The sequence below is a fragment of the Melopsittacus undulatus genome, chromosome 10 (assembly GCF_012275295.1).
Source record: "Melopsittacus undulatus isolate bMelUnd1 chromosome 10, bMelUnd1.mat.Z, whole genome shotgun sequence".
NCBI classification, from domain to species: domain Eukaryota; kingdom Metazoa; phylum Chordata; class Aves; order Psittaciformes; family Psittaculidae; genus Melopsittacus; species Melopsittacus undulatus.
The window spans coordinates 30,871,873-31,013,669 of record NC_047536.1 but is presented as its reverse complement, the minus strand read 5'-3'; the positions used below and the strand labels follow the sequence as shown (position 1 = coordinate 31,013,669).

Genomic DNA, 141,797 nt, shown 5'->3' with positions numbered 1-141,797 from the left:
CCCAAGAAGGTCACCTGATACAAAGCAAAGCACAAAGCTCTGCTTGCTTTTCCTTATAGGACTTTGCTCCAGTGTCCTGGACAATCCCAGTATTCACAAGACCCTGAAGCAAGCCCAGAAGCATTTGACAGTGGCAGGAGTTTCCCAGACTGCAAAGTGCAAATGGAAAGATTCATCCCAGCCCCATCATTTCCCAGTGGGCTGAGGACAGTGGCATAAGCCTTGTCCAGGATTGTCCACATGCAACACAGAGAGGGGCTGTATTGCCCCTGCTGTTAGTGCTCCATCACACTGCAGATCCTACCATTGTACAACACCAGTAAAAAGACCTTCTCTGGTGTGTCTGATGAGCCCTACATCTGCCTTGCAACCAGGTATTATGAGGCACAGAGGGGTAATGACTTGCCAAAGATCACAGGGAACCAGGATAACACCCAAGGATGGAGCTTGTATGTCCTAAAGCCCAGACCCTTGGCCTCCTTATTGAGCACACAGGCAGACTGGCAGCCAGAGCAGCCCCAAGAGCATCCACCTCAGAGGGATGGGCACTCTGGGCAAGAGGGTACTTGGTTTGTGCAACACCATTCCCTGAGGAAACTGGTTTATCATTAGCACACTCTGGGCAGCAAGATGAACACATCAGACCATAATGCAGCCTTTGAGGAGAGCTGCCAGGATCACTGAAATCACCCACAAAGGACTTAAAATCCATGCTGGAATAGTAGTGCCGGAGTCCAGCACACAACTATAGCAGGACCCATGCTTGGGAACACTGGTGCTGGGGTCTGAGCAACCAGCTCCTTCCCCCCTTCCCCCAGTCCCAGCTACTGCAGAGGGAATAAGTTCTCCAGAGGAGAGGCACTGCTGCCCCTTCATGGGCCAGGCTGGATTTGGGTGTTAATAAGCTGGAAAGGACAGGGAAGATGTATTTCAGCAGTTCTTCAGCTCCAGAGGTACTTCAGCGAAGTAAATACCCCATAAAATGTTCATCTAGCAGTTATATTGTAGTGCACAGGTTCATTCACCTCTGTTCCCAGCGCTCTCCTTCAAGATGAGGAATAACCGTTCACACTGCTGAAGGTTACGATGGAAGCACACAGCAATTCCTGGGTCACTGCCAGGGAGGTTCTGGGGGTACAAAGCAATGGGGCAGCAAAAGGGAGAACCCCAGCCCTGTGTGATGCTCCATTCCCAGGCCATGAGCAGCATCCTCACCATGCAGCACCATGGGGCAGGAGCACCACTGCCCATGGCATGGGGAAGGTGTGTCCAAGGGCTGCTGCAGAGCAGCTGCTGCCAGGGCCTGCTGTGGGGCACTGCCATTGCCAGGCTGCTCCCTCCATCTGCTGAACCCAGCACGTTTATTTCTGTGTTTCCAAGTTTGATCGGATCGACCCTTCCACTTGAATCTAATGAGCGCGCTGAGCTGAAACGAACACAATCTGTCCGTGGAGGGCCAGGGAAGGATGTCTGGGGGCACTGCAAAGGGGCCATGGGGAGCTTGCGGTACCCTCATGCATAACCAAGAGAGGTTTGGTAGGCAGAACAGCCCACCCCTCTCCCCACACATCTGTCCATGCTCCAGGGGCTGAATGCCCAACTATGGAGAAGTACCTCCAGAGAGAAGAGCATCCTCCTCAGACCCTGATCTGGGCATGTCTCTGCTGTTTCCTTCTTTTCCTTACCCATTTCCAGTGCTGCTTGACCATCTTTCCAGCTAATTACGCCTTGGTGCTGTGGGCATCAGCCACGTGGCAGCCAGCATCTGCCCTGGCTCCCAGGAATGACCTTGGCTGCTCAGAGGACAGCGAGAGCCTTTCTGCCTTCCAGGCTTCCCCTGAGACAGACAAGAAACCTTCAGCACATGCACATCCCTGTGGTTTGCTGCTCTCCAGTTGCAAGTTCATCTGCACCAGTTCTGGAGGCACCGAGCGCATCGGGACAGGTCACCTCCACAAGGACCCTCCAGCACTGACTCCCTGCAGACACTCCCCAGTAGGATTTAGCACCAGTCTCAGGCTTGGGAGCTTTCCTCCAGCCTGTTTTTCATACCCAGTTTCATCGCAGTAAATCCCTGAGGCAGGCTGGTTTGCATTCCTGCGGTGTATGTGCAGCGGAGAGGGGAGCTCGGCTGCACTGTTCTGTTGTGAGAAGCCTCAGGGAAGAGCAAGGGGCTGGATGCGGGATCCTTTAGGAAGCAAACTGGCTGGGTGGCATCACTGCCACTGTCCCACCGTGCTTCGTCCCACTGGGAAGAGAGAGAAGGAGCAGAAAGGAGGTGGCTCAGCAGAAAACACTGTCCGCAGCAGGAACAACAGCCATCAGGGGGGAATCTGACCTTGCACCGATGGGCCAGGAGCTGGTGGCCGGGACACCATTGGGGTGGGAAGCGCGTTGTCATCTGGCAAACTGTGGGTGCTGCACAGGCAGCATCTGGCAGGCTGGAGGCAGGACAGGCTCCTCGGGCTGCCCATCTGCCTCTAGCAGCTCGGCCAAGGCAGCCCCGTGAGGGCCACTCCACACAAGGAGAGGGCTCAGTGCATGGGGATGAACTCCTCATCTGCTCCCATGGGATGGGAGCTGCACTCCTCCGGGAGCTGAGCTGGTGGCACACGCTGAGGTCCCCATGCTGAGGGTGAGGCGGCCGTGTTGGCTTAACCTTGAGCCTCGCTGCGATAAAGCTTTGTGTGCGGATGGATTTCCTTTTGTCTCCTCCCCAAACAAAATCCCCAAACTCCCTCCAGCCATCACATTTGCAGATCCTTTTTCCTTAAAATAATAACGAAGTCCATGCTGTGAGAGGCTCGCTCCTGCCCTGCTTTAATAAAGGGGGAAGATTAAAAGACCAGGAGAAGATTTGCTTTTGCAGCGCCTGTCGCTCCCAGTTCTGTGCTCTCTGTCCTTATTTCTCATTCTCCTTTCCAGGAGCTGCCTGTAACCCTCTGATAATAACCTCTTCTCTCCCAAAAGCAGGCAGTGTCCTTTCTTGCCTGCACAGCCGGGGAAATGTCACACTTCCCCTTTGAAGTCAAGATAATGCATAGATGTAACATCATGTGTGTATGTGACAAACAGCCAGCTCTCTGTCCCAGATTTGGTAATTTGGGGAGAAAAAGGAAAAGCTAGGGGAAAAAAACACCTTAAAGTGAATTCCCCCCATCCATCACACACACACAGAGCTGCCTCTGCCCTCCCTGGAGGCTGGGACCCCCACATGGCCAGGGATGTCCAAGGTCCTGCTGATACCAAAGGTCCTGCGCATCCAAGCACTAAGGCCAACCCTGACAGGTCTCTGTGCCCAGAGGATGCCTCTCAGCCTGGTGTGGTGATGGGGCAGCCATGAACTACCCCATTACAGCAGAACAAGTAGCTCAAACCCCACGGTGCTGTCAAAAGCAGTTTGGAGGATGGATTTGCAGGAACTGCATCCACAGCAATGCAGGTGCTGGTGGTGCCCCACTGAACCCCACGTCCATGTGGAGCTGAGCCTGCCAGCAGCAGCCCTTCTCCAGTCCCTGCTACAGGGTTACAGGAGCCCCCGGTAACTCTTCCCCCTTTACAGTCCCTCTGACCAAAGAGGCGTTTCTCTGGTTCACATGAGCTGGGGCATGCATGGTTATGATGGAGAATGAGCCCCTTCCATGCACTGCAAGTGTGAAGGCATCACCCCTCCAGCTACTGCTGCCCTGGGTCCATCCTCCACAACCACCTCCCTGCAGCCCCAGGGGTCAAGCCCTGACCCCTCCATCCTTCACAGCCACCCCAGGGTCCCCAAGCAAGAGCCAGACCCACGTGTGCTGAGAGCACACAAAGGGAATGAGCTCTGATCCGACCGATCCTGTGATTAACATCTCCCCCAGTGCAGCGCTGGTGTCAGCACTCCCACTGCACGGGGAGTGAAGTGGTGGCTTGTGGTGGGTTGGCCTCTGGTTTGCCTACACCAGGCAGTGAGCCCTGGGGGCCACCAAACCCTCCCTGGCGAGCGTGATGAGCGTGGCAGGTTGGAGGGTGAAGCCCACGGCAGTGATGACAGCCTGCTTGTGATTACCTGCAAGCACTTGCTCACCCCGGCTTCGTGAGTCACTGTTGGTGGCACAGAGTGGAGATGGGGTAGAGCTGGGGGAAGCTCATCTGCTGCAGGAGGAGCAGGCCTGGGCAGATGATGGGCTCCTGTGCCCATCACTCACCTGGCTGTGGCCAGGATGCGACCTCCTGTGGTCAGCACACACCAAAGGGGATGTTTCACTCGGTGCATGACCACGCAGCGAGCTTGGTGTGCATGAAGCCAGAGCCTGCCCCTCCCTGGATCCAGGCTGTGATGGTGCACAGAGGTCCTGCACTGTGTGCTGACCCTGTTCATATGCTTTGCCCCTTGCAAGTTACCCATAGCCAGGCCTGGTTTGAAGCTTGTATTCCGGAAGCCTCTTGTTCATCCCCAAAGCAGACTCCCAGCTTCGTGTAAGACCAGGGACCACAGTGAGTGCAGCTCCTGAGGCTTCCCAGCTCCCTGTTCCAGGTATGGTGCCCCCTCCACCCCACTGACACCTCCTCCTGCTCCTCGGGGAACCGGATGGTTCTCACCACGCTCTCCATGGATGTGTGGGAAGCTGCCTTAGGGTTTGCAGGAATGAGCACCAGAACTGGGGTTTCTGAAGCCTCTACACATGTAATGCTCCATCCTTGCTGAGAAATCACTTGCTTTCTCCTGTTACCTCTGGCTCTGATGCAGACCCTCAGCATCAGAGTTGCTGTGGGGAGCTGAGACTGGGATAAGCTGATGCCTCCTTGTTCATGCTGGTCACCTGCCCACTCTGAATGCCGCAGACCACTGTCCCATCTGAACAGGGATCTGGGAGAGAGGTGGAGTTTATCTAAGCTGGAATCACTGAGAGCTCTGGTGCTCAGCTCCGTCATTAACTGGTGAGTAAAGCGCGCTCAGTGAGTCACCGGTGCTATTATAAACACTTGCTTCTGAAGGCTGTAGAAATGCAGCAGGAAAGTGGTGTTCCTTGAAGTCACTGCTTGTGGCTGCTTCCTTCCATCAAGATCTCTGACCTGGGACGGCTCTGTCCCCCCAGCCTGCCCCTGGGACCCTGCCCCCCAAGGCTGTGCCCCCCGGGGCCAGGCTCTTGATGCCAAGGTTGACAGCACAACCACGACCCTTCCCATGATTTGTGGCTGCACCTCTATTAAGCCATTTATAAAGGTTAATGCAAGTGGGACAGAGATGCTTTCCACAGATTAATTGATGCTAAAGACACCAGCAAGGGGCTGCTCAGTGCCATCCATAATGTGGCGAGGGTTGCATGACCCTCTCCTTGGTCTCATCAGCCCGCACAAATCACGGATGCTGCCTGTCATTGCTGTTAATAAATCTATGAGCTTCCTATGGACCTCAAAACCCATCATCACCCTGGGCCCGCAGGTTTGCCTGCTGCCCTGCTCCCCACTCCACACCACAAATGCCTTCCCCTCCACAGCTCCTTGTGTATGCAGGGAAGCTTCTATGCGCTCTTGATGAGGCTCCACCTCCATCCCTGCTCTCTGCCTTGCTCCCTAAAGCATGGCTTCATCTGTCCAAGAGGCACATGGAGATGCTGACACTTGGGATAGGCTGTGACAGTCACACCAAACTTGTGCCTCACATGTTGTTGGCTATCGATGGCCATCAGTCCAGCCCATCTCCATGCTGGCCTCCTCTCCCTGCCCATCTGTCTTCGGTCCTGCTCACTGCCTTGCCTTCTGTGTACCTCCCACCTCCTATCTTCATTTCCTCCTCTTTGCATCTTATTTTTCCACTTGTTGGCTTTTTTAACCCCTTCTGCTCCCAGAACTCATTTTATCCTCAGCCTTGACAATGCAACCACCGGCTCACCTCAGACCAGACCCACACCAGGATGGGTTTGCCCTGGGGAACTTCCCCAAGCCCAGCCCATCACAGCTCCAGCATGCCCCTACCCAGCTGGCTCACCAGCAATGCAAAGGGCTCCGGCTCCCATCGGCAATGCCACCCTGCCACCTCCACCACCCTGGAGACAAGCAGGAGCTGAGCTGGGAGCCAGCCTGCTGCTGGGGCTGCCATGCTGATGCTTTTACACTTGGCATCATGAAGGGAAATGAAAATGCCAAACCTCAGGAGAAGGAAGATGAAAAGTGCATTGGACCAAAGAGACAGGGCAGAGGACCCTGCAGGAAGCCATTCTGCCTTACCCTTGCCTGGATGCCTTACTGACCGGGGCACACTCTGCTCCGTGCTGCCATTCCCTGTGTCCTGCCCAGGCTCCAGGGCTAGACACTAAGATCTTCCTATTCAAAAGGATTACAAATTACTGTCTGATCCACTAATTAGGAAGGGAAGATGAGTGTGCTTCTGACAGTGATGTTTAGCAGCCATTTAGAAATTGCTCTGAAGGCAGCAAGGCACTGTGAGCACAACGCAGCATGGAGCAGCATCTGCTCCACACCACCGTGCCCAGGACCACCCCACTGGCCCTACCACCAGCACTGGGATGCTCTGCCCCATGCCATGCCCAGCTCCTGCAGCGAGGCCTGCCCTTGTGCAGAGCTCTCAAGGATGTCCCCAGGCCATTTGGCTCCCAGCCCCTGCTGCCATTACTTCATATTTATTTAACAAAGTTAAAACCTGCTTAGTGGGGCTGATGGAGAGCAGGGACACAAATTGGATCTTGGTGCTGCTGATGGAGAAGAGCAGCCGGGCACCGGGATGGAGGCCACCTGCACTGTCTCAGGGGGACAAGGACCCTCCTTCTGTGTCTGGCAGGTTACAATGGGGTCTGGGCAGCAGCACAGCAAATGCCCCAGACTACTCAGGCCACTTCTTGGGGTTTCCCTTTGTCTCCTTCCCTGTGTTGCTGGTGGCTGTCTGGGAAAGGACTCCAAGAGGAAAATCCCCCACTGGCACCTCAGTGCTGCAATGGGATTCCCCAAGAGCCACAGTCAACTTGGTCCTTGTGCATGCAGGCAGGCATGGCCACACTGCCAGGACCACCCCAGTCCCATGGCCAAGGGCAGGGTATGATGGAAGCAGCCTTGTGCCTGTGTGGTTTGGGTGATGCCCATGACAAGAGACTGAACACCTCCTGCAGGCAGTGGCCACAGACAGGACACTGCTCCCAGCCAAGGGGGGCACAAGAGCTGGCCTGAGCTCCTCCCAAACCCTTGCTGCCTCCAGCAGGGCCCCATGTGGCTACTTACAGGATGGGGCTCCTCTCTCCTGGGTGAGAAACTCCAAATCACACAGAAGATCAGGTAGGTCTAGAGACATCTTGGGAACTGCTCTGCAGCTTTGGCCTTCCCAAAACTCACCCTCATTCCCCTTCTAAAACCCACCCCACCAACATGCACAAAGCCAAGCTTCCAGCTACCTGCAGAAGTGCTCCATGTTGTGTGCAAAGACTTTCCATAGGAGTCAGAGCAAAGAGCCACATCCTGAGGGCACAAGCACAGAGATATCCTTGTCCTCCATCCCCAAGTGAGACTCAACATCTGTGGATCCACATAGATCCCACCCTGCATGGCCCCGGTGCTGAGCAAGCCCTCTGGCACAGCCTTGGTCCAGCACCATCCAACACAGACATGCAAACATGATGTGAGGGCAGAGGGAGGAGAGGGGAAGCCTCTGTGATAGGTACAGGCACCCACAGAGGAGCAGCTTCATTGCAGAGATGAACCCAACCAGCTTCAGGTATTATTAGGCTGAGTTACAGTGATGTTAACGAGTGCTTTTGACTTTAATGAAGTTAATCTACCTATAAAAGCTCTTTATGCCCATAAACATATGATCTGAGAGAGAGCAGCGCTTTCAGACACATCTGTACAACATTGGAGTGTGGGGTTTGCAGACACCTCTTTAACAGGGTCATTTTTCTGTTGCCTCCAGTTACTCTTGGAGCAGGGTGCAGGTGGCCTGGGTTTGATTTCCCATCCCTAGGGAAAACAGGAGGGTCAAAGCCTGCTTCGGACCTGGGGTGACCCCCACAGATGTGCACATCTGGACTTTCTCCTCCCTCCTCCTTGTGAATCCTGGGAAATCCCCCATTCTGAGCAATGCCAGCTGAGGTCTCACCAGAGGACACAACAGCACCTTTCCCAGGCTGGTCCTCTTTGCCTGGAGGAGAAGACAAATGGAGCCAAATGGCTGCTATGGCTGATGGCAATGGCACTGCTGCTGTCCCATGGCTCCTGAGCCAGTGATTTAATCAATCTGTCTTCAGGTAGGAACTGGACTTGACTCCCTGTGGAGAAGACCCTAGCACTGGGCCTGACGTACATGAGCATCCCTGTACACCCCTCAGAGAAAGGGAGGTTAAAGCAGCTTTACCAGAGTAAACTGGTAGATCAGCATAAACTGGTGTTTGTGGAGTCAGAATTCCTTGGTTCAGAGAAACCTCAGCTGTTTCTGCAGGCACTTTCCATGAGGGATGCTCCCAGAGCAAATTCTGACCCAGACCTGGATGGGAGCTTGGCAGAGAGACCCAGATGGAGCTGGTGAGTGCTTGGTCTGAGCCCATCTCTGTGGAGGAGCTGGAAGTGACTGGAAGACTGGGGATGTCAAATACATTCCTGGCTGCTGGCAGGGGCAAAAATGGCTGGATTTGATGGCTTTGATGTCAGAACTGCAAAGCAGGAGTTCCTAAACAGCTGTGGCTCATCTTCGGCAGGACCAGTCCAGGTGGGTCAACATGAGGATGTGCAGGACACTGGGCTAGAATTCAATAGCAGTTACCAGGAGTCTCTGCACTTCTGGAGCTCTCCCAGGATGGTCTCATGGATGTTTTGGGTGACAAGGCTCCTCAGGGGCAGTGCAGATGAAGTTTGTCCACTGATGAGGTTAAGAGCTCAACTTGGAGGAACCCATTCACCTCCTGCTCCACTCTCTTGTAGGGCAGCAGGGCCCACCAAAGCCACCAAACCATACCCATCTATGAAGAAGACCAGGCTTCTTCAAGCAGCACAGGGAAGGAGGGAGCAAACCAGCCAGTGCCTGGAAGTGGCTCACCTTCATTGGGACACTGGTGCCACCAAAGTAGGGCTGCTGGGTTCCCCCGGGCCGCGGTGGCACAGAGGCTTCCTCAGTGCACTGCACAGAACAGGGCGTATTGTCTAATTATATCAGCTCTGTCCCACAAAGAGGAGCTGGGACATGGGGTGCCCTATTTCCACAGCCCTCCTCTGGTCCCCAGCAGCTGCAGCATTGCCCACGTACTGGGATGGCCCCGCGTCCTTCAGCCTCATCACTGGAGGAGGGGAGCAGCATCTCCCATCACACACACAGCCAGGCTGGCTCAGCACAGCTGCTTCTGGAGGGGGGAGATGGTTGCATGGGTCTGGATCAGTATCTGATGGATCAATGGCCTCCCTCCATCCCATCCCCAGTCTCTGGCCCGGCTGATGTGCATTGCCTACCAAGGTCTGAGCATCATTTTCTACACCTGTGTGAAAGGAGGTTGTAGTGAAGTGGGGCTGTCTCTTCTCCCAAGTAATGAGTGAAAGGACCTCAGACTGTACCAGGAGAGGTCTAGATGGGGACTAGGAGCAATTCCTTCCCCAGTGTGTGCTCAGGCACTGGAACAGGCTGCCCAGAGTAGGGCGGCAGTCACCATCCCTGCAAGTGTTCACACACCGAGGAGATGAGGTGTCAGTGCCATGGGTTAGTGGTGGTCTTGGCAGTGCTGGGAACGGCTGCACTTGATGAGCTAAAGGCTCTTTTCCAACCTGGTTGATTCCATGAGTCTATGATCAGATGCAGCACACTGGGGTAAAACAGGTCCTCCTGGGCAGCCCCACATCGTGGTCCCATAAGTGCTGGAGCTTGTGGCCCGGGCAGATACTTCCTCACCATCCCACACACGCACCCATGCCAGGAGCCATGAAGGGCGCTGCTGCAAAGGGACTCCAGCTGCCTCTGAATGGGTGAGATGAACACCCCAAGACCAACACTGTCTTCACAGCCCCATGCCCTGCCAGGCTGGCCTCTCCCTGCCCAAGCACTTGCCTTCCTTCCCATCTCGGACCCTGCTCCAGGAGGTCTCATCCTGGGCTGTACTGAGCACATCCTGCAGGGCTGTAGGAGCCCACTGTAAAAAGCAACTGGAGCCATCAGGAGGTAATTGCCATCTCAGGAAGCACAGGAGTGACAGCATCAGGGCTATGCAGAGCCCTGCACCCAGCTCTCATCCCAGGCACGCCAGCCTCATCCCAGGGAAGCCCAAGGGCTGCGGAGGGGCTGGGGGCTGCTTGTCCCTTGCCACCAGCCTGGCGATGGGGCTGTGGGCCAGGCACGGATGGGGAAGCGCTCCTCACCTGACGTTATTTTGGTTGCTAGGTGATTAAATCATCCATCTGCTTATGACAGCACGGGAGAGCAGTGAGTCAGTCCCGTTCCTACAAGACAACAAAGGGGTTTTCAACTCCAGCCCACCTCCAGCCTGTCCCCGGGTCTGTCTGTGCCTGCAGGATGCTCAGGCTGCAGTTGTCCCTATGCAGAGGAAGCAGGGCTCCTGATCAGCATCACAGCTCAGCACCCTAGGGCAAGGCAGGCTGATATGGGGTTATGGGCATCTTCCAGCATGTTCCTGGTGAGCAGGACCTTCATGGCATCCTGGAGAGTGCAGCCAGGCAGATGTAGCCTCACAGCATCACCTCACAGGAAGGTTTTGCTTTACTACATCTAGAGCAACTTTGGTGGATCAGATGAACCCCATTAGAAGCAAAGGGAAGTTTGCTGTTAGCCCGTCCCGGGAGAGCCCAGCACCCCCAGCACAGCCACCCAAGCACCTTCTGCAGGCTCGGCAGGGCTGTCACTAACACTGCACACGTGGAGCGGCTGGAACCATCACTCTGGGAGCAGAGCCCAGCAAAGGCAGCAGGCTGCTCGCAGCCAGCCAGACAGAAAGGCAACAGTTTGGGAGAAAATAACATTCCCATGAAGTGTTTGAAGTCTTTTGGAGGAGGAAAGTGGGAAGGAAGAGAAAGATCCTTGGGGTGCGTGTGTGTGCATGCGTGCCTGTGTGAGAGAGCGACAACAGGAGCCTCCCTTCCTGCCGAGAAGAAACCATCTCAGTTTCTCAGGTTTTGGAGAGTGTTAAAGGCACTGGGAAATGAAAGCAGTGCCCGCAGAATGCGCTTGAGAAGTCGTTTTCACTGGCGAGGCTCTGAACCACCCATAGGTACCACATACACCTTCCTGCTGCCACTGGGGGGCTGGCACCAGTGGCCCAGCACCGCATCCCCAGTCCACTCACTGGGATCTGAAGCCCACCAGGGCCAGTGGCAACCTCCCATGAGTTGCATGGGCCTTTGCAGGAGCTTCAGTGGCCATGTGGAGCTTTGCTGTGGGGATGGAGCTGGGTGTCCCCCCAGGGGCTACCCACCATGGCCCATGAGAGCCATGAAGGAGAAGCCTGTGGTGGGGTAAGGAGCACCACGCATGGCAGAAATGGGGCAAAACCATGGCAGAACAGCTGGGAGCTGCCTGAATCTAGCTGCCCTGCCTCCTGCCACTGCCAAACACTCACTGCCTGTCACATCCCTTCCACCCCACAGGCCACGAGCCAGGGCTCAGCCAGCACCAAGGCAACCACATCAACATCCCAAACCTGGCACCCAGCATCCTGAACCCTGGAAGCGGGACTGGCAGCCTCCCCACAGCTCTCCCCACTCCTCCCCGATCCCCCAGCAGCTATCATGACTTCTTAGAGCAAAGAGACTCATTAATGAAGTGGAAAAGGAGGAGGAGAAGCAAGTTGAATGGTCTGTCCTAAGGGACAGCATAGCAAGGAGGAGGAGGAGAGCACTCAGCATTGATCTCAGGATATGCAGCCAGCAAAGGGAAGAGAAACAACTGTCCAGAAAATAACTGGGGGTGAAAAGGATGAGGGGTCCAGCTGGCAATGCAGCCACACATGGTGGAAGCCAAAGAGCTGTGGGCAGGGACGCTGCCCCCAGAGCCACACAGCCTCCATCAGCGCCCCATCCACAGCAACCTCCACCAAAAGGTAGGTTGTGGAGCTGGGAGGAGGCAAAGGGAAGCCTGCAGAGCCATGGGCAGGAGGGCTGGATCGTGGGAGATATCCATAGCATCACAGAAGAAGCCTCTGTAGGGTGATGTGCTCCATCTGCACTCCCTGCCCTGGAGCGCAGGTCTCTCCATCCTCGCAGGGTACCATCCCTTTGCGGCGGTGAGCCTGCAGCTCGCCAGCAGCAGCACTGGTGGAGGGAGGAGGACAGGCTGGGCTGTGTGGGAAGGACATATTTCTTTAGCATGTCTGCTCCCAGTTTCCAAGCTGTCTCTGCAAGGGCCTGGCTGCTACGCTTGTGAGCAGCACTGCAGGGGATTGAGAGAAGCGGGCTCTGGGCTTCTCCTGGCCACCAGTCCCTGCCAGAGGGCATGGATGCTCTAGGAGAAGGTCCCTGCATCGCACACAGGCAGCGCAGAGGGAGCAGAAGGTTTTCCTCCCCAGCTCGCAGCTTGACGCAAAGGAGTGAAGACATCAGGGCAACAAGGGCTGCATGGTCAGCAGCTCCACAGCAGTGGGTCCTCCAGCTCTGAAGCCTCACATTGCTTCTTGGGTCCCCAGCAGCAAGCCCAAGGAGCCCTGGGCTGCAGCAGCCTCCCATTCCCATGTGGACTTCGGGCACACCATGGCTCAGAGCCCATGTCCTTGGCCTCTACTGCTCCTGTGCAGTGGAAGGACAGTTCTCCTCTGCTCTGCCCCTTCAGGCTCAAATCCCACAGGCAGACACATCTGACCTGCTGGGACCAGGACTCCCATTCCCAGCCAGCCCCAGGAAATGACTGCAGAGCTCATTGGGAGCTTAAGTGCCCCGGTTCTTCCTGCCCAGCCCTGCCACCCCACATCCCATCGCAGAGGGCACAGAGAGCATCACTCTTCCACTCTGAGGCCATTGTGCTGTGGTGGGTCTGTCCATCCAGACAGCACCAGGATGCACCTCCAGCCTGCAGGGCATTCAGCATGCTGCCCAGAAAGCACAACCCAAATCCATGCCTGGCACAAAACTGCTTTTCCCACCCCAGAGACATTTCCCCCCAGCAAGCAGGGACTAGACAGGGAATCGCACCAGTGTTTATGAACTGACAAGCTGAGAAATCCTTTACTCTTCAGCCAGATGAAATGCTTCAAGACACTGCTAAAAGGATTCCCTGGACTTTGACCTCCTCCCGAGCCAGCAGCAGTGTCCAGCTGAGCCTGAAGGATGGGGGGGTTATTTAGAAAATGACAAACTGACCTTTCCTGATCATTCAGCAAATTGACTGTTCAAAACAGAGAAATCACTGGGAAAGGGACCTTGCCCCTTAAACTGTGTCTGCTCAGTCTCAGCACCAGCCCTCAGTCCCGGCTGCCTTGGCACATCTGCCCCAGCAGGGTCCCCAGGGTCTGGGTTGCTCCCACCGGGTGCAGTGCTCCCTTGAAGTTAAGGTCCAGCCAAGTGTGGGTACAAGGCATCAGGTCCCTATGGGTACAGGCCTGGCTGAGGCACCCGTCTCAAGGACCTGCCTGAGTCCATGAACCCCCATCCGAGCTGCTGGAGCAGCCATCCATCGCCTCCTGCCTCTCCACCATGGGAATGATTAATCGGACGAGGGAAATGGTGAGGGAGCATCAACTTCATTCCTGCAGCAAAGAAACTGTGCCATTAAAATCCTCTCTCCTATGACACACACCGAGCTTATTTCAGTAATAGTTTGACAGGGGAATAACATCACTGAACCTATAAATACCTCATGGGGTCTGCTCTGCTCATGGAGCAGGAGGACATGGCCCTTGCCCACCCCAGTGCTGGCCCCAACAGCATCCCAGGGAAGGCATGACCATCACCATCACTGGAGCCAGCAGCTGCCTGAGGGTGAAGGGCAGAAGGACATGGTACAGCAGGGCTGTCCCAGAGAAGAGGTAAGGGTTAGGGGGAACCATGGTCAGTGGGAATGGGGTAAGAGCTGCCTAAGCCCTTGAGACACCAGAGGGAATGATGCCGAACCAGGGGGAGGATGGAGGTAAGAAGAAGGTGGGAAGCATTCACATGCCGAGGATATTTCCAAAGCAAACTGTGAGGCTTCCTGCAGCTGCATCCAAGGACTTGGTTCTGACTCAAACCAGCCTGACACACACAGCCAGCCCATTTCTGTCCTTCTCACGGGGCACCCCAGGTGCAGGGGGTGTCTCACATGAGAGGAGGTGCCAACCTGCTCCTCAGGGCAAAGGTGATGCCTGAAACACCTCAGGGACATTCGCTGCACCTCCTTCCCAGCACACACAGCACAGAGGGAAGCTGCTCCCTTCCAAAGCCCTGGCCACCATCCTGGGCACCAGACGTAAGAAATCTAGGACCTGTCTCCAGCCTCTGCTCCTCCACCAAGGCCCTGGCACAATGTGGATGAAGAAAATACCCTGCCACATCTGAGGGGGATGGCAATTGGAGAGGAAGAGGTGGGGAAAGGGTTCCAGCACCCCAGCCATGCTACCAGCCATTGCAGTGCTGTGCAGTGAGGGCAATGGCTGGAGCCTTGGTGCCGTCACACATTTGTCATCACGCAAAGGAAATCATGTGGGTGGCCCCCGTCCTGCAAAGACACATTGAGACAGATGACTGAGGGATTTGGATGTTAAATACTCGATGTAAGAGGACTTTCATAACACTTGTCATGGGTCTCGGACTCTCCTCCTTAAGCACAGAGTTAAGCCACTGCTGAGTAGGTTTAATACTCCTGCCTTGTACGTGTTTTATGCACACCCCAAGCTGCTACCTAACTTTCCTGTTCACAGCCAGAGCTCTGCCCACATATGAGTGTCAACACTGTTCTTCAAAGCTCCTGGGTCTCTCTTGCAGAGAGAGCTCCTCCAAATCCTCACCGACTGGTCCATGGGCAGCACACAAGATAAAAGGGGACACCAAATCCAAAGGCAGTTGAGGGAACAGGATCCCTCAATGTGAGAGTCACCCAAGAGATGTGCAGAAGGGTCCACGCTCCCCGGGGGATGCAGAAGCCAGACCCAGGGGACACCTATAGCATCCTGCAGGCAGCAGAGTGCAGGTTTGTGGCTGCTTGTCACAACCCAGCCCTGGAGGGCATAAAACCACCACAGCTCTGGAAGTTGTACAGAGCATCCTTCAAGCAGCTGGAAAGCTTTGCAAAGAACTGCAGAGAGCCAGGCCTCATTCAGGGAAAGCTCTTAGGAAAGGCAATTTTCCCATGGTCCAAACCCACCCACCAGCCATTGACAACCATAAGGTCCTGCCTGAGCAAAACCAGAGCTGGCACATTAGGGTTCATGGGTTTTCCCTATGCAATGTCTCTGCAAGCAAGAAAGGGCTCAGGAATCCCTTTTGTCTTGTGCACAGAAAACCATAACATGAGGTCACACAAGGAGCCCACTGGAAACTCTACTAATAGTCGCACAGTTCTTGGAGCCAAAGACACTACCCACAGGGGAAGCCAGCTTAGCTCCAAACAAGACATGCAAGCAGAAACAAAGTGTGAAATACAAATACCTTCTGCAAAGCATCATCATTTTTATGCCATAAACAGCAGGACACACCAAGTCCAAGATGAAAGAGGTTGGTGCAAATCTCAACAAAGCTTTGCTGTCACATAGCCAGCTTTCTGCAACAACAGACAACAGCTCCTGCCCAGGGCTTCCCCCACATCCCCAAGCAGAGGAGCTGAATCTTCACTTCCATTTATTCCATCACAAGCCTAAAAACACCCCTCCAAACTGAAGAATAAACAAGCAGGCTCCATGCTCAAAACAACTCCCTCCCATCATCCCAGCTATGTCTGCGATCCTCCTGCAACCCCTTTGCTTTCAGTAAGCACAACGAGTCCTCTTCTCAAACACAGCCTCCCCATGGGGAGGGTGGGTGATGTCTTGGCCTGACTTAGGGTGACTCAGCACACCTCACCATGGTCCAGGAGACCAAGACCAGGCTGCTCGGGGCTGTGGAGCTGCAGCAAGGGGCTGCCCGCTGCCTCCAGCCCCAGGCAGGGCTGGCCAGAGCCCTCTGCCAGCTGCGGCTCCAGCCCCAAGCACAACGGATCCAGGCTGGAAGACGGCGAAAAGTGAATCCATGCCGAGCTCCGAGCTCCAAATCAGCACCTTGAACCCTGTCCAGAAGCAAATGGGAACTCAGAGCAGCTTCTGGCAACCAGGAGCTGCCTTGACTGTGGCTGATGGGCACAAACTGATGACTTTGGTCCGAGCCATGGGCAGCAAACCCAGGGACGCAGGTGGCTGCGGTGGCACAGGGGTCCTCCCAGGGACACTTTCTCACTGGCTGTTCCCCTCCTCTGTGGATGGCGAAGGGACGATGTGGGCACCGAGGGAAGCAGGGAAGCAGGCTGCCATCTGGATCCAGGACTATTCATCTCTGACGATGGCAGTAGCGGTTCAGTGCTTGGGAGAAGCCTGATTGTGGACAGATTAGAGGGGACACAGCGTGTTCATTTTTACCCATGCTGGGCTGCTATTACCCAGGCTGAAAATAAAGCCTCATTTTTCATGCAAAGATGCACAATGGTTAACATCAGAAAAGCTTGCCTGGAAGGCGTGCAGGTATCAAACCAATTTCAAAACCGGTCTCCAGTTACTACTGATGTTTACTCGATTCACATTTCTTTCTACCTTGCCAGATGTTTATGTTCCAAGGGTAAAATCCAGCCTGGCACCATTGGGCTGGTGCGAGGGTGTAAAAAGGTGCAGAAGTCTCCTGCTGCAGCGTGGCAGCTTCCCTTTGAGCTGCTCTATTCCTCCACCACTCACAGCCGTGCTTCAAACTGTACCGGTACATCATGTACACCGAGAGGAGCGAGGAAGCAGAGCTGCTGCAGAGATCAGAACTGGGCTTGCACACACCAGCTGCCGAGCCTGGATTTGGAAAAGCCCCATTTTCCTGCCAGAGTAAGAAGCAGCCCCATGTCTCAAGAGCAGGAGTGGTGGCTCTGACCAGGCGTTAGCTTCCTGCAGGAAGCCTCAGGGCTGGCTCTGCCTTGCGCTTCCTCAGAGGAGAAGCCGTCAGAGGCGGATTCACGAGGCTCTGAGAGTCCATTTTGCAGGAAGCGCTCCAAGATGCCCAGGTCCTGTGGGCTGCCAGCCCCATGCATCAGCACAGGCACGTCTGCTCCCGGTGCAGCAGGTGCCAGCCCTACACCAGGATGGTGGCACGGTGTCAGGACGGTCACCAAGGCTCAGATCCTCAAAGGCATGTCGGTGCCAAACTCCAATCGCAATGATGGCATCAAGGCTCTAAATCCTGCTCTTGCCTGGGCCTCAGCCTGGACTGGAGCTTCTCCACCTCACGTCATGGCAAAGGCCCATAGGAGAGTTTGTTATGTGGCATCTCTGTTGCAGAAGGGGACCAGCATGTGTGGGGGACACTTGTCTGCCCCTCCAAAAGTCTAATATGTGTATAATGACCTGATCACTGGGTTGGGGCTGATCCACGCCATTGCCACGGCCCGAGGGGCATGCAGGAACCCCACCAGAGCTTGAGGGACACACAGAGACACACCTGGGGTCATCCACAGGGGAACAGAGGGCCCTGCCCTGCCAGGTGCTGCCGGCTGAGCCCCTCTGGCTCTGCGGGATCCGGAGCAAGCAGGAGCATCTTTACACAGGCAAAGCCAAAACCTAGCGGGGGTGAGGCTCTGTCCGCCCTTCCGGCCCCAGGGCAGGGGCACGGTCCGAGGGAGGGGCGAGGGACCATGCAGGGCCCGCGGGGAGGGACGGGGCGCACCGAGCGGGACGGGGCAGACGGGCAGGGGCTGCCGGGGGGAGCCGCAGCCCCACTCCCGCGGAGGGAGCGGCAGCCCCGGCACGCTTGTGCTCACAGACTCCACGCACCTCCCCGCACGTGCCCGCTCCCTCCGCACACCCCCATAGACCCCAACCCCCCCCCCCCCCCCCGCAGCGCGCACACATCACCTACCGGTACACACGCGTGGACGCGCGGCGCGCACCCGCATGCTCGGGCTGGGGCTGCTCCCGCACACGGGCTCAATGCGGCTGCAACGGACACGCTCAGCCCCGCACACGGGCACCCCGCACACACAGCGGCTCCGCAGTGGAGCCCGCACGCCGCGCACACGGAGCGCAGTCTCGCTCCCCTCGGGACAAGGCTTCGCTGTGGTGCCCGCACCCACCCTGCGCGTCCGGGGAGACCCAGACCGCTGCGACCGGTACCGGCACCGGCCGCCCACCGCGCACGGACACCCGTGGGGTGCTACGGACCACGCCCCCCGGTGGGTGCGGGATCACACACACACACACACACGGTCTGAGCCCGGTTGCTCCGCAGGCACTTAACTCTTTGGCGCCCAGCACCATCCAGCCCGGCCCTGCACCATCCAGCCCGTTTCCCGCACCGTCCGCCCCGGTCCCGTACCGTCCATCCCGGCCCCGCACGGTCCAGCCCGACCCGGCTCCCGCAGCCCCCCGCTCACCTCGGTCCGCGGCGGCAGGAGGCGGCGCCCGGGCCGGAGCGGTCCCGGGTCGGGGCAGCGCCCGCTCCTCGCAGCGCCCCGGCGGCGGCTCGGCGGGGGGCCCGGCTCGGCTCGGCCCGGCCCCGGCCGCTGGCCGGCCGCCGCTGCCCCCCTGCCCGCGGCGCGGTCCGGCCGCCTCGCCCCTATGCGGAGGCTCCAGCAGCACCGAGGCGATGCCCATTCATTCAGCTTGTCCCCCGCAGCCCTCCCCTTCCGCCCCGCTCTCCCAGCCTCCTGGATGGAGGTGGCTAGTGATGCTGCAGCGGTACCCAGAGCCCCCGGAGAGTACAGTGCGGAGAGGAGGGAGAGAGAGGAGGAGGAAGAAGAGCAGAAGGAGGGAAGAGGAAAGAGAAGGAGAGGGAGATGGCTGCCCCCAAAACCAGAGCTGGATCTGGAACAGACTCTGGGATTTCCATAAGGAAATCAGGGCAGGGAGCAGAGAGTGGCCGGCACAGCACCCTCCATCCAGCCCAGCACCCAGGGGTGCTGTGAGGGTGGCAGGGACAAACTGAAGCCAGGGGAAGGCAGGCAGTGGGCATGGCCCCATGCAGGGCCAGAGCAGTGTCAAGGCTCCCCTGTGATGAAATGTCCTCCTCCTCCAAGTCAGAGCTGACACCAGCCTGAGGGTCATCAGCCACCCCAACAGGAGCTTGGATTTAAGGATATGTAAAGCTCGGGGGTACCTTTTGCCCATATAGCAAACCCAGGGCACAATCTATGTGCTTTGCCCCACATCTGCCCTTGCAGCCTCCCAGCTTTGCCATCCTCAGACAGGGCTCCTCCACAACCCCTGCACAGCCAGGACCCCCCCAAAAGGCACTGGGGTCCACGTGTCCTGAGCCCCAGGACACTGTCCTGCACACCACATCAAAATTTCTCAGCTTTTCCTAATCTGGGTCTTGCTTAACTCTCTGGAAAATAATCCACTGCCCATCTGCCACAGTGATTTACAACCTTGTACAAATTAGGCTCAACTGTTCACTTCTCTTTTGCCCGTGGCTTTGTGTCATCCCATTGCATTCCTAGGCACCAGCTTGCAATGGGCTGGGGGTGAACTTGCCAGGCCTGCAGCCAACACGGGGCTGCAGGAGATTGTGCTTGCTCCTCACACTTCCTCTGGTCTTCTTAGAATGCTTTGGTCCTAATGGGCAGAAGACATCCCCCTGCCCATCCTGCCTGACCCTCATCATTCTCTCCTGGGGAGAGCTGGGGAACCTGTGTGGGGAAACACCCCCTCCATTCAGATGCCCCTTCGAGGTATTAAGTACACTGAGGAGATGGGTTCATGCAGCACATTGAGTTGACCTCTTGGATTCCCCCCTACTATGGATTCACAGCATGGCCTTGGTCAGCTCTGTGGTTCCAGAGGTGACTGATGGCTAATTCATGGACCTTGCTGCTCTGGGAGGCCTGAGCAGGGCTGCCCCATGGGGAAGTAGGGTGCTTGGAGAGCCAAGCCTTGCTCATTGCTATAGAAATAAGGCTGCAGCCTCTGTACCCTCTGTTAGGTCAGGCCTGAGGGGTGAGCACAAGGTGCTGTGGGCAGCTATCCTGGGTATTTTCCCATCACTTTGTCCTGGCACTTTTGCAAATGGGGAGCTTGGCTTTCTGGGGAAGAGGCTTCATTCTCTGCAGAAAATGGAAATATAGAGATTTGTTTTTTTCCCTTCCTGTAGCAGATTCAGCAAAAGTGCAGCTGCCTTCGCAGCCTTGAATACAGAATTGACCATTCAGTTCATCCCTAAGGGGAAATGACCAAGTAGAGAAGAACAACGAGCCCCACAGTGTTCTCTGCACCCTCTAAAGTCTTTCTCAACCCAGGCATTTTCCTGTCCCAAGCTTAAAGGGTGCCTGGCTCCCTTTGCAGGATGATGAAGGCTGCCCGCATGCTTCCAAACCCTCTCTCTAAACGCCTGTCAGCTTCCAAATGGTTTTTCTTCTTAAACCGAAATTTGGCAGGTTATTTGTCAATGATGGAGACCGAGGCGCAGAGGCATGGGGACAAAAGAGAGCACAAGCTGGGTGAATGGCTTGCTTTGAAAGGCAGCACATTGCTGCAGAGAAGTGCATTTCAGCTCTAAGGCAAGGTGGCTTCTGGATCCCAGTGGCAGGACCAGTCACTCTTGGATCTTTAGGCTTTGAGGGGCCAATGCCTTTTCCATCATCCTGCCTATTCAACAGCCCTCCCAGGCCTTATGTCAGCCCCAACTGGAAGGAAATGAAGATGAAGGCATGAATAATGCTATTTAGTGCTGATTTTCCCATGAGTGTATGTGTGCTCCTCAGAAAAGCCACTTGGTGTCCTAAGAAGTCTACAGCCAGGTGCAGTGCCCAGGGCAATGGAAAGGAGCCCTGGCAGGCTGGCGTGCTCCCCTGTTGTCTTTTTAGTTAGCAAGCCAGCAAAGCCCATGTGGAGGAACGTGATGGTGGGATAAAGGGATATTGGGGATGAAGGGCAAGTGGGGAGGTTTGCAAACCAGCCCCAAATCTCGCTTCTCAAGTGTACAGGAGGCAAGAGGGGACTTGGACACGAGCAGGAATGCCACAGATGGTCACAGAGGCTTTTCCAAGTGGAGACAAATAGCTCCCATTACTGGTGATAAAGGAAGGAGAATCAAAGAGACACGGGAAGAGGTGACATGTTCAAGGTAAAGGGGACATAATCTTTCCAGGAGGCAGTGTGATGAGTATTCATCAACATGGCTGCTGTTGTCAGGCCAGAGGAAGAGCACAGCAGTAATCAAAAGGCAACGTGCTTGAGCCCAGACAAGTATTTTAGCTGAAGGAATTCATATAAAAGGCTTTATCTGGAAGCAATGGATGGAGAGATGTGTGGGATTCAGGCACAGCTGGAACAAGGAAGGTAAGCTCAAGGTGGTGCAGAGCAGTGTGGCATGGAGGTCTTGTCTGCTTGAGAGAGATGGGGAAAGCTTTGGTGGGAGGGGATGAACTCTGCTGTGATGGTGCTGAAATTGGGCTGATGGGTTAGACCTGCACCAGGAACCGTCAGCCAGGCTGCTGCTATCTCCTGAAAGGAAGAGCTGAGTCTGGCACAGCACGGTGGATCCGAGAGTCACCATAGAGATAGCGGTTGGAGTCAGTGGGTGGTGGAGATTACCCAGAGATAATGTGTGAAAGGAGAATGGAAAGGGCTCAAGGACAGGATGCTGTGGGCATCCAGCAGAAGAGGGAGGCGGGCGTAAAGAAGAGGCAGAGAAGAAAAGATGAACAAAGGCAGGCAGAAAACCAGGGAAGGACATCAGAGAAGCTCAGAAGGACCAGCTCTCTATGCCAGTGCGGCTGGAAGCATGGAGACCAGGGGAAAGATCAAAGATGAAGCTTGAGCATGGCCTTGAAACCATCATGAGGAACCTGACCACAGGACACTGCTGAACAAGTGCAACAGAAGGCAGTGAGTGGGAGTGTAGAGGTGAGGAGGAGAAGGCCTGGGGGATCTGGGGCAGCAACCTAGCGGGATTTTTCCATGCTCAGAGATGTTTGAGGGGCTCTAGCCCCACACGTTAGGGAGAGAGCAGAGCAGAGGAAAGGTGTGAGGGGGCTGTCTCCAGGGGAGGAACATGGGTTGCCAGGAGAAACAGGGCTACACCTACCGAGGTAGTAGGGGAGATTTGTCTCCACTGAGCAGCAGCAGAGGACAGGTGTTGACAAGTCAGCATCTCTTACATGCCTTATGGAGATGGTGGCGGGATGCTGTGTGGGAGGTCAATTCGCTGAGAGGAACAGAGTCATTTAGAAGGCAGAACCAAATGCAAAATGCACTGTTTTGACTCAGGGAGTTGGCTTGGGTTTGGGACTTGCACTGTGGCACTGTGTGAGCAATGGGCACTCGGAGTGTTGTGAACAAAAGCCATCCTGCTCACACAAAGGCCCTTCTGTTTCAGGTTCTATCCTCCTGGAGGTTTAGCAGCCCACAGGACAGTCTTTGAGTGTGGCTTGCACCTCTCTGCTGGTTAGCAGAAACTGTTTCTCTGGCACTGGATTGCTTCAGTCTCCGAGGATGACATTATTTGTCAAAGATGCCACTGAACATTTCAGTTATCCTGGACCAAATGTTCACTGACAACAGGAGAAATGACCCAGCTTGGCTCTGCATGGGAAGCAAGAAAAACTGGGGAGGGACTGGAGTTCAACATATGGAGAGGGGGATCAGAGGAGAAGGAATAAGTGAGGTGTCAGTGTAGAGTGATGGATGCAGTGCTGAGCATGAGCAAGGCAGTATTGGGGCTGTTGAGTCATGAAACCTAGAGGCAAGCAACCAACTGACCTAGAACCTGGGGGAATAAGGAAGAGACACAATGAACCCAGATGAGGGTGATGCAGGGTAACAGCCATTTGTGTGTGGGGTCCAGTCCCCAGTGCTCTCAGACATATGGAGGCACAGAAAGGGGGAGATGCACTGACCACAGGATGAGTCGGCATCCCCCAAGCTCTGCACTGGTGTGGCTCTCCCACGGAGATCCTACAATCCCATTCAGGGGGCTGCAGATACCTCTGGAGACCACCGAGGGGTGAAAGGCCATTGGGCTGTGAAAGACCAGAGGTGCACCACAGCATGGTGCAGACCATGGTGCACCTCCCAGTTAGGCAGAGAGCAGACCTGGTGCACTTTGGTGTTCTCTCCATGAATCACCCTCAACTCTTCTCTCTGTTCCTTGCTGAAATCAAGCACTGGTCAGTAATGGGCTGTTAACTCAGAGCTTGAAACCTCTGCCTTGGTCCAAGGTGGTGACTCTTACAAAGCCCATTCACCAAGAAGCAATGGTCTGTCAGAGCAGCCTCTGAACCCTTTGTCATGGAATCCCTCCTAACTGGGTACTTGTTCATTCCAGGCAATGTGGCTTTGCTGGAGGCTTGAAGTCCACATTCTACCTGAGGACAGATGGACACCTACAGGCAGATTATGGGTCTCTTACCCTGCCTGAACAAGCTGGAGACCATCAGCATGTCTGAGGAGAGATAAATCCCTCAAAGACAAGATTCATTGCCTATACTTGATGATATCTTGGAATAAAAGTATACCATGCCCTACCTCAGAGAGCATACAAAATAGGGAGCACCAAGAAGTGAATACACAGAAGGGTGAAATAAGTGACTGAACTCAGTCAGACTCATACTCTCGCGTTTACAACATACTAAATTCAGCTGAATTCACGATAAGCCAAGCACTGAGCACAGCAGGCCTGGGAGTTCAAGGCCATATCTAGTTAACTGAAGGGATGTCCAGTGGGAAGGCTGAGGAGTAATGGGATAAAACTGAAGGAAAGACCTTAGTAAGATTCAGAAAGAAGCTTAAGCACTTAGGGAGAAGAGGAGCATCTGTAGTCACATTAGGCCAGGTAGGGAAGCAAACAAGCAGACCTCCTGCTACGGACCCACAGGACAGGACTGCCCAGATCAGCACATTAAGAACATATAATGACATCCTTGGGAGCATTTGCCACAGCCCACTGTTGGACACACAGTGTTGGACCAGACAGGCCATCAGTCTGCTCCAGTGTGCCTGTCTGCACATTTTTACTGCAGGAAAACCATGGCTTGGGCACTAGAAAAGAGTTTATGGCACTTTCCAGCTGATCCTCATGAGGTGCTGGTTTATTTAGGACCTGCAAAGCTCTGGCTAATATTCTGTGAGAAATGAGTCTGTTCAAAGAAAGGAAGAGGGACATGAATAAGGCAGCTTCAACCTTCCTCCCACTGCTCAGGAGCTCATCATGATGCCACTCTGACCGCAGCTCGTGAACAGTTCAACCTACAACCCCTTCTCCTGCCAGACCAGGGCAGGGGAGGCCAGAGGTACAAAGGCTGTGCAAGGGGAGTGTGCTGCCTCCATCAGCACCTCTGACCTACAGGATGACCCAGAGATGCCAGAGTTTTGCAGGGCTTTGCTCCTGGACACTGTGTCTTGCTGCTCTCCTCTGCTGCCAGCCTGGCTGCAGAGCTCTAGGGGAGCTGCTGCAAGCAAGAAAGGACAAAACACTGTTTTGCAGAGTGCAGTGAGTCAGTCAGCTAATTCGAGGCAAGAATCTCTCCCAGAAAGGAAAGACGAGAAGGAAGCTGCTTGTTCTGTAAGGATGAGGCATGGGGGACTGTATGGCAGCGTCTGCAGAGAGGCACAAGTGTCCCATGCTCCCTGCCTCCCATGCGCTTTGTTCACATGGGCTCCATGCTGCGTGCTCCTGTTTGCCCACTGAACAAGGGGCCAGGTCCTCAGGCTGGGAAAGTCCTGGGCTTGGTCCACAGAGTAGCCCGGGGCTCCATTCAGCCAGGCTCAGACTGCAGCTTCAGAGCATGCTACTGGTTCTGATACCAGCTTCCATTCCCTCATCATTTCATGTTCAGCTTCTGCAACTCCAGCAGGGCTGTGGGGTGATGGGGTCCTGGATCAGCTGCTCTGCTTTGGTTTCCTTCTCCCTTAACTGCCAACTTAACCACCAATGAGTGCCTGTGTGATGAACAGTGAGGTGGCCCTTTTTGGGGCTTTAAATACAGCAGTGAGGATGGACGCTGGGTACCTACATATCACAACTGAGATCATTTTCTAGATGCTTGTTGCTTGGCAGCCAAAGGCTTAGAAATGTCAATTTCTAATTAAAAACCATGCACCCAAAATCTACACACCCTCCCCAAAACCCAGTATTTTTATACACTGCTCTCAGATGCAGTGGGCATGGCAATAGCTCTCAGCATGCAAACATCCATGCACGAGCCACGTTGCTGCTGGGGAGGATGCAGGTGAGGTATATACACCAGCCAAACAGAAATGCATTCAAATCAAAGAGAAAAATGCAACCTGATAAGAAGAGAGATTGAAGATGTGACCCAGAAACAGAAGTGATGGAGGCTTCACAACAAAGCCAGTGTGCTACCCACAAAGGTGATGGCAGCAGAAGGTTCCTTTCCCATGTGAGACATAAATGCTGGGGTCTGGACATGGGGATAGGCAGCACGATGGACCTGCCAGCCTCACTTTGCCAGGGCACTCCCTGCGCTGGTGCCAGGCAGCATCCCTCTCGCCTGGGTACCTGTCTTCTCCCAGGATCCTGCTCTGGTGACTGGTCAGTACTTGCTGAAAATGGGGTTTCCCTATAGTTTTGCACCACCAGGAAGCCAGGTCTAAGGGTGGGCTGATACATCCAAGGTATCCTGGTTCTGCTTGGGCATGAGACACAATAAACCCATTCCACTGTGGCATCAGTCCCCTGGCAGAAGCAGGAGGTAACACCACAGTCAAGGCTACACATGAGAAAAATCAGCCTCACTGAAAAATACAATAAGATAAATTACTATTTTTTAAATCCATGTCATTGGATTACAGCTTTGGAGAGGTTCAAAATCAGAATTGTTGGCAATTTTATCGGCTTTCTGGTATACAAACCCTCAGAGTTTGTATTTCTTGGCTCTTGCTACATGAGAATAATACCAAGGGGAGCAAGGAAAGGAGGGGAAAAGATGGTGAGACCCCCTCCAACAGTGCAGCTCTGGGCAACAGATTTGCAGGAGGTTACAAATACTTGTGGTGACCAGGAAATACCCATGAAGTGAAGTCCTGATCTTATGTGCTGTGGGCAGCAGCACAGACCTGCCATGGGCAGAGCTGACCCCACTGCTGGGCTGTGCAGAGCACGGAGCAAGCTGCCTCACTGGAAAATGGGTTTTATTTTTGGACCAAACTTTGAAGAACCTCTTTTTAGCATTTTCTCGCAGAATAATTCCGGGTTTCTGCTTCTAAGTGACATTCAATTTCAACATCTGAGCTAGGGATAAAATGAATATTTTTGCAGCCTGACTGAATTCAAACCAAAACGCTTAGGAATGATGAAACTGTCATCCGAGGAGCAAAGCAGAGGTGGGCATCATCTACAGCCATGTTTACGGCTGTGGGGTTGGATTTGCTGGGTTCCCACTGGTAAAGGCTTTCTCAGCCCAGTGCTGGCTGCCTGGCAGCCCAGCCACAAACCCCCTGAGTACCCTGGGCAGGGGATCTTGTTATTCCAGGGATGCTTCACCATGGCAAATAGGCTTTGGTACTTGGGTAATCTTTTCCGTCACGTTACCTGCCTCCCTTCACACTACATCCAATTGATCTCAGAAGACATTTGATTGGCAGGGCATATCTAACACATTTTCTTATCACTTTTCCGGTTACTTTGTAAAAGACATTCTCATAAAGGACTTTGATACCTTGTTTTCCTCAGATGGAGCTCACAACTCCGAGATGGGAGGTGCTGCCGCTTCCTGCTTCCAAGCGTGCTCATGGGGCCAGGTCTGGGGCTTGCTCCACTCTCATCCATCAGCATCTTTTGGCTTTCCTAAATCTCCAGACCCCATCTGCAGGCAGCATTCCTGGCCAAAGTAAAGACAAAAGAAATCAGGGTTTGCTTCCCCTTTTGCAGGGTTTCTTCTTGGGAAAAGGCATCTGGGAAAAGAACCACTTTTAGCTGGAGAGAAGAGAAATGGAGAGTCTGGGAAAGTGACAGATTTGAGTTCCCTCAAGAGAAGAAGGATTTCCTGGGACTGAGAAGCAGCAAACACAACCTGTGGGATCACTGAGCTATCACAGAGCAATTAGCTTAATACCAGGGTGGGGGGAAATCAGAAGCGTTTTGTTTCGTGGATGGAGAGGTGTCCTCTGACAGGGTGGGAGAGTATGGCTGGTTTGGAGGTGCAACATCAGCATCCTTTAGGCTAGGGCCTACAGTTAATTATCTGAAAAAGCCAACTGTAAGCTTCATAAAAGCCTATAAAAGCATTATAAAAGCTTAATAGAAATAGAAATAGCCGTGCTTTGTTTTTAAAATCACTTACAACACGGATCATTATTAGTCTTAATTATCTCCCTGCAGTGTGGAGGTACCACGGTTAGCTGTGGGGTTGTATGTTTCAGACACAGCACACAAGGCACATTTTGGGTATGAGATAGAAAGGCCATTGTAACATGCAGGGAAGGTTGTGATGTCTCAGGAGCTGAAGGCTCCTTCAGATGACACGCAGCCTGGGTACAGAGCTCGCTGTTGCCTTTCTGACTTCAGCATCCTATGCAGTGAAGCACCTTTGGGTGCTCATGCCCTGGAGCTGTGCCCTTTCCAGCAATGCAGCCAGGCCCCTGCGACACAAGGAGAAAAAAGGAGATGGCAGATGCACTGTGCAAGTTGAAACCCATCTCTTGAACACAGGCTGCAGCTCTGTTCCCTTCAGTGCACATGGGAATTAGACTGGGAAAAGCTCACAGTGCTTTACTCCAAATGAAGCTGACAGCAACAAGGTTCAAACCAGCACAAATGCAGTGCTGAACTGGAGGCAGAGCTGGGGCACTCCTTGCCACGGGATGCTATTGATGCCAAGAGTGTCCCAGAATAGATGGAGACCAGAAACTGCTTAAAAGAGAAATTTGTGAAGGTTTAACAATAACAACTGTGGAAAACAAATAACTGGAAATAAATGAAATCCAGAAGTAGGGAGATCTTTGGGAGCTCCCTGCCTCATGCCAGGGGGAGCTGGGTGCTGACATCCCTCTGGGGTTGGTCTGCTGGATACAACTGAGCTGCCTACCTGTGTGCATAATCCTGTGTGCATTGGTGCTGTCCCCTGGCAGATCTGCAGCATCCTAGCACTCTCTAACACCGGGTACCACCAGCAAGTTCTGGCACAGCCCTGCAAAACGGAAGAAAATGGATGGATCGCAGCCCTGTTAAGATGGATGGGTTATGTCCACAGGCCAGGGTTATCTGCTTAGCATATATATGAAAAACCCAGTGGGATAGAAAACAGCAGACTTGCCTCCTGGCCAGGGAGGCTGGGCAGCAGGACACACTGCCTGCCATAGGGAGCAGCAGTGAGACTTGTATCCTGATGGTGCTGCAGCTGTTTGGACAGGCACCAGTGCCCACAGCATTGCTCTGAATGGGAAGAGTAACAGAGCTGCTGCTTGGGGCTGGGAGAAAATAAGTGCACGGTGATGCTGGGATGCTGCACCCCGGGAAGGAGGTTCTCTGGATCTTCATGAGCTGCCAGAGCAGGCAGGACTGAATTAATGCCACACAGCTCACCCCAGGCTGCTGCTGCTCCTCCACAGTGTGTGGGGTAGGAAACAGGTCCTCAGCAGCAGTGTGAGGAGTGATGGACCACACAGTTCAGCTCTGTTCCTGGAGAGCACCTGGGGTCTGCAGCCTCCCAGTGGAACTGGGCCTGGTGTCTGTGAGTGAGGAATGGAATTAGGTCCCAGAGGGAAAGTCAGAAGCTGTGACTGTGACCCCCTTAAATGCTATTTTCTTTAATAATGTCAGTGGTCCATGGAGAACCCCAGCACTCCCAACCCAGGGACAGGCACCCGGGGAAGGATGCCAGCAGCACCTACTCCAGCCCCATGTCCCTGCACCCTTACAAAGAGCATCAGCCTCCAGGGAGAGCCCTGAGCATGGTGCTACAGCTCCATGGGCAGGAAGGTCTCCCTCTGCCTCATCCAGAAAAGGGGCAGTGGGATGGGAGGCAACAAGCCCTATGTACGAGTGGCGGAAACCTGGAGACTGCATTTAATAAGAAGCTGTCACATCTTGGAGCCTGCATTAATTCTAGCTCAGGGTAAAAAGGCCTGTGCTGTAAAAAGAGCAATTCCAGAACAAACACAGTTTGGAAAACAAAAGTGAAAATCGTGTTTTCGAATAAAATTCACAAATTAAAATAAATAATGAATTTAAACATTTCCCCAGGGATACAAATTGCATTGCTTTACTTTTCTGCCACTCAAGACATGTCAGCAGCAGTACTGTGTAACATGCACCAGACACAAAATGGGGCAGTGGATTCCACTCTTCCACTATTTTATTCCCATCATTGTATTTGTTTTACATCATTCTGAACTGCTTTTACTTAGCATTGATTGAAACATCTTATTTTCTAGATCAAAGTGTTGCTTTGTGTTTTAATGAACTACCTTGACACAATATCTTTGTGTTAGTTTAAAACCATTATTTCATATATTGTGAACTGCTGGTCCTCTCATTAGTATGCTGTGTGCTTTCCTCCCTGCCTTGTTCAAAGTGTCAAAACATTTCACTACAAAATAATTCTATTAGGATGTATCAGCAGTGGTTGTACACACCATGATGTGTCTTTTGATATAATATGAACACTGGACCACTCTACCTAAATACCAACAACAGTGATGCAAACCTTTGCCCAAATTCCACCCTATTTGTCCCGTGTTCTGTCCATCCAGACTGTAGCAACAGGACAAGGGTGATGGGTTCAAACCTAGACAGGGGAAGATCAGGTTAGATATAAGGAAGATGCTCTTTACTGTGAAGGTGGTGAGGTGCTGGCATAGGTTGCCCAAAGAAGTGGTAAATGCCCCATCCCTGGTAGGGTTCAAGGCCAGGTTGGACAGGGCTTGGGCACAACATGGTCTAGTGTGAGGCATCCCTGTCCACAGCAGGAGGTTGTAACTGGATGATCTTAAGGTCCTTTCCAACCCAAACCATTCTGTGATTCACAAAGTGCTCTTTTACTACAGATTTATTTCTCTGCTTGCCTTTACATCTGTATAGATCCCTTTTATTCCACTCAAAGAGTGACTGACACATCCAAGGAAACAGCAGAATGCTCTTTGCCGGTCTCCTCACTCTTCATCATGAATGCAAGCATCATCCTGTTTTCACAACAAACTTGCAGAACGCTGCAAATATTTTCATTAAAAATGGCCCATTTCTCTAATCACTGGGGAAAGTAGAAAAAAAACATATCAAATTTTAAAGGGTGATTCAGGTTGTTCTCGGCCTGGAAATATTGATTTTGTGCATCTCAGAGAAAAGGCTCAATTTTAAGACCAAAAACCTCAGAAGTGGAAAAACAGCAGAAAACCAGAAATTCTGGCTCTGCAGAGCTGAGAGCCTCCCTTTTTCCTGCACATCGCAACTCACTATGACCTGCTCTGGAAGCACAGGAGACAAAAGTCTTTGGCTGCGTTAATCAGGGACCGTATTGTACTTCCATATAGATCATGCCAAAGGCACATTATTCACCCTCCTGCAGTCTGCAGAGAGATGTGCTCACTGCTCTTAGTGTGAGTCTTATTTATTGCGCTACAGGTGAACCATGAAAGGATCTTTAATGCTTTTCCACCTACTGATCAGCTCCTGTACCTCTGTTTATCCAGCCATGTGCTCGCCTGGCAGTTGTCTGCCTGATTCCGTCTAGCTCGTGATTCACCTTCTTGTCAGCATCCCCGGAGATTTGCTACTTTTGCAGCCTCTTGCCTGTCAAGTAACGTGAGGTGGTTGTACTCTGTATATGAGCACATGCCTGAGAGGCAGAGTTAATGGATAAAACCAGTCTCATTATTCATCACTTTTTTGGCTACTATTGTGTTGCAGAGCAAGACTGCAGTGGGAAGACATCTGTAAATGGCTCTGACTGTCTATACATTAGCTGCTGGGAAAGGACAGAGCCATTTCATCCCTCATACAGCCAGTTCAGAAGGGTTTTATATAGCCAGCTTCTGTTCAATCCAGGACTAGACTTACCGGAGGCAAAGTGGGAGCAGACCGGGAGAGAAGGGGGCTGCCAGCATGAGGAGAAGGGCAGGGAATAGCAGGACACCTCCCGGCACTACCTTGGTACCCTATGTGGAAAGCCATCATGCTGCTTACCTGGTGTGAGCTCAATGTGGGAGCACAGTCCCCACTGCTCAGCACAATGTTCCTGACGATTCGGATGGCAATAGGCAACTTCCCACAGCTGCTCATCAGGCCAGATCTCCCTCACACTGATATAATTGGTGTTTTCCAGTGACTGCTCAGAGCCAAGGCTGGCACCTCACTGCATCTATTACTGCCCCAGACATGGTATTTACCATGGACATCCTTTTCATTACTTTAGCTCATCAGACCTTCCCCAAATCCCTTACAGGTTGGTCGTGGGCTTTGATGGTTTCTCTTAGATCGAAAGGTGACCAGCAGAGAGCCTGCCATGCTCTCCTGAATGGACCATTTTCTCTGGAGCACCTCAGAGCTGAACACAATGTCAGCGGACACCAAAGAAACTGCCTCTTGCTGGAGATCCTGCATCCTCAAAAACATGTGCCCGTTTTCCCTTAGGGCATCTCCCAGATGCTGCAGATACAACCAGGGCAGCAATTCATTTGGCACCAAGGGGAGCTGGCAGCGGCAGCAGAACATGTTTTCTCGTAGGCAGTTACAGCACTCTTTCAGCTCTCCTTGACCTGAGCAGTGACCAGGAGAGTGGCTTTATCTCATCCCTGTTTGCAAAAACTCCTTGAGGAGGGAAGTCTCCTCCTTCACAGCCATTTCCCATCAATCTCTTTGTCTCAAGACCCATGTGCTGCTGTTCATAAACTCTGAGCTAGTGCCCTAGCTCAGCTGACAACAGTTGTAACAACCAGGTCCTCTATCAGGTCAAGCGTATCAGGGCAACTCACGCTCCAGTGAGTGAACCCTAACTGATTTGCAGTTAATTCTGTGTCCTTCTGGTGGCTTTCTGAGCCTTTTCCCCCCTGTCTCGGAACTGCTAAAAGACCTCATCTCGTACCTGGGATGCATCAGCCCTGGAATGTTGCCTCTTTAGGCTTACAAGAGCCACAAGCTTCTGTGTGCGCGCCGCTGATTCCTGCTCTTCATTCAAAGGTGCTGCTCAGGTTCTGTGCAGCGTGCGGAACTCCTCAGTTCTCTGTAATACCCTGTGACAGTTTGCTTCCTCTGCCTGCCTTAATTGAAAGTATTAAAAACACCATGTGCTTCAGAGCAGGCTGCTGTAAGAAATTAAGCTGCCTTCTTACAGACTTCTCCTCTCCAGTCCATCTGCTACTTGCAAAGAAATAGGAAAGCACTGTTTGATCCATCTCTCTCACTCTGCCACCTTCCCAAGAAGCTGTGCCTTGTGCAGGGCTTTTAGAAGCTCCGTGCTTGCCTTCAAGGTCTCTTTCTAGTCTACTTATCAGCTGCCTAGCACTGGCTCCCCTAGTCATACCCATAGTGAGGGCATCACAACACGAGAGCTGACACCAACTCCAAGCTACCACAACTGAGGCTGATGCTGGCACCCCTCCTCTGCCTATGGGTTCTTCACAGAGGATCCGAAGCCCTCTCAATCTCTAGCAAGAATTCACCACTTTTTTTCTCATGCAAGGCCATAAACATCACTAAAATTCACTATGTGAACTGTGGGACTGGCTGTCCCACAATGCATCAAACACCCAAGCATTACCACCAGCATGCCACAAGCTCCCTTCCACTCTTCCCTGCTCCCAGAAGAACAAGGGATGATGCAAAGCCTGGAGCATGCCTCCTTCTCCTTCTCCTCCTCTCAGCACTGTTGAGGAAGGAAGGTGAGCTCCTACCAAGGCACAGCACTTGCCTCATTCTGCCATTAAACATCAAGTCAGCACAGTGATGAGCTGTTATCAGTGCTGCATGCTGGCGTGCTAGGACGGTGCCTGAGAGCAGAGCTCACTGCATAGGGCACTGCATGTGCGTCCACACAAAGGAAGCAAGAGAAGAGGGAAAGCACAGCACCCTGTAGGAGATGCAAAGGCCTCAGGTGGCCTGGGGTTTTGGAGCTGTGCTCCTTTGCCATACTTTGTTTGCTAAAGAAGAGTATTGTGGGTCCCAGTTCTGTCAGCCCCATTTTCAGGCTTCACTGGAGAGAGATGGAGCAGCACTGGCATAAGGATCATCACCATTTCACAGGGGGCGGTGGTCTCCAGACAAGAAGGATGCTCAAAGCACAAACCCTCAGAGCAGCCACTCTTTAAGTGTGTTTTAGTGTCACAATGCCTGGAAATAAGAGCCAGGCTAACACTTCCCTCTCCTGCATTTGTTATCACAACTGATGCTGAGGTGCCACACTCACAGCTGGGTCTGGATGTGAGCTGTGTCAGACATATATCTGAAAGGAGAAACGCTCTCAGGATATGACCAGAAATTATTCCCTATGTGACATTTACCTCCATAATAAGAAAAAGCTGATCTTGACCTAAATTGGAGCCTTGAGGACTTCAGTGACCTTCAACCTGTCTCTGAAACCTTTGGAGGCTTTCTTATCCTTGTAAAGCACCCCAAGAAAGCAGCTGTCCCGGTAGAACACATGCCCAGCCTCACTTGACTCCAGCAAGCAATTTGTTCTTGCCTAGCAAGCAGCTTGGGAAATCACAAAGCCAGCACCAGCCGCAGACAGGAACTGATAGGAACAAGCCCAGTAATCAGAAAGGCCATGGAGCCATAACGCTGATTGCAGGAGGCCAAGAGTGTCTCTGGAGTAAGGTGCTCCAGCAGATGCGTGACTGCACATCCTACAGCACTGCTGGTCACAGACACAGCCTGTCCTTGGCAAGCAGCAGGCACAAAATTAATCTGCTTATTTCTACTAAGGCACCGTCCTGCTCCTTGACCAAATGAGGATGGGGTAAGGTGGAAATACAGGGGCTAGACTCTCCTCTAGCCCCAGGTTTCTTGGGAGGGAGAATGCTTTGAGTTGTACTTACCTTTTACATTCTTCTGCCCAGTCTTGTCTTTGGGTAGTGTTGCTCCTACACAGGAGAGGTGCTGCCATTCTTTACCCTGTAGATGAGACCTGGTAGCTTGCAGGAGCATTGCATCATGCTGTGCTCAGCTGATACTTATGGTGGGGACTCAGCTGAGATCTATGGCTCTAATTGAGCCCTTGCTCACCTGCTCTTCATTCCAGTTATCTCCACCTGTGAGAGCAATGTGAGGTCCTGGCAGGGCTGGAAGTTTGTGCTCCAGGGCTGTGAGCACAAGTGATTGTGCTACACCAGCAGCCCAATGGCAGAAATGATTTGAGAGGCAGGAGCAGTCCTGCTGAAGTCAAATGGAGGATGCCTGAGCTGTGTTACACATATCAGTGTCTCCAGCCACCCTCAGTGGTCATGACCCTGCTCATCCCTTCCTCTTCCCCTGTCCCACCGAGTGTGCCAGAGCACAGCTGCCCCTGCAGCATTCCCAGCTCCTGCCTTTGAAGCCTTGTCAGTCTGGACAAGGCTGCAGGGAGGGGAATGGATCAGTCCAGGGACTCATCCTTCTACTCCCCTTGCTGCAACAACCGAAGGGACATGGGAGGTGATGTGGGTCTGCAAAGGGCACAGAGGAGATGGGGAAAGATGTGTTTCACCTTGCCCAGCAGCCCCACACTGGCCCATCACAGTGTGCTCCCAGCAGCTTGGCACTGGAGCCAGCCAGCTTGGGAATGGCACAGAGCCTCCGAGGCAGCCCGTCTGTGCAGAGCTCCTGAATGATTCCAGAACAGACTTGTACACCCTGCAAAACCCAGCCAGATCCAATTCACAGATTGGGTTAGTGGAGGAGGGCTAAGCCAATCCACTTAGTGGTTGTGTTGAGCTGCACACAGCTAAACCAGATTAGGGGCAGATGCTCAGCTGGTGTAAAGGGGCACAGTGCTGTGAGAGCCCAGGACAAAACACTAGCGTGCTCCCTTCCCAGTAACCTCTCTAGTCTCTAGGGGCAGCACAAGAGCTGTGAAGTGACATTAATGCAGAGGGATGGATTAAATGGGAGATTTGGAGGTAGCATTATGCATGAGTTTCTGCTTTGCCTCACTCTGGGCATCTCACATTAGCCCATCTGCAGAGAAAGGTGATGCACAAAGTGCTCAGTCCCTTTTACTCAGATGATGCTGAGTCCTTTTGACCATGATGGTTGCTTGGGGCTGTTCACACACAGGCCCCATACAGCTCTGCAGCAGGGCAGTTCCTGTTCTGTACAACAAGGGGATAAGGGGACCCAGTGAGAGCCCTGAAGCAGATCCCTGAGATCCTGCAAACACATCCCCTCTCCCCATCCCCAAGCCCATAGAGCAAACAGCCCAGACTTTGCACACTGAAAAGGAAGCTGAACTGCTGTGTCCCTCACCCAGCTGGCTCTTCAGCCACAGCACTGCCACAGCTTCTGAGCTCTCTCATGAAGCACTTCTCAAACTTCATTTATCTATGAATTCACTGATTTCATCTCTCCAGGAGGAGAATAGGACATCACAAGCACTGCGCTCTGACTGATGAAGGTGCTGAGCACTGCCTGGGAGATGGCCAGCATCCATCCAGCTCTCTGTGAAGAACTCATGGGCACCTGAATATACCAAGAGGGCCAGTTTGATCCATTATGCAAGTCTTGTTAGATTTCATCTTATGGATGGAAAAAGGAGGCTGAAAGCATATTTTATTCAGGACCTGTCATGGTCTGGTAGAACAGCATCATATAACAGCCATCAGACCCTGAATCTAACACTGCTTTGAGGTAGGGCTGTGGGAGCATCACTTCCTCACACACCTTCATGCCTTGATCTGCAAACCAGTGGTAGGGTCATTGCACTGGGGACAGGGCAGTGCCCACTTGGTGCAGTGCAGGAATGTGGCTCTGTAAAGTGCCACGGCCTTTCCCTTGGCTGCTCCTCAGCCCTTGGGACCTGCAAGGCTGAGCTGAAGGAGAGGAAAGAGGCACTCATCAAAACAAGCCACCTCTCCTATTCCTATGGGCTTCCCCACAGATAGTGAACAGGGCTGTTCCATTCCAGTTTTCAAATCTTTTCACCTCTTTAAGACACTACTGACTCACAGAGGCAAAGGTGAAGCAGGGAATGGGACCATCCCCTATCTTTTCAGTTCAGTCCATACAAAAACTCCTTTGAAAACCTCCACATCAGCACAGAGGGGGCTTGCTCACCCCAGCACTGCCTCTCACAGCCGTGCTCACTGCACGGGACTTGCCAAAATGGGTGCAATGTCTCCCTAAAAAGTACAAGTCACTGGGTTGTCAGGAAAGAGGATGTGTAACTTCTTACACCACCAGCAATCTCATTTGCTGGTGATATACGGCTGAGATTAAGGACAAAACATGGGCAAGGCAGGCCTAGAATAGCAGGGAATGGTGACAGCACCTTCCCAGCTTGGGCTCCAGTGCCAGCTGGGGACTACTGGGACATGCTGGCCATGACTCTTCTCTGGGCTCTGGGTTGTGGGTGCTTCACCTCCTGTTCCCCCCACTGCATCCATACACTCCCAGGAGGATGGGGACTGAAACAAGACAGTTTGGGATAAAGAAGGGGCCGACTGGCTCACAAGGAGAGATCAGAAAGGTCCTTGACTAAACAGGTACAGAGGGCAGGGAAGTGGAGATATCCTCTACCAACTGCAGAGCCCCCAGATGAAGATGGCAAGGGCATCCATCCCTCCTCTTCTCAACTCCTTACGATTCTCCCAGCCTCCTTACCTCTGTCTTCAGACAGGTCCAAAGAGGACGGTGCTGGGGAGCCTGTACCCACCAAGCACCCATTGCTCCCTCGCTCCAGGCAGCACCAGGTAAGGACAAGCAGAAAGGCAGCACCCTGAGCAAGACACGGGCAGCAGCACCCAGCGCTCTGAGCAGGGTTTGCTCCAGTGAATGAATGAGGCAGCTGATGAATATTCAGAATTGGCAAAAGCAGATTGCTTTCAGCTAAATTTGATCACAATACGGGATAAATTAAGCCACGGGATGAATGCATTTGAAATGAAGATTAAAAGAACGCACTGTACAAAGTCAGGAAAGTAGGTTTAGCCAAAATCTGACAACGTACACAAACAGACGAAAATAAAGTTCCTTTCACAGAGCAAATAATGAGGTCGGGATCAGCCTCTCACCAAGTTCCTATGGAAACATCTCTTTTTTTCCCAGTTTTTTAATTTAAAAATAAAAGGAGGGATGGAGAGGGGGGGGGGGGAAATGCCTTGGAAATAAAAGATCCTCAAAAGGTCCACAAATGGAGGGAGGTGCTCACCACAAGTAATATCTAGCGAGAACAGCCTCTCATCAGGGGAGGCTGCCATGGGCTGGCACAGCACTGGCCCCAGCACTGTGGGATGCTGATGGCCGGTACCTTTCCAGCTGCTGCAGGTCCTGCATCAGGGCATCGGGCTCTTTTGGCAGCTGGGAGAAGGGTGAGGAGGAGGAGGAGAGCATTTGGGTTTGCCATGGGGGCACAGAACTGGAGAGCTTGCGGGAGACTGAGGTGAGGAATGGAGGCTTATGGCACATCTGGTCCTGGGTTTGGAAAGATCCAGATTCCTGCGAGCCCCTAAAGCAGATGCAGGAACAGCACAATGACTTCGGCTTAGAGGTAAGTGGAAACAAAGGCGCTGAGGCAAAACAGGGATGTGGCTGTGCCATGGGGAAACTGAGGCAGGGAGCTGGCACCGGCAGCCATTGCTGAGCTTGCTGTGGTCTGTACCCGGCCTTCCCTGCCACCAGCTCCTGGGGCGGGCTGGGCTCAGCAGCACAAGGCAGAGGATGCCTGTTCCAAACCTCCTGGGTTTTGCATCCAGGCACCAAGGGACCCCAGCTGATGGGAAACCCACGGGACCACTATGGCTGCTCCTGCAGCCACACAGTTTGCAGGAGGAGAAAATGCAAGGGCTGTCTATCAGGCTGACATGAACAAGTCTATTAGCAGCCCCTGGCAGGTGAGAGGGAAGCATTAGCATATGGGAAACGGGGGAGGAAAGGCGGCGTGTCTGGGACTGTTACGACTGAGCAGGCAGGTGAAACTGGGGAGATTATAAATAAATCCCAGCTGTATTCTGCAAGTCTCTGGTGGAACCCAGTGCCCATCCCTGGGGATGAGAGAACAACGGGTCCTGCAGGAGGTGGCAGGCAGACAGGGCTTGGAGGAGCAACCTGCATCCACCACCGCAGCATCAGCAGCAGAGGAGGTGATCTCAGCTGCGGAGGGGAACAGGAACCTCATCCATGGCACTGGGGTTTGGACCAGGACCAGCAGTGGCAGATAGGCTGTGGCAATGGCTTTCCTCTCCCACTGTGCTCAGCTGAGGAGCTTGATGGCATGGGGCTCAATTCCCTCTGTCCTCTCCTCACATCCACCCCAGAGGGTGTTTATTACACCATTGCTGCCCTGTAATGTGGTTTAGTGGTGGGCTTGTCAGTCCGGGGGTAACAGTTGCACTTGATGACTTTAAAGGTCTTTTCCAACCAAGTTGATTCTGTGATTCTATGCTGTGCAAAAGCCATCAGTGCTGGAGCCAGCCTGAGCCACACCAGGAGAGAGCCCAGGGAAGGGCAGCAGTGAGCATGCAGGCCTGCACATGCAAGCCAGGATTTTGAGACAGGGACTTCCGAAAGGAGATGGCCCCCTCCGTGCCAGCTGCAGGGAGGCCGTAGCGATCACACTGTGCTCAACACATCTCATGGTTCTCGTGCCCTAAAAGAGAGTTTGTCTCTGCACTTGAAATGCTAAATCTCTCTCAGAGTCCTCCCACATGAGAGTCCAGTGAGCTGGGACATTGAATACAGTGGCAGGGCCAGAGATTGGCTATGGGTAAGGGAGAGTGCAAGTTCATGGGGTCCAGACATCAGATCATAGAATGATTTGGGTTGGAAAGACCTTAAGATCATCCAGTTCTAACCCCCTTCCATGGGCAGGGACACCTCACACTAGACCCTGTCATCCAGGGCTCTGTCCAACCTGACCTTGAACACTGCCAGGGATGGAGCATTCACAACTTCTTTGAGCACCCTGTGCCAGTGCCTCACCACCCTCACAGTAAAGAACTTCTTCCTTAGATCCTATCTAAACTTCCCGTTTCAGTCTGAACCCATCACCCCTTGTCCTATCACTGCCGTCTCTGATGAAGAGACCCTTCTCCAGCATCCAAGATGTACTTGGAGAGATTGCCCCCAGTGATGCCTTCTGCAAGTGCAACTGCCCTACCGGGTGGAATGACTTTCCTGTGGCATCTAAAGAGCAGGACTAGAGAGAATTAGAACCTGCAGGGCTGCAGTGACACGCAGCTGCTGAGCTGCCTGCTTTGCAATTAGCGCAGTCATTAAAATAAGTGCTACCTTAATGATTGCTGGCTTGCAGCTCAACCTCCAGGTCTGTCCCTTGGCAAAACTCACACTTGAGTTGTCTCCAGCTTCTGGGAACTTCCCAATGCCTTTGCATTCCATTGGGAAAAACCAGCTAAAAGTCAGTGTGGTTTTGACAGAGTCAACTCACAACAGGTCCAGTACAGGTCAGCTCACAATCTGAAGTCATACTGCTATGGTTTCAATGTACTCCTTCTTGGCTGCTTGGCCTGGCACAGATTTCTTCCCTCATCTGTCTCAAGATGTAGATGTTTAAAGGCTCCACCCAGCCTTACTAAAAGCCACATAAAATATTCATGTTGCCAGTCTGCTGGGACAAGTTTAATGCTGGTTAATAAAAGCTGATGGTGCCTGACCTCCACAGCAGAGCTCTTTCATTGACTGAGCATGGAAGAGCCCATCTCCACTAGGTCTTCCTCATTTGACATGTCCACATGAAGAACAAGCTGTTGTAAGCAATGTGGCATTTGTGTTTATGAGGCAGCAAGGAAAACATGCAGCTGTGGACAGTTTGTGTGGATGAGTCAGCATGGTCCAAGTACACTTTCTTGGTATTAAAACTAAATCCCATTGGGTTTTGTTCTGAACCAAGACAGTCTGGGTTAGAGAGTTCAGCCAGCAACATGCTCTTACCATCACTCAGACAGTGGCTGGTCCAAGCAGACATGGGTCAGGCCAATATAACTGCACAGGACACAGCCCAGTGTGGTCTTACAACAGCCTCTGTCAGAGCATGCCTGGAACACCACAGAACTGCACCTCCTTTAGAGATGCGTTCAGCACCCTCAGACTGAAGGTCTTTTTTTGGGTTGCTTTTCTGACTAAAGGCTCCCAGTTTGAATGGCTCGAAGGAGACCGAGGCTTTCTGGCATCACAAGTTTGAGATCTGAGAGCCAAATGGGACCTCAGACCTTGCATGCTCAGGAGGTTGGAAGCTGCTGGGATAACAAACACCCAGTGCTCTGGTATGACACCAAGCTTGTTATTTTCCAATTCACATGGATAGAGCCAGACAGCAGGAGGGTGGGGAAGAGCCAGGGCAATAATTCCCCTTCCACAGCTGGAATCCCAGCCCAAACTGGGGGACAAACCCAGGACAACTGCTTCGCTTGTCAGTACCCATCAGGATGCAAGTGAACAGGAGTCAACTTTGTGCACAGAGAGAACAGGGTACCAGTTAACAACGGGCATGTTATCTAGTGGGCTTACCTCCTCAGAGGAAAGGTGGAAGGAAGCCTGTTGCACCTCAGTATAATATCCTAATAGTTATAATTCTTGAAGCCAGAGTTCTTGGCTTTGAAAGACATGAATAGTGAGTGCCTCTGGGCCACAGGACCAAAAGACATCCTTGAGAAATGCACAAGGCAAAGAACGAGCTATACATCCCTAGGCTGTGGAACCAAATGGCTCTTGTGGTCCTTTGGATCCTTGCTTGGGGCAGGAGCCGACAGTGTCAGTCTGAGCCTTGCACTTGTATTCAGAGACCTGAAAGGAGACCTTCAGACACTCTTCAAGACCACTGGGACTTACAGGTCCACCTTGTCCTACATTCAGAGGCACAGCACCATCTGGTTATTTTGGGTTGACCACCTGCCTCCTCTCTCCAGTAACAGCATCCCTTTGCCAAGAGACTGCAATGGAAGGGCTGCAGGTAGAAGGCACCCAGCCAGCAGCTTGGTGGAGAAGTGTGCTCCATGCCCAGGCCAGTGCTGCCCTTGGCCTCCTGTCCCTGCACCTCTGGCTCTGCCCCCCTGCAAACTGCAGCACCCCTGGGAACAGAATGGTCCCCAGGCTTAGGAACACCAGGAACGCCGGCCAGAGCGCTAGATCCTGGCAGCACACAGCAGCACAGAGAAACAGAACAGTCAGCAGCAGCTTGGACAGCCCTGGGCACTGCACAGGCACGGTGCTGGCCAGGACATCAGGATTATCTTTCTCCATTAACTAAAAGCACTATGGGAGTGCTGGCATCCACCTGGAGAGCAACCAGGGTCAGGCACAAGGAAACTTCTCATCAAGAAGTGTTATTGCTGCTGAGCGTTTGCTTCTGGGAGGCTTTGCCTTAGACCCTCGTTTCCTCTTGAAATAACAAGGCTGTTTATATTCAATATATTTATGCTTGGAAGGAGGGCAGAGGACTTTCAGGCTTGGATTGCTCCAAGGAAGTTCATCTGCACACTTTGCCTTGGCTCTGTCAGGCTGGAATGGTGACAGCCTGGACCACAGAGGGATTCAGTGTGCACACAACGTCTGGCAGCAATGGAAAGAGCAGAAAGGTGCAATAAAATGGACCTGACACTGGAGGAGGAAACAAGCCTGGTGAGGAGCAAGAGGAATGTCTCCTGCTCATGTGGAAACAAGCTTCTACCCACAGTGGCTCACACTGACCAGGAGGCACTGCAACCCCAACCACCGAGTCCCATTACCCTGGAGACACGGACAGGACTTGAGCATCTCTCCTGTGAGGTGAGCAGCAGGGCTCCAGCAGGACATGAAGGGGCAGCCAGCCCAAAGAAGAGGGTGTAGGAGACACAGGAAGCCTGGTACAGAGCAGCAGAGCAGCAGTGGCACTGGTGATGCCAGCTCCAGCCACCAACCCATGCAAGGGGCACACGGGTCCCCATGGGGCAGCCCCCAGCACCCACAGGCAGTGCCTCTGCAAAGCTGCTGTAGCCAAGCACCATGGCACAGCTCTGCGTGGGGAGGGAAGGGTGACCTTGTCCTATATTTTAAAGGCCACTCTTCATCTACAAAAAGCAGCCAAATGAGGGCAGCAGCAGGGAGGAGGAGAGATGAGCAATGATGAGATGACGGTGACCAAGAGGCAGTGGCGATGCCTCTGTGCTCAGCAGCGCTCTCCCATACCTGGCATAGGGGATGGTTAGAAAGGGGGGTTCCTACTGACATCTCCCCACCTCTGCTCCCCTCCTGTCCTGCCCTGTTACAGTGAGAGATGTGTGGGGAATGAAAGCTGTGGGGTGCAGGGATCAGGGATGTGCTCAAAGGGGCAAAGCAGGACAGGGGTTCTGCATTCCCCATCTTGTGCCAGCCCTTCACTGTGTCTCTGACACCAGCAGAAAGGTGAGCCAGGACCTGAGCACACCCCACGCACATCATGCATGTGGCAGTCCTGATTTCCTCAGTGAAAGGTAAGAATTCTCCACCATCACCACCACAGTCCAAACGTGTCCCTCATCCTGGTCCAAAACTTTGGGAGACAAATGAAGAAACCCATGGGCATGGTCAGCTTCTCCAGGGAAACACAAACCTCACTTCCCAGGGGTCCTCCAGGGACTCATCCTGTCCCTGTGAGCAGTGTGAGCCCAGGGAAAGGAACTGGACTGTGGCTGTCCAGGGCCTGGAGAAGCATCCCACTGTCCCATCTGCTGGCACAGAGCTGGGAATGGAGAGCTCCTACAAGCATCTGGTGGGGCTCAGTCTTGCACCACAGCTGTGAGATTTCACTCCAGGATCTGGAAAGCACTTCAAAGATATTAAGCATTTTGTTGCTTCAGAGCTTTAATAATAGTGCATCACTTGGTTGGCAGTAGCTGAGAGCTTCCCTCCTCACTGGTGACTGAGCATTAGCAGAAAGGAAGGCTGCATTATGGGTTGATGCTCTCCATTCAGGCTCCCATTTTCTAGGAGGAAAGAGTGCTCGAGTGCAGCCATTCAGGAAGGCAGCAGTTCCTGTATCCCAACCCCAAAACTGGAAGTCTCACTCAGGTTTAAACAATTCAAGATGTTCTAGAACTAAAGGCCAAGGTGTCTGCAGAGAGGAAAGGACAGGGAAGGAAGAACAGGAGAGCTGAGGGCACACAGCTGCTTCACCATTAATCCCTCTGAAGAGGCAAAACATTGCTGTGCACACAGGACCTGCTAACTCCCAGCCTCCTGCACTGCAGAGCCCTCTCCATGCCCTCCAACCAGCTTGTGTGCAGGGACATAAATACATTGGAAGAGGCATCAGTCTGGGCTGGCCTCCTGCCTTCCTGGGGTGAGGACAGGCTGAGAAGAAGCTGGTGCATTATCCTGTACCAAATCCCTCTCACCCATCTCCTCCCACACTGCCGACCTCTCCTAAACTTTGATGGTGCCACAACTTGGAATGTCTTCTCCCGGACTGCTGGGAACCCACGTCACTGGGCACGATAAATGCATCCATTAACATTTATCATGAGCAAGAACTGTGGGAATGTTTCCAAAACACCAGGGTGCTGCTCACCAGGGAGGTCAGCCCACGGGGCTGTGGCTGTTCAGTGGATCAGGCTCCCTGGGGATGCTCTGAGGAGTTCTTGGATGCTTTTGCCTCCAGAAGTGGCTGCAATATGAAGGAATTGGGCAACTGTCATGGTTTAACCCCAGTTATCAACTGAGTACCACTCAGCTACTTGCTTGCTCACTCTTCATGCCCTGGAGGGATGAGAAGGAGAATTGTAAGAAGGGAAAACTCTCAGGTCAAGATAAGCACAGCTTAATCATTGAAATAAAGTAAAATACAAAAATTAATAATAATAATAATAAAGAGAAGAATAGAACACAAGTGATGCACAATACAATTGCTCACCATCGCTGACTGATGCCAGCCCACTGTTGAGCAGCGAAAGGTGGATCCCAGTCAACTCCCCCAGTTTTTGTACTTTCTATACTACAGCCAAAACCAGGACAGCAGCAGAGCCATGGTCTCTGGGCTCAGACCCAGGCTCCACTTCCTTGGAACCATTTCCTTTGGGGTGGACTGAAGGAAGCCACTCATGGAGCTGATCATGGAAATGGAGGTTCATTACACTACATTACAGAGGACGTCAACCTACTCTTAGTGCCACAGCATTGACTCATACATTGTGTTATGCCAGCTGACACAATCTGTACAGCGACTATAAAGTAACATACAGCAGCAGGGTGGGAAAAGAGGCGTCAGGATAAGATAGGCCCAAGATGGATTAAACAACCCAAACCAAACAGAACTACCTTGGTCACAAAGGCACTTCCATGAAAACCTAAGGCAGGGAGTCCTGAGCCTGCACTGAGCCCCAGAGGTCCAGGCCAAGCTCCCGTGTGGAGAGCAGCAAGGAGCTGTTCAAAGCTGCCTTTCATCGCCTCACCCGACACCGAGGGAGGAGCTGGGAAGCAGAGCGAGGCATTGATGGAAGCAGGAAGAAAGCCCCGATGCTGCTGCTGGGGAAACGAGACCTCCCCACAGCTGCAGGAGCAGTTTTGTTGCTGGTTGTTTTTACAAGGGGTTAGGTTGGGCTGATCATTAATATTCATGTTTGGTAAATTATGCACATTATGCACTTGCATGAGGCATCCCCCAGTGATGCTTCCTGCATTGTTAGCCAGCCTCCCCCTGAGCACCAGCAGCCTGCTCATGGAATCGGTGGCTGCATCTCAAAACGCTTTATTCTATAAGGAAAATGAAACTCAAAGCACAAACAAAACCAGTCTGGCCTGGGGAGCTGAGCCTGTCCTGCCAAGGGAGAGCAGACCTCAGATAAAAGGGGCAAACCAACACCATCACCTTCCTGCACGTGTGATGGAGCAGCCAACCTCACACTACCAAGTGGAGGGTGAAGAGCCACCTTCTGACCACAGTCCTTGCCCCAGGAGGGATGGATCCATAACCCTGAGCTAGAGGCAACAATCCCATCACAGCCTAGATCTAGTCCTCATCATCTCCTTCCCACATGTCCCTCTAGTTTTCTCATGAGGTGATTGGCTCCTTGAATTCTGCTCTTGTCTCTTGAGAGCTACTGCTTGTATGAGCCCAGCTTGTATCATCATATCGCTATCAAGCCATGCACCTGATTTTCTGGTACACTGTGTCCTCATCAGGACGCAGCTCCTTGCAGCTCAATGCTTCATTTGGTACAAGCCAGACAAATTGTGTTGCGATGAGCAAAGCAGCACTAACTCTTACCTGTCATCTACCATGTGCTCGCCAGCATCAGCACAGCACCACGTACGTGTGCGGATGGGTGTCTGGATCGGCCACTTCCAGTCCTCACTCCCAAGCCACAGACATGGGTTTACTGCAGGTTTTGAGCCCTGGCAGCCCTGCACAAGGGTAAGAGGGGCAGGGAGCCCTGGTCCTGCCCCGCAGCGGAAAGGCGAGTGGAGCACCCCCAGCTCAGACAGCCCTGCCTGCAGGAAAGGAAGGGATGAGTCAATCCCTGAAGGCCACTCATGCGCGGTGTGGGTGGAGCAGAGCAGTAATTTCTTCCCCAGGAGACTATATTCTTTGCAGAAGTCCTTTTTATTCATTCCTTCTTCTGGAGCACAGCAATTAGCTGCTCCTCAGCTCCCCCGCACCAGGGCTGCTACGTGTGGGAAGGGGACACTCACCCATCCTTCCGCTGCGCCAGGCAGGCAGGGACAACAGCACAACACACAGCCAGGGCTGGGAGCTCCTCTTGGGACTGATGTGACACCGAGGGGTCAGGGTTCACCCCTTAGCCACAGGCTGCTCTCATCTACAGCCCCAGTGCCATCACAGTCCTGAGTGCACATGGGTGCTCTGACCATGCCTGTGCTGCAATCTCGGCACCATCAACCTGTGGCAGAGAGCCGGGTACCAGCGGTGCCTCAGCAGCCAGATGCAGAGGAGCAGAAGCTGAGAGGATGCTTGAAGAAGCCTTGAGCTTCCTCCTAGCTCTGTCACACTCTTGCTGTGCAATCCAAGATCACACTACGCAGTTTCCCCAGGTGAAATCCAAGTATAACTCTGCCGGCTACACACAAATAGCACTTTGAAGTACAAAAGGGAAAGAAGGGTTTAGGAGGCATTGGCAGTATCCAGGGCCCAAACCCACCCAGCTGCTCAGTAACTTCAGCTGTGTGATGCAAACAGTGGTAGCTCAGCTCTCTGTGCATCCACATGTCTGTACACAGATTGGTCAGCCAGCTCCGAGGGATCCTGCCTGGTGGCACTGGTGAAACCAGACAAAAGATGCTATTACTGAGTGGTTTACTGCTGGCACAAGACAAACCCCTTCCATTTCCTTTCAGTTCTGAAGCATGGGATGAGTGATGGAGTTCAGTGGCATGAGATTGGATTAGGATGCCTGACACAGTAAGTTGTCTGGTCTTTTGAAGTAGCAATAAATGTTTTGTCTGAAGAAGCAAAGGAAGAGGGAGGGGGGAAAAAAGAAAGGTAAATCAAAGGTAACATTTTCTTCGGGAGTTTAAAAGAATCTTTGCAGAGAACAGTAGATAATAAGGAAGGTGGAACATCTTCTTGCTAATGCAGGAGAGCTCTTGACCTGCCTGCTTCTGCTGGGGAATAAAGTGAATGAGAGCCCCAGAAGGAACATTAGATCACACTGGTTATTGGTCTTGTTAAGAAAACCAGCCCATTAAATGAACACACTTGGGTAGTGTGAACCTCCAGCAATGATGGACATGCAGAGCCCTCCCCAGTGAGCTCTTGCTAATGAAATAAAGCCATTAGAGGGCCCTGAGTGGCCACACACCACAGCTGGGTGATGTGCTTAACAGGTCCCTGCCGGACTGCACATGGAAGGTCTCTCAGAAGCCTGTAAAGCTCACAGCAGCCATCAGCAGACTCTCAAGTGATGCTTTTTAAATCCTGAAGTGGCTGTTTGAAAAACAACACAAAAATACCAGCAGACAAGAGGCCGTGCTCAGCACAAATGGAAGAACTGAGCCCAAGAGACCACCCAGTGCTTCTCCTGCCCGAATTGTCTCCTCTTCCCAGTCGCTGTGAAGTTTCCCAGCTCATCCCTGCTCCATCACCTCCTGCCCAGAATTCACTTCAGCAGCATTTGTGACTCTCACAGATGCATTCAGGTGCCCATGTCACTGCTCTGCACCTTCTCACCACAGGTATCCCTGGAGAGAGCCATCCCCATCTTCCTTTGACCAAGCTCAGGGTCCCTTTGGCATATCCATGGGTTTGGGTTAATGCCATTTAACATGTTTGAGCAGCTCACAGCAGTCGGAATGGGACAAGAACTTACACAGAAAAGGGACAAGCAGCACTGAGGGAACACTTGTGAATGTAGCTCCATAAAATCCTCCAGCAAACCATATTAAAAGAACAGTTCACATTACTGGGAACAGCCATCCCTGAAACGCAGGTTATTGCAGAGCTATATGGTGCAAAGCCTGCTTTATTGCTCAGTGGAGTGGACAATATTGGGTGCTGGAGAAGCCAGTCCCTTTCCAGACCAACTTGTGACTGCAGGGCCTCAGCACAGAGTGAAGCATCACTTCTAGCTGGGATGTCCAGTGCAGGCTCAGGATACATCACCAGTGCTCAGTGATGAGGCAGTGCTCCCCTGGATAACCATCTCTATAAGCAATTCCTGCCTGGAATAAGACTGTCTCCGGCTAGCTGCATTAGCCAGGCATGAATATCCACTGCTGCCGAGTGCTTAAATCAGGATGGCTCAGGAAAATAAAGCTGTTCCTGTAGCGTGCCTGCAGGAATGACAGCATCCAGTGCCAGACCTGTGAAGGTGGAGCCACCCAGAGGTCCTTCTCCTTCACTGAAAACCCATGCTCTGCAAAGTAGAAACTTTCTCCATCCGAATCCCAATGGTAACGTTTGGTTTAAATCACATGAAGAAGCCAGTGCTCCTGCCAGTGATGCTCTTTCTCCTTGCAGGAGCCTTCACAGTAAAGGTAGAGCAAGTGTCCCCTTCCTATCCCCAAAAAAAAGATACTTTTTTGGGGGGGAAGCTCTAAAAACTCCCATCATAGCCACACTGCTCCTGGAACTTTGCCCTCACAAGCTATGAGCAACTTTCACAGTAAAGGAAGAGCCCCACAGGTAACTCTTGTCATTTCCTTCTCCCCCTCGCTTCTTGCCTGCCCAAACGTGAGACCCAGGAGGGGCTGTCTCATCTTGCAACCATGCTACAACAAACATGAGCACAGCCTTTTTGGTTCCAGTCTGTGGAGCCCCTTAAGCTGAAGGGAAAAGAGATGCTGGAGCCAGAGCTCAGTGAGCACAGGGCAGACCTGGCCAGGCTGCAGCTGCACAACCCATTTGTGCAGCACCCCGATGGCAGCTCATTCCTCATGCAAACACAAAGCTGAAACCCACCGAGGCAGGCAGGACCACATACCCAAAGCAGCCGCCCTGACAGGCTGCCTGTATGGATTTTTGCTCCTATTGATTAACCCATTTGGAGTTATTTGTATTAAGGCTGCCTTGCAGCTCATTTATGTTCTCTTAATGAGGCCCCCGCAGAGGCAATGCCTCCTGCGCACTAATTACAGGCTCCAGCACAGTCCATGCTTTATGGAGCATCCTCCCACCCATGCTCCAGCTCCACACTGTGGTTTGTACAACGCTTGCCTCTTTGGAATAGGCTCCGGCACTGCCAAATCCCAGCCCTGGGCTGCTCAGCCCTGCAGCAGGACAAGAGGTGCACATTCTTGGAGGGGGAGCATAAACTGCTCTGGAATAGCTGAGCACATTGGGAAGGAATGACCATTCACAACATATCCCTTTTATAGTAGCAGGGCTGCAGAATAAACCAGTCATAGCTTCATTCGACAATGAACAGCAGTATCAGAGGCCAACGATTTCCTTTTTCAGGGAAAGGAATGAAGATGTTCCATTTCATCTTTTTCCATATTCCAGGAGCTCAGTGCCAGCCACTCCATCTGCAGCAGCTGGCACAGTCCATGTCCAGCTGTCAAAGCAGCAGCAGAAATAAACGCTGCTCCAAACAAAAGTAGTGCACCTCTAAGAAACCTTGAAAATTCACTCCTGGTAGTTGTTAGACACACAAATTCCAAATGGATATCTATCATTTGTCATTTCTGGATTACAAAAGTAAGGGTATGATACCAATGAACAGTAGAAAAGCTTAATAAAAAGAGAAAAGGAACTGAAGCAAGATGCACACAGAAAGACTGGGGTTACCACAAACAAATAACCAAAAATTCAACTTATCATTAAGCAGTAGAAGTGACAGCAGCAAGGAAGAGCTGCTGGTTCAATAGTTAACCCTGAGGTCACTTCAGATTTAAAACCACAGCACTATTAAGCTACAGAGAGTCACTGATTGCTTTCCACAGCTTCCCCTTTGCATTTAAAGGACAAGAGCAGTGGGACAAGTGAACACCACCTCTACATCTCCTGGTAACATCATACATTAGACAACCTTGGTGATATTCAAGGACTGCAAGCACTGATGTCATGGGAGTTAAAGCATTGCTGAGACAGCTGCCACGCAAAACCAATTTGAACTGCAAAGCTACACTGTGCATGTTCATCAGTGATGAGATGAAGTCACCAGCAGCAATCCACCTGGAAGACAGAAGTGGTCTGTCTGCTTGTTTGGCTGCTGCAGAGGAGGCGGTGGAAATCACATACAACACTGAATGAATTGGCAGAGCAAGATGTGCCATTTCTCTTTCCGATAGAAAGGTTGTACCCCAACACAGGGACAGGAAGGAAGCCTCAGTGCCACATTCCACATCTATGAATTTGCAGGGTCGACAAAACAAGAAACAGCTCTTCGGTGTAGTGCAGGACAACAAAGGGACCCCACAGAGGCTACAGATCAGTCTCAAACCTCTGGTTTGGCTGATGTTACTGAGTCTGTGTGGGAAGTGAAAAGATGGAGTAGCAGCTCTGAGGGTTGAATATACTTACACTAGGCTTTGCATTGTAAATGTAGAATACAGTGCATCTCTGGGGGTGTCCAGTGGTCAGTTCATGCCACTGCTCATTCACACGAGATTAACCTCAGCTAGGGCTAAGCAAGGCCCACGCTCCAACACAGTTTGTGGTGAAGGCAAGTCACATGACAGGAATGATGAGAGTTTGCCTCGCTTGCACAACTCTGGCAGCTGGACAACTCTCCACATAAGCAGGAGGCCAGTGTACCTCATGCTTCAGTGCCACTTCACAACGCACCAAAAGCTGCTTGTCCTAACCCAAATTCATTGCTGAATCAGTGTTGCAGACACATCACATATTACAGTTCATTAGCTTTCAGTAATGTGTATTTACACACACACAATCTCTTTTGCTTTCAGATCACTGTATTCATCTTAGCTGGAATAAGGGGTAGTGTCATCATAACCATAGCTGGCCTGGGGCTATATAAGGGCAAGAAAACATTCCTTCTATTACATATTACCACTTTCCTTTTATACTCTCCTTCTTGAGGACTTCAACAGGAATAATGGCACTCTTTTCCCTCCCAGATTTAAATCCTCCCTTACAAACATCCAACACAGATTGTTTCACATGTGCCAGCTTCCCTTTTCCCTCAAAAGCATGCAATTGAGTCATATAATGGAGTTGAATTCTGATCACCTCAACCAGTATTTAGCTGCAAGTTCACTGCTCATTTCTTATCTAACCAAGGGACTGTGTCCCCAGAGGCACTTATTTTGTGGGTTCAATAAGAGATATTACCTCTCCCTACTAAAACCTTGCAAACAGGAAAAAAGCACAAGGGAAATACAATTACCTTCTTTCTCTCAGTTGCTAGAAGTGTAGTTCATTATGGGAACCCAACAACTACACATGTTGGAAGTTAGTTTTCACTTACTGTTATTGAGATTTAACAAAGACACACTCAAATTAACCTGTCATAGAATCATAGAATAGTTAGGGTTGGAAAGGACCTTAAGATCATCAAAGCACTTGTACTGCCTGGTCTGCAGCCACAGAGCACAGCTCCTCTCTCCAGCCAGGCAGGTCCCAGGCGCCATGCTTCTTCACTGCTTACTACTTACATCAGTGACTGGTGTTCTGCTTCAAATCAACAGAACCAGTTATCAGCTTGGTGCAAAGAGCTTTCCTCAAAGCTGGAACCATCCATTACAAATGATTTGTCCAGTCGGCCACTGGAAAGAGAGCACTGCCTGTGGATACAAAGAAAGAGGCGGAAGACAGGAGGGAAGCACAGTCAAACTACCATACAGGAGTTCTCAGGGGCAGTACAGACAGGAAAACATGGAAATAAAGATTTAAAAGCACCACCCTTGCCAAATCAGAGTAACCTCCCCTAAGGGCCTGTGGTCGATATGGAGATCATTATTTTAAATGATTAGGACAAACCAAGACACCAGAATAAGAGTGCAGAGGAAAGGGACGAGAAGGAAGAAACAGCACAGAGCAGTGGGTGAGGCTCCTGACAGCCCATGGTAAGTTCCCAATTATCTGGAAATACCTCACCACATACCTTCTTCCCAGAACACGCTGTGCTTTCTGCCACGTGCCATTCTATGAGCTGTCCTTGGATGTCACACTTACCATCATGATATTACTTCTGGGGACACCAGACATCCCAATAAGAAAGGGCAGTGTCACTGTACCATAAGCTTTGTCTAAGTAACAGAACAACCCATTTGTACAGATATTTTCTGTTGGAAAGGGTCTCTTGAGATTTATTTTGAACTATAAAAGGCTGACAAACAGTGTTATCTTGTTAGACATGCATACAGACAAGTTCCTGAGGCAGTCTAATAGCCGAGAAAGTAACAAAGGAGTGGTAGGACTAAATCCCTCTGCAGCTCTCAATAAGCCACCACCAGCTTTCTTATATCCTCCCTGCGGGGGAGCAAGAAGATACTGTCACCAGTGAAAATATACAAGATTTCCACTTGTAACGAAACAGAGGATCCAGTTCATGTTGAAGTCTGACCTTTCATCTTGTGTTGGCTCTTCAGGACTGGGTGACTACAGCCCAATAACTCCATTTCTTGTTACTAAACTGTTAATTTTCTTTTACATCAGGCTAAACAGTGTCAGCAGAAACTACAGAATGCTTTAACAGAATGGAAGGAATAAGATGTCTCAGTATTCAGGGTATGTAATCTGAAGCATTTTATTGGGGTTTTGAGTCCTCCTCCATAAGGACCCGAATGATTTACTAATCATTGCAATAAATCACAGTGAGAAACATAAGCATCAAACACAGTTTTGAAACTGTTGTGGCTACACCTCTGTAATCCCAGCCTATGAGAACTTCTTAGTTCACAGCCAGGGTTGGGGCTGTGAAAGCTGCTCTGACCAGTCATGTGGATTTGCACTCCTTGCTAAACAGGCATTAAATCAGAGCAACAAGGGCTTCAAATGCAAACCACAGATGCCCTGTAGACAGGGTGTTCCCTCCAGGTCAGGACCAGAAGGATACTGGATCTAGAGGTCAGCTAAGTACAGAATGAGATGGTACAAAGTGCTATGGGTAAAAACCAAGGTGTCCAAAGCAGCCATGTGACGATATTCAAACTCTTCCAATAATTCTATCTCCTGGAATCCTTCTGGGTTTTCCACATCTGCTTCTACAGCAGAAAGAGGAGTCAGTTTCAGGAACAGACTTCAGGAAGCTGGTGAGGTTGGAGAAAACATGGAGAGGAGTTATGTTAAGCAGTTTATTTGTAAGCAAGTGTTTTTCTTAGTCCACCTGCACACCCTCGGGAAGTTCTACCACGACAGGAGCACAGTCATCAGGCTCTGCCTCAAAGTCCCACTTAAATTTCTTTGTTAGGTGAGCCTTGAATTTCTCTGCCTTTTTCCTTAGGGTCCCATCAACAGCAGCACTGCACGTGCAGGAAAAGAACACCTAAAAGAGAAGAGGTCAGTAAGAACTCAGCCACGGCACAAGCTGGGCATCTCTTTCCTACAGAGACATCATCAAGAAGATGCACCAGGAGAAGTTTTAAGTTAGGCAACTGGTAAGGGATCTCCCACCCTGGGAACCACTCCAGCTTTGGGTCTGCCTAAACAAAGCCCACACTTTTCCTCTCATCCCAGAGCTAAGACAGACATCCTGCCTTCACTCCACCAAGTCAGCATTAGGAATAGTCGCATTAAGACAATAATTTTATTTGAAGCAGGGGTATATTTGTAATTAAATATGTACCAAAGAATTATGAAACATGCTTAAGTGCGAGCAAAGAAAAAATTCTAAGCAGGAAAACAAAAAGGAAGACTATCAGTTTTCATGGGAGCTGGCTAGGAAAAGTCCGGTTATACCCTCACGACCACTTCCTTGTGCACAGGGCACTGAAATCTGGACTGACCACTAAATGTGGCTCCTTTCCATTACCCAAACACATATAAATCTATGAACTTTTCAAAGTCACAGCCTCTGTGAGCACTTTGAAAGTTAAAGCACCTGTGTATGTTTAAACTGGGCATTTAGCCTCAGAGCCCATCTCTCACCAGCCTGCGCCTGCTCCTCTTCTGAGCCAGAATTCATTTCTATAGGAAGAAACTTCTATTTCTAAGCCAAAAATAAAATCATTGTACAATGGAAGTGAAGGGAAAACCCTCTGGGGAAAAGGGAGGTTCTTACCTGAGAGAGACCTACTGACAGCTGAACAAAACACTGACAAGAGCAGCAAAGTTCGTTGCTTTGTTTATGATCATTTGCCTTTTCCTTGTTCATTCTACCATGAAACTGCCTCTTTTTAACAGAGCTGTGTTACACAGCAAGGCTTTTATTACAAAATCTAGCTAAAATATTATACTTCCCACTTCTCCTCCATAACTGCAATTAGTTATTATTAAATATAGTTATATTATTAAATAGTTATATATAGTTATATTATTAAATTAGTTATTTCTTTTTTCCCCCCTTTGAACATTGTTAGGGCTGCATACTCAGTGGAGGTTATACAGTACTCTTTTTACCTTGGATCAGACTCCAAAAATGAGGTTGCTGTGTTCAAAGCTGAGCAAAAGCTAAGAGAGATAAACTCTCCAAGCATAAGGCTAACAGACTTCTTAAATCCTATCAATGCCCAAGCTCAATTAGGTTTCACTGCTACTTCTCTTCATACTAAGCAGACCATCCAAGCTGACCAGAAATCAGCATCATCAGTCTTTTATGGCACAGTTTTGCTTTTTGTGTTAAAGAATGAATGGCATTTGAGAAAAAACAAACAGGCACTATTTACAAGGAAAACATAACATAAAAGACAGTCTCCAGTCTCTGCTGTGGCCATCTTCATTAGCTGTTCCCCTTGTTGCCTCACTTTGCTGGCTTTCCCGCATGCAGACTAACTCAATTTTATACTGCATTAGCCTCTTCTAGGCACAGCTTGAGCAGATCAAACTCTGAGATGACAAGCAAATGGCATCTCTTTGGAAATAACATAAGGAAAAAGTAAAAGCAAACATGTGTGTGCTTAGATAGGCTCATTAGCTCCCACGCAGCTCAACACTAGCTTAATTGCTTTTGCAGTTTCTCTGATGCCCTCTCCTCCCACTGCCATCTTTCAAGAGGCAGCAACAAACATACCTGTAAGGTGCTGGTTAAAAAGTTGTCGTGGGAGACAATGTCCACAAAAAAATCAGCTGGGATTTCACTAAGCTGGTGATACAGCACAGAAATCAGATCGATGTAAAGGTCTTGATACTTCCTTATGGCGTCTTCAGATCGGCACAGGATGTTTAAGAGTCTTTTCCAGTGCTCAAATGCATCATATACATTTCCAATCAAGAAGCAGATGAAAGCAAACTGCAACTCAGCTGTGCATATTCAGCAAAGGAAAACAAAATGCACATTAGAGTGAAAACATACCTAAGGTACGTGTCCTCTAAAAAATCACTGTAAATGATAGCATAAATCTCTGGGTTTGCCTTTCATGTATTCTGCCCTTCCAGATTCTACTAATAGCAATCAATGCTCCAAACACAGACTATTCCCTAACCCTCTGCTCCTCAGCTTGGGGAAAAGCAAGGCATAATTGGGCACATCCACCTGTAATTGTAATTATCACCTTCAGAGACTGACTTCACAGGCAGAATAAACAGCAAACTAAGGACTTCCACTGTCATCTGTTCTCTCAAAATGACACCCAAATAGGAAGTCAGCCATTGCTGTTGCTCTGCAAACACTGAGTCTGCCTGTACCCAGGTTTCCAGAGTCACACAGGAGTGAAAATGCTACTGCCCTTGAACACAAGGGCTGTGGGAACACTGGGGGAGGCAAGTAGTACATTAACAGATGTTTTTCCTTGTTGAATTAAGAGCCAGGGTTCTGCTTGCTGGACACCTTAGCATCAGCTATTTTGCCAAACTGATGGTATCACCATTTCCTAAGGTAATTCATCCTTTGCATAGCCTAGAGTTGTCTTGGATAATGTTGATAAAGTTGTATAACATTAATACAGAAAAACTGGAGAAAGGGAAAACCAAAGGGTTATTGCAAACCTCAGCAGAACCAATGGTACAGCCTGGCTGTGGTCCCAAGCCCTCCCTCCATCCTGCCACGAAACAAACCCCCCTCCAGGCACTCTAGAGATTTGATATTTATGCATATCACAAGTTGATAAAAAAGCCTGGCAAGTAATGGGGACCCTGCAACCAGGAGCTGTAGCCCCAGATGGGGATATCCCCGCTGCTGCAGGGCTGGCAAAGCCCTGACGCTGCCACAGAGAGTCGCCAGCAGCACAGCGCAGAGCTGCCACGGCTCCAGCCAGGCAGGGCCTGGGCACTGCTGGAAGGGGGGTACCACCCGGCAGCACCCCGAAACGAGAACAAGGATCTGAAAACGATGACGTTCAGCCCCATTCAGTGCTCCCGGTCCTCAAGAGGTTCACTTAACTGGTGCCCGGCAACAGGCCCCCTTTGCACAAGATGCGGCTGCTGCTTTTGACTTGAGACAATCTGGGCTCCCTACACAGTGCCCAGAAGCACGAGAAGCAGCTCTGGACACTGAGCACCATGTCCTCACCAGCACCAGCGTAACGGGAACCAGCCGGAAAGCTGCTGAAAACTCCACAAATGGCAATTCAGAGCCCTCAGGGCACCAGGGAACGGGGCCCACAGCACAGGAGCAGGTTTCATCTGGGGCCCTGGTTTTACAGAGAAATGACTTCATTCTCCCAAAGCACGGGAGCAGTAACCGTGCAACCCGGGCACTCACCGAGCAGCTCCCGAGGCTGGCTGGCGTACCGCTGGCTGATCACCTTCTCCAGCGCGTAGCTGAGGTCCATGCTGTGCCTGGTGATCTCCGCCGGCGTAGCCCCATCGGGGTACATCTGCTTCGGCAGCTCCGTGAACCTGATCTCGGTACCGGCTCTCGGCTTCATCTGCGGCAGCCGCGCCAAGCCCTCGGCGTAGCTCCGGCACTCGGCATCGACGGGCGGCAGGCGCTGCTCGGCCCGGTCCCTGGAGAGCCTCCCGGCCGCGACCGGCAGCACCTCGGAGAAGGCGCAGATCTGCCCGCTCTCTGGCTGCAGCTTCTTCATGGCCGCCTCGCTGATGAAGCTGGTGAGGGAGACCCACTTCTTGAGGGTCCCGTAGGGGTACGGCCCGAGGAACGGGTCCAGCTCCCGCAGGTTCTCCCTGAAGGCCGCGGCCTCCTCCGTGCCCGCCGGCGCCAGCTCCACGGCCTCGCTGCCGGCGTCCCAGCGCAGCACCCGCAGGTCCCGGCGCTGCAGGCTCAGGAAGAAGCCGGTCCGAGGCCCGGTCTCCCGGCCGCCCGCCCGGCCCGCGCTGCAGTGCAGGAAGTGAACGCCCGGCGGGATCATCTTGACGCCGCGGAACTTGGGGCCCACGGCCCAGCTGCTGTAGTCGATGCCGAACTCGGTGCCCTCGGGCACCCCCAGCATCACGACAGCAGCACCCTCCCAGAAGAGCTGCCGGGCTAGGTCGGGCTCCAGCTGCGGCCCCGCCATGGCCCGGACAGGGGAGGCCGCCGCCGGCACAACCGGTACCTTCAGCCCGCTACCGCCGAGCCCCGCCGGTCCCCTTTAAAACGCGCCCGGACGGCACAGCCGTTCCGGGTGCGGCCGTTCCGGGTACAGTCGTTCCGGCCCTCCCCAGCACCCGCAGAGGCCCCCCGGCCCTTCGCTGCCCCCCACAACCCCGAAGCCGGCAGCTAACGGTGCCCCTCCGCCCTCCCGAGCTCCTCCATGGCTGCCGGCTGCTCCACTGTGAGCCAGCGACCCCCGTGGGGTCCTGCCATGGACAGACACACGGAGACCCCCGCAGTGAGACAGACGCGTTCACAGCACCACGTCCTCCCTCCCAGCATTTCCAGGTGCAGAGGCTATGACTGCAGTTCCCCCTTCTCCATCCTAGGAAAGAGTCCACTGAGGCCCCAGGCTGATTTAGCATCAAACACATTTATTTCACTTTTATTGAGTACAAGAACAGTGAGCACACACGCATACACCACCAAGCACTGAAAAGGAATATGACCAAAGGGGGGAGAGGGAGAACAAGGGAAAAGGAGAGTTAGTGAAGGAACAACAGAGCGTTGCGGTTGGTTGGTAAGGTGCTTCTCAAATAAAAATAAATATTATTACTGTTACTGCCATTATTACTCATGCAATCGCAGGCCAGGTTTGGAATGAGTCTGTGGGATCGGGTAAAAACAGGCACTCGTGTCTCCCACCCCTTTCAACAGAAAGGTCCCGGGAAGAAAGCAAGCAGTGATCAGCTATCTGAAACAGAGTAAGGGGATGGGCAGGCTGGGGGAGCAGAGCCCACGGGGGTCGCAGGTGGTGCTGAGCAACAGGAACCCCACACCTCGCCCACTGAACAAGCTGGGAGCTTTTCCCTATCCTTTCTCCTTGTGTTTTTCTCTATAGTTTCTAAACACTGTCACCCACTGAACACACTGTGGAAGCCAGGGACTGCATCGCCTCACTCCAAATGTAACTCACTTCAGACCAAGCGCACATCAAGTCTAACCCTGTTAGGCCAATCATTTGAACAGGAACCTTCAGTTTTACAGCTACACGGTGTCAAAAGCAAGTATCTAGCTTCACAGTAGCCTCTGGTTGCATCCTAAAGGGGTCCAAGCCAGGCGGGCTCCTTAGGGCATGGAACACACAGTGTGCTGAACACCAGCCCTGTTGTACAGACCACAAGTCCTCCACCTCCCCGCCTCTTTCCAAAAGTGCCACTGCTGATTACAACTGGTTTGGGGTACTGGGAAAAGAGAAAAGCAGCCTCTTCACAACTGCTTTCACTCTTTTGGTTGGGGGCCTGGTCTCTAACTAAAGGCGCTTGGATGGAAGCAGGGGAGACCCTCACAACCTGGCAGCACTGGCACCAGCCAGGAGCTCTGTTCTCTTCCCAAGCAGCCTGTGCTCACGCCTTTCACACCTGCAGGAGAAACCTCTCTGCCAGAAGGAGAACAGACTTTCCAGGGATGTGGTGGTGAACAGCGGCTGCCAAGGAGCAGGCTGTCTCCTAGGACAGCAGAGGCAGTGAGCCCAGGCTGCCCACATCCTCGTGGTGCAGGCTCTCCTGCTCTCTGTCATCCTCCGAGCCACTGCAGGACCTGGCAAAATGAACCTGTTTCTGGGCACAGTCTGTGTGAGGGGTGGGAGACTAAAGGCAAAATGGTGCAGAGTCATGGGCCCTTCTGTTTCCGCAGGAGCTAGAGGCGATTCCAAGAAGGAAACCCGTTTATTTCCTTTACTTTCTCATTTTGGTTCCAAGTCTACCCTAACTGCCTGGTTCACAGTGTACAAGGCCCTGGGCTTGGCCCATGATCCTCTTCCAAAGGCAGCCATAGAGGAAGCATGTGGCCAAGGGCCGAAGCTGGGATGAGCTGGGGGAAGGCATCTCCACTGACATCTCCTCCATACACACCTTCTTAAGCAGAGGGCCGGGGCTCTCTTGTCCAGCCTGGGATGCTGGGGACACTCTGAGGGGATGGAGAGAGCTCAGTCTTTCCACTGCCCATCCCTAGGCAGGTCTGGGAAGGACTGCCACCAGCCTGCCACCACTGTCACCAGCCACAGTGCCTCGGGCAGCCCTTGCCATCACACCCTGGGCAGCAGGAGAGGCAAAGCAGAAACAACCCCTCTGCCTTCAACCCTACTACAAAGCTCAAGTAACTTCATCACTGGGATCCAGAAACAAAGCAAAACCACCCCAACCACCGGCATGGCTCAATGGGCTGGAGGTGAGCGATGAACACAGTCCTGCGGCTGCCACCTTGCTCTCAGCTGATTCCCATAGCTCTGGGTGAGGGCCAGATCCTGCCTACAGCTGCTGGAGCCACAGCCTCAACCTCCTTCCCTGCCCATCCAAGTCACCACTGCCCCTCCACATCCAACCATCACACACTGCAGATCAGCCGGCAGGACATCTCCCATCTCTCACCCTCTTCCCTTCCTCCCCAGATCCAGCAGCGGCTGAACCCTTCCCCGTTCTCTTCTTGCAGGACTGGGAGTCCCACGTGTGATCCAAGAGTCTCAAAATACACCAACCACGGTCCATCAAAGAGTTAATAATTTAAAAATGTCATATTTACCAGCACTGTTGAATTATTTCAGTATTGTTCCCTCCCTCCCCCCTCGTTATATATAATAATATACATAACTTAAATGCACATCCATATGAAACCCCTACAGCCTGCTTCTTTATAAATGAGAAACCATATACATATCATTTGTTTTGTTTGAAATGAAACCCCTTCTTAAATACCTTCAGAGAACAAGAGGTTGGACAAGTGCACAGAGGAGAAGATAAGGAGAGGAAGGGGAAGAGTTAACAGAACCCCAAAGGATGCAAAAGAACCAGCATGGAAAGAGAAGGGCAAAACGACACTTGTGAATCAGAAAATAACTCTAAGGTAATAAATTCAGTGTTTTTCTCTCTTCTTTCCAGAGGTGGGGAATGGTTTTGCTTCTGCTTGTGGTTTTGTTATTTTTATTTCAAGTTTGCTTATTTCTTGCTTTGTTGCAAAGCAGTTTTCCTTTCCATTCAGTGTGCAACAAATGAACTCATGATTGTGTATCCTTTAATGTAACATGCAAGATGGTGGCTTATTGTTAACAATATTCTTGTTATTATTATGATTTAATTTTTTTTAATCTTATTTTATCACCAATCCAGTAAATTCTTCAATTTATCTGCAGAGGGTTGGCTTTGTTGGTGGTGTTGTTTGCTATTATTTCCAGCATATAGCAGCAGTGCAAGGATGCATTTTGTTTCCTGGTTTTATATATATATATATGTATGTATGTATATATATATATATAATATATTTGCTATTCCTTTGTTAAAAATTTTTGTCTCTCGCCATGAACATTGCAGCCAGGATGTCTACGTCTTGCTGACAAATCCAGCATGAAGGCTCCTTCTCCGCTGTTCTCCAGGTTTGAACACAGATGCTGACTTCCATGAACATGTTGGTCAAGATTCCTGTACAAGGCAGATGGAAATGACCACTCACGGGGTGCTCATTTCTGCAGCTATAAAAGGGCTCCTCTTTGTATCAGAACACTGGAGAGAGGAAATGTGCAAACACTTGGGGCCACACTTTGCACTTCATTACCAGGAGCTCTGTAAATTAGGAGGAACACTTAATTCACTGAGCTGGGGTTGGTGCAGATGTTGGTGTGTCACTGCTCCCTTACTCAGTTAAAATTGGGCATCTCCCTAAGTGATGCAGAAGTGTCTGGGCTTGTTTGTAGTATGGGATAGGAGGTAAGCTTAGACAGATGCAAGAGCCTCTTCTGACCTTCCAGGCTGCAATGGAGCTGGTCACTTTTCCAAGCTTAAAAGCTGCCAGTCAAAATCTTCAGATGATAAAGAAACACAAACCCACAAAAATGCACCCGCAGCCTCGCTGGTGACAGAGCAGTGAAGCTGCCTTCAGAAGCTCCCCATCTGTCCACCATGCTCCTCTGCTCCCCAGCTGCTCTGACACTGTTGGGTTGTGCCACCACCAAAGTGCTGATGGAGGAGCGACATGGTCAGAGACGGGGGTTAGGAGTGGGCAGGACTCCTCAAGCTTTGCCCTGGGGAAAAACATCTGGGGCTGTGATTGCTTTGGGGAGGTGCAAACCTTGTGTGCTGCTGCCTGTACCTGCATGTGTATAAACAGGCAGCCTGGGGATCTGAATGGGACTGAGGAAACCTTCCTCTTTGCAAACACCGGTTGGATACTTTGGATTGGCTTTTCAAGAACCTGTAGCCAAGCTTCTCAGCCCATCCACAAAACTGGTATCACCTCTTGCCCACCCTGCCCCAGGGGACAAGCAGCTCCTTTCTTCATTACATGCAAATGACTGTGGCCCCTGCGCTGAGCATATCAGCAAAGTGACATCTACAGAATTGCTTTTGGTGGCATCGCACCAGCTTTCTAACCACAACCAAGTGATCATGCCCAGAGCCACTGCCACACTGGAACCGCTGGCTGGGAGCTGCCACCCTTAGAGCCAAGGAGCAGCAACCCCTGCCAGCCCCTGCAGCTGGTGGGGACCAGAGGCATCTGCCCAGTTACATCCACCCCTTACAGCAGATCTAAGTCATACCTGGTAACTTGTCTACCTACCTGAGGTTTCTTGTCCCGTTCCTCTGGAGAAGGTTCTGTTTCTCTGTATACCACAGCTTTGGTTACCAGCATGTCAGGATGCTGTAGTTTTGCCTCTTTGATTGCTAAAGCCAGTGCCTAGAAACCAGAAGGATGAAATCATTTATCTTCTCTTCCCTGACATCTGATCCAGTGCTCTCAGGCAGGCAGAACCAACAGAGAGAAAGCAGCTGGAGCAGCATGGGATTCCAGGAGGATACTGATGCAGAGGTTCAAAGCTGAACCCATTGTAGCCTGACAGAAGAGGCCAGAGTCCACCAGGAAAATGACCCTGTGGCCCTAGAGATGTGTGTTTGATCTCTGTTATTTTATCATGAAAGTTTGCCACTTTCTGTTCCTCTATCATGGAGGCAGATGCAGAATACCATCACTTGAAGTGAGTCTAACTGTAGTGAGACTGCTGGAAAGAGAGGAAGGACCTGGGTCACTTGGGAGTATTTCGGCAGAGAAAGAGCAACTGGAAATGTGCTGTAAGGAAATATGAAGGTGTCCCATCACTGGGCTTTGTGTTGGGACCTTTATGGCTGCTTCACTGCTGCAGCAGGCACTAATGGGAGCTGGGCAGGAACTTCCCATGGTGCCATTGCACCCCATGGGGACCTGCACTGCCAAACAGAGCTGGTAGGTCTGGGGCCTTGGGGGTCAGTTTGTGGAGAGAAGGAGTAAAGGGGTACAAGGCAGAATCAGAAGCATCTAGTGCTGCAGCTGGGGGCAGCCAGAGCCGGGCAAAGCCAGGGTGTCCTGCTCCTACCTGGTCCTGGTCCACATCTTCATCTCCTGTGATAATGATGCGCTTCTCTATTCGGGTCTCAGAAAACCCTCCTTTCACAGTCTGCACAACAAGAAGGAAAGCACTTACCCACAGCTGTCCCCACAGAGCTCCTGCTTTCATTCATGTGCAATTGATTGAGGAATGAAATAGCTATGGGTGAGGTCCTCTGATGCGGCCTCATCTCCTTCATTTCCTACCATACTCCCCCTTGCCTGCACCACTTCAGCTCTAATAAACCCAATACACCCCATGCTAACACAGCTCCCATAGCTGACACAAGGTGAGATACTCCAGCACTGGTGCTGTGGATCTCTTGGGCCAGGGGAACCTGGGATCTGGCTCTAGGCACATCTGGAAACATCCACCGCAGCTGCACAGACAGGGACCTGCACACACTGCTGCAGCCAGCTCAGAGTCCCTTCCACTCCCTGCCCTCCCAGCCTGCCAGCATGTAGAGGTGTGCACAACCCGTGTTCACAGGCTGGTACAGAGGTGATGAACACCCAGTACATGGCTGTCCTTGCCTGCAGTCCCACATGCTCATGTCTGGCTGGGGTATGGGGCACTCAGAGCAGGTATTGGGGTGCTGTGCTGGCTCGCCATCCCCCATGGGACAGCATATCCTTCTTCAGCTTGCAAGGAGAGGGGTGTTTTCTGCTGTACCAACCACAATATAAATCCCCCCACCCTCAAATCCCAGTGACTTGCATCAGCCCCTTGGAGCTGCTCTTACCTTGGTAACGTGGGTAGTGGTGGAAGTCGAGAGGGTTTCCGCAGTGGCACTGAATATGCTGGTGAGCACGTCCTTCCCAGCAGAGCTGCTGGTGATCTGCAGGGCAGAGAGCAGCAGCATCAGTGGGGCTGCCATGGGGAGGCCCCAGTGCTGGCTCCCAAAGAGCTGCAACCTTCCTAATGGGATGCAACTGCTGAGCTGAGTACAGGAGGAAAGAGTGGTAAGGGAAAAAACCACTGCACTCTACTTCCAGCCAGACCTGGGTTTTGGGGGGACGAGGGAAAGGTTCCTGCAGCTACCCCAAGCCCAGAGCTGCAGGAAAAGGCTTCTGCAGTAGGGAGATGATTTCATGGCTGAGTTTCGCTCTTCCCCATCCATCCTTGGGGCCGTCTTAGCTGCAGAGCTCTAAGGCTACCTTTAGCTTTGTCCTCTGGGTATGTTCTCCCTGCACAAGCCTGGGGTGTTCGGCAGGGCTTGATGCCATCAAAATAGGCAATAAAGCAGGAAAACTCAGCCCACTATAGACTTCTCCAGGGACTGGGCTATTTGTTAGAAGTTATCCTCCTCCTGCAGATGCTCAAGGTGTGTATCTAGCACAGGAGAATGGCCACAGGCAGCGAGTCCCCTCCATCTTGCACCCCAACCTTCTGAGCATCATTTTCCTCTTCCCAGTAACAACACAGGGTGCCACTGCTGGGAACATAGGAGGGGGCCCTGTGGGACCAACCACAGCCCTGTGGGGCTGCTTCCCTCCCTCCCCACCACTTGGCCTGGCTGGTGGTGCCATGTCCCCCCCTCACCGGTGAGAGGGAGCGAAGATCTGTTGAGGGAACAGCCCCTTTCCCAGCCTTGGTGCTGTGATCCTGAAAGAGAGCAGACGGGCACATTGGCTGAGGTGCAACATGGGGCAAACACAGCAGATCACATCCCCAATGGGGCAGGGGCCCTCCCAGCACAACTGGTCCCAGTTGCCCTCACTGAAGCAGAGGGACTGCAGGGTCCCCCCCAAGTATCAAGGGGCCAGCCCCACTTACTGGCTCTGTGGTGCCAGCGTGAGCAGTGGCTGTAGTGTCCCTGCTGCCTGGGGTGCCTCCTTCCACCTGCAGAGGAAACCTGGTGAGCCTGGAGGGGCCGGGGCCAGGGTGACACAGGGACACCATGGCTGTCCTTGCTGCCAGAGGGATGTGAGGCCACGGACACGCATGGTGCAGCATGCGTGGTGGCTGTCACCCTCTGGAGATGTCCCCATGTGCCAGAGCTGCCTGGCAGCACTGCAGAAGGGACCAGGGATACACATAGAATCTCCCTGGGTGGGCTATGATTTGATGTTTTGGGGGAGTAGGTGATCTTAATGTCCTTTCCAATCGTCACCATTCTATGATGCTACGACTCCAGCAAGACAAGGGGGAACAGAGGCCCCTAACTGCCCCATTCAGTCCCTCCCCTCCCAGTTTTGCTGGACTGAGGCTTGGCAGAGCTATTGAGAGCAGGGCTACAGGAGAACGCAGCCACATCACCTGGGCTGCATCTGTGGTGCCAACCTGGTGGGGAGCAGAGCCATCTGCTTCAGGCTTCTTCATGCCCAGCCCCTGGCCGATGGTCACAGCATCAGTTTTCGGGGCTGATGACTGCAGAAGAAACAAAACAAGTCAGGCACTGGGGCACGACACCAACAGCCCTGAGCACTCCTTGTGCCCCCGTGTGCAGAGCATCCCTGCTCCACTCCTCTAAGTGCCACACATGTATGATGTCCTGCAAGCACCACACCGAGCCCTACCTGGGCAAAGAGCAGACAGGCCTGGGCAGACACCAAACACAGTGTCCTGTGTGACTGATGTAGCCCAAATCACACCTGATGCCCTGTCCCTTGGGTTTGCAGGGATTTTTTGGGTAGACACCATGGGTTAGGTCAAACTGTTCTTCAAAAGGTGGGAGACACCCACCAAATCCATTTCACTCGTGCCCCACAGCAGGTTATGTTCTGGACCAGGTCCTAGCAGCTCCTGGGGTGTCAGAACTTTAGGGGAATGCAGACAGGTTTCCAGCACTCCCATGCTACAAGAAGCAGGAGCTGCCAAGGGCTCCTGTGCAGGGAATGCTCAGCATTCCCGAACCAGCTTTCCCTGCCCAGTGCCAGCCATGGGGCACCATGGAGTGATCACCCATACCCATGCACCCGCTGTGACCCTGCAGCCCACAGTGTCAAATGCTCCGCACAAGAGTTTCCAGGCTGGGTCTAATTCAAACTCCCTCTAATTCTGCAGCTTCTTCCTGGCTCCAAGCCTGGATTCACCCTGGCAGCTCCAGGCAGCTTTCAGGACTTACCTGCCAGGGCTGGAGCACTGCCCTGGCGCTGGCAAGGACAGGTTTTCAGTGTGATACTGGCCTCTCCCTGAGGCACACACTCAAGTTCCACACATGCTGCATGCATCTGAGCCCTCTCATAATCACTCCTGGCATTGGAGCAACCTTCCAGGAGCTTTGGAGCAGCTCCCACAAGCTACTCTGTAAATCCCTCGAGCCAAGGCATGACCAGAGAGGTTAGTTGGCAGCACATTGCTCTTCACTACACAAACTGGTCACTAACTTCATGCAAAACACAAGGACAGAGCCGTTGGTTAGTGACACGTGCCCATCCCAGCTGCTCACATGCTGTAGTGGTGCGAGGGATGGGGTAGGCAGCCAAACACAAAGGATTAGGAGATGATAATGACTTTTCCTGCTTAGCAGATGCACAAAACACACGACAGAGCCATGCAACACAGACGAAGGTGTGCACCAGTGGAAAACAGGAACCTGGGGATGTCTGAAAGCTAACATGCTCTTCCAAACCAGCATGGAGTGCACGCCAGCGAGGCAATACCAGGCACGAGGACAAGGAACATGGAGGCATGATGGCACTGAGACAGTCTTGGTGGAATGGCATCCCTGTGTACCTCTAGCTGGGAGGCATCTGGCCTGGGCTGGGAGACCTTCTCCCCGCCTTTGACATCCTCTTCCAGTCCTGGAACTACTTTGTCAATGTCCCGGAAGGAAACCAGGCCTTCATCTTCCGTTTCACTCTTGTCTTTGTCCAGCTCAGGCAGGCTCCGGGAGATGTCCTCAAAGGCTGTGCCGTGGAAGTCACCGATCACTGTGAAGTCCACCTCTGCTTCCAGGCTGGAGGTTGAACTGACCGTGATGCTGGAGCACTTGCGCTCGATGGCCAAGTGGTTGTCCTTCAGAAAGACCGAGTCCTTCTCCTGGTCCTGCTCCTCATCGCCGGTGTCGCTCTCGGGAGCCCTGTGCCGCGGTGGCTTAGCTCTCTCCTCTGTGCCCTCCCTCAAGCCCGCTCTCTGAATGAGACACAATGATGGAAACAGACGGAGACAGTGAGCACCACGCAGCGTGGCAGCGCTGGCAGTGCCGACAGGGAAGAGGGGAGGAGGAGGAGGAGAAAGAAGGCTGCAGCAAACATCACAGAGTAGAGTCAAACACAACTCAAGCATGGAGACTGAAACCTTTCTGACAGCAGCGACTTGGCAGGGGGGGGTGGGGACAGATGGGTTATTCAATCTGACTTTGCCAATAGTCATTGGTAGTTAATCATCTCAAGAAAGGGTCGGTCACACAGAAAAGCTTGGCCAGCTTGGAGGCATGTCAGTGCACCTGGTGGAAGCAGGTATGCAAAACAACAGGTCTGCTTAAGAGACATTCAGAAACAGCTCAGACGCCAGTGCTATTGTACATCAGTCAGGTTGGGCACTCAGAAACAAACAAAGGGAAAGAAAGAGAGAAGAGTTTGAAAGGAAAGGGCCCTGTCAGCCACGCACGGTGGAGGAGAAGCAAAGGAGTGTGCCAATTCCACTGAGCAGGCGCGTGGACCCAGGGAGCATCACCCCAGGGAGAAGGACCAACCCCACCAACACAACGGCTCCAGAGGCCACACACGGCCGGGGTGAGCCTTAGGGATGACCTGGGTGAGGGTTTGGTCAGTGTAATTGACAGCACGCTCAGAGCCAAGGGATGACCTCCCTCCATCAGCTCTTTCCAGACATGGACATACCTCTCAACTCCGCCATCAGAGGGTACATCTGCCCTCGCCACACTTTGCCATGAGAAATCTAGAGCCATTGCTGGACTTTGCATCTTGCTCTAGGCAGTTCTCCCTTAGGAACAGCTCTAAGGACACTGATGCCTGGACTCTGGGCCAAGGGTTTGCAACCAGAGCCACCCCATAATGAGCCAGGCTATGCTGGCACAACCTTTCCTTGGTACTGCTGGAGGTTGAGAGGTATGAGAAACAGGGTGTCAAACAAACTCAAGAGGAACACACCTGCATACATGTTTGTGTGTGTGTGTGAGTGTGTATGTATAAATATATACATAACAGCTCTGCAAAGGGGAGAGGAGCTGGAAGCACACAGCCCTCAGCTGGTTAAGGTGAGCTTTCATACTACAGTAAGAAGCAGTTAGTAAAACAGCACTGAGACCTGGGAGACCACTGGAACAGCAGTCTTTAAATTCTCTTCTTTCAGGCTGGATTTTATTGACGGGTCAGATAAATCCTTTTCTTCCCCACTTGGTTCCTGAGATTTGCTCTGGATTAGAGAAAAGGGTTAGTTGTAAGGAAACGAACTCTACAGGAGCTGATCTAGTGCTTACAAGAACGAAGAAAGCTATTTCATCATCCAGCCACCAGCTTGCCCAAGACAGGGGAGGGTGGGTGAGCTAAGCAAGAAGGGATATCAACGTAAGAAATGCGAGGGTGAAGCTGGAAGCATGGGCACGCTGCTGCTGTGTGTGTGCGCGTGTCTGGGACAGTCACAGCTCCTCCAGCCACCCCCTGTCTCCCTTTCTTGCTCCTGGACATGAAGCTCGGGTGCCCGCTCTTGGGTTTAGCGAGGGGCATTCTCCAGGGAGCCAAGATGTTGGGAGGGGGGTGTCACAAAACAAAAGCTGATGAGCCAGCTGGCCAGCGGGTCTGCGTTCAGCAAAGAAGCCTGACCACACACACATACATAGGACAGGGGATGCAAAGCAACTGCTGTCAGTCAATGGATGTGTGGGGAGCCACTGGACATGATCATAAAGAGCCACACAACATGCGCATGAACTTTCCATCCGGACAGTTCATTGGAAGAGTTACCACGGCTTCCGCCAGTGTGAGTTCACAGCCAGAGTCGGGGGAGGCCAGGTCAGCACTGTCTTCTCCTTCCTGCTCCACGTCAACAGAAACATCTTCCTTCAGAGACAGAGCCTGGGAGGTGTCTCCTGAACCAGCCCCTTGCCCAAGGGCTGATGAGCCCACACTGGATGCAGGTCCCACTGGAGTCACAGGCATTGCCAGATGCATCTTCCCCATTGCTTCTGCTGCTGTCCCAGCTTCAGGCATAGACTCTTGCTCCTCCTGGGCTGCCCTTCGATCCTCTTCTCTTTGCTCAAACATCTTAATCTTGGAGGCCACGGAGGTTTTCCTGTAGCTGTCGTTGTCCTGACAGCTGCCCGAGACCACGTCCCCATGCTCCTGGGACACAGCTCCTGTCCTCCCAGCCATGCACAGCAACGACCCCGACTCTATTGGATGTGTCCCACTGCTCACTTGCAGCTCTTCCCCTCCTTCAAAGATCAAGGTAGAGAGCCGGTAGGTCTTGCTTCCTTGACACAATCCTGCTACAGGGGCGTTGGAGTGCAGGACATCAGCATCTTCTTTGGGAGGGGACTCATCCTGTGTTGGCTGCCCCAGGGTAAGGTCACTGTCCCTGGCAGTTTCTCCTACTGTAGGGCTCCTGCACCGTAGATCTTGTCCTACATTAAACTCCAAGTCCCAGGGTGGCTCCTGCGCTTTGGGATCTGCAGTGTGGAGCAGCCCTTCAGCCATGGGACCCTCTTGAGGCTGGTCTCTTATTATGGTCTGTTGTTCTGGTTCTTCTGCCTTGGCAGGCAGCTCTTCTATGCAAGGGCTTTTGTCATGGGACAATTCTTCCATCCCACAGCCTTCATCTCTGGTCAACTTCCCTGATGAGAACTCTTTTATCATGGGCTTCTCCTCCTGGAGTGGCTCTTCTGTAGCATGGACTTTGCTCTGGGTTGCCCTTGTTGTGACAGTATCAATGTCCTGGGCTACTTCCCCTGTGGCTGGGTCTCTGACCTGGATGGGCTCTGGTGCAGCATCTGTGTTTTGGGGTAGTCCTCTTGTGACAGGGCTTGTATCTTGGCATGGTTTCCATGCAGCATCTTGGGGTTGTTCTTCAGATTCAGGATTGGTGCCCCAGGGTATTGCCACCTCTGATACAGAGCTCACATCCGTGGGTTCTCCTCTGCCTACCACAGGGCTTGCTTCTCTGCCTGCCACCTCTGCTGCAGGGTTCACATCCCTGGCTATGGCCACAACTCTCCCAGGGCTGGTGCCCTGGGACACATCTCTGGCCTCAGTCTCAGTGCCTGGGGCTGGCTCTGCAGGGACAGGGGTGGACTGATGAGGAAAGGACACAGGGGCAGGAGAGCTGGGTTTATCCCGCTCTGACCCTGCAGTGGTGTGAGGGTGGCCATGCTCGGGCACAGCTGATGAAGGCGACTGGGTCTCGATCTCTTCCATCTGAAGAACCATTCTGGGACTTTCTTCCTTGTCACCAATCGTTCCTGAGAGCCCCTCCGCTACCATGCAGATATCCGGGCTCTGTACTGGGCTCCCTTTGTGCTCCTCGATCCCATGGCCATCCCCTGCCAGGCCACATGGCTTCGAGCCTCCCACTGGACTTCGATCCTTATCCTCTGGTCCCACCTCTTGGGAACTCAGTAGGGCTTCACTTCCCTCGGGTGCTCCACAGCCTGTCAGCACAGCGGATGCTTTCTCTTGCTGTAAGGGCAGCCCTTCCTCCTGCCCAGTCCCATCCCAGCCTGCCCAGGGCTGCTCCAGTGCTTCGGCAGGTTTTCCAGACACTGCCCCGCATTGCTGACTTGCAGAGGACAGGGGCTGGAACCCATCTTCTGCAGACACCATGTGCCCAGATCCCTCCCTGGGTGCATTCACAGCAGCTTCTGCTCTTTCCTCCAAGCCAAGCCATGCTCCAGTCTCCGAGAACAGGTTTTTACTGTCCTTCTCCTCTTCCTCTGGATCTCCCAGGTAGATGATCCTCTGGGTTGCAGAAGTCTCCGAGCTCTCTTCATTAGCCTTCACTTTGATTTTAATGAGCTCTGTGGCCGGCGCTCTGGCCTCCTGCTTCCTGCAGGCTGCAGAGGTACGTTCCTTGGAGAACAGCTCCCTTTCCCCCTGGGGAGGCTCTGGCTCCACAGTCTTGGCCCTTGGCTTCTCTTCAGGCTGCTGACATGGCTTGGGCAGACCTGGCCCACTGGTGGTTACTTCCTTGCCCTGCTCTCGGGGCTCCTCTTTGCTCTCAGCTGGTAGGTGCTCGGCCTTCAGGCTGGGCTCCCCCCTGGTTTCCTTCTCCCAGACCTCATCCTCCCAGACAGACTCAAAATCCTCAGGACTAGCGATCATCTTTGCTCTCGTCCGGGTATCCAGGGCTGCATCTGCTGGCTCTTCCTGGCCTGCCACTTCCTTGGCTTTCCCTACTGCCATCTCCACCTTGGATACGCTCGTGCTCATTTTCACCTCTGAGGTACCTGCACGTGCTTCTTTCTTGACTCCCAGAGCTTTCCTTATTGCTACTGCTTCCACTCTAGGAGTTTCTCTCTCTATAAATACCCAATGCTCCGAGCCCTGCATTGCAATTGGAGCAAGAAGAGTTAGCATCAAACATACTTTACCTAACTGCTGGTGGCTGCTGTTATGAGTAACGGGAAGCTGATCTGCCTCGGACAGAGATGACTAAAGTATTATTGTTCATGCAAGAGCTGAGGCAGGGTCTATACAAAGAGCTTGGCAACTTGTTGATGGAGAGAAGGGACTGAGAATAAAGGGGCTGATGCTGTGACAGGGACTGAGCCCCTCTGTTCTCTCCAGGGACCACGTTTTGCTCTGGGTGATGGCTCACTGACATATCTGCAGCTTTGCTGGAAACACAGGAGTGGGAGCAATGCTCCAGCAGACACATTAGCAGCCACCAGGGCATCTCTCAACTGGGACTCCCCATCTGACTCCTGTTTTCAGCTGGATCTGGCAATCTCCATGAGCAAAGAGTGAGATTTCACTGTAAGCAAAGGTCTGTGTTTTGGGTAGCTTCACTCTCAGCTTCATCCATGTGCCCTAAAACTATTCAAGCTGCCAAAAGCATCAGCAAGAGAAAACACCACTTTTAGGCATCAGAAAGGCCCTTTTCCCTTCATGCCAGATGCTGCAGCTCAGGCTCACCCCAAAGTCCATCCTTCCTTTCCTGTTCTCCAGGGAAATCTCATCAGAAGCAATTACTTAGCTGAGGTTTCGGGCAATGCTGAAACCAAATGGTTCAGAAAATGTAACCTGTAAAAGGTTACCTGTGAAATGTAAAAGACGGCCCCAAGCTTGGCAGCTGAGACAGCCACGGACCAGGCAAGGACCAAGCAAAGGTCGCGGAGCATCCTGCAGCAAGGACACAGTGGGTATGTGATATACCACACAGTGCACGTGTGCTGCTCCGCGGGGAAGGAAACTAGATTACTGTCCACTTTGTACGTTTGCATTTGTCCTGAAGGACAGGTAAAGACGTCACAAGAGCAAGAACAAAGCACTGCTAAAATTCAACCCCTTCTGGGGCAGAAGACAGAAAACAATCCACGAGAAGGCAGATTCGCATCAATGCAGAAGCCCAGCAGCCTCCCCAGACACCCTACCCTGGGCAGCACACACACAAAGGGCAATGCTGGGACGTGGTTCTACAGCGTTCACCATGGGGCTGGCTCTGCCCATGGCAGAATCGTCACTCCTGCAGGCTGTGGCACCAGGATGCTCTCCAGCCCCAGTAAGAAGGGGCTAACTGGGATAAGGAATCCATTAAAAAGGATGCCCCATGTAGGGGTACAGGGTGAGTGTTCGGAGCAGTCGCACACAAACTGGAAACCTAATAACTGATACTGAATAAGGGGAAAGAAGGGGGCAAAGGGAAGCAAAACAAGAGGGAAGGGAAAGGAAGATGAGATTAGAGGAGAGTGAGAAAGGAGAAAAACCAATTACTAGTGGAAAGGCTTCCACAAGGAAGGGAATCAGAAACAGTCAAAGAATCAGAACCACAGGCTGGTTTGGACCTTGTTCTCTGCAGCATCTCTTGCACAGGACTCTCCAATACCCTTCACCAATCACTGCCTGCTCTCCAGATCCCTTCCTCCACACCTGCCTCCAATGCAGGTTTTAGTGCTTCCTACTCCATGGAAATGGGAACAGAAGCAGCCAGTGACTTCCAGGAGCACTGGGTTGCAGCGAGGTCTTTCACACATGGGTTTTACCCATGAGAGCAAGGTTATCACTAACTTGGCTGCTGTGGTGGGCCTGCTGGGAAGCCCAGGCTGGCCTAGAACCAAGTCTCAAAGACCAGTTTTCGTCTTCTCTTGTCTATCCTGGGAAGCAACCACCATCGTGTGAGATAAACCCTGCCTGCAAGCAGGGCTGAGAGCCCACATGCCTCACCCCTGGGCTCTCGGGTGACACTGAAGGCATCGAAGGCAGCATGACTTAAGTTCAGTGGTTTTGATGCCTTCTTCACCCTACTTCAGGGGCCTGGGGAAGTGTAACTGAAGCCAAAGGGAGAGGAAAACACAAGGGGCTGCTAAAGGTGGCTTGTAGCTGCCTGCTTACACATGGAGCAAACACCTGCCTGTGCCATTGGGTCAGCACTGCCTTGGGAATCCCAGGTCTCCACCATGGCCCCCTCACCCAGAGCACAGCCAGCCTGGGGGGGGACACCAGGGCTCTCCCAGGACCCTGTCTCACAGCCCAGAATAAATAGGGGAAGAGACTTCACCTGGCGAGGGTTCCTGCACCCATTGCTGGAGGGGACCCACCTAGGGAGGGCAGCAAATGGCTCGAGCTCTGCTCAGAGGGCAAGGAGCCACCTCGGCAGGCTGGAGGGACCCATGGGGGGGTAAAACTGTGCAGGCAGGGCAGGGGGAGAGTGAAAGAGGATGGTGACAACCTCAGGAGAGGAGACAAGGCTTTTCTGCGTGAAAGACTCCATGCTTAGGGAAGCTCCGTGGTCAGATGCAAAATCGTCTAGGGTGTCCTCTTCTATCATCTGTGCCAGCATGGAAACCCCAGCACCCACAGAGAAAAAGAGAGAGAAAGAGAGAGACAGAGAGAGACAGAGAGAGAGTATGAGAAGGAATGAAGGAACAAATGAGTAGGTGGGTGGATGGATGCATGGATGGATAGATAGATGGATGGACAGAGGTCACAGCTATACCAGCTCGAGATGCTCCATTTACATCTCTGCACTTTATATATTTGCTTGTAAAAGAGATGTGGGGTGAAGTCCTTCTTCCCAGCTCAGTGCTTTGATGAAGGGCCATGAGCTCACCTCTGTCTGGGTCTCTGGTCAGTGCTGGGGACCAGCAGGTACACATGCACACCATGAATCCCCTGCAGACAGCCCTTACCCAGCCACCCCACACCCTCCTTGCAGCCCAGCCCCACATCCTCAAGAGGGGTTTCCGTGTGTGGATCACTCCTGCCTGGAGCCATCCCCAGTGGAGTGGGCACAGGACTGGCTCCAGAGCCACCCTTGGGGAGAGAACACCACAGAGTGGAGAGCAAGCAGGGAGAGGGCACCCAGGCTGGCAGTGGGGATGTCCTTGCCACACATTGCCTGTTCCAAGCCAACCAGGAACCCAGCACCACAGAGCATCCATCTGTGCCCCATCCACATGCCTCACACAGCACTGGGGCTCTGCACATCCCAGCACCCCCAGTTCCAACTCTCCTCCTCTCACACTCATGGTCCCACTGCAAAGCCAGCAGGGAGGACGTGTGTGCAGGATGTTGGTGTGACACCACCTGCTCCTCCACCATGTCCCAGCTGGTGGGAGCACCATGGGGCACCTCTGTGCAGTGTTGAGTCCTGCTCTGCTGAGGACACCCCCCAGGCACAGCCCCAAGGGAGCCCTGCTGGTAGGAAGGGTGAGGAAAGACCCATCTCATGGGATAACAAAGCCACAGCCCAACTCCCAGGTACCCCAAAACAGGGGAAGGATGAGAGGCTCAGCACCAAGAAGTGCCTGGGCACAAGGGGAGATCACTACCAGCAGTGTGAAAACACTTAAAACCTTACAAAACTTGGAGGCAACAGCCTGGACAAAGACCCCCTCCCTCCACCCCATATCCCCCTCATGTAATCTCCACCACCAACATAGCACAGGAGGCCAACAGCTAAGGAACACCTCCCTGCAAACAGCCTCACCCCCTCCATGAGAGAAGCAGTGGAACAAACCTCGCTGGCCTTTTCTGGGGTTCCCTTTGGTGTTTCATCCTCGTGCTTGGGTGAGGAAGAGGCTGGTGAGGAAGGCAGCCTCCTGTCCCGGTCCCTGTGAACCAGCTTGCTGTTGGGCTCCTTCAGGGTCCGTTTCAGCTCATTGATGCTGGCCTGATGCTTCAGCAAAACATCTTCTGGCTTGTCTAAGAACTTGGGGGAGGAGAGAGGAAGATAAACGAGGATTAAAGAACCAGCCAAGGCAAAAGAGGTAAGCAAGGGCACTGGGAGGGTTTGCTTCACATTCGGCTTGAATTTAGGGTCTCGAGAGCCAAATGAACAGCGCGTCAGAGCACCCTGGTCTGCTGCTCTCACTACGAGGAGAGCAGGGAGCAGCAAAGGCAGCACATGGCCGAATGTGCATGGCAGGCTTCCCTCCGTGATGGGCGCAGCATGCCCCTTTGGCATCTCCAGCACGGCCTGATGAGGGCAAGCTTGGAGGAAGAGTTGCCTCTCCCTCGGGATCAGCAAGGGATCAGGCCCTATTGGAAATACCAACAGCCTCCTCTGCTGCTCTGTTGTGCCAGGCACAAAGGAAGCCTGAGCCTTTGTCCCAACAGGGCAGGAAACCGGCATTTCCAATGGAGCTCATCCAAACTGGGCTTCTGCTGAAGGGCAGGAGGGCAGAGATGTCCAGCCTGGATCCAAGCCTGGATCGCCATGGACCAGCCTGGGCCCAACAGCAGCCTGAGGTGGGGTTGAGCCTGCTGTGGAGAGAGGACAGCTCAGAGCGCTCAGGTGCGAGGTGGGGTTTAGGCATCAGAGCATCGTTTGGTGACGGTACAGGCACCAGGGTGGCTCCCTTGGTCCTGCCGCAGAGGTGGGCAAACCGGCTCAGAGCAACAACCAGCAAGAGCAAGGACCTTGGCTTCTGCTTCAGACTCAAACCTCTTTTGAGGTTCGAAAGGAGTCACCTAAAATGCTTCCCTGGTATTTCTCCTCGGCACCAGCCCAGAGACCCAAGAGAGCCCCATGAAAAGCCCTTCCAAATTTCACAGACCCTGAAGGCTCAGCACAACCCATGGAAAAGACTTGCCCATGGAGCCATGGAGAAGTGCTTCATGGTTTGCCCACCTCTGGGCTCGGGATGCGCTGGGGGAGCAGCACATGCACATGCAGCGGGGGAAGCAATGAGGTGGCCAGGGGAGGGACTGGGACCGGTGCCCACTACCCCGGCAGGGTCTGCCTGCGGTGCCGAGCGGGATGCTGAGGGCTGTGTGGTGCAAGCCCCATCACCCGGCTGTGTTCGCCCCTATGGATACCCCCAGTGAAGATCCATGTTCCACTGTGAGTGGAGAGGGAACCCCCTGGGAGCAGCTGTGGATCCTAGGCTGGGATGAATCATTCTTGACGGGGGCCCACCATGGACATGGGAGTTTGTGCAGGGGAGGGCACAGCCTCCCTGTTCTCTGTGACAGTCGGCACTCCGGACAGGCAGAGCCAGGCAGCTGCTCTCGGGCACAGGGATGGGTGCTGCTGCTGCTGGCACTGATGGCAGCTCAGAGACTCACAGAACCAACCAGGTTGGAAAGACCTTTAAGTCCAACCATCCCCAGCACTGCCAAGCCCACCACTAACCCATGGCACTGAGGGCCTCGGCTACACGGCTTCTGAACCCCTCCATGGCCAGTGCCTGCAGCCCTGCCCTGGGCAGCCTGTTCCAATGCCTGAGCACCCTCTGGGGCAGGAATTGTTCCTCAGCTCCATCTGAACCTCCCCATGTGCAGCTTGAGGCCATTCACTTGCACCCGGAGGGGTGGGCTGGCAACCACAGTGCCCTGAGGAGCTCCAGCCAGCTCCCTGCAGAGCAGAGCCGGGCTGCAGGAGAGCAGGGTGGGTGACGGTGGTGGTTTGGGACAGGCAAAAGCAGAGCACGGGTCAGGGTGTCAGTGGGAGCGATGGGACCAGCCTGCACAGGAGCTATGGCTGTAGGGCTGGGCGGAGAGGAGACACGAGGCGAGGACATGGCGCAGTCAGGAACAGGAGCAGAAGCCAGGTCTTCCCAACAGGCCAAGGACTGGGCGCCGTTGCACCTTGGGAGGGCTCTTGCTCACACGTACGATTAGGACTACCTTACTTAGTGGGATAGAAGATGCTGTGTGCACGCTGGGGCAGACCCCCAGCTGTCTGCTCATCGGGCTCCTCTAGCATCCAACCCCCTGCCCCAGTGCATCTTGTATTCCAGTAAATAGGGTGACACACAGTGTTGCTTTGGAAAGGATGGACAATATGATGCACCAATGAGGACTAAGATACTCCAGAGAGAGAATACCTCCTGCTTGTGCCTGGGGGTTGTTTCGTGCTCCGGCTGGCAGCAAAGAGAGGGTTAAAAGTAACCAGCAGGGTCAGTCGAGGGAACTTGTCACAAACATCACAGTTAAGTCGATGGGCTGATGGGGTGCAGAAGGACCAGATCCCCCCTCCCATTGCAGCATGGAGCTAAAACAGGCTGGGGTGTCCCTGGGCCAGCCTGGGGGACAGGGCGGGGAGTGGGTACCCCGTGTGCTTGGCCTGTCCCCATCCCCACCCCTGTCCCAGAGGGGGGCTGCTCCCAGATCCAGCCCTGCCTCGGGATGAACCTGGAGACTACCTGGACACGTGAGGAATCAGAGTTGAGCCGAGCACATGTGACAGCCCCATTTCCACTGGTGAGGCCAAGTGCCATGTCCCAGGAATCCCACCAGCCCTCTCCAGATGTGAGCCAGCCTGCTCCCCCCATCACCCTCCTCTGCCCATCCCACCTGTACCTTCAGCTCCTTGATCTTCGTCGGGGTGGTCACCTCCTCATCCTCCGTCTCTGACCGTCTCCTGCTGCCAAACTCACCGTCCTCATCCTGCTTCTCGCCCTCGGCGTCGTGGTTCTCGCTGACAGAGGCCGGGCGCGAGAACTCTGCCCATGGAGGGGAGCCCAGGTCAGCCCAGCCCTGCCAGCCCCAAACCCTCCCCAGCCCCACAGCCCCTGTCCCCTGCCCTGCCAGCTCACACCTGGGGGCTCAGGAGCCTTCAATGCCCCACAGCAGGGGGTCCCAGGGCAGAGGGAGCTTGAGGGGGGCCCATCCCCAAGCTGCCCAACCCCATCCCCCTGTGAGGGTAATCTAAGCTATGGGGTGCCATGGGGATGCGGTTGGGGACAGCCTCCAGAAGGAAGCCCGCTGGATGCTATAACCCTGCCAGATGAAGTGAACAGCATCCCCCTCGCTCTCTCCCCCTCCCCAATTTGGGGCATACCTCCATCAAGGCTGCGAGACATGGTGTACCGTTTGCTGGAGGAGCGCTCAAAGAAGGGAGCCGGGCGGTCGATGAGGGCGCTGGCCTGCCGGGTCTGCGCCTGCGTGCGCCCGCTGTACCGAAACTTGGAGCCCATCACCAGGAAACCCTTGGGAGGCGGCTCCGGGGACACCAGCCTAGGTGTGAGAGGGTGGGAATGCCATCAGCAACGCCAGCCGTGCCCGCCATGTGCACCCACTGCGTGTCTGCCTGCAAGAAGGGAGGCCTGGAGAAGGTCTGCCTCACCTGAAGAAGGTGTGATGCTCTATGCAGACCTTCCAGAGACGCTTGGCAGAGCGGTGGTTGGGCAGCTTGAAGCCAATGGTGCTCTCAAACTGTTCGTACTTGGGGGAGACAGAGACAAGCTGTTATAGGCAGATCCTGCCCTAAAGGACACGATGGGATGCCAAGGCACTCGGGTTCCCCTGGCAGGAGCCATGACCACACAAAAGAAGTCTTCTTCAAAGCAGTGCTGGGAAGGTCCATGCCCAGCCCCACTCAGTGGTGTGAGATCATGCCCCAAAGCACTTTCCTCAGCTGTAAATGGCTTTTTAGCACAAGATAAATTCCCTCAAGAAACAAAACCCTTTTAACAGCTCAACTTGGTGAGAAGGCATTACTCTCCGTTTTAGATGCACTCTCCTTGCCCTCCTGCCTGCTGGAGAAGGTGGATGGAAATGCACTCTCCCATCAGTGCACATCAAAGTGAAAAGAGTGAAAAGAAAGTCAGAAAACAAACTAAAAAGCATGTGAAACGTGGAAGACTCATCAAAAATAGCCCTCAGCCTCCCTTGCTGGGTGACCTCCCTACACTGTTGGCCTCACAGCATCTGCCTGGGGGGGGAAGGAGCCTGGGGTGCCCTCAGCCTGCTGAAGTCACTTTGGCAGGGAGAAAACAAGAGCAGGAACAAGAAAGCACTCTCTGAAAGCCTCCATCCACCACAGGAGATGTGCTCTCCTGGCCAGCATGAACATCAGCATGGCACCCTTGGGGCAGAGGCTGGAGCTAGGCAGCCGCAGCCCAGCACAGTGGGCACCCTGCCGTGCCCGGGGCTACACTGGCACATGGCACCCACCTCACCCGGGCGGATCTTGATGTAGAAGTTGCTCCTCTTGTAGGAAATCTTGAGGATCTTGGGCCAGGCGAAGCGGTTGATCCTCAGCCGGTCCCTGTAGATGAGGAGGCCGTTGGCACAGACACCCAGCATGATATCGATGCCTTCGGAGTCCTGCAGGAAGCAAAAGGGACAGGAGGGGACTACTCAGCTGCCCAGTAAGAACCAGTCCAGGCAGCAGTACCACGCTCCCTCCTGCTTGGTGCTCTGCTACAGGGGACTGGCTGACAGAGAGCTCACTGCATCTCACAGAACGGTTGAGGCTGGATCTCTGGAGCTCCTCTGCTCCAACAGAGCCACCCAGAGCCATGTCCTTGGGCAGGGAGGGGTGTGCAACCAGCAGGGCAGGATGGGGTGGCACTGGCCATTGCTCTGTCAGCCCCACAGCCCTGTACCTTGGCATGGTGTAGATCCACCCCGTACATGGAGAGCTTCTTGGCATTCTCCAGGAAGTGGATCTCCGCTTCCCCGGGGGTCATTCCCCTGCATGGAGACAGAGAGGGGGACACGTGTTCGGGTGCCCCAGCAGCATGAGGCCACCAGCCCGTGCTCTGCGGGGCTCACCGGTAGGTCTTGTGCAGCTCCATGATGCGCTCCTCCAGCTCCCGCGTCTGGTTGGGGGCAAAGCGGAGCTCGCTGACGTAGTTGCCCACGTGCTCCTCAGCATCGTAGTCACCCAGCTCAGCCTGCACGGCGTAGGAGCCCAGCAGAGCGTGTGTGACAAAGGAGCAGGGCAGGCGCCCCGTGATGATGTCTGCACGGAGCTGCAGGCACAGGTAGTATCTGCAGGAGGGGCAGAGGGTGAGAGCAGGGCAGAGGCACTTGGCCTCTGGAGCAGGCTGGGGTTCCCTAATGCACCCCACTGTGCACTGCTCTCCACAGGGACTGCTACCTTCATGCTACATGGTCACCTTCCTGGTCCTGTTCTGCATGAGTCAGACATGCTACATGGGCAACAAGCCCCCAGACATCCCCTGGGTGCCCACATCCTGCCTGAGCCCTTCCCTTCCAGGTACTCCCAGCTGGTCCTAGCCCTGGCAGCTGTGCCCATGGAGGGATGCTCCTCACCTTGTGATGTCCTCCGTGAGCTGGGCAGGGTCTGGAGGGTAAAACTTCACAGTGAAGGCAAAGTTCCAGGGCCCGCCTAGGGGAGAGGAGGGGAGAGAGCAGTAAGGACAGGAGCATCCAAGCATCCACTAATGGTCCCACTGCTTTCCCCAAGCCTGGCACTGGGCAGGCACAAGGGGGCTCCAGAAGCTGCCAGAACAGCTCTTGCGACACCAGCATGACTTGGTTAATCAGCCCCAAAGGGCTGGGGAGAGAAAGGCATTACAACTTCAGGAGCCATCAGCTGAGTGTGACTACCAATGTCACAACGAAAGCCTCACATGTCCCAGAAGGTGACACCCTGGGCAACAGCTCTTCTGCTGTGCCAGCAAGGCAACAACATCATGGGCAAAGGCACCCCGTGACCTGCTCCAAACAAAGCCCCCATCCCTGTCCTCACTGCTCAGGGCAGGTGGGAATGGCACCCAGGGAGGGACCAGATCTCAGCCAGCTCTCCAGTGGCATAGACAGGGTCCTTTCACCCCTATGCCTGTCATGAGTAAGAGGAGAGGTAGGCAACAGGCAGCAACAGGATCCCTGTCCCCAGGCCAGCTGCCAAAGGTCCCACCCAGGACAGAGGTGGGAATGGGACTGGCCAGAGGACATCCGGAACCCCCCCGGGATGCTCCGGGGCTGGGGAGGATGGACACTGAGCACTTACTGCGGATCTGCTTCTTGATCTCCTTGGAAGGGTCCAGCCAGTTCTGCAAGGAGGAGACAGCAGGTCAGGGGTGTCCCGCACCCACAGAGAGGGTGGCCATACAGGGTTCCCCCATCCTCACCTTCTGGCTGTCTGAGTCGCAGAAGGTGAGGCCAAAGTAGTCCTTCTCCAGGAGGTTGAGGTGCTCACACACCATGTCGAAGAGGATCTGGCCTCGGGCGTGCTTCTGTTAGAGACATGGAGAGGCTGATGGTGAACCAGCTCCCTTGTGCTCCTGGAGACCCGGTGCATGCAGGTAGAGAGCACTGGGGAGGGTCAGGGCACCAGAAGGTGCTGAGCTGCCTTTGAGAGCAGCCTCTCACCCAGCAGCACTGCTCTGGGGACACTCAGGTGGTCCCAGGGTATGCTCAAGCCCATTCAGTAAGACCCAGTGCCCCATCACACCAGGAGACAGCGATGCCAAACCAGAGAGGCTGTCACACCGGAGTTTGACTCCCTTTTTGACTTTAACTGAATTAAGCCTCCATTAAGCATGCAGGCAAGGCACAGCTATTCCCATAGGGCCTGCAAGAAAGGAAGAAGAAAAGCAGCACCAGCCTTTCTACACTAAACCCTCTCTCTATACCCCAGGTGGCTTCTTTAGAAAGCAGCAGCTCTCACAGTTGACCCCATCCTCTGCACTACAGCAGCGGAGAGCTCATCCTTGCCATGCATAGTGAGGGGTATTGCTCTGCTCATGAAGCTGCCAGTGAGCCAGTAACCAGGTTTGTGCTTGCATGTCTGTTTGGCTTGGTCAGTGCTACAGAGAGAGCCAGGGGATGGACGATTCACACCAGCTGCTCATGTGCCCCATGAGCCTCCTGCAGTCCTTGGGGTGCTCTCCGCTCCTTTTCTTCTTCAGGAGGGCTTTCATCTCTGTGACAACCCCTCTTTATATGGCTTTGTGACAAATTTTACTGCTAAAGGGCAGTCAGGGCTGCTGAGATCAAAGACTCTGCTGCCTGTGTCACAGGCAGGGGGCCAGACCCCCCCATCACTGGCTGTCCCAAGCAGCCACGCTCCTCGCATTCATCAACCCTGTGCAGCCAAGACCTGGGGAAGGCAGGACCTGCATACAGATGCAGGTCTGCTCTGTGCAGCCAGCTCCAAACTGCTGCCAACGAAAACCCGTCTGCCCACTCGCCAGCAGCAAATGCAAAGCTCTCCCTGGCAAAGGCACCAGCAGCTCTGCTCCTCAAAAACTCAGTTTTCACATTTTTAACCAAAGTTTCCTGTCCCTAAAGATGCTCATCCCACCAGGATGATGCCACAGGTCAGACCTGTGCCACCTTCCCCGACCCATGGCAGGAGACAGGAGTGAGTGCTGGGGACAGAAAGAGGCACTCCTGATAAGTACTGCTCCTCCCAGCTGCCTTTAGCCCTGCAGGATAGGACCCTTCACGAAACCCAGCCTCAACTCCTGATTTAACCCCAGGTGTCCTCAGTCTGTCCTGGAAGGGAGAGGTCCGTGTGCTGGCAGCAGATGAAGCAGCTCTGCAGCATCCTCCAGTGCCAAGGCAGCTCCTCTGCTCCTCCTGTAGTGACAGCCACTACCAGGGAAATGTGCAGCCATGTGCACTTGTGCAAGCCCACACCACATACTTGTGACACTGCACAAATAGTGGGGGGGCTGGAGCAGGGTGCTGGACCCTGCCTGCACACACAAGGATGTGCATGCCTATCACCCTTACATACACAGACACACACAACAACTTCACACACGATCCCTGTCCTGCTGGCTTTACATGGAGGGACAGCAAGGGATAAGAAGATGAACACAGAAGGCATGGACGCAAACCTACCTGATGCACACCTCTTCACATGAACACATGCACAAGCATCCTTTGCCTCAGCTCATGGGACAGCCAACACGCCGCACGCTCAAGCTGGCACATGGATGTGTTGTGCACATATTGCCAGGCGGAGCTCTATCCCTCATCTATAAAGCTTCTACTTTTTAGACATTGTTTTCTATTGTGAGTAGCTGCCAGATTTGGATTCATTAGGCTGAAATTCCCTGCTAGGGTCTGTCTTTGCAGATTTTTCACTTACTTCAACATTTCAACTTAAATGGCTATTTCTGTGCATCTTTTTCTATAGGAGACACATACTATAAAGCTGTCCTTGGAAGGGGCTGGACACTGGGGACTCGCTTGTCCGGGATGAGATGTGTCCTCCCCTTGGTGCCAGTGCAGCCCCTGAAAGCTGGGACTCACCTCCACCTCACACTCATATTCGGAGGCATCAAGCAGGGTCACTCTGCAGAGGGCACTCTTCACTTTCTTGCTGGTTTTCTGGGGTGACTTCTGGGTCTTGCTGGGGGTTGTTTTGTCAGAGAGACCATCCGTCTCGCTGTAGTCCTTCTCCTCCATGTCTGTGCCCTGCAGTGGGGAGATACACAGGGTTACTTGGCACCGCTGCCAGGATGGACAGGGAGACAGATGGGGAAAGCCCTCTAACAGCAGGCAGCAGAGGAACAGCACAGTTCCCTGAGGGCTCCGAGGCTGCCATCAGGGGCAGCTCAATCCGGGGACATGGGACACTTGCTTCCCCCATTCCTGTGCTGGCCACTTCCAGCAGTCAGCACCTTGGGCTGCCGCACTGCTCCTGCCTGTTCACAAGGGCCTGTGCAGGCAGAGCCCATCCATCGCCCTGGGCCCCTCCTGAATGTTCCCCTGGGGCCAGCAGCACAGGGCAGGTGCCCACCTCACTGGGCTCCCTGCAGCCCCTGCACTGCAGCAAGGACATGGTGACGGGTAGCAGAGTGGTGGCATAGTCATAGAATGGTTTGGGTTGGAAACGACCTTAAGATCATCCAATTCCAACCCCTGCCATGGGCAGGGACACCTCACACTAAACCAGGTCACCAGGGTTCTGTCCACCCTGGCCTTGAACACTGCCAGGGATGGAGCATTCACAACTTCTTTGGGTAAACTGTTCCAGCACCTCATCACCTTCACAGTAAAGAACTTCTTCCTTATTAGCTATCTAACCTGAACTTCCCCTGTTTAAGTTTTAACCCATCACCCCTTGTCCTGTCCCTACAGTCCCTGATGAAGAGTCCATTCCTCAGCTGTGCCTTCCTCTCTGCTGCATCCAACCGCACCCATTCATGCACTCACCAGCTCTGTACTTCGGGCATCAGACTGTGCTCCAGGCTTCTCATTGACCTCGGTATCCCGGCCGGTGGGGTTGGTGGCTGCGGCTGCTTCCAGCTGCTGCTGCGGAGCCTCCTCCTGTGCGTTCCTCACATCCGAACCAGGACCTGTCTCCGTCGTCATGGCCAATGGTCACCCTGCTTTGCCACTGCCACCACCCACAATGGAAACAGGATATGTCACCTGGATGCATGGGGATGGAGGATGCTGCTGGGCAGCCAGCAGTAGGGGATGCCTCAGATGTAATGGGACCTGCCCATCTCTGCCCCTGCACACACAGAAGTGCTGCTGGACACCCAGCTCCCTGTCCCTGCAGGAGGTGGCTCTGCAAAGGGTGGTGGCAGCAGGATTTCACAGGAGTCACTGTGAATCCAGCATCCTTCAGGATGCTGAGAACCAAATGGAAGCGGTTGGGAATGATCCCATGATCATTCATGAATGAGCTGGAAGAGATGAGCCAGTGGTGTGGGGATGGATACCCACCATGCTCAGGGCACGGGGCTCATGCCCCACACCTCAATCACAAATGGGAGTGGGGCTGGCCATAACCCCCAGCTCCCCACAGCCCTGGGGCCTTCAGGACCTTCACTGGTATTTTTTATGGGCAAAAGGATTTATTCTGGAAGGAAAAACCAAGCTGAGTCAGGTTAAAGGCTGCACTCACACAGGAAATGGCAAACATGGACATCTCCATACACTGCATCCGGCATGGATGTTGTTTTCCCCCTCTGGAGTTCCCAGCAGCAACAGCATGCTGGGTTCCCACGACTGGCGTGGCCAGACCCCACAGCAGTGAGACAAGATTTGCCTGTCCCATGCAAGATGCAAAACCAAACCTGAGCCAGGAACAAGGGAGGTGGAAGCACTTCCCGTGCAGGGGGGCCCAGTAACGGGGTTTCGTCACCTTTATAGCTGTTAAACCTTTATGCAAATACAGCACTGGGCTGGCAAGCACTCCTGGGATGATCCACACATGCAGAGGACATCGAGCACCCTTTGTGACTGTCACCCATCCGCCACTCAAGCTGCCCAGGCCTCAGCCAGCATCCCCATCCAGCCAGTCACCCACCAGCATCCTCATCCAGCTGATCACCCACCAGCATCCCCATCCAGCCGGTCACCCACCAGCATCCCCATCCAGCCAGTCACCCACCAGCATCCTCATCCAGCTGATCACCCACCAGCATCCCCATCCAGCCGGTCACCCACCAGCATCCTCATCCAGCCGGTCACCCACCAGCATCCCCAAGTCCTTCTTCTCAGGGCTGCTTCCCTCCCACCCAGCCCGAGCCTGTGCTGGTGCTGGGGATTGCCCCGACCCATGTGCAGGGCCTTGGACTTGGCCTGGTTGAACTTGATGGTGTTCACCCTGGGCCAAGTCTCCAGCCTGCCAAGGTCCCTCTGGGTGACATCCTATCCCTGTGGTGCATCAGCTGCACCGCTCAGCTCAGTGTCCTTCACAGAGCTGCTTTCCTTTACACCTCCCACCACAGCTCATGTCCCACATCTGTGTCCTCAGCACAACGGGGAGATGTGAAACCTTACCCAGAAAAACTGCTACAACTGGCTCAGACAGGAGGCAAGGGGAGGGAAAGAGCAAGGCACCGTGTCCAGAAGCAGCCTTGTCCCACAGCCCATGGGCAGTGACACCACAGAGGGACATGGTTCACACCAAGAGCCAGGATCTCCCCCGTGCTGACAGGCCAACCTGCCACCGGCCCTGAGAAACATCAGCTCTGCTTCCACAGAGCCCAGGGCTCAGCTGAGGGCACAACAAGATTCCAGAGGTCACCAGTGGTTTATTTTTTGCACAAAGAGGGCCGCTGTGAACTGAAGCAGTTGAACGCTCCCAGCTCCAGTTCCTGTGCGGATCATTCCCAACCGCTTCCATGCGGATCCCGGCATGTGAAGTTTTAAATGACAAGCAGCACTTTGGGCCAAAAGCTTTCACACTGGAGGTTTCTAAACTTTCTTGCAAATTGTTTTTTCCCTGCACTGGGAAGCACTGATCCCTGGGGAAATGATGGGGGATGATTAAGGGTGGCAAACCGGGAATTTGTCCCATCTCTCCAAGCCATTCCTACCCTTTGCCTATGAAGCTCCAGCTCAGCCCTGCTGACAGCAGGCAAGGAGCCTGATGCAGGGACCAAATGAGCGCACAACACAGGGTGCCAAGGCAGAGAAACCCCATCAAAGGGGTCTGTCTGGCAAGCCCCTGGCTGCCATCTCCTGCTCCCATCATGGACTGGCTTCTTCTGCCACTGTTCTTTGGGATCCTGTCTACTGACACCTTTCCCAGGTCCCAGCACAACTCAGCCCAATGGGGACCCCAGCACCACCATTCCTGCACCTTGGAAGGGAGACCAGGCTCAGAAGAAATCTAAGAACCAATGAATGCAGCAGTGGGTCCCATTGAGCCCATCCCTATGGCACTGCTCCTGCCCCAGCAGTTTGGAACACGAGAGGAGGGAGGAATGAGCCCCTCCATGCTCCCAGGGCAGGATGGGCTCAAGGAGGAGCAGGAAGCCCTTCACTCTCTGCTGCATGGGGCTGCAAACTCATTGCTAGGTTAGAAGGATGCAGATGTCCCGAGGAGGATGGGATGGCAGGGAACCAGTGACCCCAGGGGCACAGCACAGCTGCAGCTGAGCCATGCAGATGTGCACGGTCCCAGCACAGGCAGGGGGGTCACACTGGCACTGCCGGGCACAGCCACAACGGCTGCATTCAGGAGCTGATGCCATGTTCATGTGGGCAGCGCTGCTGCCTGCGGTCCTCTGCCCATGGTGGAGCTGAGCAGAGGACGGGAGCACGGAGCTGCCTGCAGCACTGCCACTGCCCCCAGCACTGCTTGGGTCTGCTCCTGCTGGCCCATCCTGCAGTGCAGCCCCCCCCAGGAGTGACCCCAGTGTGGGGGACCATGGGCTGAGAAAGGACGTGGGTCCCATCATGCTGCCAAAGGGACATCTCAACTGACAAATTGTCATCACGAACCTTTAGAAGAGTCTTTGACCACAACTGCAGCAACCCTGATTGAGAGCAGCGGAAACGCTGTTCCAAATCTTTTGCTTCTAAACATCACCCACAGCAGGAGCAGCACCCAATCCTGGCAGCCTGGGCGGGCATCCCAGCCCTTAGCCTTGCTCATGCTTGTTCCCTTGGAATTGCAGCCAGGGCTGGAGCAGCTCCACCTGCCCAGGCAGCAGGAACCATCCCCCAGACCCTTCCTCTGTGCAGGGTGCTGGCTGAAGGACTCCTCCACACCCACAGCATTGGATTTGGCAAGGGCCAGCTCACTTCTGATACAGCTGGACCCAAAATGGGTCCAAAATGAGGGATGTTCTCCTCGGGGCAAGAAATGGCTGGAATCATTTGGGGTTTTGGGTTAGCGAAACAGGCACATGGGAACGGGTCACTGCAAAGAAAGCCTTAGCAGGATCAGAAGATTGTCATGCCTATAATCTCCTCCCATCATCTCTCTGCCTACTCCTCCTTCCCTTGGTGTTTTCCTCTTTCCTCCCTTCAAGCTGGAGTGTGGATTCACGGCTTTCCCAGACGCTCTGCCCCCACACTTCCCCAGCATAGCCTGGCTCCAGCCTCCGCAGCACTCCCCCCACAGAGCCTTTCCCTCCCTTCCACCTCCAAACAGGGTTTTGCCTACGCTTGCTCTCCCCTTCCCCATTCACTCCCTGTTGATGGGCTGGGTTTCCAGGCTGAGCCCTTTGCTCCTGGGCTCTGCTTTCCCTGCCAAAGATGCTGCCCATCCACAACACTTCACTTGTGAAGCATCACAGACAGGGGCAGACATGAGTCTCTGTGCAAAGCCCCATGCTGGCACCCAGCACCCGTGCTGTGGGGCAGGGGACAGGCAGGATGAGAGCACGGGCAGCAGCTTGCAGCCGTTCTGGAACCACGAGAGGAGTCCCAGTGGGGAAACCTGGGCATCCTCCAAGGACACATAAAAAGTGAACAAGGAAAACGGTCCCCAAAGCCCCGGCACCATGCAGCCCCCTGAGCCCCTTTGTCACTCAACCCCCGGCACTGGGGGACACACAAATCCTCAGACTGCTCTGCAGTGCATCAGGCAGCCCGGAGAGCTCTCCTGTGCCGCTCTGCAGCAGGGCCAAAATCCCTATGAGCCACCCTGTTTGTGGTGAAGGGGGGAGAAACGCAGCGCGTCCGCAGTTCCCGATGCCTGCACAGCGCTCCTCCTCAAGCAGGACCGGCCAGGCAGAGATCCGCACTGCCCCAAACCGATCCCAGCTGGAGCAGAGCCCCGGCCCCCATCCAGGCTCCAGGACCTGCATCCCACCCAGGCTGCTGCTCCCCGCACTGGGCCCCGCTGCCAGCTGCATCCAGAGCATCCCGCGGAGCTGCCGCCGCCGCGAGGATCCAGCCCTACCTTGGTGCCAGCTCCCCATGGCTCCAGCAGTGCTCATCCAGGCTGCAGCCGCGTCCGAGGCAGCGCCTTCTGCAGAGCCGCCTCTTCCCAACCCCAACACCCCCGTGCAGTGATTGATGTGCACCGCAGCCACAGCAGAGCGGGGAACCAGGCTGCTTTCCCATCCCACTGCCGGGCTCCCCCCTCGCCAAGAGCTCCGTGTCCACAGCGCAGCCCCGTGGCATGGCAGGAGAGTCCCACATGGATGCTGGTGCCTGCCCCATCTGCATCCCTTGCCTGCGAACAGCCGACTCATCAAGGGCAAGGCACCAAAGAGCCATCACAGGCTGCGATCCTGCCAGGAGCTTTCCCTTTGCATGCACTGTCAGGGAAGGGAGGGCTCAGATTCTGCACCGGCTGCTCAGCAAGGAGCTGGCCCCACTGTACATCTTTATCCCAAATTAACCTGGCACTTCCTTGTATCACTCCCTGGCCCCATCTCTTACATGGGGTTTTAGGGCAGCAAACACTACATTGCCTCCAAAACACATCTCCAAGCACCCCACTTGCACTCCTCAGCTTGGAGATGCACCAGCAGCAAGAGCTGAACAGAAGCTCTTTCATCACCCTTGTCCACAGTGAAGTGCAGAGTGTAACCCCCAGCACATCCCTACCTCCAGGGCACGATGCTCCTTGTCCCTTGGGAGAGACAACACTGGGGCTAGGTAACACTGCAGAGGTGCCTTGTACCAGGGAGCACCCATCAGCTTGGACACGTGCTCAGAGCACACTGAGCCATCAGGAGCCCCAAGAGAAGCAGCATAAGCAAGGCAAAGTCTGGTGACTTGCTGGCAGGGCCCTGGCAGGCTCCTGCCATCAGGAGGCACCCACTGCATGGTCCAGCCACACTGAGCCTGACTCTGCTGGATTCAGAGGGAGAAAACCCCATTGGCAAAGGGGTCTCAGCCAGGGCAGCCTCAGCATTCTCGATGGCATCTCCAGCTTGAACCCCCCTCCTCATCCCAGGAGGTGTGGGGTTGGGGACCACCAGTTCTCTGCTGCTCTGCACCTCTCCCACTGCAGTAAGAGCTGATATCACCCATCCGTGAGCACCCACAACTGCAAAACCTTGTCTGGAGCAGCTGCACGAGTAAGGAGGAGGAGGGAAGTGTCAGCAAGCAGAGGGAAGAGTCAGCCCAGAGCTGAGAGAGGAGACAAAACACAGACAGGAAAAGGAGGGCGGAAAAGAGATTGTGGCAGACAAAGACCCCGAGACCCGAGCTGTGCCTCAGGCTGGACCCGACGTGCGATGGGAAAAACCCCATCCATCACATTGTGCACAGCCCCTGTGCCCCAGCCAAGCTCCCTGACCCTGAGGAGCACTGCCCAAAGCAGGAGGGCAGCAGCAGGAGCCTGTGGAAACACTCTTCTCCCTGCCTCCCAAAACTGCGGCTGGTGAGATGTGATGCACTGGGGAGATCTGAACAGCAACAGGTTTCAAACGGGGTCCTCCTGGTCCCTGTGCTATTAGTGCTTGCACTGCACCCCATCAAGGACCTCACTGAACCCCCAGCCACAAGGAATGTATGTCAAGGAATGAGGAGCAACAACACCCCTGTGCAGCCATGAATCACATCCCCACCAGTGACAACAGACTGAAGCAGGATCAGGACCCCAGAAAACCCCAGAGCATCACTGAATCGGACTAAATAACAAGAGCACATGCAGCCCATACCTGCCCATCTCAGGGTCAACATCCCAGTGATTAAGCCAGTTCTGCTGGGACAGGAGGGACAGGAGCACACCAGGGAGCAGCCTGATAGTGAAGACCCACATCTCCAACAAGGAGCAGGAGGGCAGAAGAGGAAGAACCCTTTCCAATGCACAGGAATATCCACCCCTGGACCCCAAAATGAAGCAGCTTCCAGGCTCCTGCGGAGAAGGACACACACCCCCTGCGGGTGCCCAGGAACAGGAGAAAAGAGGTTTTTAGCATCTTCCAAGGCAAGGGCACTCTGAGGCCTTGGAGATATTCAAGGCTCGCAGGCAATTATCAAAGATTAATGTTTAAAGGCTGAAAGGGACAGAAGAGGGATAAGAGGGTGGGAGAAGAAAAGGCAAGTCCAGCCGCAGTGGGACAGGATACAGTGCACTGGCTTCTCTCCTTCCCCTTACCAGCACTGACCTTCCATGTAGAGGACACTGTGGGATACAGCGGGGACTTGAGGTCACAGGGGCAGATCTGGGGGTACCACAAGGAGGAATGGTGCTGAGGAGAAGGTGCCTCTGTCCTGTCCCAGGACCCCCACTAGTGCTGCCCGCACCAGGGTCCTGCCAGCCCAGGCACACTGCACCTCCAGGGCTCTGGCAGGCACCCAGTGCAGGAAGCACCCCACTTCACCAGAGCAGGACTCAGCTGCAGCGGGTAAGCCTCAAGGGCAAGGAGGAAAGGGACCCACAGCCCTCCCCACATCCCATGGAGGGGTAAAGGGAAGGGTCAGGCCATGGGGCCTGGAGGAGCAGAAGCGGAGCTCACTGAGCCCCTGTGCTGCTCACCTTCATGTCCACCTTCATGAGCCCCACATGCTCCTGCCCCCCCTCTCCTCTGCCATCAGCCCCCATCACATCCCCCAGGAGCTGGGATGCCATCTCTCTCCAGCCCTGCCCCAGCTTCACACCACACACCAGACAACCAGTTCTCAGGAACAGATTTACTCTGATGCCCTCCTGCCTTACATCCTTTATCCCTGCATTGCTTGTCGTTCAGCAGCAGTTAGCTCTGCCCAGGCTGCTTTCCCTGCCTGCTTTACATTCAGCATTCATATATAATGCACGCATTATACACATTAATGCAGCATCTTCACTGTACACCATGCACCATTACTTCAGAAAGTCCAAGTCCCAAAGCCATCGTGGTGCTGGTCCCCAGCTGTGCCCAGAGCAACCAGCACTGCAGTGCCTGCTCCTGCACCCGAGTCCCTAAACCATAAGTGCAGCATAGCTGGATCCCAGCTGCTGTGGGGAAAACCATAACCTGGAAATTTCCATGCTCTGAGGCATTTTACAGATATGCAAAAGGACCAAGGAGGTGTCAAAAGAGCTTGAACAAGTCACAGGGCTGAGCAGGAGCTAGAAATAGCAACAAGGACCTGGGTTACGGGTGCTGGGAAGGACCCCATCAGGCTGCTCATCACAGAAAACAGCCTTCCAATGGCTGCTTGGTGGAGACAGATGGCAAGAGGTTCATGGCCTTGAACAACCTTTGTTACCTGCCTCGCTCAGAAAGTACTTCACTAGTCTCACTTCAAGACATATTTGCAGCAACAGCATTTGTCTCCCTGCAGAGCTGGGGAGAATCCGTCCTTTGGTGTCGGAGTGCTCAGACACTCAAAGCAGGGACAAACAGAAAACTCCTCAATGCCTTGGAAAATGGAACTAAATTAAACCCAGCATCAGGCTCCAGCTTGCTGCAGGGGGCCTGGGCTGCAAAAACCCTCACATGGAAAATCAGAGGCTGGAAAGCACCGACCTGGACACGCGTGCGCTGAGGATGCAGTACTCAGCCTCCAACCCAGCTGTGAGCCAACACATCGAGGACAGGTCCAAGCCTCTGAAGAGGTGGATTACACCTGCGGGCAGTTCTGAAAATGCACATCTGAGGTTGAGGGTATCCGAGTCCAGAAAGGACATTCATAACGTTTTTGAAGCGTGACAATGGAGCTTGTCCATCACCCTCGAGTTGGCTCAGAATAGCTCAATGGATTTACAGTTATGCTGTAATGGATTTACATGTGCTGGGGGTCACCTGCTCCCCACCAGGAAAAGGGAAGTAGGTGACCCCCACTTTTAACTTGAATTATGGATTCAAAGAGCCCTGCAGGGAGGTTTGCAGGACCCAGAGGTACCTGCCCATGCACACATGGAGGGGAGGGAGGTCATCACATCCTCCCTGCTGGATCACGGGAGAACAGAGAGGCTGCCTGTGACCAAAGCAGCTCCAGCCAGGCAGAGGATCAGGACAAGCATGGCTGGATGCTACCAGCTCACCAAACCCTGTGCCGCAGGCATTGCCAGGGAGGGGACCAAAAGGTGGAGCTCCCTTTGCAGCCAAAGCACATCCCTCTCCAGGGGTGAACCTCCCAGCCAGGCTTGGGAAACGCTGATAAGATGAGGGAAAACAACTCCTCTGCCTCCTGTGGCGCTGCCCTCCTTCCAGACAATTAATTCCAGCCCTGCAGCAGCCGTGTCTTGCAGCACCGCTGTGATTCATCGCCAGCGAAACGCTGACTCAGAGGTGAGGCTCCGGATGCGGCTGACGCGGGAGCCCCGGTCCCGCAGCCTCCTGCGCGCTGGCTCCCAACAACCCTCTCCTCCAGGCCCCCATCCGCCTCTGCAAGCCCCAGGGAGGCTGCAGCTGCCTCCACTGCAGCAGGGAGAGGATGCTTCAGGAAGTCATTTAATCCCACTCGGCTCAACGCAGGGAGCAGCTCCATCTAGACTGGCTCTTATGAGCCTTTAATAGTCCCCAGTGATGGAAACTCCTCTCCCTGCACCACACCGGCACCAGGGCTGTATCCTCATCACATTAGAGAGGCATTCTCTGGCACTTCATCCAACCTCCTTCCCTGTAGTTCTAAGGCTGTGGTTGTCACTGTGCAGCTTGCAGCTTGCCACCATCCCCAGGCCTCTGTGACCCCTCCATGAGAGCAGCCCCACAGAGAGCTGGTGCCAACATCAGTGCAGTCCTGCATGGAAGAAGAAGGCAACACCCATGGTAGCTCACTCAGTCAGGGACAGAATCCTTCTGTGGCCACCATTCAACCAGTAGGACCTGGGAAAGTGCCTTCTCAGCTCCATCAGGTTCCAGTCTTGACCCTTCCCAGAGGTTCTGTAGACCTTCAGGTCTATAGAGCCACTGAACCAAGGCAAAGACAGCCCAGGGAGGTTCTGCAGCCACTGGAGCTCCTCTCTGCTCAACCCTTAGCAAAGAGCCAGCAGAGGCATGGGTGGGTTGACACCGAGCAGGGCTGTGTCCAAACTGAAAGCATTTGGTTTCTGCTCCTGCCATAAGGGTCACCGTGCGTTTGCTGTCTGTAGCTGGATGGACCTTGGGGTTCACTTCTCACCCTGCCTGGCTCCTGCAGATCCCTGTTAGCCAGGACAGCAAAGCTTTGCAACGGCAGCACTGAGATTTGCAGTTGGGTGTGTAACCACAGCTCTGACTCCTCATGCCTGCTCACTTGTGTCAAGCCCTGTCTCTATGTTCCCTCTTCATACGCTGTTGTTTTCTCTCTGTCCCTCAGATCAGTCACACAGATGGATGTTCTAGCATCCAAGCCCTTTTCCAGACAACCACATCTCTTCTGATTTCCTCCATTTACAGTAAAGCAGTTCCACCTCTGCCTCACACCAAAGGCATCCTCTAATTCCCAATGACCCAGCTCCTCTGCTCAGCCAGCACTTCAATATGCACACAAAGGCAGGATGAAAGCAGAAGAGCATGGACATCACATCCCGCAGGCACCCTCCATGGCAGGACTCAATTACTGCAGAAGCAGCAGGACACTGGGGTGCTGGGGGAACTTGTATTGCTCCTCCATCCCCTGCCACTACCATCCCCTTCATCCAGCCCTCCCTGCAGCCATGAGGTGTGCCATGCAGGCATCGCCCCTCCATCCACCCACAATCCCTGCACCATACACCCATCCAAATCACTGCAATCACTTGTGGTCTCACAGCCACACTGCCCATCACTCACCCTTGTCCCATCACCTCCAAGCCTCCCTCCCACCCAATAGCCAGGAGCATTTAGAAGGGAGATGTCAGACCAACATAGCACAATGCTCTCCTGCCTGGCAGGATGCTATGAGCTCATGTAGGTCAAACCAGAACATGAAGGATAGCATGAGCACTCCCTCTTCACCTCAGATGCCTCCCTCTGGACCGTGAACAGATCTCACACTGGTCCAGCTGAGCTCTGCTGCCTTGTCCTGTTAACCAGAGCAAGGCTGACCCACCACACAACAGCACATCATCAGCAGGACAACCCAGCTATGCCACAGCTCCTGCCTTCAGGTAGAGAAGGGCAAAGAGGTTTCACCTGGTGGTGGAGATCACCACCAAGTAACCACAGGAGGCTGCTCCAGTGAAACTGCAGGGACACAGCTCCTCCAGCAGAGGACAGGTCTACCTCAGAGCCTGCCTGGCAACTGAACAGGAAGGGCTCATCAGGGCTATCTGGACCAGTCCCTTCCTGAAGACAGGCCCAAGCCTGCTCTGTCAATGCACCTTAAAGCAGTGCAGGGCTTTGATGGCTACTACAGACAGCTTTGCCAGGAGAGGTGGTTACTTTCCAGCCCCAAGCCAGCCTGGCAAGTCTGGGCTGTTGAGCTGGCATGCTCTGTAACCACTGATCTGACCTGGAGCTCCTGAGGGACAGTGAGCTGGGGAATAGGAGTCAAACCCAGGGCTGAAGCAGCCACCAAGCACCATGATGAGAAGTGGATGGTGGCTCTTCATCGACAGGGTAGCAATGGCCAGGCTGGAGCTGCCAAGCAATGCATTGAGTGAGGGAAACTATTAGAGTAAGGGCAGCAAGGATGAGATAATCCCATGGCAACATGCTCACAGGAGGGCAGGGATCCTGTGCAACACCTCCATAAGCTTTGGGATCCACCACACAGGAGGAGCATGGGGCTCTCCCACCTCTCTGACTGGGGCTGGCAAAGCTGCTCTTCTGCAGCAAGCGCAGACCTAATTGACACGTGTTGAATCTGTGTTTGGGCAATTATGCATTTATATTATGTCAGCAGTTGCCAAGAGCCCAGACATCTGCTCGCTCATCATGTGCGAGCCAGGCAGCACAGAGGCATCTGACCCCAGAGCAGGATGCTGGCCTTGTGCAAACACAAATGACAGGCAGGAAAGGGCCTCCCCCGCCACAAACCTCACTGTCCTCCGCTGGTATCACCTTTGGGAGATGGGCAGTGACCTGCTGCCTGTGGTGGCATCCCCCTGCTCCAGGGTTAATGAAGCAGCCTGAGTACTTCAGCAAACTGTACTCCATCAGGCGGGCTCAGCTCCCCTGCGGTATCACGTTATACATCAAAAATGAATCACGAGAAAGTTAGGCAGAAAACAAAACAAAGCAAAGTTAAGAAGCCACCGAGTTCACAGGGAGAGAGCAGAGCTGTCCCCTAAGTCAGCTTTGAGTTAGGCAGCAAGAGCAACTCACCACCCCCTCCAGCCTAGCTGCCAGCATTGAGAGCAGCCAGGTCAGAGTCTGTCTCCAGAGACCAAACCCTCCTTCTGCTTGCTCCATCCATGCTTTGGCCCCAGTCATTTTGGCACTAAGAAAACCCAGGGAAGAGGAGCGTGACCTCTGCTGCAAACCCAGTGGGAAAGGGGCCAAGGCACCTCGTCCTCCAGGATACAGAAGCAGCACATCCTCCTCCGTGTTCCCACCACGCACACGGTTGTTTTGCAAGACCTGTGCAATTTCGGGCCATTTTAAACAAGGTTTCACTGCCACCCTTTTGAGTGACACCTCCCAGCTGAATAAATAAGTTCAGGAGTAAATTGCTGTGACCCCTCACAGCAAACAGCTTGGGAAGCCAAGAAACACCTTCCCCATAACAGCATTAATGTGCAAACGATGATCTCCTCTCAACCAGTGGGGTCAGGAGAGCGGTGATTCAGCCCTTGCAAAAACACCCTGTACTTCTTCAGATGAAAGTGCAGCCCAGACAGCACCCATCAGCGAGATGAAAGAGCTGGTGCAGACTGCAGCCCCAGCCACCCCTCATCTCCTGCTCTGCTCTCCCTGCTCCGGAAGGTCCACATGAGCACAAACAGAGCATTGTCATCCTGGCAGAACACAACCTTCCAGCTTAGCGCTCTGGGACCTCTTTGCATTCCTTTACACTCAAAGGGCCCCCCAGTCTCACCCGTTTCTGTTTCCAAAAGCCAAGGTGCCTCGGCCATGCCCAGCCTGGGCAGCAGCTCCGCAGTCCAGCAGGCTTTGGGGATACCAAAGTGCCGATGCTATTCCAGAGCCTGGGTCCCTACAATTCAGCTCCTTGCCCCTGGCAACAGCCACTCGATAGCACAAGCAGAAATGGCCACAGTCACCATCCCCTGCAAACCATCCCCTGCTCCCAGGCAGAGCCACTGCTGCTGCTCCAGAGAGCTGGATCCTGCGGCAAACCAGGATCCAGAAACCACACAGCCACCAGCAACCCAGCACCACATCAACCTCCACAGCCTGCCCAGTGCTCCAGGAAAGAGCCCAGTGGGGTGTGGAAGTTCATTAAGGCTTCTTGCAAATCCAAAGGGTGCCCATTGTGCCCCCTCTGTCAGTTCAGGCAGGCCGGTAAAGCAGGAATGTGCCTCTTCCAGGCAAGCACACACCTTTTAAGAGGTATGTTTGTGCTGTCTGCATTGTTCAGAGCACACCAAGAGTGGGGAGACAGGACATTTATGGTACCCTGGTGTGCCCAGGGCATTCAGCTCTTCCAGCAAAGGTCCAGCAAGAAGCACTGGCTGCAAGCTGGAATATTACAAGAGAGGGCAGAGAAGAGAGCCGGTTGCTTAACGCTCAGCGCACAACATCCTCCAGTGTGATGGCACATGGTGAACCAGCCTTGAGGATGCACTGAAGGGTTTAAGCCACCACCCAGAGCAACCTCCCCATCCATCAGCCCCTGAGCAGACATCAGCACAGCTCCATCTCATGCTGTGGGATGTCATTTGATCCAAAGACTTTCCAAGCACCTTACAAAAACCCAGCCTGGGGAAGGTCATAAAGCAAAGAGACCCATGGCCACAACCAACCCAGGCAGGGCTGCAGCTGTCCTAAGGGACAGTCTTGAGTAAGGACATCTGAGCAGTGCAGACATCAACATGTCCCCAAACCCTTCTGCATACCCAGCCTTCCCATATCACCCTGACTACCCCTGTCTCAGCACAACCACCACCTGAAGCAGACCGAAGGCACCTAGGATCTATTGGCACAACTATCCCAGAGGGGAAATACACTATCCCAGTGTTCCACAGCCAGTTCACCCTGCATCCACAGCCCCTGGCTCAGCCACAGGGAGCAGGAGCCTTGGGGCTCTCCACTTCTTGCCCTGCTTTTAGTGCAGAACCAGGCAGGGAAGCAGCACTGAAGTGGAAGCCCCAGACAAAAGGACCAAAAGAGCTCCAAGACAACCTCCTTCCCCAGAGTGAGGGTGTCACTGATCTTGGGCAGAGGAACCCCAAGCCAGGGTTCACCCTGGGGTGCCCAGGACAGCGTGGTGCAGCCAGCAGGGCAGCAGGACCTCCCACTGCACTGCTTGGGGAGGATGTGGGCAATGCCAGTGCAGACAGGCAGCAGCGCAGGGGATGGTACCCAAGCTCCACCTCTGCCGGTTGCTTAGCGACCAGCATCCCGCAGGAGCCACCTCGTCTGTACGTCCCTGCAAGCAGCACCAGCTCTGCTGCAAGGCTCTAGCAGCAGAGGTGACACCAGAGACCTCCTCCTGGTATCCATCAGCTTCCCCCTTCCTGCTGAAGCACCAGGACCTGGCTGTGCTGGGGATGTGCTCTGCTGCAATCTGTCCCTGCATCCCACCAGCCCCCACATCTCAGCCCCCAGCCCTGCCTACAGTAAAGGGAACAGATTCTAGGTGAGGCAGATCTCCTACCCCAAATCCAGCTGCTGCCTCCAGAAGCTAATAGTTGCTAAGGAAAAGCATCTATAAAGGGAAGGGAAAGGACAATGGAAACCACTTCGTGCTGTCTGAGCTCATCTCAAGCAGCCAGCCCAGCTGACCAGGCACATGCATCTCCCACAGCACCACACAACCTCCTTTTCCAGGGACACTGATGTGTTTGAGCCCCTCCATGCTCTGGTGAGCATCATTGTTCACAGCTTGAATCCTTCCTAGCAAGTCCCCAAGCTGCAACAGGCAAACAACAAGCCTCAGCATCACTACTGCTTCCCAACTGATAGAGGCCAATGTACTTGTGAAAATCCCCTCCAAACATCCCAAAATTCTTTTGCAAGGAAGAAAATGCTACAAGTTCACAGCAAGAAGCACAGCAGATGAATAAGTGAAACAGGCAGGAGCCCAAGGAAGAGACTGCTCTTTTTGGACAGTGCCTGCAATTGATGCTGCTGTTCATCTCCCTTCTGAGTGAAGGCAGATTAGCTGTCTGGAAAGAGAAGCAGGAAATCACTATTAACATGGAAAATCAAGAATGGAAAATAGACCTTCTGGGGTTTCCTTAAACTATCCCCAGCACTGGTGTCTGTAGCAAAGGTCTGACCTCTCATGGGGCAGAGCTGGAGAGCAAACTAAGCTTTTCCTTTGACTCGGCACCTGAAAATCTGATTAATCATCGGTGCTGCGAGAAATCAATGCAACCACAAGTACATTGCCCCAACCTCTCATTAAGAATGCTGAGGGGCTTCCACAAGCTTTCAAACCCACAGTAACAGCCTCCTTGCAGCTTGGCAGTGGGTGCCAGCACCGCAGGAGGCAAAGGCCCTGTGTGTTTATCCGATTTGCTTTGTATTATTCCTAAATACAAAGCTTAAACTGCCTTTACTTTCCTTCCTCTTCAGCTATCAAGTTGAAGTGTGATTTACCCCTCAGGTCCAGGCAGGTCTCTGCCAGTCACAGGCAGCAACACCCCACTGCACACAGGGGGCTGGGTGGCTGCATGTGTGCTCCCGCTGCCCAGACTCACATCTTCCCACAGACCCTATGTATGAATCCAGCTCAGGTACGACACCACATTTGCCACTTCATTTTAAGCCTTCTCCATCCTTGGCATCACTCCTTCACTTCCAGGTGACAGGAATCAGAGTCATTTAGATGACTCACAGATATAATCCTGATGAACAGCTCTACAAACCCATGCCAGGATCAAACCTGGAAGAGATGCATGGAGACCCCCAGCTCTCACTGCAGAACTGCTCCAGTCTGGTGCTCTCCCATCCAGCATCCTCCAAGCCTCACCACCCCAGTCACCACCCCAGGCACAAAGCAGACATCTTCTGGCAAGCAAACACTGCTGGTTTTCCCTTGTTCTCCCCCATTTTACCTCTTGGACAATCCTGAGCAGTTGTTTTTCTCGGCTGTTTAATCTCTCCCCAGCTCCCTGAGGATGTACGCTCAGTGCCTGCAGAAGCTCATCTAGCTTTCATGTGTCTCAAATTCTACCCCCAGGCAGGTGACGGGTATTCAGGGAACTTGGACAATTAAATGACAGCAGAAGGAAGGGCTGGAGAAGTTTCTATTAAAAAAATGAAACAAAATATAAGGGGGAAAAAGTAAACCTGAATGAAGCCTTTCCTCCCCACCGCACCCACGGGCAGAGCTTGAGATAACCACCAGCACCTCCTGCTCTGGTGCTCGGAGAGGAAGGTCCCAACCCAGGCGCCTTGGGCACAGGATGGCTCCCAGCACAGGAGGGTGCTGCAGCAGGGACCCCATCACTGCAGCTGAGCTGGTTCCACTGCAACACAACCCAAGGGAGCTCGGTGTTCATGGGAGGTTCTACATACAAGTGGCTGGCAGAGGTGGCAGCACTCCCCAGCACACCACTTGTGCCAAGCAGACCTGGGCACAGGCTGGCACAGCCTAAACACAGCCCTGGCACAGCACCAACATGCTGCAACTACCCCCAGGTTGGCATAGCACCACGTGCCTCTGCTTGCCCATCCCTAGTCACTCCTCAGGGACCTGAAGGTGGCCCCATGACGCATGCCTTTCTAGAAGAGGAGGTGCAGCCTTACCAAGAGATGGGGCTCACCATGTCAGTCACCAGGTGGGTGAGCTGAATGGCAGCAAGGCCATCTCCCACCCCAGAACAGCCTCTCACCCACACCAGCATCACCCCACTGGGGGCAGCACAAGGGACCCATATGGAACGTGGGCCCCTGATCCATGTCAGAAGCATTCCCATTCATCCAGCTCTCCCCAGCCTCCCTGCATCAAACCACAGCACTGGTGTAGCCACAGCTGCTGGGGCGGGGGCTCCATCACCAGCACCTCTCAGGATGAGGCAGTGCACACACACTGCTCAGCAACAGCATCAGGGACAGCCGCAGGGGCCGTCACTGGTGGCAGCAAAAGGGGGGATGACAATCTGCCCGGTATGGCCATGGCACCCACCACATCTGAACGTCTCCGTCTCCCCGGCAACCTGGGTACCAGCAACTTCTGATGCAGCTGAGTGGTCTTGTGTAGCAAAAGCCATACTGAATCCATAGCAGGATTACAACAGCTTCCTCCTTCCCCTGCCCTCTTGCCATTTCCATCCAAAATTCATCATTAAAACATAACTGCGTGTCGAGGAACAAGAAGCATCACTCCAGGGCCACAGGGAGCACTTCTGCTCACCCTGCCAGCCACCACTGCCATGGGGTTTACTGGGTGATGGACACCATCTCAGTGCCAGCTGCCTCAAATGGATTGGACCATTACATGTACTTGGGAGCAGGATGAGCATCCTCCAGGTGACACCACCAGCAAGGAAACCCAACCTCACTCTACATCCAGCAGCTTTGGTGGCCTTGAAGGCTCCAAAACCCCCTCACCACAACACAAAAGTCCCTCTGGTGCTCTGCCAGCTTTCCCACCACCCTACCAAGTGTCCTGCCTTCTTTGCAGGTGGGGAAGGACACAAGACCAGGGCAACATAGAGCTCCATGAAGAACTAGCCCTTTCCAGAGAGCCTGGCAAGCTGCAATCAGGGGAGCAGATCATACCCCACAGAAGCTGATGGTCTCCCATTAAGCAGCTCTCAGAATCTGCTCTTGTAGTTTCTGAGGATGGGAAGTGGCCCAAACACTGCTTAACCCCTTCAGGAACAGGGAGAAAAATCAAGAAAGGAAACTCAAAAGCCTCTGTCCCAGAATAAAGGAGAGAGCAGCAAGGGCTGTGGGGAAGCTGTGCTGGGAGAAGCCCACAGAGGTGCCACCATCAGCACTCATCAGCTGGAAGATGATGCCCTGGAGCATACCCATGGCAGGGCTGGGAGCTCTCCTGTGCGTGGTCCAGCCTCCACATGCACCCTTGGGAGCAAGTCCTGCAGATGCCACCCCACAGCACGCCTGCTCCAATGCTGCCTACAGCTCCCTTGGGTCCTGCTGTGCCACTAAAGCTGCTGAAACGCCAGTCCTGGGTGGCAAGTCCTCCTCCACAGGGATGTGAGGACAGACAGCTCTTCCTTTCCCCCCAGCCCCAGAGGGATCACCAGTTTAGAAAGGCAGGAGCCCATCCCAGCCCTTCACACAACCCAAAAGCAGCGGTGAGGGTGGTACATCACATGGGAACAGAGCTCCCTGGCACCAGAGCAGCAAAGCTGCATCTTCCAAGGAAAGCCCCATCTCCTGCCACCCAAGCAGAGAGAGCAGAACATCAGAACAGGGCAAGATCACAGCTCCAGCCTGGCTCCTGGGCAGAGAAGCCTTCAACAGGCAGGCAGAGGGGGTCAGAGATGGGGGACAACCCAGCTCACCCCATCTCTAATGCAGCACAGGGGAAGCCCAGCTCCTAACACCAAGATGTGATGCACAAGAGGCTGAACGTCCCAGCCAAAGCAAGCAGGGTGTTTGGGCAGAAGCCAGCCTTTCCCAAGCTGAGTTTGAGGGAGCTTGGCAGCTCTCACCAGCCTTCAGGGCACGCATTGCCACATACCACAAACCTGTTTGCTCAGCCCGGGCCAAAGCAACTGGGGTGGCACAGAGCAAGCTTCATTGACCAAGGCATCTCTTCCAGTGAGGATGGGCCCCAAATCAAGGGGAAAGTGAACCCCTGCCCCACAGCAGCATTGACAGCGGCTGTGGCACTGCCTGCATGGGGTGAAGGGAAGGGAGGAAAGAACAGCTTCATTTTTCCAGCCACCCTGTAAAACAGACTGACAGTGTTTGCCAGGCAAAGGATGATCCCTGCAGCATCCTGAGCTAATGCTTCTAATAAGGAGCTAATCCTGCCCAGGGTGCTGGGACTGTCTCTGGGAGCTGCTCTGCGCTCATCTGCGCTTTGCAGCCATTAGAAACTGCCTGAGCAGAGTTTAGCAGGACTAAACACCCTCTCTAGGCTGATGAGAAACCTGGAGAGGGGCTTGGGACAAGGGCCTGCAGGGACAGGCCAAGGGGAATGGCTTGAACCTGCCCGAGGGGAGACTGAGATGAGCTCTTAGGCAGAAGCTCTTCCCTGTGAGGGTGCTGAGGCACTGGCACAGGGTGCCCAGAGAAGCTGTGGCTGCCCCATCCCTGGCAGTGCTCAAGGCCAGGTTGGACACAGGGGTTGGAGCAGCTGCTCCAGTGGAAGGGGTCCCTGCCTGTGACAGGGGCTGGAGCTGGAGGAGCTTTAAGGCCCCTTCCAACCCAAACCAGGCTGGGATTCTATGATAAACCAGTGCCACATCCAGGGGCACAGGGGGCTCTGCCTGGAGCCCAGCTCAGGCACAGGCTCAGCCCTGCCTCCTTCCATCTTCTCTTTCCTTACAAAGTAAGGCCCAAGCTCTCTGCCTACAGTCATCATGCTCTGGTCTGCAGCCCCAGAAGAGCCATTTTATTTAGGGTGTTATATGTTTGTTTAGCCCTTATTTGTTTGGGGTCCAAGGCAGCAGCTAAAAAGTGCTATTTTCCCTAAGGCATCCATCAGGTCTTGTACACCACTTCCAAGGAGAATGGAGTAGTTCAGTCGGAAGGAACTTACAACAATCACCCAGTCCAACTGACAGATGACCACCTCCTTCGAGCAAGTTCCCAAGCAGATAATCCTTTCCTGCCTATCAAATCCCTGCAGCAAGCCCTTCATGACACCCAGGAGGTGGATATTACATCAGCTGTGAGCGAGCTGTAGAAATAGAGAGGGTTGAGCAGCTCATCACCAGCACGATCCCTGTGCTGTCACCAACCCTGCCAGGAGCGGGGGGACACCTCCCTTGGCACAAAGCAGCACAGCCCGGGCTGTGCTGGCAAGGCTTTGCTTGCCCAGACTTGCCGTGGAGCTGGGACCCACAGGTGACAGGCACATGGCTGGGAAGGTCTGCCCGGAGCACACAGCCATGCAGCAGCTCTGCTGTGTAAGTGCTTCCTCAAGCCCATCAGATACAACTGGAAGAGGGAATCATGAAACCAAAGACACCCAGGCCTGGGCCATCGACCCAGAAACGGGACAAAGCACCCTGTCATTGCTTTCCCTATAGACACACACCCCGGACATGAGCGCTAGCATCCCTCCAGACCCACAAAGAGCCCTTCGGAAGGGTGATTTTGCCGCACAACTGGTGAGAATCCACTCACAAAGACACCCCTAGCCCTGAGGAACACAGCACAGCAGCCCACCACAGCCCCCAGCAAGGACATGGATCCGCTGCCCACCTCTGCACCTTCTGCCTTGTGTGGGCAGGAGCCAAGCCCCTGCAGGCAGCAGTGCAATGCAGATGCAGTGAGCCCCACAGTGCATGCTGCTGCGTGCTCCTGTCACCGGGAAAGAGCCAGGACAGCGGAGTGCAGCCATGGAGCTCCTTGTCCCCAGAGCTCAGATGACGACCCAGAGTGAAGGTAGCACTGCTGCATTGCTCTCTGCCCAGGTCCTTGCAGGTCAGGGAGCAAAAGCAGCAGCAGCTCCCATCTGGTTTCACATGGACAGCACCATGCAAACCCACTGTGCCCCAGAGCCAAGCAGCCCACCCAGCCAGAGGAACCCCAAGGGTCTCCAAGAAGGCCTGCACCACAAACCCTCAACTCTTCCAGGCATCCCAGCCATTTAATTCCACAGCTCAGACCCATCGCTGTCCTCTCCCAACTTCACTCCCAGCTGCTTGGCAGTGCCAGCCTCCCCGGGATGCATCTCAGGCCAGTCCCTGCAAGCCCAGGGATCTACACCCTGGGCTCGGATTCTCACAAACAAAACACAACGCCTGGTTTGCAAACAAATCACCTTCCTCAAACCCTGCACACAAAAGAGAGCACAGAGACCCAGCACTAAGCATGACATCCCAAAGCTGCTCCGTCAGTGGGCAAAGACTGGGGAAGCCTTTCTGCTGGCAAAGAGGCTGTTGCCCCACTGCTTACCAGGAGAACCCAGCACACAAAGACAGCCGGAAGGAGCCCAAGCCCAGCGGTTCTGTGTGTTGGTGATAGCAGGTCAGATTTCCAATCCCACCAAAGGTTTCTGGCAGACAAACCTCCCTGCAGCACCAGCCCCATGCTGAGCAGCCCCCTTCTACGCTACACAACCCACTCAGCCTTACGTGGGCTCTGGAAAGGAGAATAAAAAGCTTTCAGGCTAAACTCACGCTGCTTCCAGGGGCTGCTCTCAGCGCTCCGCTCAGGCACAGCTCAGAACCTGCAAGGAAAAGAGAGCAGATTTGGTTCAAAAGGAATAAAACCCCTTCCCAGGGCTGATGGCGAGCACACTCCATCGCAAGATGGTGCCTGCACGGCTCCAGCACGGCATTGACTCCATACGAAGCTGCTTGCTGGAGACTGTAAACTCCAGATTACATTAGATGCTGCCTTACTCTCAGGAAGACTGATGTGGAAACAGCACCTTCGCAGGCAGGCAGCCTGCCCGCTGCGAGCCAGCTCTGCTCATCTGAGTGATAAAAGCAAATATTTACTACAGGCAGTGCCGCAGAACCAACACACCTCTCAAGTGAAACAGAGACCGCCCCAGCTCGCACCACCCAGCTTCTCCTTTCAGGCCCATCTGTGCCACCCCATTGTCACCCCTGCCCCTGGCTCACCTGCAGTCATGCCAAGGCCAACATCTGGTCAGCAGCACTTTTGCCCTTGTAGAGATGCAGGACCCATGGGAGCCAGCGCCACTCACTCATCCATGGAGTGACCAGCAGCTCTGGCACACCAGGAGTAAATCAGTAGTTTCAATAGGAACAGCCCCAACCCTGAAACAGCATTTTAAGGACTGCTTTTTAGATGACAACTGCATCTAATGGAGGAAGAAAAACTGCTCACCAGGGCAGTTACATGAAGGAGGAAGCACAGCCCCACAGGACAGCAAATAACACCAAGAGACCTGCTTTTCTATGGATTTACAAGCATATCTTCCATAGGCAAGGACCATCCTCCCATAGGCACAGAAGCAAAGCAGTCAGCATAACCCATCTATGCAAAGCACCCACCTCTCCCATGGATTCAGCAAAAACCTGTCACCCTCTGAGCAAACATCAGCTGTGCATAGCACACACAGCCTGCCCTGAGTGACACTGACCCACAGCAGCTTTCCAGAGAGCTTGCTCCAGGCATAAAAGCTGCTCCACTTCCTATTTGGACAGAGTCCCCTAGCAGCAGAGTGTCACGGAGTGACTGATACCTGGCTGGGCACCTATGGGGCTCCAGAATTCCCTTCAAGACAGGAACAGGACACAGTGCTGTTCCCCGGGCAGAAAATCTGATGCAATAACGCTGGGAGCTTCAGTGCCTCCAAGGAAACAGAATCAACTTTGAACAGGGAGAAACTGCACCCCCAAATGATTTGCATGAGGGATACGGGAAGAGGAGGGAGTTACAGCCACCACCACATGCGTGGTCCCATCCCAGCTCTGTATCGCTGTCACACAAGGGGAAGCACAAGCAGGATGTCATCCTGCCCACCAGGGACTTTTGTAGCCACCATGCAGACTGGCTTTACTCACTCAACTGCTCACTGCAGAGGGAGCAGGGTTGGGATGCAATGTGGGCATCCCTGTGGCACCAAACACTGGCTGCATCCATAGCCCCAGGTCCCTCCATCCATAGGCACCTGTGTGCTCAGTGGCCAGCACAGGAGCAGAACACATGCTCCTGTGCATGACTCACTGCTCTCCCAGACCTCAAAATAGCATTTTCCCAATTTTCCAATTACACATGGAGCCTGCACTGCCCATGGAGCAAGGGATGTCACTGGTGTGTGAAGGCTGCTGTCCTGTGCCATTACTCTTGCAGATGCCATTGACCACAAGCCAATGAGCCAAAGGAGAGGAAGAGCCCCATCAGAAGGGCTCTGCCCTCTCCCAGCAGGACACAGCCAGCTCTCCATCAGCACAGAAGAAGGGGTATCACACCAGCACTGGGGTTCACCAGGGCTGCATCATGTTCCTCCAGTGAGGGAGGATGTGGTATTCACTGCCCCAAAGGCAGGGCAGTGACATTCAATGCTCCCCAGCCTGCCTGTGTTAATGCTGCCAAACAAAGCCCTGTGCTCTCCATCACACACCAACCATCCCTCCTTCCTATATTCTTCTCTGCAAAGCTGCATTCATCAGGGTGGCCGGCACTACAACAGGCTGTGAGCTATGGACATTTTGGGATCTGGACTATTGCATCAATTAGTATCATATTAATGAAGTGTTTTAGAACACACTGGGAGCAAGACCCTCCCCCAACCCTGCTCACTTCTGCCTCCAAACAAGCAGCTCCCCATAACATTGCCGCTAGCAAAAATCCATGCTAGACTGCATCATGATCTCCTGCCATGCAGCTGTCCCCGGCGCCGGGCCAGTGCATACAGCATCTCGGCCACAGACACTGCCCTGGGCTTGAACACATCCCACAGTGACCCACATTGTCACAACATCGTCATCGCAGTCATCCTGCCTGCCCCTGGCAGGGTGAGCGTGAGCGCTGGGACACCAACAGCAGCCAGACAAAGGCTGTGGTCCATGCAAAGGGGCTGATCCCAGCCAGCACCCCTGCAGGCTCAGACACTGGCTGCGGTTAGGTAGGAGGGAGCCATATGCTGAGTCCAGCTCACACAGATCTAGGACAATGTGTTGCAGAAATGCTGATGGGTCCAATAAAAGGTGAGGAAGGGGATGAGGATTCATTCTGTCCCCTTCACATGCCCATCAGAGCAGGAACATAAACAGGGCAGGACAGTGCAGCAGCCCCAGGGCAGCTCAGCTGAGTGTGAAGCACAGAGAGGCCCAGCTGCGCATGGTTCCACGCTGCCTTGGGATCACATCAGCTCTGGGCAGCTGAGGAGCAGCCCAGGCAGCGCTCAGCAGGAGATGACCATGGACCACACCACCATGGGCCTTCCAGGCTGGCCTGCCTACAGCCAGCAACACTGTCCCGAGGTGGGACTGAGCACAGCACATGCAGCAGCACAGAAGCAGCAACAGTGGGAGCTGCCACCAAAATACAGCCTGGGCAGCAGTGCCCAACTGTCCATGGCTGGTACTTCCACTGGTCACTCTAAAGTCAGCTGCATTTCTTATAGATGTACAGCACATGAGACCAAGGTAACCAATAAAGATCTGCTCATCCCGTACCACCAGAAAGCATTCTTTGGGTCCCTGAAGAAGAGCCCCAGGGAATTTGCAGAGGTAATGGCCCCTATACACAAGGCATGTGTGTATTCAGAGCCAGATCAGACCTCAGAGGAGGTTCCTCTTGTTCTGGATGGTTCACTCTGCAGGACCTTCATCAGAACCTGCAGTAAATCCAGAAGGCAACACTGCTGAGAATGCACACTGGAGGTTTCCCACCCCGAAGTTTGTTTCTTTGTCAAACATTGCACCTTCCCACAGCAAGCAGCAGACCCAGCTGTACAACCAACCCTTTGGGCCTTAACACAGCACTGCTCACCCACTTCGAGACCTCTGCCACCTCCCTCTCATCACCAGCAAAGCAGAGAGCCAGCGCTGTGTCAGGTGCCGTGCCATCCCACGCTCAGCACGAGCTCCTCACCAGAGCATTCACTTGCTTCTCTCACACACAGGGGTACTGCTTCCCAACAGCATCACTAAAGAGAAAAACCTGCAGGACCCCTCCCAGCACTGCAGCCCTGCACTCGTGGCCACCTGGGTGATGCTCCCATGGGGATGGGCAGGAGGAGGATGCGAAGGGCTGGTCCATGCCCCCTTCCACCCCACAGCCTGTCAGGGTACGCATCTGCCTGCCCCTGGCCCGGTCAGGGTGGCTTTCTGCTGGCTCTCACACCAGCAAGTCCGATCAGCTGGTTCAAAGGGGAATGTGTCATTTCAAACGCACAATCAGATTTCCAGGCCTTTCTGCCCATAACAAAATGTCTCGTGAAATGGCTCGTTCTGTTCTCCCATAGAAACGTGTTTCCCTTCAGAAGCCTGATGCAGGAGCAGGGGGGGTGGGGGGAGAGAAGGCAAACCTAAAATTATCTTCTGAAAGATACCATGACAGCAACAGATTCACAGGAAAACGAGGTGAGAAGGGGGCTGTGAATGTGTTAAGATCCTGTTTAATCTCTCCCCAATCCACCGAAGGCAGAAACGATACCTCAACATTTCCTTTGTGCAGAGATGACTCCACCCTGTGTTTTCCTCTCCATCTGATACTGAGGGAAGGATACCAGCACACATCCCTGCTCTGCTGCCAGGCAGCGAGCAGGGCCCCGGCACTGGGTTAGTAGGAGCAGAGGGAGGAAGGAGCCGGTGGGTGGAACCTGGCAGCAGGGCTGGGCTGTGAATCCTCATTCAGCATCGCCTCAGAGGCAGGATGTGTTTTACACTAGTGCAGCACCTGGTCCTGGTTTCCACCTCATCACCAACACCTTGCAAATGAGCATCAGTCCTTTGGGCCAAGAAGGGGTCAAGGACAGCAAAGCCCAGTGAGATGGATGCAGGGTCCAGTTATAGCTGGTGTGCAGAGGACTGGTTTCTAGAAGGAGGATGGAGCAGATACTAAACTGCCACCACGGTTCATCTCCACAAAGGGGCCAAGTGCCCCAGTAAAACTGCTGACCTGCTGGCAACTGCAGATCTGCAGCCTCAGCCTCATTTGTCTCGTGTTCTGAGCACAATAGGGTCAGCCTAGACTCCTCTCTTTGCTTTTATCACACCAGACCTGGGATGCTGCTTACGCAAACCCAGCTGCTCCTACACAGGGCAGACCCAGCCCAGGGCACTAATATTGCCCTTTGGAGGGCAAATCACAGACCATCAGCAGAAGACGGAGAGAAATTCCTCTTCCAAAGCATTGCCATCCAGATTTTAAGGCTGTCTGCTTACTCCTACCCTCCCAGACAGCAAACCTGGGAGTGTGCATGAGCATGCCCATGGGCGGGCACATGCTATAGGCAGGGCACTGACTCATTCTCAGCTTCAATTCAGGTCACCCTCAGCTGTGCACCGGGACAAGTAGATGTGAAATATCTGTACCGAATCCCTCACCTAGGGCTGTGGGATGACTGCCCCTTTCCAGGCAGTCCCACAGCTCCCTGTCCAGTGCAAGGAGAGCACAGCTTGGTTCCTGTTCTGGTTGTACTAAAGTGCAGCCCAACAGCTCTTGGTACAGATGCCTCCAGTGCTCCCAGACAGTTCACCTCCCTGGAGCAAGGCAGGGCATAGAGAGAAACCATCATTGAAGACAAGAGACATCCATGGGACCTGGGCCCAACATCCTGCTCTGCACCAGGGGCACACTGTGGGGACAGGAGAGCTGCTGCAGAAAGCAGCCACTGCTTCCACAATGGAAGATGTGGTTGTCCAAGTCTCCTCTTCCCTTTAAGGCCCACTTGGGTCCTGGACAACCCACGAGCTTCCACCCAAGGGCTGGGAGGACAGGAAAACTGGATGTTCAGCCACAAGGAAACAGTGCATCATGATCCCATCAAAGACAGTCTCCTCCCAGCACGCTTCCCATGCCCTGTAATCCAGACAAGGTGATGTGCCTATGGAAGACAGGCCCACTGGACAAGCCGCCTCGATGGCAGCAGTAATGCTCAACTTTACAGACCCTTATGGCACAGGGCAGGTACTGGAAAGGAGCTCCCAAAGGAGACTGTCCTCCAGCACCCACAAATCCATGCAACTCCTTCCAGACTCAAGTAACAGCACGAGCCAACAGTGAGCCCAGTGTCCCTCCACACAGACCCTCGCAGGTCTCCCCAGTGCCATCACCCCGGCTGTGACAAATCCAAACCTGCTGACTCAGAGCCACCCGACTGCTCTAATGAGAACAATAAGGCACGCAGCCATCACTGTCACAGCCTCAGCGCAAGCACAGTTTTAGATGCTGTATGAGAGCCATGGATCTGTAGCTGCACAAGTCTTCCCAGCACAGGAGCTTCCAGCAACCGGAGACACAGGAACCTCTGCGCTTCATGTTTCTTCCTTTGCATCTAGGCTTAAAACAGAGTTCCAGGCTCAGCTCAGACCTCCAAGTGACAGGCATCGCATCCAGGTCTACTACAGAGCCAAACAGAGGCCTTAGAGACCCCCAGACCGATCTGCCATGAAGCTTGAGCCCATCTCCTCGCACACACTTGCATCCCCCATCAGTATCCGAGTGAAACCCAGGCGCTGCAGTGCTGGGCCCAAGGCAGCAGGGAAATATCCCCAGCCCATAGCCAAGTAAAATTAAGGCAAAGGACACTCCAGTGATGACTGAGCAGGAAACTCGGAACAAGCCTGGGAAGAGCCAAGCCCACCCCCTGCCCTTTAACCAAGAGGCCATTCTCTGTGACTTCCCAATTTAGAAATCCTTAATTAGCTATGGGAAAGAGTGCTTCTTTTGGAGACAGAATTAATGAGGCACCTGACTGGTCTGTCTGTCTGTCTGTCTGTCTGTCTCCTCCAGTAATGCAGAAGTCATCAGCAGTGCTAGAGCAAAGAGGAACACAGGGAACAAGGGGGGATGATGGAGTTATATATGGGATGAGGGCTCAGTGCTGCCAGCAGAAAGTGTGAAAGGTTATTGTGCAAATCAGCAAGAGATCCAGCTCCTCACCAGGACCAAGGTCATCAACCAGAGCCCAGCACAGAGCTCAGATGCCTGGGGAAGAAAATGGATTTTTAAGATGCTCCCCATTCCTCACTGCAGTGACTCCTCCAGCTGAGCCAGGCACCCCTCCAGCTGCCCATCCACATGCCAGAACACACTTACCCTGGGAAGTTGTGGTGGTGTCAACCACGGCAGCAGCTCAGGAAAGGAAGATCAGTGATCTCTGTGCCTGCACTGGACAGGAAAGGTACCAAACCCTTTGCCTTCCCTCAGTGCTCTCATCTACACTCATGCTTTCTGACCAGAAACACAACACTGGACTTTAAAACCCCTTTTTTAGAAGCTTCCTCCAACACAAAGCATCTCCCCTGAGAGTTCGGGGAAATGCTGATTTCTCAAAAATTAGTAAAAATAATTCTAGACAGTTCTAGCTACAGCATCAACAAGCAACCAAAACAGCAGGGGCAGAACACATCACCTGCAGCCAGCGCCAGCCCACCGTCAGCACAAACAGGGTGCTGCATCATGCACTCCAAGCCATCCTGCATCCCAAGGCAGGGCCCTGCTGTGCACACAGGGCTCTGGTTGAAGGCGGCTGTGGCTAAAGCAGTCAGTATAGCATAAGGATGGCACAGAGAGGAGAGGTGAACGCTCTGCTCCCATCAGGGGCTGAAGGAAGGGTAGCAACTCACACCCCCCATTGAACAGGTATATCATGGTCCTCTGACACCAAACATAGAGCATAAGGAGGGAATGCTCCAGGAGAAAGGGGATGGTTGAGGACCCTCAATAAGCTACAATAGCCACAGTCTGCCACATCTTCCAGAACATGCACTGTAGCTCTGCATGCAGCAGAGACCAGGGTCCTTGCTGAGACCATGGCTCTGAGCTCCCTGGTGAGACCTCAGCACTGAGCACCCTGGGGAAGCCTCCACAGACAGGCTCCATGCCTACCAAACCAGTCTCTAAAAAACATAATTAAAGAGTAATTCCCTTCTTGCAAGGATCATCACCCAAACCCAGCCTTCCACAGCTCCAAGCTTGCTTGGCAGCAACAAGAACAGCTCTCCAGCCTGCACAGTCACGGTCAAAGGGATCTGACACATGCAGAGTCCTCCATTGGGCTACAAAGGACGTGGAGATCTGCAAGGCAGCCCCACAGAGCAGGCCTGGGTACCAAATGTGCTTCCCACATCTTGAGTTGTTTGGAAGCGAGAAACACTTTGGACCAGTCTAGCACGACAGAGCTGGAGGGAAAGTGGCGGTTAAGTGCAAGAAGGAGACTGATGCAGGGGCTGGTCTCTCCAGGGATGCTGGAGAAGCCACACCTCATCCACGGCAGTGGAGAAGGGCTGATCAGGAGTCACCTCACACCATCTACAGCTGAATCCAACACAGCTTTTTCCATCGCCCGCTCCTGCAACACATTGTGAATACTCAACCACGCATACCCAGACCATTGTTTGTCCACAGAAGGGTCCCCACCAAAACATGCTGAAGGCTGGCCATGCCGGAGGGAAACAATACCACCGTGGAAACAGCGAGAGAAATAGTGTTTTATACAGAAGGCACTGATAGAGAAAAGGGCCACGCAGGTCCTCTAGTACGATCTCCCGGGTAACCAGCCTATGGAGAAAATGCTGAGCTCAAGGATACCTCCAGAGCCCACCTCCTGCCATATGACGATACTCCAAAAATAACCACAGAAATATGCGAGGACCCATTCCAAGTTGTTCCTGGCTCCCTCCACATTCTCCCTCTAATGTAAATCGTCTCCCTGAAATCACAGCCCGGGAGTTAAACGCTATTACAGCAACCCGCAGCTCGGGGCTACGGATCCCTGAGGCTGCCTCATCCCGGCGGAAGGACCCGGCCTGCGCTGCTGCTCCCCTGCACTCCGCTTTGCTCCTTCGCGGCTTGGAAGCGCGGAGTGTCCCGGCCCCCACACCCCACATCCCGTGCCCGGCTGCGGCCCGGTCGGGAGCCGCGCCCCGACCCCAGCATCCCGCGGGGGGCAAGGCTGGAGGCACGGAGGGATGGAGGGGAACAGGGAGGCAGGGCGCGGTGCGGGATGCGCCGAGGAGGGGAGGCCCAGCTTGGAGCAGCTTTCCCAGCGGTGGGACTGCGCCTGCCCGCATCCCTGCCCGCATCCCTGCCCGCCGCCCTGCCCGCATCCCTGCCCGCCGCCCTGTCCGCATCCCTCCCCGCATCCCTGCCCGCGTCTCCGCTGCAGGCAGCGCACCAGGGCACTGCCCGTCCCCGCGCTCCGCACCCGCGGCTCTCACCTCTGTTAGGCCCGTCCCGTCCCGTCCCGTTCCGCTCCCGCCGCCGCCTCCCGGGCGCGGCCCCGCGCCGCTGCCCGCGCGCTGCCCGTTCCCTGCCCGCCGAGCGGCGGGAGCGCAGCGCGGGGCGGGACGCGGCGCTGCGGAGGGGGAGAGGCGGCCCCGCCCCGCGCGGGAGCCGCCCACGGGCCCGGCTCGGGAGCGCGGAGCCGCGGGGGCGCGCACGGTGCCCGGGGGGCGGTGTCGGGAGGGGTGGGACAGCCCCGGCCCCTCCAGGAGATGAGGGTGGAAAGGGGGGACCCCACTGCGTACCCGTGAATGCACAGCAGGGGTGAGCTGCTTGCAGGGGTGCATCCAGTGCGGGGGTGCAGTAGGTACAAGGATGCATCGGGGGCATGAATGCACTGAATGCACAGCAGGGCTGCGCTGAGTGCATGGGTGTAGCAGGCGTATGGATGCACTGGGTACAGAGATGCACTGGCCACAGGAAAGCGTGAAGTACATGGATGGACTGGATGCACAGCATGGCTGCAGTGGCCATTGTGACCGTAGGTGAAACCTTTCAGACAACAAGGTTGACACTCATGAACACGAAGTACACTCAGCCCTCTTTGCCTTGCAGATGTTGAGCAGCAAAGGACAGAGGGGATGTGTCATGCACATGTTAGTGCTGGGGCTGATCCCCTCCTTCTCAAAGCCTGTGGCTAGTCCTGATCTGGTACCCAAGGCCCACTAGCACTTCCTGCATCACACAGGGCTCCATGAGGGCCTCTGCTTTGCTCTGTTGGCAGATGTGCTACTTACAACAGTTCCTGCACTGGGTCTTTTGAAGCCAGAAGGGCACAGCTCCGCACTGGACCCCAGGACAGGCAGGTCTCCAGCAGCGAGGGGAGGCCTGGGGGCTCTTCCCAGCAGGAAAGGGCTGACTTGGCTTCCTCTGCTTGTCCTCTGCAAGGCAGAGCTGGCCCATGGTGGCTGTCACAGTGTGTCAGCACACAGTCGCCTGCCTGCCTGGTAGCAGCGGGTGCCAGGGCTCTGTGCTGGGTGCTGCTCCTCAGCTTCTTCTCTGCCAGCCTTCAGGAAACCTGCCATTCCCACTCACATGGGGAGCTTGACCCCAACACCACCACTACCAGGACAAAGCCGCTGGGACGAGGAGGGCTTCTTTTTACTGCTTTATGAAGTGCCTCCTTTATTAGCCACACTGGGGCTTTTTTCCTGACAAACCACATACCAGCAGAGAGTACCAGGAACAAAATGAGGCTGCACGGTCCAGTGGTTAGAGCCAAGGCAGTGATGCCAGCAGGATTGTGGGCTCTAATCCCCTGCTGAGCTGTTGACTCACTGTACAAACTCAGGCAGGTCCTGCCTCTTTGTGCCTAGAGAAGCCCAGCTGGAAAGTTGGGTAAATAGCAGGAACCTCTTGGAAAAAATAACCCACCACATGGGAGGCAAGCTCGAGGGAGGGCATTCATTTACAAATAAAAGGCATTTCAAGAGGCTGCTCAGATTCCCCTTGCAGGCACGGTTTTCACCTTCACTCTGGGTGCTTCACCTTGCTGCAGGGATGGATGTGCTGCGTGTGACATCGTTCACATGTCCTGATGCGCTGGGTTGAAGGGAACTTGTGCAGGAGGAAAGTTGCACCATATTGGTGCAAAACAACAGCGCTTGGGGCTCTGTGCGGTGCCTTGAGGACTGTTACTCTCTGGTTTCCTCTTTCTGGTCATTCAAAGGGAAAACAGGGATTTCTGCTCAACAGGTGAGGTTGGGATGCACTCTGAAAGAAAACCTAGGAAATTTAAATGGTAAATTCACTTCTAAGTGAATTTGGGTCAATAATCAATGGGTGACCCCACTGGTAGAGTTGTGAGCCCAGATATCCCTGGTGTAGTTCCCCAGTACCCACCACAGGGAGCATTCCCTGTGCCAAGCCAAGGAGTTGGGAGAAGAGCATATAGAACAAATTCTTCCAGTGTATCCTTTACTCCCCATCTTGCACTGGTGCCAACAGCTCAGCCTGGACTGTCTTCCCATTACCACCAAGCAGCTCCATGGGAAACACTCTCTCGGGAGTCAGGTTGTTTTTCCAACCCAAGTGAGGATCTCCTGGCCAGATTCCCATTGTCCAGCAGAACAACTTGAAACAACACCATAAGAAAACACAAATGCCAATGCAAAGAAATGAGGACTGGTATAAACTGCAGCTGTTTCATGGTTCAGCGTTAGGACAGGTTCAGTCACGAGGGCCTTGCCTGATCACCATGAGAGCCTCCAAGTTCTTTTATCCCAGCAAGTTTTCCCCTTACAATTTGACTCCTCAGTGTCTTTTGCCTGGATTTATGGGATAGAAAGCAAAGAGGGTCAGTATGTCCTCCAGTAGGGAGTGAATTTCTACACAGGAACCTGTTCTTCCCTGGAGAAGATAGATGAGATGGGGATGCAGCTATGGGTCCAGCTTCATAGGTATAGCCATGAAGAGGAAGCATCCTCCAAGGAAAAGCACCTTGGAGTTCTACCTCCCAAGCACAGGACAAACTGTTATTTAGCCCTTGCAATACCAGCGTCAGGGACACTCATCATTAGCTATTAATAATCATTGCAAAGTATTCTTCATCACTTACAAACACAAGGATGCAGCAGAAGTTGCAGTGTGGCTGTGTTCTTCATTTCCAGCACAAGGTGAACATATCCATGTGCACACACACATGCATGTGCTGTGGTACCACCAGCTCTGCCTCACAGCAGGCTCTCGCTCTGGGCTCCAGGTTTCGGCAGAGGAGCTGGATGCACCCAAAACCTTTATTCCCTACAGCCCAGCAGCGTGGAAAAAGGGGTGTGCATGGCTGTGTGCTCGTGGGAGGAGGGTTATTTTGGGAATCCCCGCCTGGGCTGCTGCTAGTGCTGATGCTCTGCGATAACAACCTTTCATGCCTCTCTCTTGTTTATGCAGGGCATGAAAAGGCCTTTTGTGCAGCTCGGGGAGCTGGCTGCCAGCTGGGATGAGTGAGACGCTCCCTGTGTGCTCTTCAGCTCCATCCTCCCCAGCAAGGGTTGAGGAGGGCTCCAAGAGCCACCCAGCAGGAGGGGGAGCACAGCTCCTCGTGTTGAGCTCCTGGGCACTTTCTGCCCTTGGATATGTCTTGGATAACGGGAACACAGTGGAGCTCAGGCTGCTCCACATCCAAGAGCTCCAGACACACATTTCCATCCAAAGACAACATTTCCAGCTCTTGGTGCCATCTTTCCCCAGGCTGTTCAAGTGGGATCCAAAGCTCAAAGAAGTCTCTTGGACTGAGATGTCAGAGACCTCAGATCAAGCCCTTGTTATCTCTGCCTGTCTGGAATCCTAGTGTCCTGGGGGAACAGCAGGCTTCCCACTGCCTTCATCCTCTGCTTCCCAAGGAACAGGAGCTAGCACCAAATGCTGTCAATGTCTGCTGACCTTCAGACAGTTGGGCATGCTTCAAATAGCTCTGCACATGGTGGAGAGCTGGGAATAAAAGGGGCAGGAAATGCATTTTTTATAAGTAACTCAAAGAGATTAATGACCCATGTAACAGTTATTGCACATCCCACCTTGACACCTTGCAGGGGTAGGAGGATTGCAATGGGAAGAGTTGCAGGAGACAGGGAGGAAGGAATATTTGACCAGGCAGGGGACCTGAGAGCTGGGGTGGAATATTCCTGATGCCCCACAATGGTACCAAGATGCAAAGTAACCACAGGAAGCACTCGTGGCCATCTCAGCAGACCTGTGGGGTCCCCAGAGAGTCAGCGATGGGGTTAGGGGCCACCAGCAAAGAGACTGATGACTTTGGCAATGGGTTATTCCTGTCCTGTGCACTGTGAGGGGAAGGAGGAAGCACCAGGCAGGTCCTGTGCCCAGCAGCAGCTCCAGCCTCTGTGCACATCCTGCCCCATGCAGGCAAGAGCCCTGTGGGATCCCCTCCTTCCTTAGCTGAGCTTTCTGCATGGACCAGCTGGATGCAGCCCTGGGCTGCGAGTCCCTGGAGAGCATCAGTCCCATCCTGTTTAGGAACGTAGCGAGGCTGAGGCTCTGCCCCAGACTGCCACAGGCAGAGCAATGGGGTATCCTGTGTCTTTCCATTCTGACGCAGCCAGGAAAGTACAGTTCTCCTGAGGGGAGCCCCTGGCACGGGTCTGACATGCTCTGATTAAAGGGAAGACTCTGACAGCTTAATTAACTGCCAGCTTGAAGATGCAGGGATTGAACAAAGATGAGTGTGACAATAGCCTGGACCCATCGAGAACAGCAGAGACCCCCAGCAGAAACCCCTGGCACCAAAGAGGAAGGCAGGGGAAGATGAAGAACAAAGCGCAAAGCAGGCAGTGCTGACGCTGTGTAGTTCATCTCACTTTCCCATTCCACATTCCTAGGAAGGTGTGGGGAGGGCAGCCCCTCACCACTGGATGTGCTGGTCAGAAGCATCAGGCAGCCTGGGAGAAGTTAATAAGAAAAGCCTGAGCCAATATTGCTAGATTACAGCCAGAGAGGATGAGCAGCCAAATCCCCAGTGATAGCGTTGTGGCTGCACCACCAATGCTGCCGTACCCATGGGTGGAAGGCAGGGACCGGACCAGAGCCCAGCCCCAGCCAGGGAGCAGTTCTCCTCTCCCGCATCTGATCGCCTGCAGATGTCCCATGGATAGGATGATGCCGGGAGCTCTGCATCCTTTCAGCCCTGGAAATGCACTGGATCACCCTTTCCCTGCATCTGTCCTCCCAGCCCCTTGCAGGACATGGTCAATGCCTCAGGATCTTGCTGAGTTCTCCTCCTCAGCTTGGACTCAGAGCACTCCCCATGGAGCCCAGCCCCACAAACAGAGGGTTGGCAGGTCCTCAGCAAGGCTCCACTGACGACACAGGACCTTTGGCCTCTATCCCACAGATGCCATGGGATGAGAGGAGCATCCTCCTGGGGATGCCACCCCACTGAGCCGTGGGAACACAAGCCTGCAGCTGAGCCGATGAGAGGAGTCACGGCTGGGAAACAAACCCTGTTTTGTCCCAGATTCCTGCCTCCCTCCCTGGACTCCGAGCAACCTCCACTGCAGCTTCTGGCACGAGCTGCCCCCAACCCCACGGCCAAGGGCACAGAGAGCAGCCTCCCCACTGTGGCTGTGGGGCTGCCAGGGCTCAGCCCCCTCGTGCTGCACGAGCACCTCAAATACCTCCACAGCCAACTGCCCTGTGCAGCAGCACACAGAGAGGTCCCAGCCTTGGTGCTGTTCATCACATACAGGGTCATAGATACTATTGGAATATACAGACCTGTGCACAGCCAGCCCTTGCAGGAGTGTCCAGCACCCAGCTACAGCTGCTCCCAGCAGCACAGGATCAGGCCTGAAGGTCGGTTCATCTTTCAGGGTATTTATTTACATTGCTGAGATAATGCAAATTGCGTTCAGCCCTCTGCCTGCTTCAGCTGATGCTGGTTAATGGGCCTAGAAGTGAGGAGGAGGAGAGATGGGTTCACAGGAGCAGCTTGCCCTGATGCCGGCTCTGCTCCCTGGTTGGGGTTCCTGTGGTTTCCAAGGTCTTGCTTGACCCCCTGCAGACAGTGCTGGGCTTGCCCAAGGCTCCCTCAGCCCGATGGGATGGGGGCTGAGCACCAGTCGCCTCCCAGAGCACACTGTTGGCAGGAGCAGAGGGCCGTGATGCACTGGGCAAGGCAAGGAGGAGCCTCTTGTCATCCCTGGTGCTGCCTTAAATGCCCTGGCTGAGGAGCTCACATGGGTGGCAGAGCTGCTGGAAATGTCTGTAAGTCCTGGCATGCTAAAATTGAGGCTGTTGTGTGTGAGACCTGCACCAGACACAAGCACCAGCACAGAAACCCCCGTGACTCCCTCTTTGCATAAACCAGTTGGACTGGCTTGTGGGAGCACTGGGGAATTCATCCTGCCCTCTCAGCTTTGGTGCTTGGCACAGAAAATGCCATTCAGCCCTTGCCTTTTTATCCACGCTCTAGTGTGTGTGGACACCTTTGCCCATAGCCATGATGTGCACTGATCCTCCTGGGTGATGCATCACCCATCGGCCAGATGAGATACAGACAAACCAGGCTGACACATTCCCCCTCACTTGTCTGGCTTCACTCACCGGCTCCAAAGGCCCTGCAGACACACTGATTTATTTGGGCAGAGCAGAAAGGTTAATGGCTGGTGCTGCAGAAAGCAGCCAGCGAGCTGGGCTGAGCCAAGGACTGGGTTTGCTGTGCTGCAAGGGCTGGAGCGGCTGGAAAACGCTTTCCTCGTTGCTGCAGTATGTGAGAATCTGCCCTGCAAAGGCTCTGCAGGTCTGCCTGTGCCCCTGAAACACAAGCTCCCTGGCAGCAGCTCCAGCATCCCCACTGTGGTGCCATACGTGCCCTGCCTTGCATCCTGCTAAGCCTTCAGGCCACACGTGTTAGGGCAGCAATGTGGGCTGCCAATATCTGCAAGCAATGATGACACCCTGGCACATGTATGGTGACACCTCAGCGGGTCACACTGCACAGAGCATCACTTCAGAAGGATTCAGGGATCAAGCGTAGGCTGGGATGCTGAGCCCACCTCGACCTGATGCCATGGAAGGGACATTTTCTGGCAAAAGCCGCTTGCAGGCAGCCTCAGAAATACCCCTCCGAATGTCAGAGCTTGAGCATAAGCCCACACCAGGCACTGGAGCAGAGCCAGATCCTGCAAGGCCAAAGGCCAAATGCATCAGAGGACCAGCAAGACACCCATCCATCAGGCAGATGTGGGTCAGCCTGTCCCATGGGGGAACAGGGCCTGGGTTCTAACAGACAGGTGCTGATTTATCCCCCAGAGGTAGAACTCCCCTCAAAAAGCCATGTTAGCATTAGTTCTCACGATCTAAACCTGTCTTTCTCAGCTGCAGAAGGTGGAGATCCTCTAACAGCGGGAGCTCTTTGCAGCTGTAATTGCTGGGATAAATATGAGCTGATCGCTTCTATTAAGGAAAGATTTCAGGACCAAAATTAGCATTATCATCTCTTATCAAATGCTGATAACCACGTTTCCCAGGTCAGCTTTTTTCCATGACAAGGCTCTGAGCAGCTCCCAGCTGTCACATTTGCAGCCCAGGCCCTGCAGCTCAGGAGCAGTGCAAAGAAACTGAAATTAGCTGGAAAATGACTTTCAACCAGCCCTGCTAAATTGCCATGAAAATTGACTAACCCAAGCGCAAAGCCTCTTTGCCTGTTTGCTTCTTCCATCGTGGAAAAGGGAATGGAAATCAAGTGATGTTTTAACACACCGGTCACAGATGAAGGGATGAGATGCTGTGCTGCGCTGCTGGCATCCAAGGGCAGCCCAGTCCCTCTGCTCGTGTGGTCCAAGGGTCACCACGAGTCAAGGGTTTGTGAATGGCCCTCAGTGAAACACAAATAAGACGGCAAAATATTGCACCCCCTGCACTGTTATGAGCAGAATGTGACCCTCTGTCAAATATTGAACTCCGTGGTAACAGCTCTGCTTTAGAGATGGAGCAGAAACCTGGACACCCCTCTTATCGCCATGGTGAGGAGATGATGGCCATAGCTGCCTCTCCTGATGCTTAACACCAACTGCCCACATGGTGAGGGTGCCTTGTGTATTTATAGTGGTAAAGGGCTTGAGGCTCCCCTGAGTATATCAGAGCACCAACCCCAGTCCCACCTACCCTGCCCCTGGGCAGAACTTTGATTTACAGCCCAATGGGGACCATAGCCCTTTTCCTGATGGCAAACAACCAAGTTGCTGCAGGCCCCCCATGTCCTCAGCTGCACCTGTAGCCCTCCACCAGACCAAGCCTGTACATCCTCTACATGAAACCAAACCTTCCCAGACCCTCTCCTGTGCTCCTGGTGGCTGTGGTTGGTTGCCCATGGCCTGGAAGTGTTGCCCTGCCCATTTGCCATTGCACACAGGAGTATCTGCAAAGCGGGCACCAGCTCCACTTGGCCATGGAGAGCAGTTCACCAGATACCAACCAGCTCTTGGCTTTCCTTTAACCCAGAGGTTAAAGAAAATGTTGAAGGGTTCCCTGTTTGCCAGGAGGAAAACTCCTGAAAGTTATCCATTAACTGGCACCTGATAGAGAAGGAAAGAAACACCCCATGAAGCTAGAAGTTGTTTGCTTCTGTGTCCACCTGATTCTGGGGAGATAATAAATCTTATTTAGCCTGGGCAGACAGCAAGGTTACAAGGGTGAGAGGCAGACCTCTGCAAATGAGCCTCAGGAGAGGAGAGAAGGAGGTGGGGAGGGTGGGCAGCCAGCCCTGCCTTCTAGACCAAGAAACTTCAGGGTACATGCACTGGTGACAACTGTGTCCTGTCTTGGGCACTTCATGCAGGGCTTCTCCTATCCATGGAGTTACCCACAGGATGCGGTTTCTGGCTCTTCCTCCTCCAGGTGAAGGAGCTGAGGACCCTCAGCCAGCAGCTCCGGGTGATCAGGGGAAGCAGAAGAGCTGCCACTGTGGTCCCCATTGAGCCCAGCCCAATGACCCCTGCATGATGCAGTCTGGTCCCTGATGGGTGTTGACGTGCTGATGTGCAAGAAGTGAATTCACATGGGTGTGAGCAGCGTTTGAGGGTACACACACACAGACAGACCGAGAGCCAAGGGGGCATCTCTCACCCCAGAGCCTGGGCAGGGTCCTGGTGAGCCCAGCACACACAGTGAACACCTGAGCTTGCACATCCTGGTGAGAGCAGACCTTCGCTCCTAGCAAACCCAGTGCCTGCATGGCTACCCCCAGCCAGCAGATCTTACCAACATCCACACATTATCTTTCTCACCATGCTTATCCCTTGCTTTTGCTGTTGTGGTACCCGATTTGGCAGGGCTGGCCCACAAGGACTGATGGGCAGAGATGGTGCCGATGGGTGCCTTGTACCCTTGGAAAGGCAGCCAGCAGGCCCAGCAGAACCCCTGGATGTGGATGACTGCCCAGTGCCCTTTTACCCATCTGGGGATGCCAATGGGGAGCACTCAGTGTCTCCAGGCAAGACTCACCATCGCTCCCTCTCCATGTGCTCTGTTATTCGTGTTCAGCTCAGCTCAGTGGGCAGAGGAGGATGCAGGAGCACGCTGCTGCCACGCATACAGAATGGGATTGCTGGTGACAGCCAGCACCGTCCACGTGATGCTCATGAATGTGGGGCTAGGACAGGATGCAGCACCCTGGCTCGGCTCCTGTCCTGGATGGAGTCAGGAAAGCGATTCAAATGGAAATGGCGTGCTGCTGAATGGAAAAGCGGGTGTGAGAAGGCGTGAGAATAAAGAGGGAGAGATTAGAAAGGAGGAGGAGTGCAGCTGGAGGGATGGGGAAGATGGAGAGCAGGAGGGGTACGGCAGAAAAAGGATGATGGAGGAGGTGCAAAACAGAGGCACAGAGAGATGTGAGAGGGAAGGATAGCGTGGCAGAGAGGAGATCAGAAATGAGAGAACTGGAGATACAGCTGTGGGGCTGGTCTGCATACCCAGTGGTGCAGCTCATCAAAGCAGTTTCCACCCTCTGTCATTGGGCAAAGATCTCCTTCTATGGCAAGGAGGCAGACAGCTTCCGAGGAGTGGGAGCAAGAGCACCCACTGCTCCCCTCACCCCTGCTCCCTCAGCCCCCAGTGCTTGGTGCTTGGAGGTGGCCCTGCCTTGCCTTTCCCTGCCTGGATTCACCAGGGACATCTCCCCATGGTGTCTGAACAGTGGGGTCCCTTCCAAGGTGCCTCAGAGCCCCAAAGGGCAAGTGGGACCGCAAGGAGCTGCTCCTCTGCATGCTGTTTTGGAGCAGTTACATCCCAGACAGCTTTCAGCATGCCATGATATGACCCAAGGAAAATCCCCTTGCAATCCTAATACCTACCCTAAATCTCTCTAGATGCAAATTAAGCCAATTACTGCACAAAATATCCTTGGTAGACCTAAGAATGAATGATCGCTAATCTCTTTCTAGTGATTTTGCAGCATTTTAGAAGGCTTTTCTTGTATCCCTGCTCAGGCTTCTCCCTGCCAGCCCTGCACAGATTAGATTTGCTCTTCCTCTTCATGCAGCTTGTGTTCTTCAAACTTATAACCAACCCTGTAAGCATCTCCTCTGGACCTTTTCCTGTTTGGTTCCTCCTCCTTGTGATGGCCAGCTCAGATCTCTGGCTGAAATCCCCTCCAGGCCAGGCAGAGCAGGGCTGTGGCTGTCCCTGCCTTGTGAAGGCCACCTTGCTGTCAATGCCCAGTGTGCCCTTGCCTTGCTGCACAAAGCTCCCTGAACTCAGTTTATCCACATGGCAAAAGGGAAATCTCAGACTTTGTTATTCAGGGCAACCAAACACACATTTTACTGCTGGGAAAGGAAAGGAGGTGAGGGGGGTTTTGATGTGTAGTCAGCAGGTATTACTAAGGTAGAAAGAACTGATGAGTTTGATGAGCAGATCAAAACCATTTAATATGGGTCAGTTCAATGCGACTCATCTGTTTCTCCCTGGTCCTTCAATGCCTCACTGGTGCCAGGGTTCAGAAGCCAGGCATCCTCAGCTCACTCCTCAAGTCATCTGCACTGCATCACCTGGGTCCATGGGATGGTGCGGAGGGGATGTGCCAGGGATGCCTGATGGGGCCACCAGGAACACGGCAATGACTTCTCTGGAAGAGTGGAGTTGAGCACACAGGCTCCATAGGCAGCTCACCAGCCTGTGGGAGGTAGCAACAAGGTCAGGGATGCCAGGAAGCACCAGTGAAAATCCTCTCTGGGGAGACAAGCATTTTGGCAGGAATTGCTCCTGCAGGCAATGCCAGCTGTCGTCAGGGCTTTGCTTATCCTCAGGGATTGTCATCCCTTTGGATTTGCACATGGAGCACATACTGCTCCTGTTGCTGTCAGACCAGCTTTGAAGGGATGTTGTGTGAGGGCTTTGAAATCCAGCTAGCAAAGGGGAAAGTAAAAGACACACTGGACTGCCCGGGTGCCCTGGGACCCCCAGGCTGCTGGGGATGTTGGGACACTCACTGTAATGAAGGGATCAGTATGGCCCTTTTTTTTCCCCAAGCACCAGAAGGAACTTGTATGGGTAAGCAGGAAAGAAAGGCAAAGAGCAGGAAGCATCAAATAGGGATACTCTTTAGATGCAACTGGCACATGCAGAAACCTTGCCCCTGGGCTACAGTACTCATCTTCACCTGGTTTGAAGCTACAAGGAGGGCTCCTGGGTCTGATTCAGTGCCTGGTCCCATTGCTGCTCAGCTGATGGAGCAGGAGGCACAACTTCCCCCTGGCTGCATCTCTGGGAATGGGCTCATGCTGGGAGCAGTCAGTCTGATGGGACCACTGGTGCATTGGTGGCTGCATTGGTGGCTCTGGGCTGCTGGTGGTGCTGGGGCAGTGCTAAGGGGTAGTGAGTGCAGGAAACCCTGAGCTGCGCTGTTGGCTGTGGGGGGTCCAACTGGGTCAGTCTGAGTGCAGGGACCCAGGAAGCAGCCCCACGCCTGTCTCTTGCTGTGCTGGGAGCTCCACTGCTGTCAGAGTTAGCGCCTGCTCTTTTGCAGGTGGTGATGCCTTTTTGGGTTTTTGACATGATTGCACCAGCGCAACACTGAAGAGGCTTTTTTTGACAGTGCTTCCTGCTTGTGCTTCAGGCTCTCCACCCCCTCAGTGCAGATGGGTTTCGGCTGCACAGAGATGAGCAAAACACTCGGGAGGGATCCCTGAGTGCTGCGCTCTGCCTGCCAGCCCCAGCCCTGCGACACTCATCCCTGCTGGCAGCACAAGGGCACAGCAGAGGTTTCTACAGGTCCTTCTGTCCTCGACACCCAGAGGAACAACGATGTTGTTACTCCAACTCTTGCAGCTTCTGGAGCTTCCCTCTTCTTGGTGCTCCCCTGATGCCCTAGTGCTGGCTGGTTGTGCTGCATCCACATAGAATCATAGAATAATGGAATAGTCAGGGTTGGAAAGGACCTTAAGACCATCCAGTTCCAACCCCCCTGCCACGGGCAGGGACACCTCAGACCAAACCATATCACCCAAGGCTTCATCCAACCTGGCCTTGAACACTGCCAGGGATGGAGCATTCACAACCTCCCTGGGCAACCCATTCCAGTGCCTCAGCACCCTCACAGTAAAGAATTTCTTCCTTAGATCCAGTCTAAACCTCTGCTGTTTAAGTTTCAACCGGTTACCCCTTGTCCTATCACTACAGTCCCTAATGAAGAGTCCCTCCCCAGCATCCCTGCAGGCCCCCTTCAGATACTGGAAGGTTGCTATGAGGTCTCCATGCAGCCTTCTCTTCTCCAGGCTGAACAGCCCCAACTTTCTCAGCCTGTCTTCATACAGGAGGTGCATGTCCCAGTTTGGGTGTTTGGTTGTATGGAATAACCCAGCACAGAGAAGCCTCCTCAGTGGTGCTAAGCTTCCTCTCAGGATACCCAGAGGATGCCTGTTCCATCAAGGCATCCCTGTACTCCACACATGAGGTCCAGGGAGTGGGAAAAGAGGTGGCTCAAGGCCCCAGGGCAGCCTTGCTGTTTGCCAGGCAGGTGAGCAAAGGCTGCTCTACTCATGGCACCAGCCCAGCAATGCAGCACTGAGGACTGGTCTCCCACAGCCAAACCTTCTGGAACCTGGGCACAGTGGGGAATGCTTCCCAAATGGAGTGGGATGGTTTTCCTGCTCTCCAGTAAATGAATGGGGGGCATATGGGGCAGTAGCAAACACATTCCCACAGCATCACCCATCAGCTGGGCTCCTGCAGGCTGCAAAATGCAGGTTGCATCTCTCACTGCTCCCTGGAGGGCTAAGCTTTGCCATGTAACATGGGTGGCTGGTAGCTGTGGAGCCACTGACAGAGGGGAGAGGGAAGATCTCCCCTGGGAAGTGGAGAAGGCTGCACCAGGTTAGTGATGCCAGAAAGCTGCTCACTGGTCCAGCCTGGGCTGCACACACATCCTCAGGTCTTGGATCTCGAGTTATGTGGACACTCAAGGCTGTGCAGCTCCAGCCTGCTTCCTGGATACAGGAGTAAGGAGAGGAAGCAATTAGCTCTGCGGCTGGATGTCTGATGAATCATTCCATCTGCAGGCTCCAATCCAGATCCACTGCAGGCAGCGGCGACATCCAGGGTGCAGGGAGCAGGGGCAGGCCTCAGGGCAGCTGAGGAGGGAGGTGGCAATGCAGGTATGGCCAGGATCACAGGCAGGAGGAGGCATTTCAGACCTCATTTTTCACTTCCCCACTTTGCCATCAGCTCCCGGGATGCAGAGGCTGTGTCCCAACACAGTGCAGTCGTCTTCCAGCCAGAGAGCTCCCATGGGTAGATGTGACTGCCTGGTCAGGCTGGTGATACATCATCTGCTAGGCACCACATCTGGCTCAGCAGGATCTGGAACAGGAGATCTGCTACAGCAGAGCCTTGCCAAGGAGTTGTGCCATCGACTGGGCTGAGAAATGTTGTGAAAATGGGTAAAGATGAAATAATCTGGCCCAAAGTTTGACTGCTGCAAAGTTCAAGGGCTCAGATTGAGGCATCTTGGGTCAAACTTTCTAAAAGGTCATGGCCAAAGGCTCAGATATTCCAGAATGCACCATTCCCACCAGGCTACGACTGCAACCCCAATAGAGCTCACAGCCACTGCAATGCCCTGCAAAGACAGGTTTCATAGAACCATGGAATGCTTTGGGTTGGAAGGGACCTTAAACCCCATCCAGTTCCAGACCCTGGCACGGGCAGGGACACCTTCCACTGGAGCAGCTGCTCCAAGCCCTGTCCAACCTGGCCTTGAGCACTGCCAGGGATGGGGCAGTCACAACTAACCTTTGAGTTCTAACTTTCGGTTGCCCAGATAGCCTTCAAATAGCATTGCTTCCCCATAGACAAAATAAATCCATAGTACAAAACCAGATCTTTCAAGGATCTGAATGCAGTTCATGAGGAAATGCAGAGTTGGCAGTGGAGTAAAGCAGTAAAAACTGGGGATTCCATCCAGCACACACAAATGACAAAACAACACTGAATGATCAAGGCTAGAAAGAGACAGAAAGTTATCCTAGAACAAAATTGAACCTGTAAATGGAATGCAGAGTCAGAATTCCAGTTATGTGAGTGCTGGCAAGCCCATGTTTCTCTGGTGTTGTACGATGCTGAGTCTTGTACCCATGTGGTACTCCCCTTCCTGGCTTCCTCCCAAGTTTACTAGGTTCTTCTTCATTTCTGTTGGTTCCTCTCCCACTGCTCCCTCCAACCATCACAGGAACTCCTGGGGTTGATATAGTTTTATTTCTATATCAACAAGCAGCATTTGCTTGTGATTTCTGTGGGTTTAATGTGTAAGTGGTTGTTCTTGTGTAGTTAGCTTGGGTTGTACTCAGCAGTCTTGGTAAAAGGATAAAAAAATTCTTTATGTGGGAATTTTCTATGTTTAGAGAAACCCAAACACTGCTGTACATGAAAGACAGGCTGAGAGGAGTGCTGGGTGGCTTGGCTGGAGGCCTCCACGCTCACTTCCTATTCTGCTTTGCTTCTTTACCATCCTCCAGCATCTCATTGCCTGTTCTCTTGTTCTTGCCTCCGTCTCATCCCTTTTCTCCCTGGTTTTCTGGTTTTCCTCGCATCGGTTTTGGCCTGAGCTGGTAACTGAGGGCAGAGAGGAGAAGGTAAATATCAGCCTTGTTCTGGAATCAAAGCATGTTTTGCTGAAACTCAGAGAGCAAACAAAGGCTCTGGATCTGTCCTCCTCGCTCTGCCACCACGACGCTGTATCACTCATTAGTGCTGAGGGCAGGCAGGGGAAGGAGGACTGAAGAGGGAACATCCAAAATCCCAGGCACTGTCCCATGGGAGCTGCATTTCCCAGAGCTCAGCAGGTTCTTACAGCACACAGGCAGGATTTGGCAGCCCCAGATGCAATAGGAGTGCCTTGGCATGATTTCTTCTCTTCTTCCATTGTGTTGAGGTGCACAAACCCATTGTACCCATAGATACACAAACTCGCTGTACTCATAGGACTGTATTTCTGTCCATGCTGTAGCAAAATGTGTGCCAAGGAGCCGGGAGCCCCTGTGTACCTGACTGCCCCTCCTTCCTTTCCTGCACATCCAGGAGCCTGCCCAGCCATCACTCATCCACCACCATGTGCCGTAATCAGAGCAAGGGAAGAGAGAGCCTTGCAGATGGCAGGAGGCAAACAGCAAAACACACAATCTGGCCAGGGAAAGCTGATACAAAGCAGAGCCCTTGGGAGAGCTGAACAGAGTGGGAGGTGCAGGTCCCTGCGCCAGCTGTGCCTGGATGGATGAGAGAGGAATGGTCTCCAGATGTCCCCATACCACGTTCATTACATTTGTTCTTAGATCCCCAGCCACCCTCAAGAGTTTGGCTGCGTGAAGACTGTTGTATTACAGCCAGGAGTCTTCATGCTGTAGCATCTATCGGTTGTAAAAGCAAGGCTATGGCAGGGTCTGCTTAGGGCTGGAAGCCACCAACCTCATGGATGGCTCAGCCAAATCACTTCCCCAGCCTGTACATTGGTCTCCCCACCAGTAAAAAGGAGACATAAATCTGCCTTTCTTTTAAAACACCCATGGAAAACACCTTGCCTGTGTAAACATTCCCATATCTTGAGTGGGAAAAACAAATGTCCCTTCTTTTCCCAGGGCAATCACCCAAAGCAGGGGCTGCATGTGCCTGGAGAAGGCCAGCATTGGCAATGGTGACATCCCCAGCATGGCATTGGAAGCAGAGCAGTGCAGCACCCTCCACATAAAGCTGCATCCTACTTAGAGGAGGCAAAATCTGGCAGGGAAATACAGGCACTACACAAGCAGACACAACGTTTGGAATACGGCCATTTTTGAGCAGCTATCAAAACTGTCAGAAAACAAGGGAAGAGTTAAATATAAGACATGAATGAAAGTCCAGAGGAAGAGAGAAAACAGAAGGAGATGCGAGGGAAACTGAGAGCCAGACGTCAGCTGTCGGAGCCGATTCCTTTGCAATGTGAAATGCAATTGCATGCCCAAATGGAGACTTAGTAAGGTAGCAAGGTCCAGTGCTGGAGCTGAAGGGTCCCTGTGCCCATTTGTTCCCATGGCACTTTGCCACAGTTTTTGTGACACTTGTGGACTTAATTCCCAAAATCCCTGCCTCATTCCATGCATGGGAGAGCTCCACTAGGAGAAACTAAGGAGAGGGAGCTGTTCTTTATGTGAGAGAGCAACAGGAATGCATGGAGCTCTGCCCTGGGACATAGAACAAGCCACTCCAGAGTATCTGTGTTGGAAGGCAAACTGATTTGGGTGATGCAGCTGTGAGTGTCTGCTGGAGAGCACTCAGTCAGGAAGCAGAAAATGAGGCCAGAAAATTCTACTTAAACATAAGAAAAAGCTGTTTTGCTCTGAGAATGGTTGAACACAGGAGCAGGTTGTAGAGTCTCCATCACTGGAGCTACTCAAACCACAGCTGGATATGGCCCTGGCCAACTTGTTCTCCTTGACTGTTTTGAGCAGGGGGTTGAATGGGACACCTTCAGCCCGGCCTTCCAACGTCAGCAATCCTGGGGATCCGTGTTGAGTCAAGTAATCCACTTAACATCTCCCGATGTATAAAGAAAGGGCTGTCAGCCCCTCTATGATGTGGGGAAAGCCATAGTCGCTGATGGTGTTTTCAGCTCCATTCCTCCAGCGCTGCCAATACATACCTGCGGCATGCAGGATCCCATCTCCAGCCTCCCCTGAGGGATGCTCACAGGTCCTACAACCAGCACAGCCCACACTGTGCATACAGAGATTCCATCCTGACTACTCCTCCTGCCGCAGAGGAGCCTCCCTGCGACACGCTGCTCCCAGAGCTGCTCTGCACATGTGCAGCCAGCAGCAGCGTTTCTAAAGGATCCTTGCAAGGTTTTAGGCTGCCGTCAGCTGAGCGACTCTGGAAGTGTTTTGTTTCCCCCTTCCTGTTCCAGAGCCCATTTGTCTGCATTGAAAATACCCCCAAACACCCCCATAGGGTTTCAGTCTGGCTGAGATGTGTCATGTAAGCATAAAAGAGCAAACATGTGGAACTGAATCGCAGTGCATGAGAAGGGCGACAGCTTTGCTCTCAGAAAGGCAGGTCAGATGAGAAAAAGGGGCAAAGAGGGAAAGGGACTCAGATGCCTCCTTATTGCACCGCAGTGCAGGGACTGTGGGGCTGAAGCAGAGGTGAGCCCCAAGGAGCTGCTCTGCAGTGCAGGGAGGTCTGGGGGAGCAGCCCTGGTCCTCAGCAGGGGTTGGGTTGACTAATGCTCCAGCTGACACAGCAAACACAGTGTGAATGGAAGTGAAGACAAACAAGAGCAAGCCTGCTCAGATGTGCCAGACCTCCAGGCCAGGAGAAGAAGAAATGTATAGGTTATCAAGGCCTATAAAAGAACATCTAAAAAGCTCGATCCATCTTAAGTGAGGGCAAAGGGGGTTAACTGCAGTCATTAACAGGAATACTGATGAGAAACCCAGAGAACTTTGGCCTTTTTTGATCTCACTTCTGTTAATACAGGAGCTTTGATCATTACGTGCAAATGAGATCTGCTTACCTGTCATCCCCGAGCACAATGGTGATGTACATCAACAACAAAGCGGCAACACAGCAATGTTTTACGCACAGGGAAACCAAGGCACAGCAAGAGGCTGTGCACCCTTTGCAGTGATGCTGGTACAAACATGGGTCTTTCATCATCTCCTCTGAACAAGCTCATCTGCAAGGTCCTGGTGCAGCTTCCTTACACCTGATTTCTTCCTCTCACTGAGGTACTGGCCAGATAGTAAAGAGGATGGCACCATGACTGCCAGCCAGTTCTAACACCTCTGCTCTAAGCAGGATGGTAAAGAAAGGACTGCTTTGCCTTTTTTGGTTGAATTCTAACCTGAATCAGGAACTTAGTCAAACACTAGAAGATTGGGATGTTCATTTTGCAGTGAAATGGGGTAGATTTTGCAATGTTGCAGGCAGCGCACAAAAATCACAGTGAACATAACTGCTTGTTGAGAGTGGGATTAATGAGGTGGTGTTCATTAAAGTGCTTGAAAGTATTAATTGCCCTTAAAAGCTAAGTGTTGTTCATACTCCCTCTGTTTTTCTTGGCAATGGGTGTTTGTGCTTGGCCTCTTGTAACTAGTTCCTATGATGCTCACAGCTCAAGAGGACACCTAAAGCTTGATGCAGATTTTTTCCCCATCAGCTAATGTGGGATGCCCACAGCTTCCTCTGTAGCACCCAATAATGGCCAGTGCCAGCATCACACTACTGGGCTCTCCATAGCCAGAAACCAAAGTGGTTTTTGGACATTGGGGAGCTTCTTTAGTGCCCTTCCTCACAGCAAGACCAGCAGCAGGCTCACCCTCTGGGGGAGAGAAGCCCACAGCTTCCTCCTGCCTGGGGAGAAGGGGGCTTGTCTGCACATCAGGCTGAGGTTCGTGGATGCAGCACAGAGGAGCTGGTGTTGCCGTTTGAAGGGCCCTTCTGCAGAAGGCAGCAGGGTTAAAAGCAGTTCCATTTTCCTGGCCCCAGGCTGCTCTCCAGTGCATCCCTGTGCCCCCTGCCTGGGTGTCTGGCAGGCAATTATCACTACAGGTGCATTAACAGGCAGAGAGCTGCTAACACTGCACTGGGAAAAATCACCTCTGGATAAACAAAGGGCATCCACAAGCCTTCCCTCCTGCCCAGGTGAGGTGTGATGGGTGCAGGGATAGCTCTGAGCTCCACGTTCAGCACTCACCATCCCAGCACGGATCCCCTTGGGCAGCGCTGCCCTCCAGCCCCTGGGTCAACCTGCAGATAAAAGCACCCAGTGCAAACCCACCCCAGAGGGGAAACTGAAGCAGAAGTGACTTGCCCAAGGTGAGACAGGAGATAGGAGACACCTTGAGCCTCACATCAGGTTCTGTCCACTTGATTTTGTTCTTCCTTTCTGGCACAGCTCCCTTAAAATGTGATGTCTGACTCAGCGTTAGCCACTCTCACCCTGCTCTGCCCACTTCAGCACTGCATTAGTGCTATCTTTCCTGACAGGCGAGGGGGAAAGACATCAGGAAGCCCTGGAAAAGAGGAAGCACGATAAGCAAATCCTGGTCATTAAGATGTGAGGTCTGCTTCATTTTCCTTCTGTCTCAATCTGGAGGGATTAGCACCGGGCAGATAAGAGACCTGCCAAGGCACTTCCAGCAGATTTGCTCAGCCTGGCTTCAAGTTAGCTCCCAGCCAAGATGACTCCTGAAAGCAAGGGCATCTCTCTGCAGCACCTTCAAAGCAGAAAAGGAGAGAGTCAGGGAGGAAGCTGCTCTGGAAGTTTTCATTGCACAAAGGATGTCTTTCCATCAGCAACACTGCCTGGCCCCGACAACCATGTCCCCATCTTACCCGGGAGTGCTGCCAGCGGGTTGATGCTTGTACAGCTTCAAAGCCTGCCAGGCTTCCACCAAGCACAGAAGGGCCCAGCAGGGTCCCTGCCCTGGGACCCCTCTTGCACTGTGCTGTGGGTTCAGGATGGCTCAGGACAACTGCGCTCTCCTGGGGTGGAGATGTGGAGCAAGTGCAACCCCAAGCACCAAGAGCACTGTTTGGGCTCTCAGAACATGCACATTTTGTCCTTAGCTAATAAAAGAGAGCTCTTTTCCCAAGGATGCTGTCCTTGGCTCTCTGGGCTCGTGTCAGCCTTCCTAGCATGGTAAGTGGGGAACGGTTTGCTCTTTGCCAGCCTGCAGGATGAGGGGCTCCAGCAGGGACCAGTGTAAAGGGCTGTTGAACCACAGCCCCTCGCCACAGTGAGCCAAGCTCTGCACAGGGCTGTGGGTTTCACACTGATCAGGGTGATCAGCCATAGGGGAAAGCAGTGAGACCGTGCCTTTTACAAGCTCTGGGTACACAGGAGCAGAAGGGCTCCATGCAGAGCACTGCACACGCAGGTCACACAGGGTCCTTGCTTTGCTCTGGAGCTCTTGTGACATGAACCTCACCTGCCAGGGGAAGCCCAGAGACACTTTCCACATCCATTTCACCTCTGCAAGAGCCTGGCCTGACTCCTCATCTGGAGCCTCGCAGCATGGAGACCTCTGCCAGGGAGGCTCTGTGTGACAGAGAACTCGTCTGCTGCTCCAATGGCAGGATTAACTCCTCACACTGCACCCCAGGATCTGCTGCACCTCAGTGCTGCCATGGCTGTGGGTCACAGGAAAGGCTGGCACAGGCTCTGCCAGCTTTCATTTATTTCTCCTGCAGAGAGGAAAACACTTGGGTCTTCTAGTCCAAAGCAGGGAAGTTTAAACCATGATGATGTTTCCTTTACTCTTTTCAAAGCCCCAAGGTAAAAGAATAAGAATCATATCCATATTTTCAAACCAAAAGCCATTATGGAAGTTTTCTATTTCAAAGTCAGTACATTTCCTTCCAACGCTTCACAATGTTGCATTATCTCCTTCACAATAGGAAACACATTCTTGGAATAAAAAGGTATTTTAAAGGAAGGATTTTTTAAGAACTTCTCTTTTCAAAACCAGGAGTCACTGACACTGACAATTCCGATTAAAAGTCTGCTTTCAGTGAAACAGCTCCAGAGAAGTGTACTGGAGGAAAGCAGCCTCTTGAGCGAGCTGGGTTACCTCAGATCATTTGGACCCCTGGAGAGGTTAGATGGGAGGGGGCTGCACTTTGCCTTATGCAGTGGTGGGGTGCAAACGTGGGTGGGCAAAGGAGGTTACAGCCACAGAGGTGGCTGCACTGCGTGCTGCTGGCCCAGAGATGCTCTCTGGCACCCGCAGGTGATCCTTGCCCTGGTGCAATGGCACATCCAGCAGTCTGCAGCCAATGACTTCACTTCTCTGATCATGCATTAATTTACCCTCATATCACAGTTCTTCCAGAAGAACCATTCCTCCCTCTGCACAGCATTCGAGGGGTCTTGGAGTCTTAGTGCAGTACAATGAACACCAGTGAGAAGGGTCTCCAGCCTATAGGAGGAATGGTGAGAAGAGGTGGCTGGGGCAGAGGTTCAGTAATGCTGGCCAGCAGCAGTCATAGCAGCACAGGATGCAATGAGCTCTGTGCAGCAGCAGGGGATGAATGATCGAGCACATATTTGGAGGCTATCAGCTTGCACATATAATAAAGCCAATTAGATGCATGTGACAGATTGTAAACCTCTCATGTGCTGTTTAAAATACCCCATATTTTCAGCTTGTCTGCCTTTAGAGCTTCTCAATAACACAGTTTTACTCTGGCTGAGAAATCAGAGGCATCCCGCCCCCGCCACACAAAGCCTGACATTTCCAATCACATCATCTTCCTTTTCATTTTTAACAGAAAATAAAAACCCATCCCCAAAAACCAACTCAACATGACATATCATCTGTGAGTCAAGCCAGATATGGTTTTATCCACAAGCACTGGAGTTGCTCAAACGGTATTATGCCTTATAAATAGCACACCTGCACCACTATTGCAGCACACATGGATGGAGATACTGCCCTATACGAGCTCCCAAAGCTGATGGTACATTCACAGACCAGCTCTGGGAAAGACAGGGTCAGTTTCTGCTGTGTCTTCACTCACAGAGACAGGTTTGATCCTTTGCAAGCTCCAGCCTGTGGCTGTGGGTATGTGCTGTCTCATCATAAGGGCTGGTTTGCTGCAGGAGTGAGGGCAGAGGTTCAGAGAGCCCCTGGATGAGGGGGATGCAGCACAAGGCAGCAGGCAGATGATCAGGAGTTGCCATGAGAAGATGCTGAGCATGAGGAGCCAGCTCCCCGGGCAAGTAGAGGGCAGGGTGGTTGAAGTGGTCCTGGCTGTGGGCAGGAGGAAGACAGGAGGCAGCACCTCTCTTCTCTGCCACATCCCCATCCCTACCACAACCAGCACCCAGAGGATGCAAAAGCCCCAGGAGGGGAAACACTGCACCAATGGCTGGTGCTTCTCTCACCAGCATCAGGGAACAGGCAGGTTTGCTTCTCTTCATTTTACATTCAGCTGCTGGTTATCATGATAAGGACTCAGCTTTTACAGTCATTAGAGAAGATACATTAAGTGGTGAAGGAAGGGCCCCCGCAGCAGCATGAGTGTTCTGCTGGCCAGATGCTGACTGCAGGCAGCAATGCAGGTAAGCACTGGCCTTTTAAAACATAAAGGAACAGGAAATATCTATGGCTCCTTGCAAACCCCAACACAAAACCACAGCTCCAGAGTGTCTTCAAGGCTTAGAGACAGTAGAAAAGAGAAAACCAGCCTGACACTGTGATCCTTTCCTAAATGTTACGATTTTTGAGCCAATTACATTTTTACCCTCTTTCCTGCCGTCTGACTCAGAATTTGAGAAAATTTAATGCTGGCATTACTGGAGGAGAAATACGATGTGAAGATAATTTTAGTTTCCAGAAAGCCTGCTTCAAATGGCTCTGATTTTGCTTTCAGCAAGTGCAAAAAGCTGGACTAACACCTTTTGTTGAATAATGCATCTGGGATAGCATCCTCTGCTGCAGGGAGAGGTCTGGCACACAGCCCTGCCCTTCTTACACCCTGCTCAAGTGCTATTTAGTGGCTTCCAGGGGATTACAAACAGGGAGTGGGTTTTGTCCTGGCTCCCTGCACAGCAAGAGATGTCATTATTCTCCAGGAGAGCCAGTCCACAGATGGATCCTTGTGTTATTACATGCAAATAAACTTCATCTGAAAGTACCTGCCGCTCATAGCATCGAGTCTAACATTGAACTGACAATTGTGTCCATTATCTGACAAACCTTAAAGGGAAGAAAAAGCCAGAGGGAGGATGGTTTGGGTGGTTTGTCATGGACACATCCCTGCCTAGCCTCAGCTACATCTCTATGGGGTCAGCATACTGAAGGGCTGCCCATATGTCAGCGAAGACCCCTGGATCTCCATTGCAAGAGTGACCATCAGCACCTCATCCTCATGCTGTACCAGCCCCTGTGGGATGCTGGGCTGACGGTGGCTGTCTGCCCTCCCCATCATGACATCTGCCTCATGCCAAGCTCCCCTGAAAGGATATTAAACAGGTCATTATCTTGCAACTTCCAACAGAATCGGCCCCAAAGCCCCCTGGCTTAGCACTGCTCATGCAGTGAGCAAACCAATACAGGCATGACATCTTTTATTCTGTGTTCTGCCTAACGGTGCTGACAACACTCCTTAAGGGGAAGTGTTCAGTTAATCCCAGCAGCTGTAGCAGGAGAGTTGTACCCATGCTGGTGGGTGAAGCAGCTCCCATCATCCAGCTGCCTTGTGAAAAGCCAAGCCTGGCTCCCACCATCAGCCATGTTGGTGATGAAGTGAGATCAGCTGCGGGCAGAGCTGGGCATGTGTGCCAGGGATGTCCGAGGTGCTGCTAGGGCTCATCTCAGACACCCTCTTCAGCTCTCATGGAGGATGTGGGTACTCTCTTCTTCCACCAACCGCTATGGGATACTGCTGCAAAACACTACATGGCTGCATATACCTATGCTGCAATTAAACCGACTGCAGTGGATAAAGGATGGAAACTATGGGCAGGAGATGCAGGTCACAGGGTAGAAATGATGGCTGCGGAGGAAGAAGGGGGATACAGATCTGCTCCGCATAGGGCAGGAAGGGCCTGAACTTGTGTGCAAAAAGCTGCGATTTTACCTGCAGTGAGCAGAGCCAGCAAAATGAAGCACAATGAAGCAGGGGGCCATGTGCATGGCAGGGGGCAGAACTAGATGATCATAAGGTTCTTTCCAACCCAAACCCTTTTATGAGTCTAAAAGTCAGAATATCCAGGCTGTGCTGCCTGGAGAGGTGCTTCTCAGAGTAGCCAGCCCCACTCCTTTGCTTCCATCCCTCCCTGGAAGCTCAACAAGAGAAGAAACAAGCTGGTGCTCAGCACAGCCCTGCCATGGTGCCTTGCTGCCTGCATCCACTGCATGGAGTTGGTGCTCTCCTCTCCAGTGTATCAGCTTGGCTGCCTGCATTATCACAGCCACAAATGGGGACTCTCACTACTCCTCATTTGAAATGAATACTTGACTTGAATCTGCCTCTTTACAGGACACAGGGGACCTGGCTGCCCCTGACTTGCAAAGGACAGAGCAGCTACACGTGTCCTGGGGTGATGGATTTAAGTGCCAGGCCTGTACTCATTCCTTTCACAACCATGTGGATGCTGCTGTCACTTACAGAATAACAAGTGGCTTTGGAAGCAATTGGATTTCACAGCATATCTTCTCTGTCCTAGGGAGCTGCCTATTACCAGCACGGGTTCCTGCACAGGTCTCCATCCTCAGCTGTGCTGGCACCAACCACACAATGCAACCCATGCACAAACCCCCTGGGACAGGAGCTCAATAGCTGGCACATAGCTACAGATGGGAGAAAGGAACAGGACTTGCTGCAGGCAGATGCCTCAGCCCCATAGGAAGGTGCCAGGGAATAGCTGAGTATCAAATGCTGGAATTATAAAGAAGGGAAAGTGAGCAAACCCATACCTGGGTGAAAGTTCTGCAAGCTACCCCAACCCTGAGAGCAAGTGAAAGGTTACAGTGAGGAGAAAATGGGAATGCAATAGGGAGCAAGGGGAGCATCTCTGGGCCACCTCCACAGGTCCTGCATCTCACCAGGCAGGGCAGCCCCTCCAGCACATAAACACCTCAGCCCTTATTTTCTACTGAGGACAAAAGCCATCAACAAAGTCCTTATTAAAAAACAAGTATGAAGCAAAAAGCACAGCTAATTGCTTTCTGACTGCAGAACAAAAGCCACTCCTCTGCCTAATTACACTGTGAAAATGAGAAGAATTTAAACAGGAATTATAAGTAATCACACAGGCAAAGAAACGGGAATGAATGCCTATAGAAACCTGAATGCATGCCTGAGCACAAAGACCAGCACCAGCTAGGAGAGGGGGATGACAAGAGACATATTTAAGACTTATTATATCGAGCTAATTGGCTGTTCTTCAAGTACCTTCTTCCTCAGGCACTGCAAGCACCTTGTGCATCCTGGTGAATTGAAGCTCCACAATACTCTAGAGAAGTCTTATAGGTCAAAATCATGGGCTGTCTCTGGTAGGCAGGGAAACACAACACTAAGTCACTCTCAACCAAAGGCTGCAACCCTCAAGCACAGTCCCTACTTATAGCACATCACACTTCTCTCACCTTCTCTTTCTGTTTGAGCCATGGCTGGGATGCTCTGCAGGATGAGGGACCACACAAGGTCTGCTCCAAGCGGAGCTTCCCAGGGATGGGTGCTACAGGCTCCCATGAGACACACAAAGATCCATTCCTTGTCTGAGCAAAGGGTCTCTATGGATGGAAAGTGAAATGAGAACCCAAGCCCAGGGCTACACAGTGGTGCACACAAAGTGAGTTGAGAGGCTCAAATGTAGGCAGCAAGCCTGAAGCTCTTGCTAAGGAAAAGGGAAAAATCATTTCATTCACAGAATAATCAGTGGAGGAGAAAGGAGGTGGTGAAACAGGAATAGGGAAGTACATTAAAAACCTCAGGGTCCACATGGAAGACCAAATCCCACGTTCCTGAAGCCTGCATAGAGATGACAGTGAGAAAAAAATGAAAAAGTCAAATTAACATTTCCTTACCCAGACAATAGCTAATCTGCAGAGCAACCTGCAGCAGGAGGCCTCTGAAGCAAGTAAGAGACATCAGGCCATGGAAAAGACAAAGGAAGAACTCACACACTGTGTAGGCAGGAACTGCTCTATTAGGAGCCACCTCCCCCTGCCACTACTTAAATACCCCACTCAGGTCCAAACCAGCCCCAGTTGGAGCATCAATCGCAACATTTAAGCCTGACTAGTCCCACTTGCAGTAAAGGATAGGTGAGCTTTCTCCCTTTGAAGTGCTGAGTGCCACATGTGAATCAATAGTTTATTTCTCTCTCTTATCAGAGGGGATTGTGGACAGAGAGGCCATTAACAAGAGGTAATCAAAGAAAATAGAAACAACATGGCAAGAAGCTGATGTCTGAGTGAGCTTCGTGATCTTAGCTGAAAGTTCTTAGCAGAGTGATGCTGGGAGCTTTGAAAACCAGACCTGCAATCCTCTGTGCCTGGTTCTCCATTTGGACCAGGGGGTTGCAAAGATGCCTTCACAGCTCTCATTTGGGGATGCTCTGGTGCTGGGACCAAGCCATGACAGCAAAATAGGCTCCTGCTGAGCTCAGACCATGTGATTGTGCATTTCAAACAAAAGTGGACAACTAAATAAGACCTTGTGCTGGATGGCTGCACAGTTAAATCCCCTTCCCTGGCCCCATTGGGACAAACATGAAGACAAAAATGTGGTGCAGGAAACAAGAAGGACTTCTTGAGCAGTGGCTGCATAACAGGTTATGGGAGTGTGGACACCTTAGAGGTCAGAGCATCCCCCCCTCTGAACTGACAAAGAATAAATACATCTTGGCCAGCCTTTGTGGCTGCTGGTCCAACCTGTTCTTCAGACCTTTGTAGTTAATGGACTCCACAAGGCTGGATAGGTATAAAGACTATTTTGGACCTACAGTAATGCCCAAGGGCACTGAAGGCTGGGGCCAGGCTGCTCATCGGCACATTCCTCCACAGTCCCTATAATTTAGGGAGCAACAGGAAGGGTGGTGCTGGCAGGTGAAGGCAGTTTGTTCTGGTGTATGGAATCACTGAATTTCAGAGCTATAAAAACAGGACGTGCAGCCAGAATAAGACAAAAAACTTGTGGATCAGTCATCTGGGTAAAGTCAGGGGAAGATCAGGTTAGATCTAAGAAGTTCTTTACTGTAAGGGTGGTGAGGTGCTGGAACAGGTTGTCCAGAGAAGTGGTAAATGCTCCATCCTTGACAGTGTTCAAGGCCAGGTTGGACAGAGCCTTGGGAGCCATGGTTTAGCGTGAGGTGTCCCTGCCCATGGCAGGGGGGTTGGAACTGGATGAACTTAAGGTCCTTTCCTAACTAATCTATGATTCTATGATCCCATAGCAGAGGTGAAAGGAAGATTTAATCCCTGCTTTGCTGTTTCTGCACATATCAGGCGAGCTTTAAAATCACCATGCTTTTAAGGGGAGCTTTCTGAGCAAGACATCCTGCAGCAACAGCCACCTAAACTCACTAGGAGAGATTAAGGCCCTTGTACCAAGCCACACAGCCTCTTGCCCTGCCCAGATTTTTCCCCACCTTCCTCTGCTTGTGGAATTCCCTTTACTCCATCCCAGTGTCAGAGGCAGCACACTGTGAAGCCATCACAAGGCGCTGTGCTGTGATTTGTTCTGTTTGCAAACGCCTCTTTGCATTATAGATTTGGCCTTTGTCTTTGTTATTTGTGTCTCCGGTTCTTCCCCAATGAAGTACATTAGTTGCTATGGAAACAATTATTTCATTGGTATGAGTAATCTTCACGACAGCCACAGAAGCAGCAGAAAGTCAGCTCAAACGCTGCACCTTCCACTTAATTCAGTTAGCTGCTAATTGCCTCTTCCCTTGAAAGTGATCAAAATCTCTGCCACCAATAGTCCGTAGGGAAGAATAAGGAGTTTGGACTGGCTGCTTTGATCATGTGTGCTAACCCGGCAGGAACCAGAGAGCAGGTAGGTGCTGGAAGGGAGTTGGCTGTGTCTGGGGTGAGAGCAGGAGGGCGTGCTTGGCTGATGCCAGCCCACCACATGCCACCTTCTCCTCTCTGCCACCGTGTACATCTCTCTCTCTTTCCACAATGCTTGTTTTACCAATGAGGCCTACTGGCTTTGCCCTGGTCCTAATGAGTCAGGATGCTCTTTTCAATCTTCAAAGCAAAAGCAAACCCCACTCATGGAGATATGCCATCAAAGGCTCCTAAAACACATGGAAGGCAGAAATGCATCACGTTTTATCCCTTTTCCTGGATGAGGGGAAGTATTTATTACCCTATTACAGGACCATCACCTCTTCTGGCTGTTACCCGTCTTGCTTTCTTTGTACTCATGAGAAAAATGCTTCTCTCACATGTGTTGCTACCCCATCAAAGGCTTTTGAGATGTTCTGGGGCCAGCACAAGCTGACTGTCAGGTTTTTCCTACTCTCCTATATAGCTTGCACAGCAAACCTGATTTTCACCATGCACTGTGGTCTACAAAGTCCCAGCCTATGCCTGGTCTTCCAGCATGCTGCTGGCATCCAGGGAACCCGGAGGGAGTGCTGACAGGATCTGCTAGCGTGAATTCTTTTGCACTAGTATCTATCTCGAAGTGCTCCAGCCCTGTTACTGCAAGAGGAAGCCCAATGGCCAGGAGCAGCAGACACTTCAGTCACTGCTGGCCCAGTTCCCTTGTGCCTGCGGCAGGATGCAGGGGAGGAGGGTAAATGCTTGCAAATGATGCAGTGTCGGTCAAACAATCTATTTTCCATCTCTTCTCAGCAAGCCCAGCATTATTAGAAGGTGCTGATGTCTCCAGATTCATAAACCAAAGCAGGGGAGCTGCCAGGGAAGGTCACTGGTAATCACAATCAAGACAG

General features: G+C 53.3%; 2 protein-coding genes and 1 long non-coding RNA gene across 17 annotated transcripts; all 3 read right to left on the bottom strand.

The window, feature by feature from the left end:
- Positions 1-52,246: 52,246 nt before the first annotated feature.
- On the bottom strand, positions 52,247-57,126 carry AAR2 (AAR2 splicing factor). Its single transcript, XM_005146829.3, has 3 exons — positions 56,313-57,126; positions 54,684-54,913; positions 52,247-53,000 (listed from the first exon to the last, which is right to left on the bottom strand). The coding sequence occupies exons 1-3, from the start codon at positions 57,064-57,066 to the stop codon at positions 52,833-52,835; spliced, it is 1,152 nt and encodes a 383-aa protein (XP_005146886.2). The 5' UTR covers positions 57,067-57,126; the 3' UTR covers positions 52,247-52,832.
- Positions 57,127-57,497: 371 nt separating this feature from the next.
- EPB41L1 (erythrocyte membrane protein band 4.1 like 1) lies at positions 57,498-113,389 on the bottom strand. Of its 15 annotated transcripts, XM_034067053.1 has the most exons (24): positions 113,332-113,360; positions 104,644-104,693; positions 99,430-99,621; positions 83,922-84,105; positions 83,016-83,180; positions 80,882-80,986; positions 80,761-80,803; positions 80,061-80,136; positions 79,557-79,775; positions 79,388-79,475; positions 78,954-79,106; positions 78,124-78,221; positions 77,839-78,014; positions 77,358-77,500; positions 74,572-74,763; positions 67,708-67,815; positions 66,172-66,570; positions 64,753-64,863; positions 64,270-64,335; positions 64,036-64,098; positions 63,236-63,331; positions 62,482-62,562; positions 61,692-61,808; positions 60,563-60,697 (listed from the first exon to the last, which is right to left on the bottom strand). In XM_034067053.1, the coding sequence occupies exons 4-24, from the start codon at positions 84,078-84,080 to the stop codon at positions 60,686-60,688; spliced, it is 2,670 nt and encodes an 889-aa protein (XP_033922944.1). In that variant the 5' UTR covers positions 84,081-84,105; positions 99,430-99,621; positions 104,644-104,693; positions 113,332-113,360; the 3' UTR covers positions 60,563-60,685. The 15 variants fall into 15 exon arrangements, with proteins under 15 accessions (XP_030902898.2, XP_033922944.1, XP_033922943.1 ...); XM_034067052.1 differs by lacking the exon at positions 99,430-99,621 and having other exon boundaries at positions 113,332-113,389; XM_031047043.2 differs by lacking the exons at positions 99,430-99,621; positions 113,332-113,360 and adding an exon at positions 105,094-105,111.
- A 10,237-nt stretch (positions 113,390-123,626) lies between these two features.
- LOC115946151 (uncharacterized) lies at positions 123,627-139,023 on the bottom strand. The gene is made up of 2 exons (XR_004080265.2): positions 138,919-139,023; positions 123,627-124,022 (listed from the first exon to the last, which is right to left on the bottom strand). It is a non-coding gene; the product is annotated as an uncharacterized lncRNA (long non-coding RNA).
- Positions 139,024-141,797: the final 2,774 nt, after the last annotated feature.

Coding starts and splice junctions, on each gene's coding strand:
- AAR2 (XM_005146829.3), bottom strand. CDS start 57,066: ATGGCGGGGCCGCAGCTGGAGCCCGACCTAGCCCGGCAGCTCTTCTGG. Junction 54,914..56,312: donor CCAGCCTCGGGAGCTGCTCG/GTGAGTGCCCGG, acceptor GAATATGCACAG/CTGAGTTGCAGTTTGCTTTC. Junction 53,001..54,683: donor TTTTAACCAGCACCTTACAG/GTATGTTTGTTG, acceptor CTTCTCTTTTAG/GTGTTCTTTTCCTGCACGTG.
- EPB41L1 (XM_034067052.1), bottom strand. CDS start 84,080: ATGACGACGGAGACAGGTCCTGGTTCGGATGTGAGGAACGCACAGGAG. Junction 80,804..80,881: donor GCGACTCAGACAGCCAGAAG/GTGAGGATGGGG, acceptor TCCTCCTTGCAG/AACTGGCTGGACCCTTCCAA. Junction 79,107..79,387: donor TGGATCTACACCATGCCAAG/GTACAGGGCTGT, acceptor TGCTTCCTGCAG/GACTCCGAAGGCATCGATAT.